We start from the raw sequence: 132,696 nt of genomic DNA, 5'->3' as shown, positions 1-132,696 counted from the left end.
AAAGATCGTTATGTTTGAAGAAAAAAATAAATAAATAAATTGGAAGCTAAAAAACACCATGCCAACTGTGAAGTACAGAGGTGGCCGTTTCATGTTGTGAGGGTTTTTCGCTGCAGAAGTGGCAGGGTCCATGTTTTTTTTTCTATTCAGAAATATTTCTAAACAAATTTCATCTATTTTTGTAATCTAGGTAAAAGATTAGTATTCTTCATTTAGCCAGCTTAAGCCAAGTGAAGTGCTGCTTTACTGTATCCTCCATGCAGCTGGAGAATCCTTAGGAGAGGACTTTGTAGGAATTGTAGAAAAGATATGAGACCATAATTTTTTTAAAACGTTGCTGACTTTGATGACAGTAAGGTGTGCATTACTAATTGTTTGGAAACTTTTTATTGCCAATCTCGGGAACATTAAAAATCAGTTTTGAAGTTCCAACCTAACATGGCATAGTTTACATAAAATCTTAATGGATTTGGATGATTTGGTCATAAGTGAACAAAGACACAACAGTGCAAATACTATGTTTTAGTTGTTTTTTGCAGGTTAATTGCATAAATTAGGCCTTATAGACACTATCTTTATGCTACTGTGCATTTTTTTACATTTTTTGTAAACTTGTTTAATTCTACAAAATTTGTCCTAAAACCATCTTAATGCTGCTCTCTTTTGGTTGAACAGTGGTTACTTCAGTTGAATTTTCCTATTGGTTCAGATGATACATCTTAGTACATGTATATGCCACAGCCCCGTGTCCGGGTGTAAAACCGTCTCACTCAGACACAAACCCTCGTAGCGAGTCAGGAGTTGGAATTGCAAGCATTGATCATAGCGCTTTATGTTTTATACCTTTGATCATATGCTTTGCTTGAGATAACATAGATCTATATGTAAATGTAAACTCTCTAAAAGTTTGTTACTGCTTTGAACGTTTGCCTACGTTAGCAATGATGCTGCTAACATCACTTTACCACTCTGAGACAGTGGAGGACCCATTCTGTCCTCCACTGTCTCGGCAACATCGGCCTCGTGCATCGCTGAGTCAGCACCTCAATCTAGCAGCTCGAACTGATAAGGCTCAGGCCCGCTGGGCTCCATAAAGCCTCCCTCAACCTCTGGTGATGAGGGTGTTGAAAAATCCTCCACCCCAAAACAGCAATCAGTAGCGAAACACCAGCATCGAACTGCTCTCTCTCCATTTTTCAACATGTCAAATTTAGCTAGCTGCACCTTTCCCTCATCCTCCTAACTATACCACCGCTTAACTCCCTCCACTCATCCCCACACTTGGCCACGTTCCTCAGTGTCTCTTGGCACTGCCCACTTTGGTGGCATTTTAAAAAATTTGTTCGGGGGCAGGGTTACACTTTCACACCGGGTTTAGTTCCATTTTAAAGCTTAACAGTGAGGGAGGGTATTTTATGTTTGTTTATAAAAACAATCCTGGTTTTAAAAATTTAAGTTGTCAACAGGTTTTAGGGTTTCAAACAATAGCCATGGAGGTGACTTCAAGATCCCACTCTTATTTAAGTCATGTGGATGTGCATTTTTGAAGTTTAGTGCACAGAGAGAGGGACTGAAACAGAAAGGACCAGTTTGAAAGGCAGACATTGAGAAGGACATGCTACTAAGGAAAAAAATAAAAAAATAGAGAATACTGTCGACTACCTGCGTATAAATCAAGCAAAGTTGTGCTAAAGATCTTGGGGGTTTTACCTGAAAAGAAATTTCTGGCATGTTTTACTTGCATTAAATCCTAATCTTTAATTGCATTTTATCATTTCAAGTGGTCTTGAGCAATGTTCTTCGGGTTTTTTAAAGTCTTTATTTAATTTCTTCAAAAATTGGCATTTGCTCAAAATAATTTCATAGCATACATTCAAACTGTAAAAGCTAACATTAGGAATCTTCTACCCTTTTGTTCCCCTGTCTTCTTCTCTCTTTTGCTGTCATTCTGTTTGATTGATGAAAAGTGAGGTTTTGTCATCTCTCATGTTTCATCACCAGGGCGTTTTTCTATTTCACTCAAATGGGATTTAGCATTCTCTTTCCCCCCGCCAATATGATGCTGCTGTTACAATGTAGAACTGAGTGTATTTGACTTCTATGATGTTATTTTAAAACATTAGCCTGAAGTTTTGGGGAATATTTTGCAGAACATCCTGACAGTTGCAAGTGCAGTTAAGTTTAGCATGTTCACATTGGTTTTCTGAAAACTGCTAGGTGCATGTGTTTGTGTTGGCACACATGCACCACTTCTTGTTCTCTGTGTGTGTGTGTGTCCTTCGGGCACAATCTGTCTACCTTGTAACTTTGGCTGTCTGGTAATAAATGTGTGAGTTGATCCATATCACATGCCTCTAGGCAGACTCTGCACTGAAGTTTGCACTTGCACACATAAACAGTAAACCCTAATATTTCAAAATGCATATTTTTTGTTACATAATATTTGTATAAGCCTTCACCTTCAGGGTTTTATTACATCTTAGATTATGGCGGATTGAACAACGTTATGAATATCACTCTTTTTAATGTTTTTGTCTTTTGCCTTTTGAAAGTATTCATACTCCTTAAACCTCCCTTTACACATTAAAAAAAACAAGCCAACACAAAGAAGCACATAGAAGCAAGAAAGAACTTAAAAGGTGAGGAATGCATTTGTATTTAACAAAGAAATTTCAACCCCCTGAGTTAAGACTTTGTAGAACCAGCTTTCACTCTAATTGCAGATTCAAGTATTTTGGGGTATGTCTCCACCAGGTGTGCACATGTAGAGACTGAAATCCTCTTTGCAAAATAACTCAAGATCAGTCAAATTTGATGGAGAGGGTCTGTGGACATTAATTTTCAAATCTTGCTAAGGATTCTCAGTGGGAGTTTGGCCTGGACTTGAACTGGGCAATTCTAACCCCAAAAGTTTCTATTTTCTTAACCATACAATGGTTGCTCCGGTTGTATGTTTAGGCTCGGTGTCGTTCTGGATTGAATCTCTACCTTAGTCCTAATTCTGCTGCAGATAATTTTTTTTCAGTATAGCTTTGTATTTGGCTCAATCTGTCTTCCCTCCAAATCAGCTTCCCTGTCTCTAATGAAGAAAACATCCTCACCATATTTCAGAGAGGACGGTGTGTTCAGGGTAATGTGTAGTGTTAGTTTTCTCACAACACATAATGCTTAACATGCACAGTTGGTCAATTAGCTTCATGTTGGGATCATGTGAAACAACCAGATTCCTCCACATATTTGCTGTGTCTGTTGGTTGTTGCAAACTGCAGACAGGACTTCTTCTGGCGTTCATTCAACAATGATTTTCTTTATGCCACTTCGGAATTGTGGAAACACAGTTAATACTTGCCTTATCGACAGATTCTCCCACTTAAGCTGTGGATCAGTGCAGCTCCTCCACAGGTACTATAGGCCTGCATCTCTGATTAATGCTCACATTAATTCTCAGTAAAATACATTGAAATTTAAGGTTGCAATGTGACAACAGTTTTGCAGTGCACTGCAGAGTTGCATATAGGAAACAATGCTCCATTTATTTTGAACATCAGTAGAGCATCTAATAGACTATTCTACTTAGCCAGTCAGATGAGATATTAGTGCCTTTAATGGCCATAACTTATTTGTATAATAGTTGCCGAGATCCTAAAGCACATGGAGAGAGCTGAGAACATTTTGTTGACATAAGTGTAGAAAAACCCGTTTTTTAAACTCACAATTAATTTAGTTTCAGTGATTTTCAATTATTATATTGCTGTGTTCCCTCTATCCTTCAGCTGTACTCAAGGCTACCTATCAGGTAGGTTGGCATTGGAGAATGTAAATTTGCATCATGCTTCTTGGAGAAATACAGATGGAGTTGTTACAATCACAACAGTAGCTGTAAACTTCCTGTTTATGGTTTGGCACTTTGATCCAGTGTAGCTGTGATGCATCACCATGCACATGATCCGAACCATCTGGCTGCTCATGTGAACAAATGTGTCCACAGCAAATGTACAAACATGACCAGCCATGTGACCGGTCATGGCTGCTCAAGCTGAAAACCCTCACAAATCCAATCATGGTCTGAGCATTTGCTGCATATGAATCTAAAATGTGATGATTGCAGTGTGAGGTTTTTTCCTTTTTAGAATTATTGCAGATGTTAGTGTTAGATATAATAAGTAAAACATTTCAGCAAGGCAAATGTTAAATCCTTGTATGTGCAAAGTTTTGATCAAGTATACCTCCTGGTATCAATCTGGCTGTCAGTTGCTGTCCACTGCGGTCAGCTCTCATGTGTGCAGATGTTTTACACAACATTTAGTTCATTTGATTCAACTGATTTAAACCATTTCTGCACCATGGCATCATTTTGGACATGCATTTGAAATGCTGCACTAACAGAAAATACTGGATGCTGTAAACTTGTAACTTTTAACTGGTAGTAATCACAGTAAAGACTATCTTTGCTCTTCAAGTCACTCATTTGCATCTAAACTAAACACATTCTTGTAAACGTTTCCTTTTTCCCACCCATATCTCCTTCCCTTCATGATTCTTCTCATTCTCGTTTCTCTTAGCTCTGTGCTCTTACTCTGCTGAATTATTCAGTTGCAGTCGAGTTCGGACCAGTGTGTGTGTGTGTGTGTCCGCGATTGTGTGTGTGTAAGAGGGGCGCAGTGACGCTCAAGAGAGCTATTTTTGGGATTTGGATACGTCGGGAGGGAGAAGATAGAGGGAGAGTGTCTGTGATGGATTGATTTTTTTTTTCTTTTACTTATGCTCATGTTTTTTGTTTGGTCACGTGTTGCAGCTGTTAGTAGACAAACCCCATTAGAGGCCTGCACTCTACCTGCAGGGTGTGCTGGCACGATCTCAAGCTCAAGTCACATACAAATACATGTTGGCAGTGAAAAGAAAAGGAGGAAGCGCCGTTTAAATAAGCCTATACTGTCAAGTATACAAACATACAGTACAGACCAAAAGTTTGGACACACCTTCTCAGTCAAAGAGTTGTCTTTATTTTCATGACTATGAATATTGTAGCTTCACACTGAAGGCATCAGAAATATGAATTAACACATGTGGAATTATATACTGAACAAAAAAGTGTGAAACAACTGAAAATATGTCTTATATTCTTGGTTCTTCAAAGTAGCCACCTTTTGCTTTGATTACTGCTCTTGGCATTCCGTTGATAGCTTCAAGAGGTAGTCACCTGAAATGGTTTTCCAACAGTCTTGAAGGAGTTCCCAGAGATGCTTAGCACTTGTTGGCCCTTTCGCCTTCACTCTGCGGTCCAGCTCACCCCAAACCATCTCGATTGGGTTCAGGTCCGGTGACTGTGGAGCCCAGGTCATCTGGCGCAGCACCCCATCACTCTCCTTCTTGGTCAAATAGCCCTTACACAGCCTGGAGGTGTGTTTGGGGTCATTGTCCTGTTGAAAAATAAATGATGGTCCAACTAAACGCAAACTGGATGGAATAGCATGCTGCTGCAAGATGCTGTGGTAGCCATGCTGGTTCAGTATGCCTTCGATTTTGAATAAATCCCCAACAGTGTCACCAGCAAAGCACCATCACACCATCACACCTCCTCCATGCTTCACGGTGGGAACCAGGCATGTAGAGTCCATCCGTTCACCTCTTCTGCGCCGCACAAAGACACGGTGGTTGGAACCAAAGATCTCAAACTTGGACTCATCAGACCAAAGCACAGCTTTCCACTGGTCTAATGTCCATTCCTTGTGTTCTTTAGCCCAAACAAGTCTCTTCTGCTTGTTGCCTGTCCTCAGCAGTGGTTTCCTAGCAGCTATTTTACCATGAAGGCCTGATTCACACAGTCTCCTCTTAACAGTTGTTCTAGAGATGTGTCTCCTGCTAGAACTCTGTGTGGCATTGACCTGTTCTCTAATATGAGCTGCTGTTAACCTGCGATTTCTGAGGCTGGTGACTCGGATGAACTTATCGTCCGCAGCAGAGGTGACTCTTGGTCTTCCTTTCCTGGGGCGGTCCTTATGTGAGCCAGTTTGATGGTTTTTGCGACTGCACTTGGGGACACTGAAAGTTTTCCCAATTGTTCGGACTGACTGACCTTCATCTCTTAAAGTAATGATGGCCACTCGTTTTTCTTTACTTAGCTGCTTTTTTCTTGCCATAATACAAATACTAACAGTCTATTCAGTAGGACTATCAGCTTTGTACTGTATCCACCTCCTGCACAACACAACTGATGGTCCCGACCCCATTTATAAGGCTTGAAATCCCACTTATTAAACCTGACAGGGCACACCTGTGAAGTGAAAATCATTTCAGGTGACTACCTCTTGAAGCTCATCAACAGAATGCCAAGAGTGTGCAGAGCAGTAATCAAAGCAATAGGTGGCTACTTTGAAGAACCTAGAATATAAGACATATTTTCAGTTGTTTCACACTTTTTTGTTCAGTATATAATTCCACATGTGTTAATTCATAGTTTTGATGCCTTCATTGTGAAGCTACAATATTCATAGTCATGAAAATAAAGAAAACTCTTTGAATGAGAAGGTGTGTCCAAACTTTTGGTCTGTACTGTAGTTCATGTTAACACAGGGCCTACGTTCCCTGAACATACAGGTCCTTCTCAAAATATTAGCATATTGTGATAAAGTTCATTATTTTCTATAATGTAATGATGAAAATTGAATATTCATATATTTTAGATTCATTGCACACTAACTGAAATATTTCAGGTCTTTTATTGTCTTAATACGGATGATTTTGGCATACAGCTCATGAAAACCCAAAATTCCTATCTCACAAAATTAGCATATTTCATCCGACCAATAAAAGAAAAGTGTTTTTAATACAAAAAACGTCAACCTTCAAATAATCATGTACAGTTATGCACTCAATACTTGGTCGGGAATCCTTTTGCAGAAATGACTGCTTCAATGCGGCGTGGCATGGAGGCAATCAGCCTGTGGCACTGCTGAGGTCTTATGGAGGCCCAGGATGCTTCGATAGTGGCCTTTAGCTCATCCAGAGTGTTGGGTCTTGAGTCTCTCAACGTTCTCTTCACAATATCCCACAGATTCTCTATGGGGTTCAGGTCAGGAGAGTTGGCAGGCCAATTGAGCACAGTGATACCATGGTCAGTAAACCATTTACCAGTGGTTTTGGCACTGTGAGCAGGTACCAGGTCGTGCTGAAAAATGAAATCTTCATCTCCATAAAGCTTTTCAGCAGATGGAAGCATGAAGTGCTCCAAAATCTCCTGATAGCTAGCTGCATTGACCCTGCCCTTGATAAAACACAGTGGACCAACACCAGCAGCTGACACGGCACCCCAGATCATCACTGACTGTGGGTACTTGACACTGGACTTCTGGCATTTTGGCATTTCCTTCTCCCCAGTCTTCCTCCAGACTCTGGCACCTTGATTTCCGAATGACATGCAGAATTTGCTTTCATCTAAAAAAAGTACTTTGGACCACTGAGCAACAGTCCAGTGCTGCTTCTCTGTAGCCCAGGTCTGGGGAATGCGGCACCTGTAGCCCATTTCCTGCACACGCCTGTGCATGGTTGCTCTGGATGTTTCTACTCCAGACTCAGTCCACTGCTTCTGCAGGTCCCCCAAGGTCTGGAATCGGCCCTTCTCCACAATCTTCCTCAGGGTCCGGTCACCTCTTCTCGTTGTGCAGCGTTTTCTGCCACACATTTTCCTTCCCACAGACTTCCCACTGAGGTGCCTTGATACAGCACTCTGGGAACAGCCTATTCGTTCAGAAATGTCTTTCTGTGTCTTACCCTCTTGCTTGAGGGTGTCAATAGTGGCTTTCTGGACAGCAGTCAGGTCGGCAGTCTTACCCATGATTGGGGTTTTGAGTGATGAACCAGGCTGGGAGTTTTAAAGGCCTCAGGAATCTTTTGCAGGTGTTTAGAGTTAACTCGTTGATTCAGATGATTAGGTTCATAGCTCGTTTAGAGACCCTTTTAATGATATGCTAATTTTGTGAGATAGGAATTTTGGGTTTTCATGAGCTGTATGCCACAATCATCCGTATTAAGACAATAAAAGACCTGAAATATTTCAGTTAGTGTGCAATGAATCTAAAATATATGAATGTTAAATTTTCATCATGACATTATGGAAAATAATGAACTTTATCACAATATGCTAATTGTTTGAGAAGGACCTGTACAGCTTATGTGAGAAAATGTCACGTGCTGTTCGGGTACACACACTCCCTGCTGCACACACCACTGTCAGCATCTTGTGGAAAGTGACAGCTCGGCTATATGTGGGTGATGAGCGAGAGCTGGTGGCAGGGTGAGGGAGAGACAATAGCCTTTGTGTAAGAAGTAGAGAGAGCCACCATGATGGTTTATGAGCTACCATTTTGAAATCATGACTTTGTCAGTATATGGGTTTTTTAAAGGCCAGAAGTGACTTCAGTCTATGAGTTTTAAAGTTTATTGGACCAAAGTACCTCTTTTTGTGGCCTTGCAGCAGCTTGCAAAAGTCTTTATACTACTTTTTCACATTTTGTCTCTTTACAACTATGAACTTAAATGCATTTAAGTGTTATTATATGTTAAGTGTGAAGGAAAACCATACGTGATTTTATTTATTTAAATACAAATTCAAAACTGTGGCATGCTTTTATATTTAACCCCCCTGAGATAACACTTTGTAAAACCATTTAATTACTGCAATCAATGTATTTCACACCTTTTGGGGTATGTCTCTACCAGGTTGTAGACTGAAGTTAATCTAAACCATTCCACTGTAGCTCTAACTCTATGTTTAGGGTCTTTGTCCTCCTGGAAAGTAAAGTCTTCTGCAGCCTTTTTAGCTCTATCCATCCTTCTATCGAGCAGCTTCCCTCTCCCTGATGAAGAAAACCAACCCCACAGCATGATGCTGCCACTACCAAATTTCTCGGTTATGATGGTGTGTTCAGGGTTATGTGTATTGTTAGTTTTTTGTTACACAAAGCGTTTTGTGTGAAGCCCAGATGAGTCAAATTTGGCCCTCTCTGACCAGGAGCATCTTCTTCCATATGTTTAGTGTGTCCCAACTATGGCTTTTGAAAAACTGCAAACCTTTTATGACTATTGTTCAACAATGTCTTTGTTCTTTACACTCTACAAGAAAGGTAATTTTGTAGAATGCATGACTAATATTTCTCCTGTTCACATATTCTCCCACCTGAACCATTGATAGTTGCAGCTTCTCCAGAGTTACCAAGGGCTTCTTTGCTACTTATTTGATTTGGCCTTTCCCAGCATGTTAGTTTAGGTGGATGACCACATCTTGGTGGATTTGCAGTTGTACCAAACTATTTCCATTTTTTGGAAGATGAATTGAACAGTCCTTTATGAAAATTACGCATACTTTTATTCTCTTTGTGTTGGTCTGTCACACAAAAGCCACCTAAAGGAGTCTCTTTTACTCTTACTTTCAGTCAAATGAAACAATAAAGTGAACTGGTGAACAAAAATGCTTCATGAGGGAAGTTCAATCTTTTTTTTACATCATTTGAAACTTTATGTTTATTTAAAACCAGCACCTAGTAACCATGAATAGTGCTGCACTATAGGGCAATCGGAAATCTGAAACTAAGCTTTGACTGCAGCCATGAAAATCTATTCAAATTTTGTCTTACAAGAGTAACACGAAGCACTTCCACCACTTTGCCTCTTATCTTTGCAGCTTCAGATTATCAAAATAATTAGCTGGGTTTCAGCCACATTGCTTAATCCCATTCATCTGATCAAATCTGAGCTTCTTAGTCAGAAGTGACAAGAACATAAAGTAATTATTTGAGCTGTTCTGCCACTGCTCCATAATGTAACAGGGCAGAGGAGGGAGTGGGAAGAAGGAAAGGAATTAGAGATTTAAATTAAGTCTCGTAAATGAAAGAAGGGGGGGGGGGGGGGGGGGGGGGGGTATACATTTATGAGATCAGTTTTTTTTGTGGGTACTTTTTGTGTTAAAGGTGATATTTTTCTTTGAAATCTTTCTTCAGGCATTCTTTACATTTCTAAAAATCTTTTTTGTTTTATTTCATTTTTGGTAAAATGTTTTTTCTTTCTTTAACATGTAAGCAAAAAAACCCAAAAACAAATGTAACCGTACATTTATGCATAATTCTACAGATACAAATCTAGCTGCACACGCTTAACTTTGCTCAAAGACACTGGCCTCATTTAATTGAAGACAGTAACGTATTGCTACATTTAAATAGAAGGTACCATTTTGATTCGATTTTCTTCACTTTGTATCTGTAAACAAACCATATCATCCTCCTGTGTGTAACCATTGCATATCAGTTTATTTTTTTTTTGTAATTAGGTATCTAAATGAATTATGCAGATAAATAAAATATCATTACAAAATGCCTAAATGCTATACATATTTAAGTTTATTTATATGTCACTCTTATATTTTCCACTCATTGTAATTACACTCCTGTCTGAGCCATGAAAATATGACAGATTGCAGTAGCCTATGAGTAGATTTTAAAATATTACTTTATAAGATACACTGCCTGGCCAAAAAAAAAGTCGCCACCCAAAACAAAAGGTGACACATTCTAATATTTTGTTGAACCACCTTTAGCTTTGATTACAGCATGCATTCGCTGTGGCATTGTTTTGATAAGCTTCTGTAATGTCACAAGATGTATTTCCACCCAGTGTTGCATTGATGTTTCACCAAGATCTTGCATTGATGATGATGAGTCTGACCGCTGCGCAAAGCCTTCTCCAGGACATCCCAAAGCTTCTCAATGGTGTTAAGGTCTGGACTATGTGGTGGCCAATCCATGTGTGAGAATGATGTCTCATGCTCCCTGAACCAGTCTTTCACAATTCGAGCCCGATGAATCCTGACATTGTCATTTTGGGATATGCCCGTGCCATCAGGGAAGAAAAAAATGATTGATGGAATAACCTGGTCATTCAGTATATTCAGGTAGTCAGCTGACCTCATTTTTTCAACACATGCTGTTGCTGAACCCAGACCTGACCAACTGCAGCAACCCCAGATCATAGCACTGCCCCCACAGGCTTGTACAGTAGGCACTAGGCATGATGGGTGCATCACTTTACCTGCTTCTCTTCTTACCCTGATGCGCCCATCACTCTGGAACAGGGTAAATCTGGACTCATCAGACCATATGACCTTCTTCCATTGCTCCATAGTCCAATCTTTATGCTCACTAGCAAAATGAAGTCTTTTTTTTTTTTTCTGGTTAGCCTCACTGATTAGTGGTTTTCTTAAGGCTGTTCAGTCCCAATCCCTTGAGTTCCCTTGGCATTGTGCGTGTGGAAATGCTCTTACTTCCACTATTAAACATAGCCCGGAGTTCTACTGTTGTTTTTCTTCGATTTCTTTTTACCAAACATTTAAGTGATCGCCGATCACGATCATTCGTGATTTTTTTCCGGCCACATTTCTTCCTCGAAGACGATGGGTCCCACTATCCTTCCAGTTTTTAATAATACGTTGGACAGTTCTTAACCCAGTTTTGGTAGTTTCTGCAATCTTCTTTGATGTTTTCTCTGCTTGATGCATGCCAATAATTTGATCCTTCTGAAACAGACTGACATCTTTTCCACGACCACTGGATGTGTCTTTTGACATGGTTGTTTAAGAAATGAGAAGCAACTCATTGCACCAGTTGGGGTTAAATAACTTGTTGCCAGGTGAAACATAACCGCCCATGCAGTTATTATCCAATGGTAGGCTCCTACCTATTTGCTTAGTTAAATCCAGGTGGCGACTTTTGTTTTGGCCAGGCAGTGTATTAAAGCAAGTACAAACATCTCTCAGATTAATGTACATTTGTGCTTTGTATAAAACATTCTGTTTCAGATGGGTACAAAGTGACCAAAATGGCAAAAGTAAAAAATGCTTAAGAATCATTCAAGCAAAGCAAATCCCCCTCACAAAATGGCTAAATGACAAAATTCTTTTTTCCAAAGACATAAAACTTGGCATACAATAAATGATTATCATTTGGAAGATGAATCTCTCAGGTCCTGTGTCTGGTCTTGGGATGGATTTTTGTCCTTTTTATCAAATAAAATGGGTGTCAGATACGTTTAATCTGCTGAGTAATCTTTGTATGCCTGACACTTCTTTATTTGTCACTTGCTCGTCAACTTTCCTAACTTTTTCAGGGCTAACCACACAAAATGCTGTCATGGTTAGCCATAAGAGCCAATGACTGTTTAAAATATTAATGTCTGGCTGGCTCCAGGGTTGGTCTAAACTGTTCCACTGTACTGTTCAAGAAAAACACTACACTGGGCACTTGTTTAAGGTTTAAAAATTATATTTTCATGAAGGTAATCTTAAGAGACCAGAGCAAGCAGATAGCAGAAACACAACTTTGTAACAACCTTTATTCAAGGTCAGGTAATAACATAAGTACTGTTGTCACACTATTATACATATTTTCCACCTTGACAAATTATGTTGCAAGAAGAAACTCAAGCAGACATTTGGTATTTCTTCCAATGCTGCAGTTTCTCCTGCAAATATCCAATTGAGGAGTGAGTTAATAGGTGCAAATTTAGATGCAATTTGCAAATCCACCACTGTATGTTGGTGCTTATTTTGTAGCACCATCCCCATCCCACCATCCCAAGATGGTGGGATGGGGGGCTGGAATGAACTTAGATGGGCAGATTTTTAGATGAGGTCAAGATGTGCCTTCAGTATTCAGCAGATGGTGTTTTGGTGACAATTTTAATATCCTTACGCTTTGAGTTCCTTAACAAAGCTTAAACATTATGCAAATATGACAAATCCAGCTAATGGATTTTTTATATCTTCCTTTTAAGTAGAACATATTTTAATAAATGGTCATATGAAATAAATACCTTTAAAACCACTTTATTTGTTCTTTTCCAACCCCCTTATTCAAATTTGACTCCACCATCAGTACATACATTTATTCAGTGTGTGTATGTGTGTGTGTATAACCTACTTATGGCAGAGTATACACACTGCTAGCAGAAGAAAATACTTTAATCTTATCACACCCCTGTGTAATTCTCTTGCTTTATTCCTCATTCAGCTCTACTGCACTCTTCATCTCTTCCCTTCTCTCCTCCCGTCTAGTTCCGCCCTCTTTCTCTCTCTTTTATTCTTCATCACTCTTTTCAACCATGTCTGCCCACAGGAAATTTTCTTAATCCTTTCTCCTTTTTTTCCTTTCTTTCCTTTCTTCCATCTTTACCACTTTCTCTCATTTGAACCATCCATATATTTTCCTCTCCCCAACCTATTTCTTTTCGTACTCCTCATATAGTCTTTGCTTTTGCGTTCTTGTGCATTTGCTGACGTGGCATCATACCGCTTTCGTTTGCTCAGTCTCATTCGATATTAAACAGAGATGGCGAAATGATTGATATGCGGGCTGGGTGAAAGAAAGGAGAGATACGATGGAGAAATGCACAAATGCAAGAGTGAGCAAGAAAAAAAGAAACAGAGGAATGAAGGAGGCTTTAGAAAAGAAGCAGAGGTGTGGCAGTAAGTGAGGGGGGTTTTACCAGGGTAAATAGAGAAAGAAATACATCAGACGAAACCATTGGCTGCACAGAAGTGAACATTAGAGACAGTACGTAGAGTACTGAGGGACAAGGTTAATAAAAGCCATTAGAAGTGTGTCTTGATGTACGTCAGATGCTTTTATCTGTGTGCTCTTTCCTTTGCAAACACACCGTTCTGTAACAGAATATTGTCCACAATTCAGAATACAAAACAATGATAATGCAAAGCAAATATTCTGTAAAACAACAGAAAGAAAGACATTGTAAAATGGGTTTTTGGAGAGCATAGTGGTGTCATCTGTTGTTTGTAAGTGGAATTTTTAGATGGAAGTAAATTTATTTATACTTCCATCTAAAAATTCCACTTACAAAACTGATGACTCATTCTTTTGAGTTTTGCTTGTGTCTGTCTACATATGCATTAGCACTTGTGTCTCAGTGAATATTTTAAACCTAAAAGTCTAAAATCTTAAGGGTTTGGGCACCCCTGCTGTGAGTAGAAGAAAAGAAAAAAGATTAAACAATAATTGAATTTTTTTAAGTTGGGTTAGGATTTTTTTTTTTTTAGTTTGGTTTGTATGTTAGAAATTAATCTGGCTAAACCCAGCTGCAACAACAAACTCTCCTTAAAGTAATGAAAGTTTTAGATTTTGTACTTTTTTTTTTTGCATTCTGCTTTCAACACTAACACTCATAAACAGAAACATTTATAAACTGTTAATAAGTTAAAATAGAGTACTTCCTTTTAGTAAAATCTCTCCACCCAGGTGCAGATTCTATCTGGTCAATGGGGTGGAAATTTTATGTCAAAACATCTGTTCAAAGACGTTGTCTTGTTTTACTTCTATGTCTACAATTTACAGAAATTACAATGAATCATACCTGGTCCAGCAGTTACAGCTTGATTTACCAATTTTCCTTGTCAGACCACACCTACAAATTGTTCTGGAGTCAAACTGCCAGAAAAAAACAGACCTTTAACATACAAGTGTAGACTTGCAAAATGTTCTACACCTGAAAAGAACAATCAATATGGCAAAGAGGAAGATGTTACTACCAAACAACATATAAAGCAGCTCTGTTCCTCAGTTATAATAAGAACATGATCCAATAATGTGATATGTCATCTGTCATAATTTTATTTTACCTTTCCAACTGTTCTCCTTGTCCATCAAACCAAAAAATGATCTGGTACACTCCTAAAAGGGTTTCCTAAAATCAGCTCTTTGCTCTTTCAAGTAGAAAACAGCACAATGGTGTTACAATCTAATTCAAAGCACCAAATTTTGCAGAAACAGTACCTTATCTAACTCCCGAATCAAAAGCTATGATTCCTATGTCAAATACAGCTTATAAGCAAATCTATAACTTAAGAAAAGTGTTCGCAAGATTGGCATTTGGCATTTAAGACAAACTCAGAAGGGGAAGCTTAAAAGTGATTTAATTTTAGGGGAGGCAAATTTTTCAGTAGATTTGATTGACAGATGTCAATTAAATCTGCATTCTTGCATTAAGAATTGGTATCATCCACTTTAGAAAGGTTTAAAATCCTAATCCAAGGTTATTTAGAAAATTTTTTCAAAACACATAATGCAAACTGCTGGTAGCATTAAATATTTTTGCTCCCCCCCCAATTTCAAACAGTTTTAAAGAATCTCTGTTAGATGTAGAGTGACCCCACTGTGACTTATCCAGTCCAAGTATTCAAAATTTTGAACTACATATGATCAAATCTCTTCAACAATTCCTTAAAAGTCATTAAAATAGTCATATAACTTAGAACCAAATACAAATCTAAAAATTAGAACATCACTAACATTAACCAGACACACTGTACTGCCATATTTAATTAGATTACTTAAGTACAAAATGCAAAAAGAAATAAAACCCTTCATGACAAAAGCGTACTGATTTAAAACAGCACTATGTTTGTTTCAGGGAAATAATCTATGATGAAGACATTAAAATATGAACAATCTGTTAGAAGCTCTAAGCCTGGACATGGAACTGAATGGAATAAACCTCTCTTAGTGAGTGTCCGGGCTCTCTACCACTTTAGTATAGCCTATGTCTGTGTTTGTTTTGTTTGTCTGCGTGGGAGACGTGTTACCAGAAAATACACTTAGCAGAGCATATTTAACTGACTCATAAGGATGGACTTGTGGGTGTATGTGTGTCCTTTTGTGTGTGTAAACAGGCAGCAGTGGCAAAAAGAGAATTGAGACAGCGGTCCATTTTGGCTTTGGACCTGCTGTCTCTTTGACTCACTTACAGGCAGAGAATTCAGATTGTTCTTCCTACTTTTAACTCTTTACATGAAAGGAGGGAATTTGTCCTAATTGTTACTTAATGTTCATGTATATTCTTGTGCAAGAATAGATTTGGTTTGGCTTTTGGCAGCTATTAATAATCATGATTAATAATTATTAACAAAATCATTAAAAAAGTTAAAATATAATATTTAATTTTAGCCTAACAACTTTCAGTCTGCCAGGTATTGTCTTGTGTATAACAGCCCAATGTTCAATAGATGAAAGAGGGGATTTGAGAACTGCCGTTCTTAAACAGCAAGCTCTCCACACATAGAATAAACACACAACAACGTCTTCCCACAATATAAGAATTTAATGACACAATTATTCAGCATCAAGCTGAAATACTTCAGTTAACAAACTCCTCTATTAGACTAGTAACACTGAACTACACTACTAAGTAAAATGAAAAGAATGAGTTTGTTTATTTGTTTACATGGAAGGAAGCCAAATTAGTTTTAAAACTAATTAAGAATGAGCAATGCTGCAACACAGCTACCGTGGCTTCCATTTAGCATTAGCCTCTTTTAGCTTTAGCCTAGGAGATAACAGAAGTGTGTTGACAGTCACTCTGTTAAAATAAGGATCGAAGAAGCAATACCATGTACTCATGATAGTGATTTACTATTAATCCTTCTTTCAGCTCAGGATTACATTTTGGAGGAAGACACTAAACACCTGCTAAATGTAACATTTTGCGTCTCTCAAGCAAAATATATGCCTTTGCGCTTTTGCTGTTTATAGATTAGTATAGCAAATAACAAGCAAATTTTGGTCAATTAATTAGTCAGGCTATCTGATCAGGTAGTCAACTGCTTCACAGACATGCTGTTGTCGATATAGGTTGCCTATATATTGCCTATTAAGTGTGGGTATGGGTCTTAGATGTGTTAGATGAGCTCAGCTTTTAGTAATTTTCTTACTAACAATTTGAGACCCAGCTAAGAACTATTTAAGGTACTCATCTGGTTGTTTGACACAGGCTGCAATTTGGTCCCATACAAGAAGCACACAATCCATAGTGGGCCCACATACACATGTTGATTGGGTCATAGCTTGCCAACTTTAGTTTCAGAGGAAGGTTACCTTAACAAGAGTGTTGGGTGGTGCTTTTTAATTTCCAACTAGTGGGTATCCATGTTTGTTGCAGTTGAAAATGTTCCCAAACAGTCCAATTTGTCTTTCATGTAGGTGATGGAAAAGTTTACCTGTTTTCGTCCAGCCAGCTGACCAGCAGTTTGCAAACAGATTAGGGAGTTTTGAAGCCAGAATAATTTAAAACATTAACACACATGTACCCAAGAAACCATGCGAACATGTCATTGTAACCCATTTGTGTACTGTCAGCAAAATGTTCTATTTTATTCAGTATGCGCATTGACCAATTTGTATTCTTTCATGTATTTTTCTGTTACATACAGGGATTGAGAGAATATGATGCTTGCATCTTTGTGCATGTTGCCTGGGGTTATTTGTAAATACTTAACATTTTGAGAAATCAAAATTGGTATCATTACAAATGTTTTATTAAAGATTATGTATTCAATAATATGCCAGCTTTATCTGTCACATTGTGTAGTATTAGATATGCTGTATTATAGATAAAGAGCTTTTTTGAAAAGTTAGTAATAGTATATTCTATCATGCTAATATTATGTATAAAACATTTGTCATATAAGAAAAAAAAGCAATTTACACTAGAAACTCATCAAAATTGCTCCTTAACTGACCCTCCTTACTCCATTTGAGTGGATGATTCTAGCTACCATCATTGCCAACTGCATTGTCCTAGCTCTGGAACAACATTTGCCTGATGGAGACAAGACACCGCTTTCTGAACGGCTGGTGAGTCAAACTGTTAATAAACATGCAATTAAAAAAGATTAAATACATGCCAGTCCTTACATATTTATCGATTAATACAGCATGCTTGTAAGGTCAGTCTATGTGATCAGATTTAGAACACAAAAAAACTGTCCAAAGTTAACAACACATTTTTTGTTCTATATTTGTTTGGTGCTACATAAAGGTTTGAAGCATATTTTTGAATTGCTTACTCCGAAAGCAAGCTCTAGTTTTTCATTAAAAGGCCCCTCATCTTCTTTTTTCTTCCTTTACTTTCATTCCATCTTCTTCCTTAGGACGACACAGAGCCGTACTTTATAGGAATCTTCTGCTTTGAGTCTGGAATAAAGATCCTGGCACTTGGTTTTGCCTTCCACAAGAACTCCTACCTGAGAAATGGATGGAACGTCATGGACTTTGTGGTGGTACTAACAGGGTAGGTGACTAATAGACAAATTGCACACACACAGAAGTGCATACTTTAAACATAGAGGTGCTGACCCAATGCAATATTTTCTTTCAGCTTCTTTTATCATTCACCCTTTGTTTAAGTTTGTTTGTCCCAGGTTTCGCTACAAACACGTGTTTGAGTGTCCTTTACCAGCTCGTCTGCTCTAATGAATGGGCTCCATTCTGTGCATGGCAGCAGTCAGATCACAGAGCTGAGCTGCAGGCAGCCAGTCGCCTGGGTGGTGAACAAATGTCACCTCAGTATATACTGACACAAGAAAGGGTTGGGGGGGACAGATGGAGCAGACACTGGTGAGGAGGCAAGATGAGAGGTTTTAAGAAAAATGGACACATGTTGGTAGCCAAGTAGAAACAGAGGGAACAGTTTGATGAAAGAAGAAATGGGAAAAGAAGTGTGTGAAGGACAAAATGTAAAAAGCTGCATGACACAGTCAGATGTGAAAGTTATCATGAAACTCTGAGTACATCCAGATACAGTGATAAAAAAAAATCAGTAATTTCATCGAAGGCTGAGTGGGAGGGGATTAGAATAGTGGTTCCCAACCTGGTGTCAATGTCATATTGACACGGGAGGATCAAGGTTCACAGGTGACATTTTTTAGGTGTGAATTAATAAAACAGCATAAAACTTCAATGATTAAAAAAAAAAAGAATTGGGTGAACAGATTTTATTGTGAATTTTCTTTGATCCACATTGGGTCAAAATTGTTCATTTCTGCTCATACACATCAGTATTTAAATAAATGTCCCTTAGCAAGCTGTAGAAAAAACACATGATTATACATGTAGCCTTCAACAAGCTCCTGGCAAAATTTGGGCTAATTGTTTGACCACTCTTCTTGCCAGAATCGACAGTTCATTTAAATCAATTGTTCTTCCATATTTACATTTTCAAAACAGTTGATGGCGCTATGAGGTGAGCATTGCAGAAACTCAATGTTAGTCTTATTTGTTCATTCAAAAACCAGCTGATGCTGCCACCACCACGCTTGACAGTTGTCACAACAGGGTAATTAGCCAATAGTGTTTGGGTCATATCATTGTCCTGCTGGAACATCCAGCTGTTTCAACAAACTCATTGATGACTGAAGGTGAAATTGGATGATTTATAAGTAGTCCAACATTTTTTTCCATAGACTTGGAATGCACCAGAACCACTGGCAGTAAAACAGACCCTCACTATGATGTTGCTAGCCCCATGCTAGAGAGTTGGTAAACTGAAGTTTAATTTAAAGGCTTGATCTTGTCTCTTCCAAACATGTTTCTTCTCACAGTGGGCACATAGCTTGATCTATATCTCAGCTGGGTTTTTACTCCAGGAGGCATTTGGCTTGTCCATGGGGATAGCTGAAGATTACATTCAAACTTGAAGATGCCAATTTTGCAGCAGACACTTCTTTCTTGGTCTCTATGTATTGATGTAAAACATGCTTCACTCTAGACAGTGTGAGTGATGATCTTCCTGTTCATGGCAAACTTGAACTGTGGTGGTGCTTTACAAGGTTTTTTCCCAACATCCTAACTGCTCAAAAAAATAAAGGGAACACTCAAATAACACATCCTAGATCTGAATGAATGAATTATTCTTATTCAATACTTTGTTCTGTGGAAAGTTGAATGTGCTGACAACAAAAATCATCAATGAAAATCAAATTTATTAACCAATGGAGGCCTGGATTTGGAGTTACACACAAAATTAAAGTGGAAAAACACACTACAGGCTGATCCAACTTTGATGTAATGTCCTTAAAACAAGTCAAAATGAGGCTCAGTATTGTGTGTGGCCTCCATGTGCCTTTATGACCTCCCTACAACGCCTGGACATGCTCCTGATGAGACGGCGGATGGTCTCCTGAGGGATCTCCTCCCAGACCTGGACTAAAGCATCCACTAACTCCTGGACAGTCTGTGGTCTGTGGAGCGAGACATGATGTCCCGGATGTGCTCAATCGGATTCAGGTCTGGGGAACGGGCGGGCCAGTCCATTGCTTCAATGTCTTCATCTTGCAGAAACTGCTGACACACTCCAGCCACATGAGGTCTAGCATTGTCCTGCATTAGGAGAAACCCAGGGCCAACCGCACCAGCATATGGTCTCACAAGGGGTCTGAGGATCTCATCTCGGTACCAACTGGCTTTCAGGCCAACTCTGTCGAGCACTTGGAGGGCCGTGCGACCCTCCAAAGAAATGCCACCCCACACCATTACTGACCCACTGCCAAACCGGTCATGCTGAAGGATGTTGCAGGCAGCAGATCACTCTCCACGGTGTCTCCAGACTCTGACACGTCTGTCACATGTCTCAGTGTGAACCTGCTTTCATCTGTGAAGAGCACAGGGCACCAGTGGCTAATTTGCCAATCCTGGTGTTCTCTGGCAAATGCCAAGCGTCCTGCACGGTGTTGGGCTGTGAACACAACCCCCATTTGTGGATGTCGGGCCCTCATACCATCCTCATGGAGTCGGTTTCTAACCGTTTGTGCAGACACGTGCACATTTGTGGCCTGCTGGAGGTCATTTTGCAGGCCTCTGGCAGTGCTCCTCCTGTTCCTCCTTGCACAAAGGCGGAGGTAGCGGTCCTGCTGCTGGGTTGTTGCCCTCCTACGGCCTCCTCTACGTCTCCTGGTGTACTGGCCTGTCTCCTGGTAGCGCCTCCAGGCTCTAGACACTACGCTGACAGACACAGCAAACCTTCTTGCCACAGCTCGCATTGATGTGCCATCCTGGATGAGCTGCACTACCTGAACCACTTGTGTGGGTTGTAGAGTCCGTCTCATGCTACCACGAGTGTGAAAGTACCACCAACACTCAAAAGTGACCAAAACATCAGCCAGAAAGCATAGGTACTGAGAAGTGGTCTGTGGTCCCCACCTGCAGAACCACTCCTTTATTGAGTGTGTCTTGCTAATCGCCAAAGATTTCCCCCTGTTGTCTATTTTATTTGCACATTCCATGTGAAACTGATTGTCAATCAGTGTTGCTTCCTAAGTGGACAGTTTGATTTCACAGAAGTTTGATTTACTTGGAGTTATAGTGTTGTTTAAGTGTTCCCTTTATTTTTTTTAGCAGTGTATTTCTCTTTCTAGGGGGGAGATGGTTGAGATGATTAAAACTTGGACATGACTGTTTGTTCCAACAGGCCAATGTTCCGAAACACACTTGAATAATTTGGGAATTGATCAAGCAGACCATCATTAAGCTAGATATGACTACAAATACTTGGAAATTTATTGACTTCATTTAAAAGTGGAGCCTGGCCACAAAACCATCCAACCTCAATAAAGTACATCAATTCGGTCAGCCAATATTTAGCTAGAATTATACCATAAACTTGGTGAAGACTATAAAAATGTATGGTTAAAGGTGAAACTTGCTAAGGGACATTATTAGGTGTGGTATGTGTATGTTTAACCTGTATGAATAATTAATACCCTATGTGAACTAGAGAAAACACACCATAAATTTAAACTTCTGCTCTTCAAAAACATTGAAGTTGCAAATTACATTTTTAATCCACCCAGGGAAAATAAACATTTTAAATGCATAGACAAAAGCCTCAAAATTTCTAAGACATTCATACGTATGATGTGTGATGCAAACGTCTGCCCAGAACAATACCTAAATACTGTGACAAAGCATCAGGAGAAGTAGTGATTGCCATATTTTGCTTACCTGTTTTCCCTTCCACACTTTGTCACAAACACTGAAATGCTGTACAGACACAAACATACTTCTCAGTCTGGCAGTCTGGTTATAAGCTTTAACAAGAGCAACCATGACACTAAACTCCTCTCAGTGTGGCACAACAGAATGACTGTAAGAGAGGTGAGAAGACAAGTATCAATGAGACAGCAGGATGCAGTGAGGAAGAGAAGAAGGAGGGAATGTAGCATGCAGGAATAGGACAATTTCCTTAAACGTATAGTAGACATGCAACATTATACCCCTAAGATTATTTAGAAGAAATAATTAGAAATCCATCATTTAATTTCTTTATCATGAAAAAATGTTCTCAAGTCTTAGAGATATTATTGTAGATTTTAATTTACAGTGATCTCATAGTGCTTCTTAAGCTCTGATTTCCTTAGTGTAAACACCTAAAAAAAAGTTGTATGTGTTATGATTACTTAATGGACAGAAAAAAACAAAAAAAACAAAAAGGTATTAAAACATAGCCCAAGTATTACAACAACTGAACAGTGGCAGAATTGATAATGTGTGAAAAACTGGCACATCAGGAAGTATTATATTATTGGTTCAAGTGTAAAAAAAAAAAAGAGACAAAAGATTAAAAATAAGGAGAACCAAAGATGGTATTTACTAAGGATATGTAGTTAGTCAAAGAGAAAATAGGTGGGCAGGTGGGCACATTCAAAAGGAAAATTCAGAAATACATTATGAGCATATAGAGCAATAATAAATCATTTATGTAAAAACAAAATAGTATAGGTCTTGTAGTGTGGTGGACACAATGTTGCTCCCTTTTCATGACAAAGGTGAATGGTTTACACACAATGAATATGCTGCAGCCATTACAGGGATGTTTCTGTGATACATTACATATTTTCCACTCACACACACAGTCTTTGTTGTGCTTTCTTTGAATGGTGGTTGTGTTGTTTGGCAATTCACAGCTCTTTGAAGATGAAAGACTATTTGGCCTTTCTTTCTACCTTTGGTTGGAAACCTTTGATAACATACTGATCTCTGTCCACACACACACACACACACACACACTTGGACAAACACATCTTTCCATTTCAAACATTACTTTCCATTTCCGACTCACCTTTTTATCCCCTTGAGGTGCTCTTTTTAACACATGCAGACTCACAAATGGCACCTATCATGTTGGATAAGTTACCCTCCAGAATCTTTTGGCATATCTTTTAATTTGTGTTTTGTGTCATTGATCGATTTGTTGTAAATTTGCAGAGGGGTTTCACTCTGGGAACAGGCTAGTTGTTTCTAATTTCTAATATTGATTATTAGTCCAGTTACCCGTGGTTTATAGCCATTCTTACCATAAATAACGCCCTTTGCTTACCTTCCAGTTCTTTGCCTCAAGAGGCTGCCATACAGTTTCTTATCTTGCTACATATGTTGGCATATCTAAAAACGTTTTTTACGTTGATCTAAATGCGGCGAAATAAAATGTATTTCATGAAGTGTATATTTTGTCATACCCCTTTGTTTTGTATAGAATGTGTGTGTATTGGGATAAAGGAGCTAAAATTTTATTTGCTACTGCATCTGGACAGACGAAATTACTTTTGCAGTGGCATGACCACCCATCTTTTTCTCATACTCATGATCATGTGGAGCTGAAAATGAGATATTCTGTGACAACTCTTTGAGTGCCTAAAGTGGTCAAATAAATATTAGCTGAATTACTCAAAAAATGGGTGGGACCTCCCTCCTGTGAGTAAATTGTCATGTGTGCAGACAGAAAATCTGCATAGCATTACATTAAGTGATGTTATTATCAGTGCTGCGATATTTGAGTGGCGCTTGCATTATTTTTGTAGCAGTGGCGCATATGTGTGGTATATATTGCAACAGTCAAACTACAGAATATTTTGCCTTAAGGTACTGACCTTTTTGACTTTTTGTCCAAAAAAAAAAAACTGTAGCACCGTTGCTTAGCTGACCATCAAATCTGTTGATGTACAGAATCAGATGTGTGAAAGAGAATGCTGTAGTGTTATTTACTTAAAGCTGTGTATCTTTGTATGTCTTTGAAACACAGGGCAGATATACCATAGCAGGAGAGAGGTATTACTTTCTTTTGATTAAATACATTACAAAAGACACAAAGAAGTGAAAAAATTTTAATAAGGGTTATTTTATTATTTTTCAAATCACCTTGCATCAAACTGAAACATTTAACTGAAATATGTGTAAGTTTACTATTGAAACCCTGCATCCTAAGTTATATTATCACTTGATTTATATTTAACTGCATTTGAGCTGAAGGCTAAAATGCTTTTTGCAAGGCTTCATTGTTTTGCTTGATTTACAACACATTTCCCTCTAAAATCTCTAAAATGGTTTACTCGTGCTGGGCAATTGGTTGTACAAAATATGAAAGGTAGAAATCAAACCTTTATACTTTATCCTGAACAATAACCCAAAATGAAGGGCTAAATGCATTTAATGGATTTATGCTGAAGACAAATTACGAGCTGGGCCCTTACTTAATTTTTGGCCATTATTATGATAAGGAAACTCACATTTTTGCTTATAGTGAGGCAACTAACATTTAAATAATTCCCTCTATAATTAGATGAAAACTTAAAGTCTCAGACAAACAATGCCAGTTAACTGCTACATTTTATAATTTTATGTGTGGAATTAAAGTAGACAGAAAAAAAGCCTAATTTTGTCTACACATTTCAAAACAGATTCTACAACAAACCTACTTGATAGGTCTTTGGCTGAGTTAAGCCTAGTTAGACTAGTCATGCACACACTTGATTCATACTTCGCACCTCTTGGTTGTAACCTTCCAAGTCTGTGACTGCAATGTTTGCCTCAAGGGACATGACATCTGAGACATTTGTCCATGATATTCATATTAGTTTAAATCTGTTTGAATAACTTTGATGGCAGACTATTCAGGTATTTCCTACCGAAAACCAACACCAAAACCATATTGACATTTACTTCTAAATGTTGAATGTATTTAGAAAAGTTCAGTACGTGTATCTGGTTGCTCCATTAACGTTTTACATAAATAACATGTATAGGCCACAGGCGCATCTGGTACATCCACATGCCACCCAGCTTGACGGCAAGAAAATTTAATCCAACATTACAAAGTTTGATTGAAAGCTGTATTTTCCATTTATTGTTTAGGACCTGACACAGTCTTGGGATGTAGGGAAAATATACACTATACTGTTGGCATCTCAAGTCAATCACAGAAATAATATGTAATGGTAAGGGTATTATAATCATCAATACAGGACATTCAGTCATAATTTGGCCTATATTACATGTGTTTTGACTGTGTGTGCAACAGAGAATCAGGAAATTCCTTTTTTTTTTTTGCTTTCTGGCAACTGTGTCACCCATTGCACCTTTGTGTTGCCCTCAAGGAGTATCTCTCCCAGTTTAAGATGTGTCTTCAGGTTAATGTGAAAAAGTATTGAAATTCCCCATAGTATTAGCATTCAGATAATTAAATACTGTGCAGGCTATTCTACAGGCATTTGCTGCTGTCAATGAACAGATTTTGGGACACTGTACTTTGGATATTCAGGCGTTTTCTTTTTCATCCATTTGCATATTATTAAAAGGGATTTCACACTAACTTCATACCATTTCCAACCAATCTAGTGTGTAAAATGTAACAAAATATAACATTAAAGGTTACATTTAATTAAAAATACTTTACTGTATTACATAAACTGCACAGGGAAAGTAATGTAAACAAAGATGATTTGCTGCTTTTAGTTGAGGTCAGCAGGAAGGCAGGTGAGAAGATCAGACAATAACATTGTCGGAATTATGTATATGACTCCCTTGAGTTATACTATATTCCAATAGCTTTGCCTAAAGTGCTTACTTATAGTTTGTGTTTACTTGTATTTGTTTTTAATCACCACATTAGACACCATCTCTGTTTCTGAGAAGTGAAAGATTGTTTTCCAATGATTTCTACAAACAATCCCATTTCCTGCATTTGTAATTTAATTGTTTTCACCATGATGTGTGTATGTGTTTGCTCATGTGTTTGCGCCTGTCTGTGCTATTTCAGAAATGTGTATATTTAACACAAAAGTGAATAGGTAAAAAAAAAAAAAAAAAAAAAAAAAACAACGGAAATCAATCTGACTCCTCCCTTGGCCCTGTTACCAAGGTGATACAGAGAATCTGTCAATGAGCCAAGGAACCTGTTGCCATGGAAACATTTATGAATGAAATAGGGTCCTGTAACCGTGGAGATGGTGTGAATGAGGAACTGCTTCATCAGTCTGTGACAATGATGCTGTTTTAAAGTTGAATTCATATTATTGTCATTGTCACCATTTTTGTAGTTTTAATCACTTTTATCATTGTTGTTCTAATGTGTCATGATTGAATGTACTAACTACACTGACGTCAGATATATTTGTAGTTGCATTTTTTATGATATTCATCATACTCACATGCACACTTTGGCTTTACATTACTTTCAGCAGATTTTAGTAGTTTCTCAGCATTTGGCCTCATTGACAAGAGGCCATCGATGGTTTACAATAACTAGTAGTGAGGCTTTTACATTGCTGCGAAGGACTTTTGGCCAGATCTCCTTTTCAGAGTTATTGTAATTTAGTCACACTTGAGGGTTTTAAAGAATTGGCTGCATGTTTAAAATTATGCCACAGCATCTCAATCATTTTCTATAGTTGAAAATAATTGAGATGCTATGGCATACGTTTTTTTCCCAGCCAATCAAATGTGGACTTGCTGATGTTTAAATACTCTGGCTACATTTGATATCAAAATATTTTGGTTTCTTTTCTGAAACATCTAAGTGTGAAAGACAGCCAAAAACAGAAGGAATCTATATGGGGTAATACTCATTTATGAACTATAAGGCATATATCTGTATCTACATTCCCCTTCAGTTACATGAAACAAACCGAGGGCTTCATGTAAAAAATGCTCCACCAACAGCTTTTTTACCCATCTTATACTTTGCCACGTTGGTGGTATATGACACCTTCTTGGTTTTGCTCTGTGTTCCAGCTACTGAAGAAACCACCCTTTGCTTAAGTCAGGTAATCTGTTCTGTCTTGACCCAATTTATCTCAACCCATTCAATGTTCGCTAATGGCAAGAAATGATGACTGCATTCCATCACTGAGATCCTGGTGTGTTTTTTACCTTAAATCAGTTGACCAGCTGGTCGCACAGACTGTCTGTCATTGCTACATTAGTTGGCCGTTCCAGAGCTGTGATTACCTCCTTTGTCGCCCTGGTGCATTCAGATTTGTTGTGAAAGTGGCTGTTGTTTAGTGAAAAGACAACTTGCCAATGCTGGCATTAATTCTTTCGTTACAAAAAGCTTTCAGAATAATCTATTTTTGAGAGAAATACTAGTTCCTTACCTGCTTTGTTATTAACATTGTGTCTACTATTTTTGTAGTATCAAGGATATCATGTTACTACTAAAAGCAGCACCCTGCATTTACTGAAAAACTGACAAAATAACATCTTGTATGATTAGTTCTGTTATGTTTCAACATGAATATTACACGAAGACTGAATAGTAAAAAAAAAAGGACATAAACAAGTTTTTAATTAGTTGCTGTTTTTTCATGAAATAATTTCAGGAAAAAGTTATTTATGGACACCCTTATGCTTGAACATGGTGTTCATTATGGACAATACGTGACTAGCACAGAAGTCCAATAACGAAATACCACTCGGATTCAGATCGGGGAGGCCATTCCTCCCGATCACGCCTCTCCAGGTGTCACTGTCATTTCCCACGTGGGCGTTGAAGTCCCCCAGCAGAATAATGGCCTCAGGAGGGGGAAGCAGTGCTTCACCAACACTGTTTACAGTGTGGGTGGGAGGTTGCTGACCTCGACTGGGGACTCGGGGGTTGGACTCTTACCCAGGCTGAGGTCACCGAGGTGGTTAAAAAGCTCCGCGGTGGCAGGGCTTCGGGGGTGGATGATACTGAGTACCTCAAGTCTCTGGATGTTGCAGGGCTGTCATGGTTGACAGGCCTCTTCAACATTGCGTGGCGGTCGGGACAGTGCCTCTGGACTGGCAGATTGGGGTGGTGGTCCCCCTTCATAAGAAGGGTGAACGGAGAGTGTGTTCCAACTACAGGGGGATCACACTTCTCAGCCTCCCTGGTAAGGCCTACGCCAGGGTATTGGAGAGGAGAGTCCGGCCGATAGTCAAACCTCGGCTTCAGGTGGAGCAGTGTGGTTTTCGTCCCGGCCGTGGAACACTGGACCAGCTCTATACCCTCTACAGGGTACTCGAGGGTTCATGGGAGTTTGCCCAACCGGTCCACATGTGTTTTGTGAACCTGGAGAAAGCATTCGACTGTGTCCCTCGTGGTGCCCTGTGGGGGGTGCTCCAGGAGTATGGAATCGGGGGCCATCTGGTCTCTGTACAAACGGAGCAGGAGTTTGGTCCGCATTGCTGGCACTAAGTCGGACCTGTTCCCGGTGTATGTTGGACTCCGGCAGGGCTGCCCTTTGTCACCTGTCCTGTTCATAACTTTTATGGACAGGATTTCTAGGCGCAGCCAAGGGCCAGAGGGGGTCTGGTTTGGGGACCATTGGATTTCGTCTCTTCTTTTTGCAGATGACGTGGTCCTGCTGGCCCCCAGTAGCCAAGACCTACAGCATGCGCTGGGGCGGTTCGCAGCCGAGTGTGAAGCGGCTGGGATGAAGATCAGCTCCTCCAAGTCCGAGGCCATGGTTCTCGACTGGAAAAGGGTGGCTTACCCTCTTCAGGTTGGAGGGGAGTTCCTGCCTCAAGTGGAGGAGTTCTCAGGGTCTTGCTCATGAGTGAGGGAAGAATGGAGCGGGAGATCGACAGATGGATTGGTGCGGCTGCCGCAGTAATGGGGTCACTGTTCCGGTCCATTGTGGTGAAGAGAGAGCTGAGCCGAAAGCGAAGCTCTCGATTTACAAGTTGGTCTACGTTCCTACCCTCACCTATGGCCATGAACTTTGGGTCATAACTGAAAGATCGAGATCTCGGATTCCAGCGGCTGAAATGAGCTTCCTCCGTAGGGTTGCCAGACTCTCCCTTAGAGATAGGGTGAGGAGCTTGGCCATCCGGGAGGGGCTCGGAGTAGAGCCGCTGCTCCTCCACATCGAGAGGAGCCAGTTGAGGTGGCTCGGGCATCTATATCAGATGCCTCCTGGACGGCTTTCTCGGGAGGTGTTCCAAGCACGTCTCACCGGGAGGAGGCCAAGGGGACGGCCCGGGACACGCTGGAGGGACTATGTCTCTCGGCTGCCCTGGGAACGCCTTGGGATCCCCCCGGAGGAGCTGGAGAAGGTGTCTGTGGAGAGGGACGTCTGGGCGTCTCTGCTGAGTCTGCTGCGACCCGGTCCCGGATAAAGCAGAAGACAACGAGTACGAGTTATTTATGCAAATGTACCTTGTGTTTAATGTTACAGTTAGTTAACGTACAGTTATACAGTCTCAGTTAGAAGTCAGCGCCTGATGAGGCATAGGACATCATACAAAGTTATTACAAGGATTACACACCAAACCTTCACCAATCTTAGAACTTTGCCATTGCAGACAATCAAAGCATTACTAGAGGTTCATCTCAAAAAAATTTAATATCATGAAAAAGTCAGTTTTAGAAAGTGAAACTCATATATTATCTCTTACACATAAGACCTGATTTTCAAAAGGTTTGCATGTACAAAACCACACACAAACCTGCAGCTGTGAAAAGCGACAACAAAAATGAACTAACTGTAACAGTCCAGAAAAGCAGGAGCAGAACGGAAGAGAAGGAAAACATTCAGCAATTGGATCATTTATACAGGTCCTTCTCAAAATATTAGCATATTGTGATAAAGTTAATTATTTTCCATAATGTAATGATGAAAATTTAACATTCATATATTTTAGATTCATTGCACACTAACTGAAATATTTCAGGTCTTTTATTGTTTTAATACGGATGATTGTGGCATACAGCTCATGAAAACCCAAAATTCCTATCTCACAAAATTAGCATATTTCATCCGACCAAAAAAAGAAAAGTGTTTTTAATACAAAAAACGTCAACCTTCAAATAATCATGTACAGTTATGCACTCAATACTTGGTCGGGAATCCTTTGGCAGAAATGACTGCTTCAATGCGGCGTGGCATGGAGGCAATCAGCCTGTGGCACTGCTGAGGTCTTATGGAGGCCCAGGATGCTTCGATAGCGGCCTTTAGCTCATCCAGAGTGTTGGGTCTTGAGTCTCTCAACGTTCTCTTCACAATATCCCACAGATTCTCTATGGGGTTCAGGTCAGGAGAGTTGGCAGGCCAATTGAGCACAGTGCAGTGATACCATGGTCAGTAAACCATTTACCAGTGGTTTTGGCACTGTGAGCAGGTGCCAGGTCGTGCTGAAAAATGAAATCTTCATCTCCATAAAGCTTTTCAGCAGATGGAAGCATGAAGTGCTCCAAAATCTCCTGATAGCTAGCTGCATTGACCCTGCCCTTGATAAAACACAGTGGACCAACACCAGCAGCTGACACCGCACCCCAGACCATCATTGACTGTGGGTACTTGACACTGGACTTCTGGCATTTTGGCATTTCCTTCTCCCCAGTCTTCCTCCAGACTCTGGCACCTTGATTTCCGAATGACATGCAGAATTTGCTTTCATCCGAAAAAAGTACTTTGGACCACTGAGCAACAGTCCAGTGCTGCTTCTCTGTAGCCCAGGTCAGGCGCTTCTGCTGCTGTTTCTGGTTCAAAAGTGGCTTGACCTGGGGAATGCGGCACCAGTAGCCCATTTCCTGCACACGCCTGTGCACGGTGGCTCTGGATGTTTCTACTCCAGACTCAGTCCACTGCTTCCGCAGGTCCCCCAAGGTCTGGAATCGGCCCTTCTCCACAATCTTCCTCAGGGTCCGGTCACCTCTTCTCGTTGTGCAGCGTTTTCTGCCACACTTTTTCCTTCCCACAGACTTCCCACTGAGGTGCCTTGATACAGCACTCTGGGAACAGCCTATTCGTTCAGAAATGTATTTCTGTGTCTTACCCTCTTGCTTGAGGGTGTCAATAGTGGCCTTCTGGACAGCAGTCAGGTCGGCAGTCTTACCCATGATTGGGGTTTTGAGTGATGAACCAGGCTGGGAGTTTTAAAGGCCTCAGGAATCTTTTGCAGGTGTTTAGAGTTAACTCGTTGATTCAGATGATTAGGTTCATAGCTCGTTTAGAGACCCTTTTAATGATATGCTAATTTTGTGACATAGGAATTTTGGGTTTTCATGAGCTGTATGCCAAAATCATCCGTATTAAGACAATAAAAGACCTGAAATATTTCAATTAGTGTGCAATGAATCTAAAATATATGAATGTTAAATTTTCATCATGACATTATGGAAAATAATTAACTTTAGCACAATATGCTAATATTTTGAGAAGGACCTGTAATGTTGCAGCACAGCAACCCCTGCATATTTCAAGCAATTGAAGTTCATTTCAATTCAGTTTATTTATATAGCGCCAATTCACAACACATGTGGTCTCAAGGCACTTCACAAAAGTCAGGTACATACATTCCAATTAATCCTAACCATTGAACAGTGAAGTCAGACTCAGAAATTTTTTTTATCCAATTTTAATAAATAACTGTCTAAGGAAACCCAGCAGACTGCATCGAGTCAGAGACTTGTAGCAGTCACTCCTCCTGGATGACCATGTAGAGACAGTGGACAGTCACTAGGGTTGACTTTGCAGCAAACCCTCATACTGAGCATGCATGTAGCAACAGTGGAGAGGAAAAACTCCCTTTTAACAGGAAGAAACCTCCAGCAGAACCAGGCTCAGTGTGAGCGGCCATCTGCCACGACCGATTGGGGGTTTGAGAGAACAGAGCAGAGACACAAAGAGAACAAAGAAGCACTGATCCAGGAGTCCTTTCTATGGGAAGGAAAAGTAAATGTTAATGGATGTAGCTCCTTTAGTCATTTCACCTAGAAAGAAAGAACAGATAAACTCTGAGCCAGTTTTCAAGGTTAGAGTATGAAAGAGAGCACAGTAAAAGCTCAATCAATTGCCATGTCTAAGAGAGAGAAAAGGTTAAAGCACCACAGCTTTTATTCGCTTTTCCTCTAGTTCTGCTGGGGCTAGCAGCAGCCAGCCTGTAGCACAATTTCCTCATTTAAGTAGGGCGGTGTGCATCTCTTTTGCACCTGTTATCCATTCCACATGCGATCTTTGAAAAATCGCACACAACACACCCACCTGCATTTTTTTTGTACAAGCAATTTAGCACCCCCTATTTGGGATCTTTAAAGATCAGGGCCAAAGAATACAATATTTCACGCATTTATATTTCACAGATAATAAAGACCCAAAATTCAGTGTCTCAAAAAAATACAATATTTTGAAAAGTTTGAATATTGGAAACTGATGTTGTTGCACCATAATCAGCTAATTAACTCGAAACACCTGTGCAGGTTCCCTGAGTTTCTAAATGGTCTCTTATTCTGGGCCAGTGGGCTACACAATCATGGGGAAGACTGCTGACTTGTAACATATCCAGAAGGCATGGACACCCTACATAAGATGGGTGACCCAAAAAAAGTCATTGATAAAGAAGCTGGTTGTTCAAAGAGTTCTATGTCCAAGCATATTCATAGAAAATTAAGTGGAAGGAAAAGGTGCACCAGCAACAGGCAACTGTAGACTTAGGAGGGTTGACAAGAAAATGTCATTTAAGATTTTGAGGGACCTTCACAAGGAGTGGACTGAGGTTGAACTCAAGAGCCACTACACACAGACGAATGAGATACAAGCCTCTCACCTGAGCTAAGGAGATTAAGAACTGAACTGTTGCTCAGTGGTCCAAAGTTATATATAATTTATGTTAAATTTGGAAATTATGATCCCAGACTCTGGAGGAAGAGGGTTAGGGTTAGGGGTTAGGGTTAGAGAGGCACATAATCCACATTGCTTTGAGTCTAGTATGACGTTTCCACAGTCAGTAATAATTTGGCGTGCCATGTTGTCTGCTGGTGTTGGTCCATTGTGTTTTCTGAAGTCCAAAGTCAATGCAGCCGCCTACCAGGAAGTTTCAGAGCACTTCTTTCTTCAGCTGATAAGTTTTATGAATATGTAATTTTTACTTTTTTTTCTAGCAGGAGTTGGCACTGACCCACACTGCCAAAGGTACTAAAAGTTGGTTTAATGGCCCTGGTGTTACTCTTTTTGAAATATCGCACTCTAGTATTTCACTCTATGTCTAATCTATATAGTACATTAGTTTAATTTTCTGAAATGAAGGAAAAAATATATTGAACTTTTTCAGCATATTGTAATTTTTTCAGATGTACTTGTATTCCATATTAATACTCCAACTAGGTGTTTTTTATTCATGTACTGACCCTTAGTTAAAGTTGCTTTTTCCTTCTTCCTAAATGTGAAGTATCCCAATGATAGTAGGCAGAGTTCAGAGTTATGATTAACTTTCTGCTGTGTCACTTAACATCTTTTTTCAGGCAGAGGAAAGCAGAAATGTGTTGGAGAGATAGAATGAATGAAAGAGAGAGAGACAAGCAGGAAGTAAGGATGATTCACAGAATGCGTCAGACAGGAGGACTGAGTGGAAGTCTGACAGCACCCAGGAACATCTTAACCTTCTCAAGCTGTTAACTTTGATGATTAGTGTTGTTAAAGATGCTATAGCACACACTACAGTGTGTTTACTGTGTAGCATGACTGAAAGAAACTACATGTATCTCAGATACACTAAATAAAATAAACGGCATCTGATTCACACCATCTGATAGACTATCTTTTATATCTGTTTCCAACCTTCTGTTTTTATCCTCCAGTCCTTCATCTTCTCTGCATCTCTTTATCTTTCTTTAGCTTTAGTAGTCTCTCTAAAATTCAAATACAGAGTAGCATCTCTTTGGCGTGCCCCTCCCTCATCCTGATACACTTCTCTGTCTTACTTCACTTGTCAGCTCTATTGATTGGTTTGGCTCTTACAGGATCTACATACAGTGCTTACCCGGTTGCTTGTAATGGCCTTGCAGGGGCTGTGTGTGGATGAAAGAGAATGTGAGAAACAGAGAGTTTGACTGACAGTGACAAGCCTGACTGGCCTGAATATTGATTTGCTATACACACATCTGAGCATTTATCTTTTTCCTTCTAGGATATTGTCCACTGTGGGCTCAGATTTCGACTTGCGGACCCTTCGGGCTGTGAGGGTATTGAGGCCTCTCAAACTAGTGTCCGGTATACCCAGTAAGTCAATCCTTATCATTTAAATAATAAAACCTTTTTCAAGCCTCTAACTTTAATCTCAAATAGCTTTGATATTTTTTCAGAACTTGGACCATTCTGTTTTTATGCCGAATGCTAGTTGTTTTTGAGCTAATAGGCCTTTAAGTCAATGTTGTAAGCGTATTGACAGTGTGCTCATTGTCTAAATGTTATGGTGGCATTGAAGTAGAAGCACTGTTAATAATTGCCTGACTTTAAAGAACAGTGGCCAAGTTGGATCCTATCTATTTCAAAATTTAATACACTTTGAAAAGTGAAACTTGAGAATTAGGAAGTGTTGGCCCAGGGTACTATTGACACTGACAGCAGTTAGACATAAAGCTCAATGCAAGAGCAATTACCTTTAAACTTAGTGGCACAGTGAAAGAAAGGAGTACATATTTTCAGATGTCTACATGATCAGATGTAGACTTTGATTTCCCTCAGTCACAGTTCCACAGCCTTTTGTCTTTTTTCTGTCCTCTGCATAGATTTCTATCTACTCAGATTCATAGATTTATCAAAGTGAAGCTTTCACCATTCAACTTGAATTCAGCTTGCCTAAATTTAATTTTTAAGAGACTGACAATGAGTAATTTGTGTACCTAGTGCTGTTTTATTGTGGGAAAGATTTTTATTTTGACATATTAACAGTTAATCCTTCAGTCATCCATGGTGAAAATAATCTGATTAGATCAGATTTCAAGTCTTGTGGAAAAGATATAAAAAGGTCCCTTTGACTGACCTTCTGTTCGGTTCAGTTATAAGGCAGCTTCTGTTAAATACAGATTGCAGGAGCATGTTTTTTGGAGTGAAGAGGTTCCCCCTAGACACATCTGAGACTTGGTTGCTGCACATCTAGAGGACTGACAAGTGCTGTCTTAAGTGAGCACATCAAAAGCCAACAGTGATGCATCTGGACCTGGTGGAATCCACAAGGCCTTATAGTTACAAAAAAAAAAAAAAATCACAATGGCCAAAAATAATTCTGTGTCTGCTGTGTTCCTCAGGCTTACAGGTGGTGCTCAAATCCATAATGAAGGCCATGATCCCCCTGCTGCAAATTGGCCTGTTGCTTTTCTTTGCCATTCTCATGTTTGCCATCATTGGTCTGGAGTTCTATATAGGCAAATTCCACAAAACCTGCTTCGACAATACTACAGGTAACAAGACTGCACGCACATGTGCAAACTGCTTGCCCAGAGTAGGCTGCATCTGTGTCTGCTGGGGTAGACAGACATTGCAGAGTCAGAGTAATAAAATCAGAAAATCCACACAAATGTGTTTATTCTTGTGCAAGTACATATACAGGGGTTGGACAATGAAACTGACACACCTGTCATTTTAGTGTGGGAGGTTTCATGGCTAAATTGGACCAGCCTGGTAGCCAGTCTTCATTGATTGCACATTGCACCAGTAAGAGCAGAGTGTGAAGGTTCAATTAGCAGGGTAAGAGCACAGTTTTGCTCAAAATATTGAAATGCACACAACATTATGGGTGACATACCAGAGTTCATAAGAGGACAAATTGTTGCTGCACGTCTTGCTGGCACATCTGTGACCAAGACAGCAAGTCTTTGTGATGTATCAAGAGCCATGGTATCAAGGGTAATGTCAGCATACCACCAAGAAGGACGAACCACATCCAACAGGATTAACTGTGGACGCAAGAGGAAGCTGTCTGAAAGGGATGTTCGGGTGCTAACCCGGATTGTATCTAAAAAACATAAAACCATGGCTGCCCAAATCACAGCAGAATTAAATGTGCACCTCAACTCTCCTGTTTCCACCAGAACTGTCCGTCGGGAGCTCCACAGGGTCAATATACACGGCCGGGCTGCTATAGCCAAACCTTTGGTCACTCATGCCAATGCCAACGTTGGTTTCAATGGTGCAAGGAGCGCAAATCTTGGGCTGTGGACAATGTGAAACATGTATTGTTCTCTGATGAGTCCACCTTTACTGTTTTCCCCACATCCAGGAGAGTTACGGTGTAGAGAAGCCCCAAAGAAGTGTACCACCCAGACTGTTGCATGCCCAGAGTGAAGCATGGGGGTGGATCAGTGATGGTTTGGGCTGCCATATCATGGCATTCCCTTTGCCCAATACTTGTGCTACATGGGCGTGTCACTGCCAAGGACTACCGAACCATTCTTGAGGACCATGTGCATTCAATGGTTCAAACATTGTATCCTTAAGGTGGTGCCATGTATCAGGATGACAATGCACCAATACACACAGCAAGACTGGTGAAAGATTGGTTTGATGAGCATGAAAGTGAAGTTGAACATCTCCCATGGCCTTCACAGTCACCAGATCTAAATATTATTGAGCCACTTTGGGGTGTTTTGGAGGAGCGAGTCAGGAAACGTTTTCCTCCACTAGCATCACGTAGTGACCTGGCCACTATCCTGCAAGAAGAATGGCTTAAAATCCCTCTGACCACTGTGCAGGACTTGTATATGTCATTCCCAAGATGAATTGACGCTGTAAAGGAGGCCCTACACCATACTAATAAATTATTGTGGTCTAAAACCAGGTGTTTCAGTTTCATTGTCCAACCCCTGTATATAAGTGAAGAAACTATACCATTTCCATAATGTGCTTCTCAGATTAAAGGAGTACTAAACCACTACATATAAACTTATCAGTTATTATATTTAAATGTTTAATATTTACAATGTCCTTGTGATTATACAGATTTTGGTTAATTCAGGCCTGTAATCTGTGTTTAAGAAATATAATGAATGACATTGCATCTGTGACAAAATAATATATTTGCATAGTTTTTTTCTACTATGAATTCTCGCTTCTACCCAGACACAGATGAGATCCGGGAAGAGTTTCCATGTGGAAATGAACCGCCGTCCCGACTGTGTCCAGAGGGCACCGTTTGTAGGGGGTACTGGTTGGGACCAAACTATGGCATTACCCAGTTTGACAACATCCTGTTTGCTATTCTTACCGTCTTCCAGTGCATCACCATGGAGGGCTGGACAGACCTGCTCTACTATGTGTGTATAACCGAGCAGCCTTTTATAGAATTTGTTTTTACCTTGTTGCCAAATTGCTTTATGTTGTACAGGTCAACCCACTTTATGGAATACACCAGTAACACTGGCAGTGACCCTAAGCATGGTGCTTCATTGCTGATTCAGTGTTGCAAAGTTTGAAAGGTCACCATGACTGCTTCAGACATGGTTATTTTTATCATGTCAAATTTGCTCAGTCTTTGTCTCATCTGACTATTCAACCTTTGTCCATGTGGCTAACTAAATTAATGTTGAACTTGAAGTTGCCATTTTTTTAAGCAGGGACTTTTTTCTTAGTGAAACTCATACAGTATATTACATAGATCCATTACACATAGAGGGAAATATTTCAAGCCTTCATTTCTTTAAACTTTGATTATTTTGGCTTACGGATAATGAAAACCCAAAATTCAGTGTCTCAGAAAATTAGAATATTGTAAAAATGTGAAAAGTTTTCCTTTGCCTCTCAACTGTCTCTCAGTATAGGTCAGTAAGCAACACAATCATGTGTAAGACAGCTGAGCGTGATAATCCTCTCAAAGCTGCAGTTATTCCAGTTGCTGGTGCTCCTTTTCCTACCACACATTTTCCTTCCACTCAACCTTCTATGAATATGCTTGCATACAGCACTCTGTAAACAACCAGCTTATTTAGCAATTACCTTCCTACCCTTCTTGACATCATAATTGTGCAGCCTACTGACCCAGACAAAGTGACCATTTAGAGGCTCAGGAAACTTTTGCAATATTTAACTTTCACAATATTCTAATTTTATGACACTAAAGTTGGGGTCTTCATTATCTGTAAGCCATAATCATAGAAGTTACAAGAAATAAAAGCTTGAAATATTTCACTCTGTGCAATGAATCTATATAATGTATGAGTTTCACTTTTTGAAATGAGTGACAAAAATATTAAACTTTTTCATGACATTCAAATTTTTTGAGATGTACCTGTAAATGACAAACTTGAACAGCAACTCTGTCTATCACTAATTGCTGTTTGATGTTTTTTATTTTCATTCGCTGTAATCTTTCTCTCCTCCATCCCTCTGCTGCTCTTCCATCTTTCGCACTCTCTCACCTTGTCTCTCCTTTCCGGTGCTGCTCCATATTTAAAAAGGTCTGTTCAGCCCACGTTATTCTTGCAGCTGCCGAGAAAGGGGAGCAATAAAACTTTAATGGTAGAAAAAAAATTATCTTCGGTACTCTGAGCACACAGCAGCAGTACCGGCTTACATGCAGGATGTAGGAATGAGGGAGGAGATGGGTAACTTTAGACAGGGAGACTACAATACAGAGTATTATGAGCAGAGGTCAGTTTGTGGAAAGGGTAAAATAAGTAACTTGTGTAAAGGCTAATCAGTGTGGAGTTGGGCATGGAGAAATAGAGAGAACTGTATATAAATAAAGATACTAAATAAACAACCACCTAAATTGGGACTGAAGGGAGAATATAGGGTTCTAAAAGATGATGGACCCAAGGAATAAAGGCTCTAAAGAATAAAAGAAAGCAGTGCCGCAAACAGGGAAATTTTAGAGGCATAGAGGGAATGAGGAAAACACTTCTTATGCATTATTTACTCTGACAGTGCAGCTAAATAGAGTGGCAGAGATGTATTTACTTATTAAGATGACTTTAAGCACATTCATGTCATTTCTGTTTTGCTTGTGTTTCTGACTGCTATATAGAGCATGAAAATTTGAAAATTGGAAGTCAACTCTTAACATGTATTGATTATGAGCTAGTAATTTAAATTTATAACATAAAAAGTATAAATGTATAATACAAATACTGCATTTAATTTCATATTTCTTTCTCAAAGCTACTTTCAACTTGAATTAGGATTCCAGTAAACACATCATCAGCGCTAATTCCTAAGGTCGCTGTCTTTGTCAACCTATACTTTTATAGGTGCTTCACCACCCAAAGCTTACTTTAAAAATTTCAAATGTATTTAATTTCTTTAATTATCTAACTGTTAATAATTGATTGATAAATTGGGAATTAGCTCAACAAGTGATATTTCTGTTGGCATAGATCAATAAAAAGGGCACAGAGCAAAGCACTGACTACTCTGCATAATGTATGGGTGTGTTTCCAGAGCAATGACGCCTCAGGGAGCGCATGGAACTGGATGTACTTCATCCCCCTTATCATCATCGGCTCCTTCTTCATGCTCAACCTCGTGCTTGGTGTGTTGTCAGGGTAAGCATGCGGGTTTATGTCCTACATGTGTGTTGTAAAAGACACATAAAAATGTAATGTAGTCCACAATAAATTAGCTAAATATTTCTTTATGTCTGTCTCTTTAGGGAGTTTGCCAAAGAGAGAGAGCGTGTGGAGAACAGGAGAGAGTTCCTCAAGCTCAGAAGACAGCAGCAGATTGAAAGGGAACTGAATGGATACCTGGAGTGGATCTGCAAGGCTGGTATGGACAGTTTACTGCATGTTGCATTTGTTTTGCAGATGAATGATGCCATCAAAAAACTTTCCTTTACTTTCATTTTAATTTGTTTCATTAAAGAGCATTTTGTTTCAGCTTTTGGCAAACAATGAACTGGATACTAGCTTTGAACAATATCAATATTTAACACAAACAAATTCAATCATAAATCCATATAGAAAGGTATATATTATCACTTTTTTTTATTTGTTGAAAATTAAGCCCTTCCAGAAAATTTTTTAATCTGTGTTTCTTTATTTTTTTTATTGCTTTTGTATCACAGATGAAAGTGATTGATAAATAAACAAATACATAGACAATAGTTCCAAAAAGGGTTTGTAAATCAACTGAATTATCATAATTTGTTTGATATTTGTGTTTTGCTTTTTATATTGTATTGAACATTTTGTGCTTATCAGGTCTGAGCTAGGACACTGCTGTCTTGTAAACCTTTCCACTATGCTGAACATATTATTCCAATACATCCTGTGGATCCCACACAGAAGGAAGTTGTGTATTTGAGAACCACAATAGGAGGGAATTATTGCGTCATAAATCATAAGCACTCTTTAACAAACATCGCCTAACATTATTTTTTTCTGGAGTTTTAGCCTGCATAGCTTTCACCTCCTCTTCAGCCACTGCACTACTGTGACATAATAGGATAGCAATAAAGGCATTTTAACATGTTCTTGTTTTGAAACATTTAGCTTACAAAACTCAAAGCAGGGGTATGTTTAGACTATTTAAGTCGAATATAAAATTAAAGGGGTAATGCCAGACTATATTTATACATCAGTAATGACACAAACCATATGAAACAAAATTAGTAATGAAGTCAACCTGTCAGAGTTTATTATTATTTATATCAAATAATTAGATATACTCCTCTCTTTACAATAATAGTCAGAGCTGTAACTTTTTGTTTTGTTCTTTTTTTACCTGAGTAATGGGATTACTGTATTATTTTCAAATATTGGGCACATCGAAATGGATGTTTCAGTTCATGTCCAATGAAAAGATTACATAAAATCTCCTATGTAATAAACTAAACATTACTAATAATTCAAAACTTGGGGCTGAGAGATTATGGAATTTATCTAAATTCATCAGAGATGTCAACTGGTTATGCTTAGTTCTAATCCAACCTATATTTCCCCTGAAATGTTAATAATTTGGCCTTCCCGTACCAGTTAGTGAAGCTCTTATTATGTTGGCTACAACTGATGACACTTTAACAGTACTTTTAGTTCTGCTCCTGATTGGCTGCTCATTTGCTCACATGGAGCTAAATGCTTTCCTTACTGACAATCTGCTGTCAGTCTGGAAACCATTTATTTTCAGTTTTAACATTCATTGCGTTCACAGTATAATTTTTGTTACTTCCAGTAGATCGGAATATGGCAGTACCAGCACGACCGCCGAGTTTTGTAGTGACCTACAATTTTCCATTATTTATTGCGGGTCAAAGCAGATTGGTCGAGCTCGGGCAACAATCGCGAACGACGGTGGCAAAAATTGTGAATAAAGAATCTAAATAATAAGCTTTCAGTGACCCCAAATAAACTTTTAAGATGTTTTTAGGCGAGAATGTAGATTTGTTGAACAAATATAGTCAAGTCAAGTTTATTTATATAGCGCCTTTCAGCAACAAGGCACCCAAAGCGCTGCACACAAGGAAAAACATTACAATGATACAGAAAATCAAACAACAGAGGTAATTAAAAAAATAAAATAAAATAAAGAGAATTAGCTACTCAGTTTATTAAGATTTATTGAGATTCCACTTAATAAAAAAAAGAGGTTTGGCGTTTCTTTGTGCCAGCTCGCTTTGGCAGCTTTCAGCCAATCGAGCAGTTTTCCCTCCATCTTCCAGAGAAGGTGCCTGATTCCCAGCTCATTGTGTTGAACTTACCACTGGGTTTAACTATTGGATGGAAGGATGGAACCCACATTTATCATTGTCTTTTTCCTTGTTTCTATGGAAATAAACCTTAGAAAGAAATACTTTTGTTTGTATATTGGACTCTCTTGAATAACAGGTTACCGCCTAAACCACAAACCCATGGTGCACATCAGTGATTATTTGAGTTAAGTCCTTAGTTTGGTTGATTTGTTTCCTTTGACAAATAGTCACCACACATAGCCTGAAAATGATCCTACAGCATCCCACTCATATTGGTGATTTTTGAGAGTGCTATATTCAGAGTTGTGGACCCTAGAGAACTTCCAGCAAATCGTTTATTGTCATATTCCCATACAAGGGGTATTGATATCACTGCCTACTACTGAAAATGCTTGGGAATGGCTATGGACTAGTACTTCGCTGTCACGCCAGGTCTGCTGCCGTATTCTGATCTAACAGAAGTTACACAAATTACACAGTGAACGTGATGAATGATAAAACTGAAGTGGTAAAATTGAGGCGCTAAAATCAAGGCAATGAATGAAAATGGGTAACGTTGAATCTAATACACTTAATGATAAATCTAAAGTGGTAAAAGTGGAAGAGCTAAAATAAAGGCAGTGAATGAAAACAGGCAATGTTAAATTTGATAACCTTAATATTTATAACATTAATATTTACCATGTTATCATTTTAATGAAATCCAAATTCACAGATTCTAATTTTCACAGAGGCGATATTAATTACAAGTTAGTTTTTATGGCACTCAATTTTACCATGTTCAGTATTTCACATCTTCAATTCATTTCTTTGACCCCTTATATAAATAGACCTTTAAGGTTTTCAACAAGACCACTTGCATGAAAACTTAAATGTGAGGGTAAGTAACTCAACTCACGGAGTTGTGGCCTTTGTAGTTGAATTAAAATGGCTCATATCTGATATGACTGATCCTTTGCGAGTTATTAAACATGTGTCTTTTATATAAAGTCAGAACACTTGGTAGGATGGGCCAACATATATAAACACAAAGAAAGGTGAATTGATTCTCATATTCAAGATTCAGAGTTTCAAGTGTTTAATGCCATATGTACAAAAGAAAAAAGTTTCTCTCTTATTCACTTTTGATCTTTTATATCTTGTCATGTTAAACTGTGGTGTTCATCTTGTCTATTGGTGTTGCAAAAAACATGACGTACAAATGTTTCAAAGCTACATAATAACTTTTTATCTCTTTGTTTTGTAGAAGAGGTCATCTTGGCAGATGATGAGAATGAAAATGAGTATGATGGTATGAAATAATACTCAAAATTAGTGAGCTTTTTCAATAACATGCAACAACTAAAAACCACACATTTGATCATGAGTATTATTGGCTTAAAGAAAAGTATTTTCCTGCAACAGGTTCTCGTAGAAGAGCCACAAAGAACCATAAGAGCAAAGCAGAGCTTCTCAATCCAGAGGAAGGAGAGGGAGATCTGGCTTTAGGTAAGATATGACCTGTCTCATTGAGTCTCTCTCAAACGCACACACAAACCTCAGAGACATAGAGATGGTATCGTATCCTGCATTTCAGCACTATCTGAACGCCCTCTCTTTCCTTCTTCTGCCCTTTACTTTTCTGTCTTCTTCTATACTGCTGTGTTTTTCTGATATTACATGTCTCCCTTCCTGATGCCCCTTGTCTTTCCCCCTGTCTTTAACCAGCCCTTGTTATCTCAGTCCAACTTTATCTCCTCCCGACCTTCTTTCACCACCTCTTTAATCCTAAACAGACTGAAGTTTGTTTAATTTTACATGCCACGGTTGCAATTTTACATTTATCAGAACATCACAATCTGTATAACTACACAATATAAGTGATTGTAAGATCAGTTTTAAGGTGCGTTCAGACAGACCGTGATTTCAGCGAATTTTTCGATTCATTCGCATGCTGTTGACATTTTGCCAGCAATTCGCGTGGCAAACGGGCGACAACGCTTCACTCGCTTCACAGCATCATCAAAAAGGAGGAGCTTCTATCTGCTGCTTGCCAGTTTAAACTCAACATGGAGCGTGTTACGGCGCTTTATTTATGGAAAGCCGAACTACGGCCCTCTGCTCAACAAATAAACAGCCAAATTGTACCGTCCAAATTTTCTAAATATAATAAACATTTTTGTGCCTAAACATATGGACGAGGACTGCCCAAAATACACCAGGGATGAGCTGATATGACAACAGAATGTAGTGAGATAGCGTATTGAATAATTATGTAATAACAGCTGATCGGTGACCTAGAAATCAGGCTTGCTGACACGTTCATCTGAAAATTAAATACTTATGAATACAATATGATTTTCTACATGAACATAGATGTACCCTGAGCAACTGCTGTGAGTTTCATGCTTGTATGCTAACTTTTATGGTGAAAAGAGGGCTATAGATTCTGTAGCCTGAAAGCAACCTCACAGGGCTTCTTCAGCTTCCTGTGACCATCTTCTCACAGTTATCTTTATTACAGGTTGCCTCTGAACAAGGGTCTTATAATTTGAGCAGAGAAAAACAAGATTGTGATCTGATTTGTCTATAAAGGAGGTCTTGCTTTAGAGATGTAAGAGTCCTTGATGTTTGTGTTGGGAGTATGATTATTGATTGAATAATCTTGATCAATAATTATAATTACAAATCATAATCTGACGAAAATCAATTTCTTAACCATAAATCCTCATTTACGAATCGAGACCAGAGATGTTTCTGGTGTTGTAATTGTGGCTCAACGCCTCTGACAATTACAACCGTTAAATACTCCGTAATAGTTAATAACTATTGCCGGAGATGTCACTGTTTAATCGACCGTTTCTGCCGAAACGTGTGGAACTTGAACCTTATTTTGACTGACACATCACTTTTTGCACACAATGAAACACCAAACGCTCTCTCTTTATCTATGTGAATATTTATTAATTTTCACCTACTCAACATGCAAAATTCTACAAACACAGGGGTAACACATCTAAATAAGCAAAATCAACAAACGGTAGTGGGTATGTATTGAGTCAACCAGCAGTTTATGGCACTACAGACGAAGGGAGAGGGGTATATGAGTGGTGGCGAGTGGTGGGGGTTGGAGCGCAGCTCCGACTGTCCTTTATGATCTTCTGATCATAAAACTTCCCCCTTAACTCCTGACCACAAAGGATTGATAACTTTTGGCAGCAAGCTAGCACAGTGAGATTGAAGACAAAGGTAAAATGGAGAATTTTACCATGAGGTCGTTTTAACAGTCCAGTCTTGCAACGCACCCGCGTTCAGATAGTAAACACAAACAGCTCTGGGGAACACGGCGGATCCCGATATTACATAACACATCAAAGTTTCAACAAGCAAGGTTACATGCACATATTATTCAGAACACATGAGATCCTAACCAGCGATTCTGATCGCTTCTACAACCTCTGACCCTGCCCAGGCCTTCTAATAAAGAAATTAAAAAAAGAGAAATGGGTTTTACTTGTGTCGTCTTCTTCCGAATGAGGGAATTCGAGCGAGGAAAAGTGGGGTTAAGTTAATTGTGCGTCCACAATTAACTTCAGGGGAACGGTCAGTCTTTGTTCTTTGGTCTTCTTGACAAAAAGGAAAAATATGATCTGACCATCAAAGTCGACTTGAAAATGAAACACGGTAGCGGTTCGTCTCTCCGAAGCTCCGTGTCTCCAGTTACGTGTTAACTCACGTCTTCGATCGGCAAAGTGAAATCTCTGGCCTTCTTAGTCCACAGACTTCAGTTATGAATGGTTCGTTTTCCAACGAGAGAGAATGAATGAAACTCTTCACAGAGTTCTTCTCTTAAAGTGACGCGCTTCAATCACCAGATCGGTTTCCAGCAGAAGGCGGCTTTTCAAACATGGGCGCCTCCTATATAGCACCCTGTGATGTCAGACTGGGGACGCCCAGTCATATCAGTCACAATGCTCGATGGGATATGTAGGAGCGGGCTGTCCTGGGTACAAAATGGCCGATGCCATTGGAGGGGCACAGTGACGTCCAACAACATGCAGATAATTCAATACTCAGCAAACAAGTGGTCCAACATTTGCATAAAGCAAATCCAACGTTTTGTTTTTTCTGCTAGAGCAGCTGACAAACTGTTGAAATGTTGGAAGTGTAGCAGAGAGTAAAGCAGGGTTAAAATTACCAGATATTGCCACAAACACATTGGGGTGTTGTGTCCGTAGCTTAGCAACAACTGAACTGATGGCATCACATGCAGTGTCGGCAACAGCTAAAGGTGGAACGTAAACTGTTGTAAATAATAACACTGGTGAACGCTCTGGGTAAAAAATATGGATAAAAACCTATTGCTAAGAGTTAAAGATCTGGAATGCAGAGACAACACTTCACAGTAACATGTCCTGGATGACACCATCTGTTGTTCACAAGTACTGATAGTCCACCTACTTTGCGTTTGCCGCTCCTCTTTACATCTCCGTCTGCTTTGTGGTCAGAAAGCCTGACAGAGAGATCCTAGAGTCAGGGATATGATCCGGCAGCCATGTCTCAGTGAAACACACAATACTGTATTCCCAATATGCTGGCTGGGTGTCACAGCTGGTATGGCGGAGGACCCCAGAATGCAGCCACGCAGGCAGCAACGTGGCGTGGTGAGTTAAAAAAAAAATTCATAACCAAAAAGAAACCTGCAGGCAGACAGGTAGTTGCAGATGCCGGCATGGACAAACTTAGGCAAAACAGGCTTGACAGAACAGGCTTGGCATAAACAGATGAACTGTGATGTTTCCATGAGGAATGAACAGAACAGATGTGTATATATGGAGCAAGAACCAGGTGAAACGAGGAGACTGAATACTAGGTGTAGGTGAACTGAATGAAGATGATTGAAAACAGACAAGAGAGAACAAAACGTGGCTAGAGCAGAAAAGAGACTCTTAAATACAAACTAATAGAAACATAACTAGAAAAACATGAAAATAAAGCATAACCAGATCCAAAAACCTAACTTGGCAAAACATGAACTAGAAGACAAAAACTAAAGCATCACCAGGAAAATAATAAACAGAAGCATGATTCAAACCCAATCAAGAATAATAATAAGAAGAACCCAAAAACACCTACAAATCATGACACTGGGTCCATTGTGGGGCTTGGAGTTCATCCAGCCCAATGGCTCACATTGCCCATCATAATCGATGGAAGAGATGGTTTGAACTTCCTCTTTCTCTCTCTTCTCTTTGCTCCTGCTCTGCATCCACATTGCCTCCTTTTCAGCTCATCAGGGATTTGGGGTTGTAGTTAAAATATTATTTGAGCTTTTGAGAAATTAATCAGCTGCTCCCAGTTGTAAAAAAACCTGTTACTACAGTGGTGCATCATAACAAATGTCCAAAAGTAAAAAAAAAGCATCTGCCAAAATACATCCAGCTGCACAATGTCCGATTGAGGTTTATTGTCCAGACAAATACATTTTTATCCACCACAAGAGGAATTAGAGTTCTTAAAATGAATTAATCTAAATGAAAAGTAAGAGAGCTACGCCAAACCACCTTAAGTGGCGCAATTCTAGAATACTAATACCTAGTGTTAGACAACACGTTAATGTCAGCATTTAAGCTAGCATTAGGTTTTCAGTTAATATATTCCCTCAGTTAATATATTCACTTATAAAGCTAAATTAACATGGAGTGAGTTAATGTTGGCCAGCATGCTATGTTAGCATTTTAGCTAGCATTAGCTATTTAGCTATTTTTTCCTTGTAAACTATTGGTGTCATACTAAACAGAGCAAGCTAATGTTAGTCAACATGCTACTGATAGTTCACATGCTAACATTAGCATTTTAACTAACATTGTTTTAGTTAATTTTAGCTTACACTGTTGTCAACACTCTACATGTAAACGGTAAATAGTAAATGGTAAATGGCCTGCACCTGTATAGCTTTATCAAGTCCCCAGAAACCCCAAAGTGCTTTACTCAACAATCAGTCATCCACACATTCATACCACACCGACAGTGGTAAGCTACATTGTTACAGAACACAAAGAGTTCAAAATTAAATAAATAAATGAAACACTATGAAGTATCTACATCAATAAATAATAGATAATGATTTGTGACAATGAAATTGTGAAATAATTGAATGCATCTTAATTTCTCAGCTCATTATTATGAAATATATTTCATTTTCCATTAAAATCAGCTTTATAATATAAAATTATTTTTATTTAAAATGTTTACCTAATAATTTAAATTATTGTTGAGGCTATTTTTATGGAATTCCAGCATTTTTTTTATTTCAAAATGTCATTTTTTAAAAGTCAGCTTTTATTTCAAAAAGCCAGCTTTTATTTTATAAGGGTAATTTTTCCCCATGGCCTATTTACTTCATAATGTCACTTAACGACTGAATGACTGTGGGGCCAATCAGAATGTTAGCATCGATGACGCCATTGTGGATACCCTAAGAGCCATTGAGCACCATGTCCGCATGGACAGCACTCAAGACTTTAGTGCTGTCTGGCATAACCATTGGGGTTATTGCTGTTATGTTTTCTGTGTCCCCCAGCACAGTTCACTGCGGCCAAGTGTGCTGACAGTCATGCCAGTCGACGTAAGCTTGCTTTTTAAGATTAGCTTCGTGCATACAAGGTGCATTACAGTAACAGAGCAGACCAGACGCCTATCCAGGCAACGGTTGAGAAATAGAGGAAAACAGAAAAGTAACCTTAGTAACATTTCTATTAATGACATAAATAATTAATAATTTTACTGTAGATTTACATTCATCAGGGCTGCAGATCCCTGATAATCACTTTCATTTAGGTCAGGTGTGAGGAGCACCTTATATGCATTCAATTATTTCACAATTTCATTGTCACATTAAATTATTATCTATTATTTATTAATGTAGATACTTATTTCATAATGTTTCATTTATTTATTCAATTTTGAACAGTTTGGCATTCCATACATTGTAGCCACATCTGCCCTGGGGCAGACTGTCAGAAGTGATGCTGCCATACAATCAGCGCCACAAAGACCACCATCAGCAGGCAAGGCAGGTAATGTGTCTTGCCCAAGGACACAAAGACTGAGACAGACAGAGCGGGGGATCGAGCCGGCAACCACCGGTTACAGGACGAACACCTACCACCTTAGAAAGTCAATGTTAGTTTACATGTTAGCGATAGCCCACATGCTAATGTTACTATTTTGGCTTCCGTCTTTCCTTTCTGCCTTTTTCTCTCCCCTGTTTCTTCCCTCTCTTTTTTCTCCTTTCTCCCAATTTTTTTGTCCTTTCTCGCTTGTCTCTATCCTTTTTGCATCTTTCTCTCCTCTTTTTCTTGTCTTTTTCTTTCCTTTCTGCTTCTTTTTCACCACTCTTTCTCTCCTCTCTTATCTTCCTCTTCTTTCTGCCTCTTTCTTTTTCATGTGTTCTTCAGTTGATTGTTGATAATTTTTACTTATTCCAATTTCTTGAGCATCTTCTGCTTCATTCATTCAGCATATGCATTCCCACGTGCTGTTTCTTTCTAGTTAGTAATTACAATACGTCGGTGTGTAAATTAATCTCAGTATAAATACAGCTGTACTGTAAGGGCCTCAGATGTTTCTTAGAGAACATTAATAAACAAAAGGCATCATGAAAACTAAAGACTTATATCAAGGTCAGGGGATGAATAGACTGTTGATTGATTTAATGCTTAATTGATTGCTGAATTGTTGAAAAGACTATCATTAGTTTTGCACTCCATAAAACTGGCATGTAAGAAAGACTGACAGGAATAAAACCATTGTTCAATTCAACTCAATTCAAAAATACTTTATTAATCCCAAAGGGAAATTAAATCTTGTAGCTCATTATGAAGGTTTCTTAAAAGAGCCGTTGTAGATGCTGATGGCTGTGGGCAGGAAGGATCTCCTGTAGCGCTCCGTCTTACAGCAGATCTGAAGAAGTCTCTGACTGAAGACACAATGTTGTTGTAGGACAGTCTCAGGGATGCTCAGGGTTCTCCATAATGTTCTTCATTTTATGAAGAATCCTTCTTTGCACAATGATCTCCAGAAGTTCCTGAGGAGTCCCCAGAACAGAGCCAGCCTTCTTTATCAGCTTGTTGAGCTTTTTTAAGTCCCTGGTTCTGATGCTGCTTCCCCAGCAGATGATGGTAGAAGAGATCACACTCTGCACAACAGACTTATAGAAGATATGCAGCATCTTGCTGCAAACACCAAAGGACCTAAGCTTCCTCAAGAAGTACAGTCTGCTCTGTCCCTTCTTGTAGATGGCTTCACAGATGCATCTCCACTCCAGTATGTTGTCCAGGTGAACACCGAGGTATTTATACTCCTGCACCACCTCCACCTCTTCTTCCATGATGGGAATAGTTTTTGACTTATTCCTGTTTCTCTTAAAATCTACAATCATCTCCTTTGTTTAAGTCACATTCAAGATGAGATGATTGTTTCCACACCATGCCACGAAGTGGTCCACCACCTTCCTGTACTCAGATTCTTGTCCATCTCTGATCCACCCCACGACTGCAGAATCATTCGAGTATTTCTGCAGATGACAGGAGTCTGTCTTGAAGTCTGAGATGTACAGAGTGAAGAGGAATGGTGAGAGTACAGTCCCCTGTGGTGCACCTGTGCTGCTGACTACCTGGTTAGACTCACAACCCTTCAGTCTTACAAACTGTGGTCTGTTTGTCAGGTAGTCTTTGATCCAGGAGATTGTTGAGGCCTCCACCTGAGTCTTCTGGAGTTTCTGACAAAGCAAATCCGGTTGGATTGTGTTAAATGCACTGGAGAAATCAAAGAACATGATCCTGACAGTGCTGCTGGCTTTGTCCAGATGACAGGGAGTTTGTTGAAGCAGGTGTATGATGGCATCTTCAACTCCAACTCCATAGTGATTCAGCAAACTGAAGGGGGTCCTGATAGTTTATTGTTTGCTTACTCAGGTGGGCCAACAGGAGTCTCTCTAGGACCTTCATGATGTGAGATGTCAGGGCAACAAGTCTATAGTCAAGCTAAGTCATAAGAAGTCTCTTTGTGCAGTTTGCCACAAGCCATGTAGGGGACACAGCTAAATTTTGGAAGAAGGTGCTTTGGTCAGATGGTACCAAAACTAAACGTTTTGGGAAACATGCAAAGCGCTATGTATATATTCATATCATCCCTAATACATCATTCCCACAGAGAAAAATGGTGGCAGTTGCATCATGGTTTTGGGAAACTGGTGCAAATTAATGGGAATATGAATGCAGCTAAATACAGGGCATTCCTGGTTGAAAACGTAAACGAAGGTACAGAAAAAACTAAACTAAAAACTGGGAACAACAACCCTTATTTTACAGTGAGCTTTACAGTGGAATAGTTTAGATCAAAACATGTTAATAAGGGACAATGCACCTTTTGGTCTAAATCCAGATTAAAATCTAATCCTGAGTGATAAATTACTTTAAACAGATGTTCAAAGATTCTCTCCATCAAGGCTAAGATTGATCAAGCAACGCTGGTAAAGACATACTATAAAAGGTGCCAGATTTGCAAAAGAAAATCACAAAAGCTAGTTTTACAAAGTGTTGACTCAAAGAGGTTGAATATAAAAGCATGCCACCCTTTTGTTATGATTTGGAGTGTTTGGTTTTTGGTTGTGGATTTTTCCTCTTATTTTTTCTCACAGTTGAGTTTTGGAACCTGCTTTTGTTTATTGTTTTAGAGGTGGTGTTATTGTTTGGTTTCTTCTGATTATGTATTCTGTTCATATTGCTTTCTGGATTATATTCTGCCATTGCTATGTCTTAGGTTTGATTATGTCTGGGTAATGTTTAGTTCCTGCCATCCTTTGTTTTCACTCTCTGTTTAGCAATCAGCTTCATTCGGCCCACCTGCACCATGTCACTCAAATGTTTGCATGCCTGTCTTGCCTGCCTGTCCATCCTGTTTATTGTTTTGTTCCTGCCTCCTCCTGTGAGTGAGTTTTGTTTTGCTAAAAATTAAACCTTTTACTTACAAATGAATATGTCTAGTTGGCTGAACCGGACTCCTTTTTAGATTTTTATTTGTGAAAAAAAAACAGGAACTCACATATCCTTTTACCCACACCTCACAGTAAAGCTCTAGTAAAATATATTAAAGTTTGTTGTTGAAATCTGGCAAAATGTTGCACATGATGTATGAGTAGTTTTGCAAAACACTGGAATCAACATTAAATAGAAATCTTAACAAAAAGTATTGTTATTATGTGAAGAAATTTCCAAAAAGCAAAACCACCATTCTGTTTGTTACACTCTGTTTTCAACTCACTATATTTAATTGAAGTCAGAGAAACATTAGGTTACTGTTTCATATTGTGGTCATATAGGATTTTACTCTGACCTTATATTGGTTTCAATGCTACCTTAGAGGTCATACATTTATTAATAATGTACTCAGAAATGAATACTACATAGGGAATATGTTGTTTCAGTCAGAGATCTTTAGGATCAAATTTCTCTCTTTAACTTCTCAGTGCTGAACATACAAGTTAAGCAATTTATCTACTTGTGATATTGTCTCTAAAAGGCTAAAACCTGTGTGTTTCACTGATTTTTTTTTTCCAGGTTCACCATTTGCTCGTGCCAGCCTCAAGAGCTCAAAACTCGAGGGTTCAACTTTCAAGCGGCGGGAGCGGCGATTTCGTTTCTTTGTCCGGCGTGTTGTTAAGTCCCAAGCATTTTACTGGACCGTGCTGTGTTTGGTGGGCCTCAACACATTGTGTGTGGCTGTAGTGCACTACGACCAGCCTGAACCACTTTCAGATTTTCTATGTGAGTAGGAGGGGAACGCAAGCTCACTTTATGTACAGATTATCTCCGCAAATACAGAAATGCTGTCATCACAGCTTACAGAAAAGGAGTGGTTTAGCAAATTCTTCAGTAATGTGGCTAAATCCATGAAAAAGCTGACTGGAACATTAACAAACAAGTGCATCCAAAAGCAACCAAGAGCTGCATACTTGAATGTCTGAAATAGAATAAGTCATATAACATTTTAGCATATATGCCTATTTAAACTGCTGACAATTTTTTGAACTAAACTCTATTTTAACAGTTTCCTTCCCACTTTATGCATCTGACATAACAGCACTGTGCAAAAATTTGTTGGCTGAGATCAAAACTTTCCTACTTTAAAATGCAAAAAGGGAGTTTAAAAAATGTTTCTCTTTCTTTTTGACTGTTTTTTTCCTTCTGTAGTTTATGCTGAATTCATCTTCCTGGGGATTTTCCTGACTGAGATGTGTGTTAAAATGTATGGCCTTGGAAGACAGGCCTACCTCAACTCGTCCTTCAACTGTTTTGACTGCATTGTAAGATTCTGTGTCATGAAAAAATGCTTGACCAATAAGGAGTTTATTTAATAAGTGAAAAAAGTTATCTTAACCAACCTGCCTCTACTGAAAACTGGGACTGCCCCCTGTGTTAAGATCATAAATTACATTTTATTAACAACATTAATTGGACAACTAAGTTTAGTTTTATTAGCTACTCAAATCGAACCTGTTTGACAACATGAAGTAAGGTTTAGGGTTATAGTTAGTGTTGGATCTCAAATGCAACAGAACATGATCCAGTCTAAAGCAATTCATAACCAGATGAGAAGTTTTTCACATTTATTAGTTAGGAAAAGGTTACACATTCATTTCTAAGTCTATGGGACGCCAGGGAAACAACACAATTAAAGCCATGGACACAGAGAACCACACAGAAAACATGGAACAGTAATGAACCTTTTCAGAAGTTGTGGTCCTATCAAAATAACGTCAAAAGGACACTCACAACTCATCCAGGAGGTCACAAAAAATAACCTAAAACAATATCTGAAGAACTCCAGGCCTCACTTGTCTCACTTAAGATAATTGTTCATGATTCAGTAATAAGAAAGTACCTGGATACAACCCATAACTGATGCACTAACACTTTTCTGTGTAGTTGAGTAAAAACCATTGTGCCAAGAAGAGTGGGGCACAGTCCTTTCACTGCCATGTTAAGACTCTTAGGCCAGTTATCACAAATGTTTCAGAGCCACGAAGGGTGGCACAAGCAGTTATTAGGTTCAGGGGGCACTTACTTTTTCATATAGGACCAGGTTGATTTGGATAGCTTTTTAAAGTTAATAAATGTAATCTTTATCACTGCTTTTATTAATTAGTCCTATCTTTCTCCGATACTAAAATTTGATGATATGAAACATTTCTCACAACATTTTGGATGCACTCTCTATATACACAGAGAAAAAAACCCACAAACTTACTAACACCCACAATAAGCTGCAAACACCTTCTTTACCTCTGCATTTCACAGGAAGTAACCCTTTTTGCATGCTTATGTGTGTAAAATTTCATTATGTATAAAAACATGTTTATATTTGTTTGTATTTGCATTAGGTGATATGTGGTAGCATATTTGAAGTGCTGTGGTCAATCATCCAACCGGGCACATCTTTTGGCATCAGCGTGCTACGGGCTCTCAGGTTATTAAGAATCTTCAAAGTCACCAAGTGAGTCACAGAAGAATTATCACTTCCCATCCAAAATGAACAACATCTTGTTACAATCATCATTAAACACAACTTATTACACACTTCCTTTGTCTTTTCATCAGGTACTGGGCATCGCTGCGTAACCTTGTCGTCTCTCTGCTCAATTCCATGAAGTCCATTATCAGCTTGCTCTTCCTGCTCTTCCTCTTTATAGTTGTCTTTGCCCTTCTGGGGATGCAGCTCTTCGGAGGACAGTCAGTGCTGTTTTCTTCTCTCTCTTTTTTCCTCGTTTTCTCTCATTATTGATCTCGTTTGCAGTAGTTTTCCACCAAGAGATAGATTTCTGTTAATTGTCAATTTCTGAGTCGTATTTTAAAGTTACTTTTGGAAACAAAATAAGCTGTAGTTGTGAGACAAATCTAGTTTTACTGCTGTTTGTTGTGTTTTTTTCATATTTTCTCTCTTTTTATTCACCTCCGACTAGGTTTAATTTTGAAAATGGCACCCCTCCGACCAATTTCGATACGTTCCCTGCAGCAATAATGACAGTGTTTCAGGTGAGCGGAGGTTCTAATGTTCTAAAAGAGGGAAGATGAGAGGCAGGGAAAATGATTGCAAAAAATTGTTTTTATCAGACTTCACAATTTGCACACAGGCATACAGTATGAAAGGAAAAATTCTCTTTTGAATTCTTAATATTTTTATAAGCATGATTGCGTAAAACGTGTGTTGACATATTCATGCTGGTTTCATGCATTATCTACATACAGCAGGGGCCATATTTATAGGCACCCCTGCTAAAGATATGCTGAAAACCCCAAAAATATTTCATCTTTGTTATCAGTAGTATAATCTCACATTGGAAACTTTTGAAAAATCCAAACTTTTTGAACACATTTATTTAAGGGGACAAAATCCCATGGAAGCATTTAGGTAAATAAAGTATTCCAATTGAACAGCACTTAGTCTTCTCCTACACTATTTCACAAGGTTGGAGTTTACAGAGTAAGGCATCTTTGACCATTCATATTTGCACAATCTCTCTTTATCATTCAGAGCTCTTGGTACTGTCTTAAGCCCTATTCTCTTCACCTCAGTCAACCTTTTTTATGTGATTTAAACAGGTCTGCTCAAAGGTTGTATTGGGCCTTAAGCTAAATTAAATTTGGGGCCCTTCTTCCTGTTAAGATCATCACCAACACTAATCACTGTCAAATCAAAATTATTAGTATCTTCATTCTTAACAAACCTTTTAGACCTGTTTCATGCCAAAACCAGCTAGAGTGTAAACTACACATCAATATGTTTATGATGGTACCACAGAAAAGGCATTTTTCTGGCACAACTCCCAAGCAATTATTTGGATATCTGTAGATATCATCTAATGGTTGCTATGGAAACTTAGTGACCACAATGTGGGTGTTTTTGCAAGACAAATATGGATCCTTATCCAGCCCGTTGGCCAGTGACTGAAATAAATTGACCTCTGTGTTATATTATAATTATACCTAAGGGAAACATAAAGTCACAGATTACTAATTAGAAGTTATTAGAAACTCTGATCAACATAAAAAAAGAACTAAAAACTTTAAAAATGCTTTGGTTACAACAATTTTATTGTACTTGTTATGTGTATAAATTACTTTGACAACAGGGACTTTGTTAAAAAATACAATTTGTTCCCTGAATTCCTGCATCTTGGTGTAACCTTGTTGAATTTTGTGTGTGTGTTTCAGATTCTTACTGGTGAGGACTGGAACATGGTGATGTATGATGGCATTCAGTCTCAGGGTGGTGTTAACAAAGGGATGGCCTTCTCTGTCTTCTTCATTGTGCTCACTCTTTTTGGAAACTGTATCCTTTGACAGTAATGTGGTCAAGAAACACATAAGCACATAAATCACTGAGCTAAATACTAACATGTGTACTTAATAATGGACATTTATTTTGGCAAAGTTCGAAAGCAATGGTGGTAACTTTACATATTTATTCACTTATTGATGATATGATATGATATGATATGATATGATATGATATGATATGATATGATATGTTATGATATGATATGATATGATATGATATGATATGTTATGATATGATATGTCATGATATGTTATGATATGATATGATGTGATACGATACGATACGATATGATATGTCATGATATGTTATGATATGATATGATATGATATGATATGATATGATGTGATACGATACGATATGACTGATATGTTTTTGTGCAGCCAGTATATGTTAACTGGTGACTCTTTATGAAATATATGGGATTTGCTATTTGTTTATGGGCTTTCTGTAATGTACTCTCTTGCAATGTCCAATGAATTGTATTTTTTAACTCTGTGCTTAGACACACTGCTAAATGTGTTCTTGGCCATCGCTGTGGACAATTTAGCCAATGCACAGGAATTGACCAAGGTAAAGTACTTTGAAGTTTTGCTTGACATTTCACTGGAGTTTATTATTATATGAGTTTATTATAAGGAGGGTTATTCTTGTTCCCCCATTTGCAATTGCAGTTTTCTTAGTTTCTCTTATGCTTTGCCTGATTTTCTTCTATAATCATTTTCTACAGGATGAGCAGGAAGAAGAGGAAGCTGCCAGTCAGAAGATCGCACTGCAGAAAGCCAAGGAGGTGGCTGAAGTCAGTCCGTTGTCAGCCGCCAACCTCTCTATTGCAGCGTGAGTTTTTATTATTGCCACTATTCTTGCTTTTTAATTCCTGCATCTAGATGTCAAGACGTTATACAGGAATCGGCTGTTAAAATAACCAAGTGCACTGCAATGTTTGGATTTTTTTAAACTTATTTTGTCTCCTTACTTTGCATTTCTCTTTTTATAGTTAGATTTTTGGATATTAGGATCATCCAGATGTTTTTTTGTAAACGTAAGACAAGTCTTTGTGTTCTTTTTGGTTATCACTGGTTTCGCTAAGTCTTTTTGTTTTTGTTGAACTATGAACACTGATCATAACTAAGACCAATGCTGTGCTTTAGATGTTGCTATAGGGTTATTGTGATCTCCTGGATGAGGTGTTTATGGGTTTTTGAAGTAGTTTTGGTGGACCAGCCATTCCTGAGAAGGTTTTACTCTTCTCCTTGTCTTTTCTATTTGTGGATAAATGCTTTTGCTTTGTTACACTGGAGTCTCAAAGCTATAGAAATGACTTTCTGAGCCTTTCAATATTGATAGATGCTAGTGAGATGCTGTTCTCGAATTTCTTTTGATATTTTGATCAAATTATGATCTGTTTCTTTATTTGATATTTTAGGCTAATTTATCTTGTCAGACAGTATTTTTACTAATGTGATTTCTTGATTCTGTGGGCCATAGTTAATTACATTTTGTTGTGCTAGTGAAATTATACTCAGCTTTCAAAAAAATGTGGTTAATCCCAGTTAATTTGGGCCAAGTTGGTCTGGATAGCGGTTTACCTTAGTAAATAAAATTATCAATTATGAATTATTGATGATATGAACCAAAATATGTAAAGGGTCAAATACTTTTTCATAGTGCTGTATGTCCCAAAAAATACATTGTTTTATTCAGTTATTTCAGTCCATCTTTAAACATGAGACTGTTGATGTTGACCCAAAAAATGCAAGAAGAGTTACTTTGTTGATCAATGTCTTGCACAAACTGGTTGATCTCATGCAGTTGGTATAGAAAATTAGCCAATGCATGATGAGCAAAAATAAAATGCACTTTTCACAAAGTAAGGCAGCTCAGCAGGAACATTACCAGTATGCCAGATTACAGTTTAGTCCCATGCACTGTGTTGTCCATAATAAAACACAAATGCACATATGCTGCTCTGTGCCAGCTCTCCTCCAGTCACACAAGTCTTTGATCTCTTCTTTCTGGATACACAGGGGTCTTTCCTTTTGCTACTGGTAAAGTTCACACTCTCCCACACACGCATAAACTCACACCTCAATATGGTCTACACAACAGAGAGACAGCGCATATGACAGGTACACGCTGTCCCGACCTTACCACTTTGATACCTAAGCCTTTGGACACAGTATTTGACACTGTTCTCTTGGAAAAAAATGTCTGTCCCTTAGTCATTTCATTAATTATTCTTGTTCCTTCACTTTCCTTTGTTCTGTACGTTTTCTGTAAGCTTATGTGTCTAAGTCTTAGTACATTTATTATACCTGGGAATAAATATTTAGTTTTTATTTTTGTTTGTATGGAGGAGCTGAATACTGTCATTTATTTTCTAGGATTGGTTTCAAACATAGATAGTTAGAAAGCCTAAAAAAACACCTGCTTTGTGAAAGAATAATGACACATGATTCATCCACATGTTGCAGACTAAGACAGAATTTGTAATTCAGACGATGATTAAATCCTAGATAACTTTTTACAACATAACGTTGTTGTGAGTCTTCTATTCCACTTGGAATCCCAAACTTGTGCAAAGATTAAGGAAATTTATTGAAATTTCTTGCAGAAAAGGTCCTTTCTTTTCCATGCAGGGATTTTCAACATGGGGTCACCACTGGTGCATAAAGAATCTTTTAAGACGATGTTCTATGGTTGTCTCAGAGAGAAAGCTGCTATGAGATCTACATAAAACCCTGCCTAACATGCAGCATGGCTATAGAGCCAGTTTATGTATTCAAAATCAAACCATTCTCCAAGTGCAATGAAGAGAAGGCAATTTCCATAATGTTTCACCACCAGGTGGGTAGTTGCTTATGCCTTACAATTCACAATAATCTTTACAAAATCCAAACGATTCTCAAAAACGTACTGTAGAGCAGTAAGCATCAACTGGGAGATTAATCTGCATAAATTAAAATAATAGCGTATAAGATTATAAACTGTGCAAACAAGTCACAGTGACAAATGTAGATTGCTGTGCATGACTTCCTCATGAGTATTGCAAATATATTTAAGATAAAACCAAGCTTCAATGGATACTTCCTATATGTGATTTTTTTTTTATTTGTAAAGAAGCTTCCCTGTATCATACACACATTAAATGTCGGTGGAAAGAATGCAACATAAGGACATAGTGAATTCCACAAAAAGCCCAGCATTGCATAAAACAGCACAGTTTTTGATTGAGCAGTGGAGCACACTGCTGAGTCGGTGGTTTGGGTTACTGTTTAATGTGCATTTTGTATTGTTTTTCTATGTAAAGGATTGCATTCCAAAAAACCAACATTTGTAGGCAAACAAAAAAAACAAATTAGTAGTTCAGAAAATTTTATATTTTTTTCTGAATTTATTTTTACAGTACAGTTAATCTAGTTGTCTCACTCTTTGTTAAATGGTGGACAGATTGCCCATTTTGGAATGAAATCCTTCTGTTATTTTGTGCCATTTCACTCACCAGCTGTTTCCCTCCTCAGCAACAAAGTACACAGTGAGTGTCACAACGCATCCGACCCCTTTCTGGACTGGTATTTATTTATTTCTTTGTTTATTCATTTTTGAATTCCTTCTGTTTGATTTTACAACCATTCCTTGCTTTCTTTTGTGTTTGAGAACAGCTTCCTTTCCTTGTTTTACCTTTGTTCTTTAACTTTCCTTTAAAACTGAGATTCCAGGCTTTCTTTAGCTGTTTTTATGTTGGCTTATTTGTGTTACAGGTTCTTTTTTGTTGTTGTTGCCTGCTCCACGCAGCACTGCTATTGCTTTACTGTGGTTGACTGCTGGCTCTAAGGGACAATGGAGTAGACGGTTGTAGTTTTGGAGGGTAAGAAAGGAGGTGGTCACTAATAGCTATTTTGGTCAACACAGTGGCAATTCTGAGGGTGTAGTTTTAAAGATCTTGTTTTGGATGATTGCTATTTTAAGCTCGGTTTGTGTTATGTGGAGTTGTTTCCAGTAGTCAGTCTATTGGGTGCAGCAGACAGCAGTCAAAGTATTGAAAAACAAATAGAATGTGGAACAGAGAATTGTGGTAATATCTAGTAAGATACAACCAAAACCCAAAGAGGATCTCTACTTTCTTAAATGACTTCAGAGTTGCAGGGGAGTTGGTGCCTATCTCCAGTGGTCTTTGGTTGATCCCGGAGAGGTCACCAGTCCATCACAGCGCAATACAGAGACATGCAGAACAAATAACCATGCAAACACACGATGATTCCTATGGACAACTTAGACAGACCAATTACCCCATGAGTCATGTTTTTGGACTGTGGGAGGAAACCAGAGTACCCCTGCATGCATTGGCAGATATGAAAACTCCATGCAGAAAAATTAAAACAACTTTATTTACAGACCAACGTGTTTTGACTTGTGGACTTCTTCAGGGTCCTTACATATCACCAAACAGTTTTTGGTTAAATAATAACATATACATTATTATTTAAACAAAAACTGATGGTGCTTGGGGATTGGTTAAACCAAAACCAAAATATGCTCTCACACGCTTTGGACTGGGCTTAATGCCTTTAATGCTTATTAAGAATGAAGGAAAGTTACAATGATTCTCATTAAAATGTCTTGCAACAGGACTGGTTAAAACATTCTTCTTAATAGAACATCTGTGTTTGTTAATTTGTTTGTTTATTAAACCAGAGCCCCAACAGACAGTTTCTTTCTTCAAATTTGTTTCTATTCAGACAATCTATAGCTAGATGAATACTGACTGCTGGCAACTACTCAAAAGTCAATTTTCAAAATAATCTGAAATTTCTTTCCAAACGGCACAAGTGCAGGTTGTGTCAGTTATGGACAACGATCCCAGACCTTGCCTCAGATTTATCCTCCACTTTATGTCCACACATGGTTCAGTATGTAAGGCCAAACTGGCAATCACTTTGGCAACCTGTGTGGACAGCAGTAGCTTTTTTAATGTTGAGATCTGCCCAGTTTTATAGACCTAACCAAATTACCCTAAATGTCTGTGGGCCCCACCGTGTCTTTATGCCCTTGCTACTTTATGTACTTACATTTTTGGTGTTGATTTTCATGTCATCCCTTCATATCTTTGAGTGTATTTTTCTCCAAAATACAACCTAAAACAGCTGTTAATGCTAGCAATGTTCTTTTCTTCTTTTTTTCTTTATCTCTAGTAAGGAACAGCAGAAGAACCACAATAAGGGTGTCAATAAATCAGTGTGGGAACAGCGAACCAAAGAGCTGAGGAAGCAGACGCTGGCATCCAGTCGCGAGGCCCTTTATAATGAGCTGGAGCCTGATGACCGCTGGAAGGCAAGGACAGGGAGGGAAGAACATAACAATGTAAAGGACCAGGCATAAACTAGCCTTTAGACTTGTGCTATCAGTATACACAAGCTGGCTGGCATTATTTTACAATTTGCACTTCCAATCTGGTTAGAACATGAAATGTGTAGACTCTGAACTCTTCTTTATTTCTTGCATTTATTCCTTTTCATTTTTTATTTTTTTTTGTGTGTCCTCTTATCTTCTTGCAGGTGAACTATTCACGTCACATCCGCCCTGACATGAAAACTCACTTGGATCGACCATTAGTCGTTGACCCCCGTGAGAACCGAAACAACAACACCAACAAGACCACTGCCAACAATTCTGATGTTTGTGTTACCCAGCACCATTCTTCTGATGAGCTCCACAAACAAACGCAGCTGCAAGACCAACATGGTCAAATAGGAGTGGGAGGTGGAGGTGGTTCAGGCCAAACCAGGGCTCTCCTGGATCGAGGGGAGTCCACTGAAAGTAGGCGGAGTCGCAAAGGTGAGCATCATCACAAGCCTCATGTCCGGTTGGATGCTACAGTCATTCCAGGTCCAGGCTCAGAAGAGAGACCACCAAGACGCCATCATCACAACCGGAGTGGCAGTCGAGGAGGAGGGCAGTCAGAGCACAGGAGGACCAGGTCACATCGAAGAAATGCTGAAGATGCAGAGGAGGGTGGAGGTGGAGCTGGAAAACCAGGGAGGCATAGGAGTAAGGTGATGATTGGAGGTAGGGAAGGAGGAGACCATGAGGGAGCCAGTGAAGGCAGTGAGAGGAGGCCGAGAAGAAGTCGACATGGCAATCAGTCAGAGGGAGAGGGGAGGAGGATGTGCCAGCACAAAAGGAGGTAAGTACCTCTTTAGTGTTTCTACTGTGTTGAAATACCCTCAGACCCAAACAAATGCTTTCTTTATTTATTTACTTTTGGTGACATTCTCTACAATCCACCCCCGCTTTAACTATTTATTGACTTTTTCTAGGGATTGTAGTGTCCCAAACCTCTCCACCACGCGTCCCATTCAAAAGAGCCTCTCCAGACAGAATAGCCAGTACAGTGAAGATATGGACAACCTAATGAATACCAAACTGGTCTCTGGTTCTTCTCCGCCTGGTCAAGGCCATGCTAATCCAGTTGCCAATTACACAGTAGCCCCTGGCTTTGGTTCTGCCCTCCATCTTGCTAACAGTGGCACTCATGGAAGTCTGGTCACATTGGATGGTTACGGGAACATCGGCCATCATCGGGCACACAGTGTGATCAGGTTGCCTCACCCTGACTACACCGCAGTGGATATGCCAATTTTTCCATCTATCAACGCCATTCTGCAAGGTAGGCCAGAAGAAAATAATTATTTACATAAATAAATAAACAACAAACAAATTCTCACTGACATCTCTTTTTTTTTTCTTGGCTTTTGATCCAGTCAATAAAAATGCAAACACTGAGCCTCTGCCAGCAAAGGAAGATAAGGACGATGATGATGATAAAGGAGGAGAAGGAGGACCCAGGCCCATGCCTCCGTATAGCTCCATGTTCATCTTGTCCACTACAAACCCGTAAGAGACACATTAAGCACATGTGAAACAAAACTTTACATAGACAGGATGATACAAATGATGCATTCATTAAATCCTTACAAAAGGCAACTGAATTTGAACATTTTTGAGTTAGTTATTGGATTCGGAAGATGCTTGATAAAGTGGCAGTTTTATATAAAAAAGTTACCATCCACAAAGCAATTTCTTTTTGAGTATGCAATTTTCCAGTGTTTTGGGTCATTTCTGGTGTTTTCTTCTGGCTAAAGACATGTTTTACAACTAAAATTTAAGAAAAAACAAACGTTTTGAACAAAACGTTAAACAATACTGTACACCAACATGACAATTTTATTGAAATGATGCCCAGTCTTAAATCTAAGCCATAATTAGACAAAACAGAGTTTCAGCAACCAAGAGGTACCCTATGGTATACCTCTGCTAGTTCACACACACCAAGCAGAATTGTGCTGTAGTAGAAACTGCTTCAGACTGCCCTTTGGCAGTGCAGAAATATACTGAAATGCCCTACTTCATATATGCTGCAATCTGACATACCAAAACATTTGATGCTAAATTTGATCTTTACGAAAAACATAATTTAGGACATAAGTCTTCCAATCTAAACATCAGTGGATCACTTTTCTATTATTTGTAGTGGCAGCATATACACAATGGCAGACTTGATAACAATTTATGTGAACAGACTGAAAGGGGGCTGTACGGTGGCGCAGTTGGTAGCACTGTTGCCTTGCAGCAAGAAGGTCCTGGGTTCGATTCCCAGCCAGGGGTCTTTCTGCATGGAGTTCTCCCCGTGCATGTGTGGGTTCTCACTGGGTACACCGGCTTCCTCCTACAGTCCAAAGACATGCCTGTTAGGTTAATTGGTCATGCTAAATTGCCCTTAGGTGTATGAATGAGTGTATGAATGATTGAGTGCATGGTTGTTTGTGTGTTGCCCTGCAACGGACTGGCGACCTGTCCAGGGTGTACCCTGCCTCTTGCCCATAGACTGCTGGAGATAGGCACCAGCTTCCCCATGACCCACTATGGAATAAGCAGTAGAAAATGACTGAAAGGCAAAATGGGCTTTAAAGCACAGCCTTAAATCAAACGCAGACTCAAGAGAAGTTTCAATAATGCACTTAAAACCTATATTCAGTATTCAGTATTGCTACTTGAGCAACCAAAATTTTTTGAAAACCAATGCTGTTACCATAAGGGATAGTGATGAGGTTCTTTTACTCCCATCTTGTAGAAAATGCTTATGTTGTTGTGTGCTTCTAGCTTTCGGCGGGCGTGCCACTACATTTGTACCCTGCGCTATTTTGAGATGTGCATCCTGCTGGTCATTGCTATGAGCAGCATTGCCTTGGCTGCTGAAGATCCTGTCTGGCCTGAATCACCTCGAAACAATGTAAGAAAGTCAACATACATTGTTCTACTAATTCTGTGTAATATATCATGTATTGCAATTTGTATCCATATTTTATATTGTCACTTTTCTTGTCTCAGTTGCACCCTTATGCCCTCCTTATGTCTTTACTGGCCCAATAATTTAAACATCTGAAACATATCAAACCAGGGATTAAATTATCAATTTTTTAGAGTGGACAATTCAGACGAAGTATGTTTTTCATGATAGAACCATACGAGCCAAAACAAGTTCCTGATTTTTGTGGATGTAGATCTTTTTTTTTTTGCCTTGGCACCACTATTCTCTTTCCTTAGATGTATATTTTTCTTTCCACAGGTACTTCGCTATTTTGACTATGTTTTTACTGGCGTTTTCACATTTGAGATGCTGATAAAGGTAAAACAAAGTATCAAATAAACTTTTTTTAAATGCCATTATTTGTTTCAAATGCAAACCAAAGCCAAACTTTGAGCATCACAGTCTGCTCTTGAATTCTGTCTCTGTTCTAGATGGTGGATCTGGGGTTGGTCTTGCACCAGGGCTCTTATTTTCGGGACTTGTGGAACATCCTTGACTTTATAGTGGTTAGTGGTGCTCTGGTGGCCTTCGCCTTCACGTAAGTCTCCTTCCTCTCCCTCTCCTCTCATTTCCTTGCTCCTGCACATAATCATGTCTCATGTGTTAAGTTCAGTTGTACCTTGGAGTACAGCCTCTCAAACTCCTCTTTAGCCATCCATGGCTTTTATTGCCTCTCCAGTCCTTCCTGGAATTCTTTTTTTTTTTCTTCTATTCCACACATCTTGTCTTTTACATTTTGTGGTACCCCTTCCTCATTTCACCTTTTTTTTTGCCAGTCCTTGATATTTGGCCATTTTCTATATGTTCTCTCCAGTCCATCTTATATTTCTGTAACCCTTTTATTTCCAAACTAATTTTTCTTCAAAGCCCTCCTCCACCTGCTTTACACCCAAACATTTAGTAGAAAGCAGTGCCCCCACATCCTTCCTAACAACCCGTTCTTAACCCTGTGAGAGGGAAGGACCACCCTGTGCACCTGTAACCCTTTAGTGCCCAGGGCGTTCTAGACTTAAAGGGTGCCCAATGCAAAGCCAGGCCAGGTCATGCTGAACATGGCCTCCATGCCCTTCTCTTCAACAAAGCAGGTATTTTAAACTCTACCTAATCTGCATGGCTGGGATGAACTGGAACAGTTTGTGAGCTAACTTAGAGTTTAAGTTGGAGTGTTACTCTGGGTATAAACAAAGAGCTACTAAAATTAGATGTAAGTTGTATAGCACCAAGCCTATCCTTATGATGGGTGGTGGGCTACTAAGGGGATTTCTCCATTTATTTCGTCTCTTGTCAGCGGTAAATGGTAGCAACACACTTGCATTTTTCTATTGATTGTACTTGTTGCCTGTTACCAAATGTGATTTCAAATACAACGCAAACTATTCAAATGTAAACTTTTTCTATTGTAAACAGTATGTGCATATAAAACAATATTTCTTAAATCCTTAGATCCTTAATTATAGTCAGTTTACTTTAGTAAAAGTAAATTGAAAAAAATTATATTAGTTGGAGCTATTGGTGAATTTTATTATCATACAACTGTTATAGTCAGTCTTCCAAGGCAATTTATTAGAGTTATTACAGTTAGGCGGGTCTTCCTTTTAATTTCTATTGATTTCTTGGGATACCTTTACCCCTTTTAGTACCCAGACTAATACCCTGAAATCAACTTGCTTCCTTCATTTGAGGAAAATCAAATACAGATATTTTCTACCACTAAAAACATTTTTTGTCAAAATGCCATTTCTGATCATGGATGGTCCATGATCAGAAATAATTTTTCAAAGCTTTTACTATTTAAGAATACAACTATGAAGAATACAGGGGCTTCAGTGGTGGTGCTCCATTTATAGGACTGGCTTTTATCCTGGGTCATCCTCTCTGAATCATCTTTATGTGTGTTATCTTTTTACCAACACCCTCTCCTGCCCTCTGTTTCAGTGTAATCAATTTGTGTTTCAGTATGTGTATGAAAAGATCAATGCACATCTTTAACTGGATCTTTTAAGCTTTTTGCATAAGATGTGAGTTAACTTTTGTGTTTGCCATTTTATTTCTGTTGAAGTTGATTTCCATTCAAATGTGTGAATTAATGAATGGGTAGTCATATGGGGTTTTTAATTAAAAAGTGAATTAGCTAATAAATCAATCTCAACCACAACTGTAGTTTACAACACTAATGAGTATTGGGTAGCTGGGAACCAGTCAGACCAGTCTCATACCCATCGAGATAATACCTTAATTCGATTGTTGGAAATCGAGCAGCACTCGAGAAAGGATCAGTAGTCTTGTTGGAGATGTTTATCACTCCTTTAATCCAATCAGTCAGGTCTGAGAGCTGCTTTGTCGTTTGTCGCAATTGTAACTGTCCTGGTCATTTGCACAGAATTAGGTTCTTGTCCAGTCTGAAGTCAAAGCTCAAACAAATACCAAATGAACCAAATTTAATACATTTCCTAATATGTAAACATGTAAAAAAATGAATGAATTAATTGAAAAATTCTTTATAAAGAAGGGGTTCGAATTTTGTTCAGTTATTAGCTGCAGTTTGTTTTGGAAAATATGTATGCTTGTAAAATGTTTATTTTATGTGCATGTTTGCTTTGGTACCAGGAGTACATTAATTTGAAGGTTTATCTAATGAAGAGCAATCCTTATGTCCTTATTTATTCTTACTCTGTCTCTCATATGGATGTATTACCCCCTTTCTCTGTGTCCCATCCCTTGTCTTTCTCCCACCCTTTGTCTTTTGTCGTCTCTTCTCCTTATTCTTACTGTCTTTCACTTCTCACTCATCTCTTCCTTCGGATCACCAACAGCGGCGGCGGGTAAAGTTCTCTGTCTTGCTCAGTCTTTCTCCTCTTCATTTCCTTCTGCACTCTCAGCATCTGTTCTTCTAATCACACCTAGTTTTTCTATTCATCCATCCCTCATCACTGCTGACATGTGTACCTTTCACCATGAAACAACTCCGCTTCAAACATATAAACCTTATATTAACCCGCATCATGTGTCAGCTGGATCACAGTGCTGCAAAGCAACATTATGTGCTCATGGAAGGTTTAACAAAAAATAATACAGACACCCAACACATTTCTTTTATGATCTTTACAGATTTTTGTTTTAATTCAAAAGGTGAGAATATTTTTAAAATCTAAACTCTTTGAGAAGAAATTCAGTGCTTTACACAGACGCTCATAGCACCCTTGCACAGTCTTGCACACCAAGTTAGACATTTGTAGATAACCACCAGCAGACTGCCATCTGATTTGACAGCTGGAAGAAGCTGGCAGCTGTATAAACAGCTGCTATCGCTTTGGTAACCTTTAAACTTAATCTTTTACCCTAATTGCTACAATTCAAGTGTTATGAAATAAAAAAAAAATCTTTAGAGGCAAAAGAGCTTGAGAAGTACTGTAAAGTTTCATAGATTATAACCAGCTCACATTAGGATTCCTTGGGTTATTGCAACTATGTGATCTAACTTATCTAACATGTCACTTCCTGGTTTATGTGTACTTCCTAAGTGTGATACTGTGTAACTAAGAATATGTCTTGAATTTAGTTTAGTTTTAGTATATTGAGGTTTGACTTGGCACCTCATGAAGAAATGCTCTCTATGCATCATTGTCTTGACTGAGAGCCCTACAAAACATGAGTCCATATTGTTTGAACAATGTCACAAAGCAGCTAATCTTAATCTTCAGCTTTTTAAAAATGTTGAGTTATGTATACAAAGAGATGTTTTTTTGAAGATGTTTGGAGACCTTTAAAAAAACTGAAATAACAAAGGGTTAAAAATGTGTTAACCCGCTACACACTTATTTGGATATAATGACAAGATTAGTTAAAATCTTTAAAATAAACTCACCTTTTATTGCAGCAGCATAACCTCTCACAGTCAAAAATAGAAAACCCCAACCTTTGCTTAAATAGATGTTTTTCAATAGGGAAGAAAACTGCAATAAAAGTATTGTATTTTAAAAATCACAAGTGCCACAATTAGAAGCGCCCCTAATAATTCATATGAAATAAATGTAGGTGCAATTGTTTTTTAGTTTAACTTGACTAAAAAGTTTAAAACAGTTGGGGCTGTGACAAACAAGGCTGGACCCAAGTTTATCTTGCAATATTGCACTTTTAAGAGGATGCTAATAGAGGTAAACAAATAGCTCACTGTTAAAGAACTACAGCAAAGAGAGGTATTTTGTGGTCAAACAGTTGCAAGAACAACTTTAAGACAATTTTAAAATGATAACCTAAACGCCTATTCTGTCCCACCATGACAAACATAAAAACGTGGAGCTTGCTGAATGCTGCTGGAACATTAACTTATAAAAAAGTGCTTTGGACAGATAAGACCAACATTGAGATTTTCAGCAACACTCCAGGCAGATTTGGCAGAAAAGTAAAGACAAATATGCAGAAAGGCACCTCATGCCCACTCTTATGTACATAGCATCCTGGACTTTGTGAAATGCCATTGAACTTTAAAGAAAATCTTGGTGACTATATCAGAAAGCTGAAAATAGGTCATGATTGTGTCTTTTAGCAGGAAAATGATCCAAAACCTGTGTCAAACGCACCACATAAATGATTCAGCATAAGCAAAAAAATAAATGAAAATGTCTACCTAGACCTAAATCTTATGGAATGTTTGACATTAAGCATTAAAAAGGAGTCCGGGCTCTGAACAAATCTATTGAAATTGTGTGAAATGAATGGTCAAAGATTCCATTCCTGAGTTTTATACAAAAAGACTGAGGGCTCCCTTGTGGACCCAAGGGGCTTGTACAAAGCACAATGGGAAGGATAACAATAAGTTTGCCTCTTGTGATTTTATAATTTTGTTTTTCATGCAACATTTCTATCCCTATTGAATAATTATACTTAAAATTTGAATTTTACTACTTTTTCCCATTTGAGAATACGCTACTTCTATAGAAGACCTTTTCAACAAAATCCTTACTAGGAATGCCAAGAAGTGTTAAGAGAGCTATATATCTGATGTTTTTCTAACCTTTTTTCATAGTTAATATGGAAGTGTTGTATTTGATATCTTTTTATTTATTTATGTCTGGCTAAGGCTACACCGAAACCCTCTCCAGAAATATTCCTACAAAATATACTCCTTTCCATTGCTCTAGCCGCTGCTGAAAAGAAGAAATCGTTCAGTGTGAAAAGCAAGGTTTCAATGCAGCATGAATAGATTTCATCATTGGCTGGGCATGTGCAGGCCAAGGCTTTAGCCACATGTGTAAAGCATTGAAATACATTGCAAATTGTTTCACAAATAGAGTAAAATGACTGTATTGAGACAAGAATCATATCAGCATGTACTATAGTTTTAAACACACACCTAACTCTAGCATGTAGCTATGAGGCCAAAGTCACACTTAGAAGTAATATTATAGCAATGCTGCATGTGTTGCTATGTATTTAACCCTGACGCAGTTACTCACATTGAGTTAACTCGGATGTGTCCCAAACTAATAAATGGCTGCACACTGCCATTTTGGTAACCAGAAGGTTGAGGCCTTATATTCTCATTAAATGGCTTACTATGTGTGTTTGTCTTCATGTTCAAATGCAGGGGGAGCAGTAAAGGAAAAGACATCAGCACTATCAAATCTTTGAGGGTTCTGCGAGTGTTGCGTCCTTTGAAGACCATTAAGCGACTTCCCAAGCTGAAAGTATGTTTACATTACTCTTCCCGCCTACAAATATGGTTCATCATACCCAAAGTTAACACTTTGCTGTTCTACCTGGCAACTGCCTAAGAGAAAAATGCATGTGTCATCGATTCATTTTATTTTTAAAGACTTTAACCAATATCTCTACTTCTGTTATCTTTTTCTTTAATCAGGCTGTGTTTGACTGTGTGGTGAACTCTCTAAAGAACGTCCTGAACATCCTGATTGTCTACCTACTCTTCATGTTCATTTTTGCTGTGGTTGCCGTGCAGCTCTTTAAGGGGCGTTTCTTTTACTGCACTGATGAATCCAAAGAGTTTGAGCGTGACTGCAGGTCAGGAAGTGTCAGTGCTTTATGACAGCCTTATACAGTTTGTTGGCCAAGTGAATTTGCCTCTTTCTCTTTCGGGTGTTTCCCCTATCGCACGGAAATCCAAAGTTGTATACATATGAGAACAAATCCAACTCACTTTTGTCATACTGATGATGTGATATATGTCTTTCAGAGGCGAATATCTGGTGTATGTACGTGATAACGAAGTGAGGGCGCAGAAGCGGGAGTGGAAGAAATACGATTTCCACTATGACAATGTGGCTTGGGCCCTTCTCACCCTCTTCACTGTTTCCACCGGAGAGGGGTGGCCGCAGTAAGCTTTTAAACATATCTGAAGTTAAGTATAGCATTTTAATTTCTTCTTTAATTTAATAATGATTTTCTTTCCCCCACAGGGTGCTGAAACATTCAGTGGATGCGACCTATGAGAATCAGGGCCCGAGCCCAGGGTATCGGATGGAGATGTCCATCTTTTACGTGGTGTACTTCGTGGTCTTCCCCTTCTTCTTCGTCAACATTTTCGTTGCTCTCATTATCATCACCTTCCAGGAACAAGGAGATAAAATGATGGAGGAATATAGTCTAGAAAAGAACGAGGTAAAAAAGTTATACGAAAGTGAGAATTATAATTATGATAATTTTATCCTTATGAAGAAAGAAAAAAATAAATTAGTTGAAGCCAGAATCTAATTTTTGTCTTGTTTTGGACAGAGAGCGTGTATAGATTTTGCCATCAACGCCAGGCCTCTGACACGCCACATGCCTCAGAATAAATTGAGTTTTCAGTACAAAATGTGGGAGTTTGTCGTGTCGCCACCATTTGAATATACTATCATGGCTATGATTGCGCTCAATACCGTGGTGTTAATGATGAAGGTAAGTCATAATGAGCTACTTATATACAAACATTAATATAGCGTCATGGTTTTCAAACAGTGTTACAACTACCACTGACAGAACTTGGACTGCGTTTAATAAACCCCTTTCCACTGTAAGCCGTAGAATTAGTTTTACCTGGGCAAAAGGAATCTGGGGTTTGGATCTGGAGTGCCTTATGTTTCCATTACTCAGAAAGGTCATGGACCAGTTATTTAAATCAGCCTAATGATGTATGGTGAAGTTGTTAAGAAAACCTTAGCGTATGGCGTTACTCCGTCCTTCCTGGTGGTGCCATGCCTCGCTGCACACAACCTAACCCCTTTCACAATCCCGGGGAAATCTGGGAAGTCCTACCTGAAAGTAGGACCTTTTATCTGTGAAAGTTAGGCCTGGGTCAAGTGAAATTACCTGGGTAAATGTGTAATGAAACGCGTCCTGGGTTTTCAAAAGCCCGGGGCTTTCCACAAGCAATGAAAAAGGGACTATTGTTATTTAGAAGAGACATTGATATTTGTTGGGTAAATACAAATCAATAAGTTTCTAATGCTGTGTTCATTTTTCATCCAATTTGGCCATGTTTCAGTTCCAGTTTTAGAAACATCTGGGATTTGCCAATTGAAATGCTCACAGAGCATGCTAACTACCTTAAGCAATACAAAGTAATCACAGTGTATGTCTCTACATCTTACATTTTCAAGCACTATTGCAACATCTATAGTGAAAGAGTTTTAAAGAACATGAAAGATTTATTGATGAAGTGTAAAAAAAACAAATTATTTCTGTGATAATCCTTAAGGCTACATTCATCCTGCAGGTAAAATTGTCCCAAATCTGACATTTTCTTTGCAGTCTAAGGCTACGTTCACACTGGAAGTCTTAATGCTCAAATCTGATTTTTTCAGGAATCTGATTTTTTTATGTGGTCGTTCGCATTACTTTGAAAATGTTGCGGCTCCAAACTGACCCGCATGCGCATAAGAACAATACGAGGGACATCAAGCGCAACACAACATGGAACACGGAGAAATAGGTGTTATGGTTTAAGTGCACAACAGAAGCCATTTATTGTCAGCGGGTGTTGTTTGGGAAACACGTGAATAAAAGGAGAGTTAAACTCTTTATTGTTCTGTTTTAGGGAGATCTGATTGCCAAGTCAGCACAACAAACCGTTTGGATGCAGAGACACAGCCAGCAATGGTGGGGCAGGGATGTTAAAAAATTTACGGAGACTGAGTCAGAACTTTATCATGTTGAGAGCAACTTTTAATCATATATGTCAGCGCCTTTCCTCTCAACTCCACAGGCAGATACAATCCAGTGTATCAGACTGCAGCAGGGGCATCACATGCTCGGTAACCTCGATAGCATTTTAAAGTCCTCTGTTTGAACAGTTGAATACGAATTTTACAATACAGTCTACGGCTGACAAACTACGTCCAACATCCAGACTATGAGCCTTTCAATTAGGCTTTAATAAAGTTTTAGCACTGTTTATTAACGAGCTCTAATGTCTCGCTGTCTCTCCACTGTGCAGTACTATTCTAGCCCCCTGTCTGTTTTTCTACCACATATGAATGAGGCTCAAATGTCAGTTGAAAGAGTCAGATATGGGCCAGATATGAGTGTTCACACTTGTTGTAAAAAGTCTGACTTGGCCACTTCACCCCCCAAAAAATCAGATTTGGGCCACATTTGCCGGCAGTGTAAACGGGGCCTAAACAGACCAATTCTGATCTTTTCACCTCCAACAAAATCCAAATTGGGCCACATTCATATGTGGTACTAAATCAGATAAGTATCCAGTAGTTCTCTAGAGAAGAAACCATCACTTCTCGTCAAAAGGCCACTGTTAATATTTGTGCTCTCTTTCTTCGGCTTGTTTTGATGTAGTCATAATATTGTTGGCTCCCATTGCTCAACAACTTAATAATAACATAGAGATGCCAACATCCATTATTACAATATGCTGTTGTGTGACATCTACATTCTGCTGCTGCTCATGCGAGTCACTTTGGAGTCCTGAACTGTTCAAACTGAAGTCTATTGGCGTCCGTATTTAATTAGTAGTTTGAACGACCACGGAAAAAGTTGGGTTTCAGAAAAAAACAGAATTGACCATCAAGACTTGCAGTGTGCCTGAGTTTCACATGCAAAACAGCCAAAAAAGGAATTTGATGAGAAATGGGAGAATTTTGACTTCTTCCTACCTTTCTGTAAAATTTTCAAACTAAAGACTTAAAAGTTTAAACTTCTGAGTAAAACTAAAACCTGTCATTATATCACATCCTTCTGTCAAGCAAGCCCAATGGATAAGAATGTTTTGTTTTTCTTTTTTTATGACATAACATAACAAACTCCAAGTCCTACTGCAATACGTTTTTATGACATATGTCAAAATGATTGTACTTGGACAACTTGGTATTTATTGAAGTGATACTTGTTATTCAGAGTCTGAAAATCAATGACATTGACTTAAAGATTACTTAGATAACCAGCAACCTTTTTGGCAAAGTATAAAATTAAAATATTTGTGAATGTTTGACACTTTTTGCTCTCAGTTGGACTGATTCTCATGTTCCTATTACATTTGATGTATTCCTGTTTAAGTGTGTTGTCTATATTTGTATTTAGTATGATGGAGCTTCAAACACCTATGAAGCAGTTTTAGCCAACCTCAACATAGTGTTTACCTCCCTCTTCTCCTTGGAGTGTGTCCTCAAGATCATTGCCTTTGGAGTTCTGGTGAGTGTGTGGGCTTGTGTTTTGTAAAAATACACTGCTGTCCTGTAATTTTTTGGAGTTGCTGGAAGAAACTTATGTTACAGGTCCTTCTCAAAATATTAGCATATTGTGATAAAGTTCATTATTTTCCATAATGTCATGATGAAAATTTAACATTCATATATTTTAGATTCATTGCACACTAACTGAAATATTTCAGGTCTTTTATTGTCTTAATACGGATGATTGTGGCATACAGCTCATGAAAACCCAAAATTCCTATCTCACAAAATTAGCATATTTCATCCGACCAAAAAAAGAAAAGTGTTTTTAATACAAAAAATGTCAACCTTCAAATAATCATGTACAGTTATGCACTCAATACTTGGTTGGGAATCCTTTTGAAGAAATGACTGCTTCAATGCGGCGTGGCATGGAGGCAATCAGCCTGTGGCACTGCTGAGGTCTTATGGAGGCCCAGGATGCTTCGATAGCGGCCTTTAGCTCATCCAGAGTGTTGGGTCTTGAGTCTCTCAACGTTCTCTTCACAATATCCCACAGATTCTCTATGGGGTTCAGGTCAGGAGAGTTGGCAGGCCAATTGAGCACAGTGATACCATGGTCAGTAAACCATTTACCAGTGGGTTTGGCACTGTGAGCAGGTGCCAGGTCGTGCTGAAAAATGAAATCTTCATCTCCATAAAGCTTTTCAGCAGGTGGAAGCATGAAGTGCTCCAAAATCTCCTGATAGCTAGCTGCATTGACCCTGCCCTTGATAAAACACAGTGGACCAACACCAGCAGCTGACACGGCACCCCAGACCATCACTGACTGTGGGTACTTGACACTGGACTTCTGGCATTTTGGCATTTCCTTCTCCCCAGTCTTCCTCCAGACTCTGGCACCTTGATTTCCGAATGACATGAAGAATTTGCTTTCATCCGAAAAAAGTACTTTGGACCACTGAGCAACAGTCCAGTGCTGCTTCTCTGTAGCCCAGGTCAGGCACTTTTGCCGCTGTTTCTGGTTCAAAAGTGGCTTGACCTGGGGAATGTGGCACCTGTAGCCCATTTCCTGCACACGCCTGTGCATGGTGGCTCTGGATGTTTCTAGTCCAGACTCAGTCCACTGCTTCCGCAGGTCCCCCAAGGTCTGGAATCGGCCCTTCTCCACAATCTTCCTCAGGGTCCGGTCACCTCTTCTCGTTGTGCAGCGTTTTCTGCCACACTTTTTCCTTCCCACAGATTTCCCACTGAGGTGCCTTGATACAGCACTCTGGGAACAGCCTATCCATTCAGAAATTTCTTTCTGTGTCTTACCCTCTTGCTTGAGGGTGTCAATAGTGGCCTTCTGGACAGCAGTCAGGTCGGCAGTCTTACCCATGATTGGGGTTTTGAGTGATGAACCAGGCTGGGAGTTTTAAAGGCCTCAGGAATCTTTTGCAGGTGTTTAGAGTTAACTCGTTGATTCAGATGATTAGGTTCATAGCTCGTTTAGAGACCCTTTTAATGATATGCTAATTTTGTGAGACAGGAATTTTGGGTTTTCATGAGCTGTATGCCAAAATCATCCGTATTAAGACAATACAAGACCTGAAATATTTCAGTTAGTGTGCAATGAATCTAAAATATATGAATGTTAAATTTTCATCATGACAGTATGGAAAATAATGAACTTTATCACAATATGCTAATATTTTGAGAAGGACCTGTATTATTGATAACACTGTCTTCATAAAAGTGACATGTTTGGAAAGTCTTTTGATAAATCAGATCACAAAAGATGTGTTCAAGCCCAAACAAGCATTACAAGCAAACAATTTGGAAACAATTTGATCTTGATAAAACAAAATATGCTCAATTTGTCAGATTAACACCAATCCTGACCATTTTTCCACAGGTCAGGATTGTCATCAATTGCTTCATATTGTCGTAGTCTTAGCTAACTCATGAAAGCTAAGTTAATCCGTGTTGGATGGAAACAAGACTTAACTTGCATGCCTAAATGTCTCATAACTAAAATAATTAGTTAAACAGATTTATGATGCAAAAAACAACTATCTAATAATACATTTAATCTGCTGGGCTGTGCCGCTTTGTTACCTTCTTAAAAATTAGGTGTATTTATATTATTCTTCCCTGAATCTCTATTAACCTAATTACTCTGAATGTTCAATGTCATGTGTGCTAAGAGTATCCCCCAACTTGCTTCTCCTTTATAGCCTACTGAGAAAGAAAGTAAGAAAAAATATCCCCTCATAAAAAGCTATATTTTGTACCAACAAAACTATAAAATCAATCTCTCACAGTAAGATTACACCATAGAAAACTAATACTCTAATGAGCTTAAATGCATTTCATTTAGACAGACTTTACCTGCTCTGCATTTATGGGAGAGAAGATATAAATGGAAGCTCAGTTTAGGATTACAACCTGGTCTTCCACATCTAAGGTTAAACTCTGAAATTAATTAAATGTACCTTCAAACTCTTCATACAAGTGCAACATCTGCAGATACTTTTTAAGTTAAGTGAATGTCCGTAAAGAATATTAACACAGGAACAACAGTGGCATGCCTGATCTAAATAGGCTTTCCTGCAGGTTTGCAGTTTTTATTTGTGTCTTGAAACCTGTGCGACCATGGAACAACATGCATTTTTAATCACAACTTGGTAATGCATTGACATTCTACCATAAATTGTGAAAAAAAACTAAAATATACCTTTAACTGGACAAATCACTCTATCTGTCACTACAGAAATAGAAGGCTGTAATCTAAAATCTTGTGAAAATTACAAGAATACACCACCGGTCAAAAGTTTTAGACATGCTTTATTTGTGTTTATGACTATTTACATTGTAGAGCGTAGATTTTCACTGCAGGCATCAAAACTGTGAATGAACAAATGGAATTTTGTAGCAAACAAAATATTGCAAAAAGAAATTTAAATATGTTTTATGTTTTAGATTTCTTAAAGTAGCCGCCCTTTGCTGTGATGACTGAACCTCTGGGAAGTATCTTTGGAAAACCATTTCAGGTGACCACCCTATAAAGCTCAGAGAGAGAATGCTAAGAGAGCAAAGCAGTAATAAAAGCAAACGGTGGCTATTTTGAAGAATCTAAAACATACAAATGTTCAGAATTATTTCACTTTTTTTCATCACTACATAATTCTATGTGTGTTCATTCACAGTTTTGATGTCTTTGAGGAGAATCTACAATGTAAATAGTCATGAAAATAAAGAGACCCATTAATTGAGAAAGTGTATCTAAACCTTTTGACCGGTAGTGTATATCAACAGTAAAAAAAAAGTGAAAAGGTTTAAACCAGTATAACTGAAACATAATGCTGACGAATTCAATCAATCAGCTTAAGCTTTTGAACCCAGCATCCACAAAGTTGTTATCCTAATAGAACCATTTCCTGAGGTTAATTTCTAAGTGGGTAATCTGTATAAACAGTGGAATTGAATAGGGACAAAATAGTCCTAAACTGATTCCTGTAATCCTCTGAAGTGGAAACACACCTACTGTTTGCTTTGTATTATAGTTAGGATTTAGCTCAGAAAACTGAGCTAAAATTGTAATTTACTTCACAGTGAGCAGCAAGGATTCAAAGACAGATAAAACTAATAAAAATCAAAAGGTAAATTGTGCAGTTGCTAAAAGTGTGGAAAAAAAGGCAAGGAAGGAGCAAGACATGTTTTGAGGCTGAATGGTTGGAGGAGATAAAGGATAGTGTGGGAACAGCACTGCAGTAATTAGTAGAAAGCGAGTGAATGACATATTGGTGGCAAAAATAGAAGCAAGAATTACACTGAGGGCGGTGATTAGACAGAAGAGGATTTGAATCTTAGTCAGAGGGCTTGAACATAGTCAGCACGGGCATCTTAAGCTCTCGTGTGTGTTTGTAGCTGGTATCAAGGTGGTTTGTTTTGATAGCTGCCACTATGTCTAATGCACAATTTGGCTACAGGCAACAACTAAAGAAGAAAAAAGGGCACTCAAATCTTTCTCTTGACCATCGTCTTGTGATTCCCTTAAGAATAACCTAAACAGCAATCACACTCATTAAAACCAGACTCTGGTTTCATAAGTATATTTTATATATGCACTGTAAATCACATGTTAAGTTTTGAAATCAAGAATAAAAATGCTGTTTTATGAATGTTTCTTGAAACTCCATAAATTCATGTGAGCCTTCAATATATGCAATGTGTGACGTTTGTTGGCTGCTTTTGTTGCCTGATGCAGCAGAATTTGTCCTTAACCTGTCTACTGGCATCTATCCAGTAGATCGTCAGTAATGGTCCATTTGTCTTATCTAATTTCCTTCTGTTCCTGTCGGAGTCTGACATGTCTTTTTTCCCCTTTCTCATTCTGCTTCTTTCTTTGCTGCTTTTTTGTGCTACTTTTCATATCTAATTATTTAACCTTGTATTTATAACCCTTTAATCATGCACTGCCCATTTTCTTATTTCTTATTTTGTTCTATGCCATTTTTTGTTGCTCTATTCTTCGTAACCACCCTGCTTGTCTGCTTCCTTTATAAATTCCCGTTCTACTGTGTTTTATTCCAACATGCTACATTTCTCCTTATCATTTTTCCCAATATTCCCCCGTCATTTCATGCCCATGTCTACCTCTTCTCATGTGCTTCCTCTCTTCTTTGATTGCTTCAGAACTATTTCAAAGATGCCTGGAATATTTTTGACTGTGTGACAGTGCTGGGCAGCATTACTGACATCCTGGTTACAGAGCTTGGGGTAAGTAGCAGCTTTCAACCATTTATGCACTAAAGTGTTTTTTTTTCCTTAAGACCATAGTATTAAATTTAACAAAGCTTCTGAAAGTGCAGTTTAAGTTAGGTGAGGTGCAGCATGTGTCACTGAAGTTTTAAATCTGTCACTATCTCTCAAAAACATACAAGCCAAGAGAATAAGGGAAGAGCATGAGTTAGATATCACCGTAGACTCTGGGATTGCTCAGTCATGCGTGACGCCTCTTGAAAGTCTTATATAATTGTCCCAGTTGGTGAGATGGGGATCAGCCAGCCAACTTGGAGCCACTGTCAGCAAGGCAGGGAGCATGCTGATGCTCTACATAGACCCAGTTAACAGCTTGTCCAAGCAGCCAGTCATGTTATTTGCTTGTTTCAGTTCTCTAATAGTCACTATAGCCATTAAGGTTCCAGCAAAAATCTCACGCTCAGTGATTTCAAAGACATGTCTGGAAATATTATTTTAAAAATTAGCATTTTGTTTTTACTTCTTTTTACATACACTATATTGCTAAAAGTATTCACTCATATGGTTTCACACACATAGGAACTTTAGTAAGATCCTATTCTTATTAATTAATAGGACAACAGCTTCAACACATCTGAAAAGGCTTATTGGATTTATCCACTCTAATTCATCCCAAAGGTGTTTAATCAGGTTGAAGTCAGGACTCTCAGCAGGCCAGTCAAGATCTTTCAAACCAAACTTGCCCAGCTATGTCTTCATGGAAATTTCTTTGTGGAACAGGAAGGGGGTATCCTGAAACTGTTCCTACAAAACTGGGAGCATTAAATTGCCCAAAAATGTTTTTGTTTCCTGAAGTGCTACAAGTTATTTTCTGTGAAACTAAGGGAACGAGCCCAACACTTGAAAAACAGCACCAAACTTTACATTCCACACAATGCTGGCAAACAAGGGCTGTTCTCCTGGCACTTGTCAAAGCCAGACTTCTTGTCCATTGGATAAGAATTGTGCTTTACACATCTGATCCTATGTAATGCACTTACAAACCAATTTCCCGAAGGTCTCCACCCACTGTTCTTGAGCTAATGTGAAGGCCAGATGAAGTTTGGAGGTCTGTAGCTATTGACTCTGATGAACGTTTGTGACCTCTGCGCACTGTGCACCTTGGTCACATGACCTACCACTTTACAACTGGAACTATTGCACAGGTAGCATCCTATCTCGGGACCCGTCTAGAATTCCCTGAGACTGATACATTCTTTCACAAATGTTTGTAGGAGTATTCAATCTATGTGCTTGATTTTAGGCAACTATAGCCATGAATGTCACTGAAAGCCCTGATAATCTAAAGATGTGAAGAAATACTTTTGTCAATATAGTGTAATTATTATACTTTTTTTTGTTTTGATTGCAATTTGCAAACAAAGTGAGGGTAAATATGTAAGAGGGAGGGTAGAATAAAATTAGTCGTGAAAGCATGATGATGATTGAAAAGTTCTGTCTGTGAGAGTAAGAAATACCAGTGGTGCAAAGGTCTTTGGAAAAGCTGAAATTACAGTTGTTGAGCAGTAAAGGTTTAGTCTTGCTAAACCTTTTGCTGCTCTTGAAATTGCCATAAAGCAGGCATGGTCCAGCATGACAATCTGAATGTAAAAAAAAAAACAAATACAACTACTGCATTTATTAAAAAAAGCAAATTATCATGCTACTCCTACGTAAATATCACATATTGTGATGACGGTATTGTATTAGTTGCTAAAGTATTGCTTCTAATTATTGTTGTTTTAATTCTAATGTACAAACTGAGAACAAACCTAAGAGGAAATGTGTGAATGCTTTGGAAGTTTTACTGTTTTACATACTCATGAAGCAACGTTTTATTTATTTTTAATTGTAGATGTTTAATCCATGTTTAATAGAAAGCATTTGGTTAAAATCTAAATTTAGTTTCTTCTAAAAGGCCAAGGAGCCAGCGGGCCATTTTAAAGGTTTCAGAAGTAGCAGTGTTTTAAATATTATAAAACTGTCTTTTAGACAAGTCTTTTAGATAAGTTCTGTGCATTGATTGCTGGTCTTAGGTTCTGAGAAAATGCTTGCACACTCTTTAGAAAGTCACCCAGATGAATTTAAACCACAGAAACTATATAGGCAAAATGTAGATGGTTTTAAAACCATGAATATTTCCAAATGGAGGTTGCTGTACCTTGAAACTTTGCACCTGCCCAATGCTTGTAATGAAATCAAGACCAGTTGGAGGAAATCCATACCATATAATTCTGTTTTTTGTTATTATTGTTATTATTTTTCTTATGAGTTTCATAAAGTTGTACAAAATCTATACACTGAGACCTGCTATTGTACTGCTTTTTTTGATGTTATGACCATTGATTTTTGTCTTGTTTTTTTATCTTTTCACATGCTTTCTTTAAATCGTCTACACACTTTACGACGACCTTCTGTAATCTACTTTGCCCTGTCCCCCTTCTCTCCCCCTCGACTTGTTCCTGTGATTTCGCCCAATCAAAATGCACTATGAATCTTCTGTGTTCCACCCATGACAACCGGCTTGGTCAATCTCTCTGGTTGTTCTGCGAATCAACCAAAAACCCCAAACATTTGCTGCTATAAACCATATGTCTGCAACATCCACATGTAGATGGTTTGTAATTTTCTTTGGAGATCTTATTTTGCTGCATGTGTTTTATCGGCACCCCAGCTAGTGTTATGTTTGTAAATTGTGCATGCTGTGATTGACTCACTCACAACACTCACTGTACATCCTTTACTGAGAACTCGAGCACAGTTTGTAAAGGATTAAGACACTATAAACTGCTACAGACTGGTACCTTCAACTATGTGAGCTCACAATATTCACATATTCACCCACACATCCAAAAGTGACTGGTAGATTTTTCTTTCCGCCAAGACAGTGACTCCAAAGCTATGCTCTTGGCAGGGAGAATAAGTGGTGCATGATGACCCTTGCATGCCTTTGGCAGCAGCTCTTTATTTTCACAACACACACAAACAACCACACATGAAGACACTCGCAGAGCGATGCACTAAATGCCATACAGTAACCTGCATGTGCTGCTGCCAGCATCTTTTCAGCGTTCAGTTCCAAACAGCAGTCTTTTGTTATTTTCTGTGATAAGCAGTGGAAGAACACAAACTGTAAGATGTTATACAAGCAAGAAAATCAAATAAAAGTAACAAAAATCAAATATAACAATTTATTGCAAATGTTAAAACTTAAGAAATCCTTTTTTGGATTTGGACTTTTGTTGCTCTTCTTTGATGGTGACATCTTTACTGTGTCTTATGTGACCTCTTCAGTCTGTTCAAATGACGCATGAGATGCTGTTAAATTTGCTTTTTTCTTCTGCATATGCATGGTGTGTGCTCGTCATGCTTTAAAAATCTGCATCTTTGCCTTGAGAGAATTAGTGCATTTGGTTGTCTTTGAAAGGAAATGTCCTGACATTCCTGCACTCGAACAGTTCACCTTCTCTGCCACATTTACTAATAACTTATTCCTAATTGGATGAAGCTAGTTAGAATTGAATGGTTTCTTTCCCCCTCTTGTGTTGCATTGTTTTGTTTGCCCGATCTACTGGATATGAATAGCTTGTTGGAGCCTTGCTGACATGTGTTTGGTTTGCTTTGACTTGTATGACTCCTTATTATTTTCTTTCTCTTTGCTTTCAATTCTTTAATAAGTTGAGTTTTGTTTTTTTCCCTCTAATTTATGTTTTTATTCTTTTAAGTATATATGGTAGAATTTGCTGCAAAACTAACTACTGTTTTATTTTGTTCCAACCCCAATTCCTCTTTTCTGCCCCTCTTTTGCCTACTTCATTTTCCTCTCTCTCCTTGTTCTTTTCTTTTTTCCAACCTCCCCATCTATCTTTATCTCTGGTCATGATGTGGCTGTGCTGTAGGATAATTTCATCAACTTAAGTTTCCTAAGGCTGTTCAGGGCAGCTCGTCTCATCAAGCTACTGAGGCAGGGAGAAACCATTCGTATCCTGCTCTGGACCTTTGTTCAGTCTTTCAAGGTTTGCTTTTAATTACACAGCATAATGTATGCTGAAACTATATGCATTCATTTGTGATAACATATACCATTGCCATAAATATTGCATATAGCTTTTAAAAAATGCTTAACACTGAAACATCTGTATACTATTCTGCAAGACTATTTATTAAATAATACACTCAGTGACAAAAACAAGTACTTTATATTTATTTGTTTCTCATGAATCACAATCAATTTCTTTTATAAATGTGATTAAATGCCATAAAATACAGTTAATACACTGTTAAATACAGTTAGCCACCTTAAGACAAATGTCCCCAAATCCATTCTTCCATGAACATGTCAGATATCCAGAAAGCAATGTGCACAGTCAACATTGTAGTTATCTTAACTGCCGTTCTACTAAAGTGCCAGTTTCAGATATCCCCAAGCATACGTGTCCTATCTGAACTGAATTTTGCAGATTTCTGATGCAGAATATCTCTTAGGACAACCTTGCATTACAGAAATTCACAACCCTTGTATTATAAGTTTTATTTTGCATATCTGAGAAGCAAGAAAAAAAATCAGTGTCAGGTAAATACTTCATCTCAATAACTCAAGAAATAAATAAACTGATAGTAAATGTTTAACATTATTGTATATGCAATATTATAACATATTAGCCTAACAGGTAAAAATATATATATATAATTACAGACTGTTAGACTTCCTCACAGATATCTGAAAACAAGTCTCTTGTGTTGAGACTTCTTTATCTGATACTCACAATGTTGCTTGGTAGTAAGAAATGGAAGTGGATGTCCAAAGCTTTAAGCCCAATACAGATAAAAAGGTAAGAAACAAAATGCATCCTAAAGTTACAGATATTTAAAAAAATGTGAATCATTAATTGTGTATAAGAAGAAATTTCTTCTGGATATCTGAAGAAATATGCATATCTTCTGTGCATTTATTCTAGGCATTAAATGTTAAAATCTTCGCATTAAAGGAAACCTTAAACATAGTTTTCACTAGAAAAGGCTAATAAAACTAATATTAAGACAGACTAAATTTTTAGGTTTAAAAGGTGATTGTGGTCTGCTTGTTGTGGTTTAATTACTGTACATGTCACATAAATTTCTGTTATATGTGTTCCTCCTTAGGCGCTACCTTATGTCTGCCTTCTCATTGCCATGCTGTTTTTCATCTATGCCATAATCGGGATGCAGGTGGGTGATAGCCTTTACCTAACTTTTCCTACAAGGTTTTAAAGATGCATTTAAGATCATTTACTTTGTGAATTTACAGTGTGGAACAATGTACTGACAAATGATGAGAATGGAAGTAATATTATAGCAGTTGTGTCAACATTATGTGTTTTTAGATTTATTTGAAGGATTCCTCTTAAAATGTTTTTAATGGTAATGATATGAATTTGAATTTGTTTGGCAGCTATTTGGGAATATTGCTATTGAGGAAGATGGAGAGAGTGCCATCAACGAACACAACAACTTCAGGACCTTTGTGCAGGCTTTGATGCTTCTCTTTAGGTGCTTATTTGCATGTGTTTGAACTCCACAGTAAGAGTGGATATCTTTATATGCAGTAAAGTATGCATAAATTCATAGAAACTTTGAACAGATCATGTGAATTTTTGTGCATTTGAAGGAGTGCAACAGGGGAGGCGTGGCATGACATTATGCTGGCTTGTCTCGGGGGTAAGGAGTGTGACCCCCTGTCAGGAAACACAGCGCCAGAGTGTGGCAGCCAGGTGGCCTACCTCTACTTTGTCTCCTTCATCTTCTTCTGTTCGTTCTTGGTGAGCACGCAATTTAAAGCTTAACATTCTTCTTTAACATTTGTGTCTTACTGAAGTATTTGCACCTCTTTTCACATTTTATCAGACTACAACCAAAAACATATTATTTAACTGGATCATGTATGTACATGACACAGCAGATGTTCTAGTCAGAAGAGAGCACAATTTCTTTCATTTTAGGCCTCCAAGTAAAATGCTCTGCATGGTAGAAATCTAACACTGCACATCAGCTTAAAAACAACATGTCTACTGTAACACATAGTGGTGGCAGCATCATGATGTGGTGATTTCTTTCTTCAGCTGGTTTCATACCTATTTCAAATGGGGCAAGACTTGACAATTAAATTTCTCAAAAGCTTCAATTCAATCTGGCTACGCTTGAGCTATTTTGCCAAGAACAGGCAAAAAATCCAGTCTCTACGTCTGCAAAGCTGGTAGAGATAACAAAATGGTGATAAAATCTAAAAACGTTTAGGCAGTATAACTTTAACTGCATTTGAAAGAAATCCAAGGTTTCAACTCAGGATGCAGGAATCATTTGACTGATTGTAAGATATTGTTTGTCAAACTGAATGGTTAACTTCTCTTTCTTCTATGTGTATGCATGTATGTGCAGATGCTGAATCTGTTTGTAGCCGTCATTATGGACAACTTTGAGTACCTGACAAGAGATTCTTCCATTCTGGGGCCTCACCACCTCGATGAGTATGTAAGGATATGGGCCGAGTATGATCCTGCCGCCTGGTGAGTGCTGACATGCATACACCCAGCTGCAAACAGACACATACGCAAACAACAATAATTCATATTTGCATTACTATAAGTACGAAGCATACCCTGAAAGATGCCTTTTATAGCTTATATATATATCACACACACAGGTTGCGATTTTGCATTCAGATCTGGTAAATGATTGTTCTAACAAGTTTGCTCACACAGGGATTCTCGCCAGGGTCTGTGGTCACCTCAGAGTAACTCTGTGACCATTTTTCTTTCTGATAAAAAGAAAATCTAATTTGCAAATGTCTTTAGAAGAAATAAAGCTGTTAAGATCACAGGGCCCAGCTTGTCACAACAAAGTGAACTGCTTGTCAAATAGCTGCAAGGGGGCTGTAACAGATTTGAGTATAACCACATGGGACCTCTGGTTATCTCCATCACACTGTACAGCCCTTAATTTTTCCTCTCTTGCCCTCCTCCTTCCACTGTGAAGTATTCCTATATATATCTTTCACCTGTTTCTAATCTCCATGCCTCTACTGGAATCGGCATACTGGCAAAAACTTAATGTGGCTGTGCCTACACTCCACACCAACCTTCCCTTTAATGTGAATATCTGCTGCAGACATGCTAAGTTTCATGGTATCAGTATTCCAGATCCTGTGTGTTCCCCATTCCTCTCCTGCAGACTCTTTTAAACTATTAAGAAGTAAAAAGACTTGAAGGGCTAAAACCAAATTGGTAGAAAAGGTTTGAGAATACTTTTTTTATTGTCAGTTTTATTGAAATTTAATGATAAAGGAGCTAAGTCTGGGTAGATTTGCTTCTTGAATAGCTATGGCTATGTTAATCATTGTTCTTATATTGCACAATGTTTGAGAAGACTTCCTTTTCTACAAAACATGCACAGAGAAAAAAACAAGAAGCAACAACAAACAGCTAACAATAAACATGTATTTAAGAGGGAGGGGCTCCTCACATCACATGCAGCTATTAGGTAATTATAAAGCACATGCTGTCCTAGCCTGTGTACTATTTCTTCAATTGCATTGTTTATAAACAGCAACTCTCTGGCCTAATACCAAGGGGCTTGCATTAAAGGTCTAAACAGCCATTTATTAAAAGCATGCACTGAAGTGATCTTTTTGTAATTTGTTATCTCAAGGATCATTTTTACAATACTGTAAAGTATTTTCTTGTTCTTGTTCGATCTTGTGTTCTTGCTCCCAATCTCCTCTCTTCTCTGTTTTTTCACTTTTCCTGTTTGTGTGCGTGTTTAACTCCCCTGTATTCTTCTTGCAGCGGGCGCATACATTATAAGGACATGTACAGTTTATTACGAGTTATCGACCCGCCTCTTGGCTTAGGCAAGAAATGCCCCCATAGGGTGGCCTGCAAGGTTTGACTCTCATTCAAATGAAACCTTCTCAACCACACTTGCTAGCCACGGCATCCAGGAATGGATTGAATGCTGCTTTTGTTTTTGATTTGTTTTTTTTTGTTTTTTCTGTTCATTTAGTAGGTTTTCTTTTCTTTTCATTGCAACTTCTTTTCCACCATTATCAACTTGCATTCTGAACTGCTGAGAGAATGTGCAGGACAATGCAGACACCTAGAGAAGCATGTGAAATGCACAAACTGAAAACTTTAAGACGTTTTGCCATTCTAAACTGGATTTATTTTTATTTTCTTTGTATTTCTTTTGACTTCCTTTGGAGTTTTTCTTTTTGCTTGCTGTGGAGCCATGGCTTTAATATAGCAAGCTACGGGTGTCCACTGTAGTGTTGCATTGTTCTTGGTTTTGGGGGTTGGGGGAACAACAGAAACTGCATTGACACCCCTTCCACTTCCTCCCCTCTCTGATCAGACCAGACATAGCTTGTTGTCTTCTGTCAAGCTTTGCCCTGACTTTCTTTGGGAACACACACAAACATACACTGACAAACATACTGAACACCGGCATACACAAGCTTCAGTTCACCTGGTCAAAAATGCTGGTACAGTGAACCTTGATGTTTGTGGAGGGTGATTTCGATATTCAAAATGCATAAAGCATGTTAAATATCAATTAAAGATAAACAAAAATCATTTATTATTATTATTTCACGTAATACGAGTGCTTTAGCGATCAAAAACATTAGAAAGCAACATTTAAAAGAGATAAATGAAGTATTGCTGATAAATCATTGTAAATTCTCTCATTACTTAAATTCATATTCCACCCTGGGATTTCTGTAAAACACTGGTAAGAACAGTAGAACATTAAAGTAAGTGTTTAACACCAAGAAATTGAAAAACCTTCCTGAACAAGGAACAAGTACTTTATTCTTTTTGGAGATTAGAAGACCTGCACTACTATTTAGTTCAATGTAAGGATGAAAAACACATTTTTTTTTGGACAAGAAAATAAGAAGTGATTTTGAACACAACTGGTGCGAAAATTGCGGGCTATGGCACGCAACAAATATAAAATCACAGAGATTACAGCAACAAAGTTGAGTTTAGTAAGGGGGTCCATAAGCGTAAATTTACAAATGATTTGATTCAAAGGAGCATATTTCAAGGTATAGCTTGGGGAATGTTTTGCATCTAGACAAAAGAATGTGTTCATCAGAGTAACAACGAATTTTATTTAGCAAAATATAAATGGAAGGTATAGACTATAAAAGATATCAGTTATCCAAACATATATTTTTTTTCTTTTTGGAGATTAGTTAATCCTTGACTCACTTTTGGTTCACTTTAAACATTCAGAGAATATTTGGCTGTAGGAACAAACTTTAGTAGTTTTGGTTATCTGTTGCATAAAACACTCGTTTGTATGCCCAACTCAGTAGAAACATGACTAAATTTCAGCCTTCCGCTTTCATTTGCTATCTCCTTCTTTTTCTGACTCTCACATTTGAATTGAACAATGTACAAGAGAATATTTTAAGTCAAAAAAGCCACACTCCCACAGCCTCTCTAAGTCAAAAGCTTGTCCTCCTGCTGTCTATTTTTGTTTGTTTTGGTGAATTACCTCTCACTTTCTCTTGTATCTTTCTAATATCCTATTTTCAAATCTATACTTTAACTTAATCTACTTTCTGCCTCTCTCTCTCCCTCTCTTGATTTTGGTAACGGGGTGGTGGCACTGGCTGATGATGCAGTGGCAGGATCAGTTGCAGGGAAATGTATGACATGCTGAGACAAATGAGTCCTCCGCTGGGCCTAGGGAAGAGGTGTCCAGCACGGGTGGCCTACAAGGTCAGAAAGGCCCACCCCCACATCTCTATCAAAGCCTTCCTATGGGTGTCGTGGGGATTTGGGGGTGGTCTGTAAGGGAGGGACCAGGGATATAAGCGCTCAACGTGGTGTAAACTTTAGTGTCATTGTTTCTTTGGTTCTCTTTCTGTTTATTTTCGTGGAAAACTTGGGGTCGGCTGGTCGATGTTGTGGCCTTTGTGTGGTTGTGTAAAACTGGTGGGTGCAGGTAGCAGGATAGTTATTTCGAAGGGTTCCAGGCGGGGGCAGTGTATCCGCAGGAGGAGACGAGAAAGAGGGACCCTCTCAGCTCGTTTGCACTGGACAGGCAAGCTCACAAACACATACATGCAGGAACAGTACAGGTCACAATCGAAGTTATCATATTTAACTTTTTTTTAAATAATGAGATGATATTATATGTTGAGGTTATTGCAACTCTTTAAATAACCCAAACTTGTTATAGAAGGTGACATTGACAAAAAAAAAAAAAAAAACACTCCCTGATAGCATGCATGTGCAACGGGGCTTGGAAGGTCCATCAGACTTAATGTCCTCTGATTCGCTCACTCCTGTGGATGAGGCCGATAATCAAACATACACACTCACATACACAGAAACACAGGGAATTAGGTAACATCAACCTACACATAGATATTTTCTGCTATGTCTCATGGTAGAGAGAGCAGCAGGGCTTGTGTCAGTGATGTGTTTTCTTCAGGGAGCCTTTGGTTGCCATTCAGAAGCCGTTCTTTTTTCTGTCACCCTTCATGTAGCAGCTCCAAGCCCCTGAGCAGCCTTTTCTATCTGCAAGTCCGATCTCCTCTTTGTCCTTTGGTTTTGTCGTCAATGCAGTTCTATTCTGTTTCCAGCCCCCTTTCATCTCTGAATATTGCTGCTCCCCTCCCCACGCATACGCTCACCTGCCTTCTGCACGGCCGATAACCACCTACCTTACTTTTTTCCTCTGCACACACCCGTTTGTCAAATACCTCAGACACAAAGAGTCACTCATGAATTATTTCCAAAATAGAAGCATACAAAATGCTAACCACACTCATGTGAGCATATGTTTCCTTAACTCCTCCCGTGATCAGCTCCCATGAGAAATCACTGGCAGATCACTGTAAGCCTCCGGGGGGGGCAGCCAGCCAAACACCCTGTGGGCACAGGAGACCATTTCTATTCCCAACCATTGCTCCTTCATCAACAGACTTTGGGCAAATAGTGTTGACATTTTACTGTACTTACCCTTGCATATTAAATGGGACATAGACACAACTGGAATTAATAATAATGTGTCGTTCCTATGCTCACTTTATTTCCATAGGTTAATAAACTTTTACATCAAGATTATTGTCTTATCGGGTCATTCTCCTGAGTAAATACCTAATCTCACAAATAAAAGTTGAGATCACTACTATTTAAACCATGCTTTCTAAGTTTTATTGATCTCTTTCTAATTTATTTGTGGCTTTTAATTTTGACGCCAACCCCTGTCAATTTCTATTGCTACATCAGACGCACTCTCACTACCTCCTTTTTTGTCTGTTAGCTATTCGTTTTAAGACTACATGTATCGATGCAACTTAAGCTTTTTCACTTTGATTGGTATTACAATCACAAACTTTATCGTATTTCATTGTGTTTTTGTTTCTTAGACCAAAACAAAGTAGCGTATAATAGTAATTGAAGATATGAGGTATTCCATATACTTCGCAAATGAAAGTCTGAAAAGTGTGGCTTGTATGTTTATTCAATCCAAGTGAGTCAATATTTTTTAGAACAACCTGGCAATTCAGTTACAGCTGCAAGTCTTTTGAGGTATGGCTCTCTGAGCTTTGCACATCTGGAGATTAAAATGTTTGCCAATTCTTCATCGCAAAATTGGTTGACGTCAGTCAGAATGGATGGAGAACATCTATGAAGGCAAATAGTTGTTCTGGAATTTCTCTATAATGTCAGAGTAAAAGGAGTTAAATGAAAATGCATGCCACAACATTCAGATTTTTACTTATACTAGTATTTATACTACTATTCAAGTGTGCACTACTTTGTGTTGCTCTAACACGTACAAACCAAACAAAATGCCTTGTAGTTTGTGGTTGTAATGTGACAAAATGTGAAAGAGTTTGCAAGGCATTATAAGCGTCCTTCCTGATTGAAAGGAAATTTCTAACCCCTCTGTTCCCCTGCCTAACAGCAAAACATGCTTTACATGCATGATTTAATTCAATAATTTGTTCCTTGAACATTATTACTGGAACATTTCCAGACATGTGTTTCCAATCAGTTGGAATGATCTATTTAGCTCTATTGCTTTTCACTGTTGACTGTCTCTGTTTGGAGGAGAGACACCAGAGCCCTCAGGCAGGACTGCTTTTTACACACACAGCCAACCAAGAATGGTGATGTTTCTGTTTTTTCTGCTTCTTTTTAAATACATTGTTTTCTCTCTCTTATTTCTTTTTTTTTTTACTTTTGTTTATATTCACCACTTTAGGACCAACTGATTTTTGTTACTCTATCATCTCTGTCTCCTAAACTGTTCATTTCAGTTCTGATGTGTATTTTCTGGCACTTAATTTTTCACTTCATATTTTCTACATATGTTCAGTATATTTACCCCAAAAGCTACATATTTCCGTATCAAAGTAACACTTCCATGGAGATCTTTCCGTGCTTTTTCCTCCTACCGATTTCCAAAAGAACACTGCTCTCTCTCACCTGTTAACCCTCTTAACCTTAACCCTTTTTTCACACACTAGACCTAAAAAAAAAGAAACTATCAATGCAGCAAATTGCTTATGTGTCAGCACAACTACATTAAATGTTCTTGTTTTTATACCAACAACCACATTAAAACAACTCAAGCTCATTTCAGTGTCACCAACAATGAATTTTTGTGCACAACTACACAGCTGCTTGTCCTGTGAGACATTTTGTGTGTGCACGGCATGCTTGCTTGAGGACGGTATGTGCAAGAAGGACATGGGGAAATATGGAATGATGTAGATGCATTTAAATGAAATGTGCACGGGGAAAGCATGATGCAATGCATGAAAGGGCTTTTTGCCCTTTTGTTGTCTTTGTCCACCAAACACACAAGAGCATCATGCAGTTTGTGTGTTTTTCTGTCCTCTTCTAAAACTAGTCAACGAGACCTATAACAGATCAAACCAATAAATAAAAAAAACGAAGTCTTTTATTCCTTGAACTTTCCCTGAATTTGTTTTTGGTTTATTGGTTTATCAGCTGGTCTCAGTTGTTTTTACTTTGAACCTCCAAACCTTGAGGGGGAGCTCTAGGCAACACTAGGCACTGCTCAGCCTGTAATGCTATTGGTTTAAGACTCAATTGTTAAACCACCCTGTGAGGGCTTTTGAATGTCAGTATTTACATGATAAAAATGGCAGTTATGAAACAAATGAGTGTTAGCTGATAGACTCTTTGGTACTGACATGTTCTTTAATGCAATAAAAGGAACTAAGATATATTTGGTGGTATGTCTCACTAAAAATTAATTATATCTAATCTGAGCCATTACAGGTAGAGTTAGTTCCTACTATATATGCTGTGCAAAGCTCCTTCAATCTGAGGACCCTTGCCCTTCCCCCCTTTCCCAGCTCCCCTTCCAGCCACAAACCTTGTGGTTCTGTCACCTGGAGGTTCCACAAACACTTGCCTTACTTCCCAGTTACCTCACTGCTCACCTTCATTGGCTTTCTCACAGAGACTACTACGTATGGATCTGCCTGTGGGCGACGACAACACGGTCCACTTCAACTCCACTCTCATGGCTTTGATCCGCACAGCTCTGGATATCAAGATCGCCAAGGGTGTGTAATGTTTGAAATCACTTTCTCACTAGATGATACATCTAGCCCATGAGACAGGATAAGACGCATGATTTCAAAGAATGTGAAGAGATTTTAGCAGTATTTTGGGGAAAGCTAAAATGTCCCTTTTTTTTCTTACTAATAAAATCTCCACAAATTACAAACTGTTTTAAAAATTTTAATTGTCATAGAATAGTTCAGTTCAGATTTGACTTAACCTTGTATTATTTTTTTCCTGTCTAAATCTAAGTTGGGCCTGATTACAAATATTGTTGAAAACGCTTATGTTTTGTGTTTTTAAACATAGAATAAAGGTTTTAAAAATCTTAAAATTCAAAATTCGTCCTCTCATCAACGCACTCTCTTTTAACCTCAACATCAATAAAATGTTATCCACACAGAATGGGGGGTTGAAGTCAACTCACTAATGTCATGGCCCTGATTCATTTCAAAAGGTAGTCAGAAATCAGAAATCACTAGCTGGAAGGTGTTATACAGGTCCTTCTCAAAATATTAACATATTGTGATAAAGTTCATTATTTTCCATAATGTCATGATGAAAATTTAACATTCATATATTTTAGATTCATTGCACACTAACTGAAATATTTCAGGTCTTTTATTGTCTTAATACGGATGATTTTGGCATACAGCTCATGAAAACCCAAAATTCTTATCTCACAAAATTAGCATATCATTAAAAGGGTCTCTAAAAGATCTATGAACCTAATCATCTGAATCAACGAGTTAACTCTAAACACCTGCAAAAGATTCCTGAGGCCTTTAAAACTCCCAGCCTGGTTCATCACTCAAAACCCCAATCATGGGTATGACTGCCGACCTGACTGCTGTCCAGAAGGCCACTATTGACACCCTCAAGCAAGAGGGTAAGACACAGAAAGAAATTTCTGAACGAATAGGCTGTTCCCAGAGTGCTGTATCAAGACACCTCAGTGGGAAGTCTGTGGGAAGGAAAAAGTGTGGCAGAAAATGCTGCACAACGAGAAGAGGTGACCGGACCCTGAGGAAGGTTGTGGAGAAGGGCCGATTCCAGACCTTGGGGGACCTGCGGAAGCAGTGGACTGAGTCTGGAGTAGAAACATCCAGAGCCACCGTGCACAGGCGTGTGCAGGAAATGGGCTACAGGTGCCGCATTCCCCAGGTCAAGCCACTTTTGAACCAGAAACAGCGGCAGAAGCGCCTGACCTGGGCTACAGAGAAGCAGCACTGGACTGTTGCTCAGTGGTCCAAAGTACTTTTTTCGGATGAAAGCAAATTCTGCATGTCATTCGGAAATCAAGGTGCCAGAGTCTGGAGGAAGACTGGGAAGAAGGAAATGCCAAAATGCCAGAAGTCCAGTGTCAAGTACCCACAGTCAGTGATGGTCTGGGGTGCCGTGTCAGCTGCTGGTGTTGGTCCACTGTGTTTTATCAAGGGCAGGGTCAATGCAGCTAGCTATCAGGTGATTTTGGAGCACTTCATGCTTCCATCTGCTGAAAAGCTTTATGGAGATGAGGATTTCATTTTTCAGCATGACCTGGCACCTGCTCACAGTGCCAAAACCACTGGTAAATGGTTTACTGACCATGGTATCACTGTGCTCAATTGGCCTGCCAACCCTCCTGACCTGAACCCCATAGAGAATCTGTGGGATATTGTGAAGAGAACGTTGAGAGACTCAAGACCCAACACCCAAGGTGCCACAGGCTGATTGCCTCCATGCCACGCCGCATTGAAGCAGTCATTTCTGCAAAAGGATTCCCGTCCAACTATTGAGTGCATAACTGTACATGATTATTTGAAGGTTGATGTTTTTTGTATTAAAAACACTTTTATTTTATTGGTCGGATGAAATATGCTAATTTTGTGAGATAGGAATTTTGGGTTTTCATGAGCTGTATGCCAAAATCATCTGTATTAAGACAATAAAAGACCTGAAATATTTCAGTTAGTGTGCAATGAATCTAAAATATGTGAATGTTAAATTTTCATCATGACATTATGGAAAATAATGAACTTTATCACAATATGCTAATATTTTGAGAAGGACCTGTATAAGATTGTGGAACGATTATTTTTAAACCAGATAAGATCAAATGCTGTCCAGACTCATAAAGTAAACTGTAAAATAATAGCTCCCACTTTGATGTTGGTAGCGGTGAACACCTAGCCAATTGCAGTTTCTTACAGTATAAACAATTTCTGTTCTTTCTGCCACACTGTCACTGTTTCTTTTTATGGCACAGTTCCCAAAATGGACCCTGATAAATTATTTAAAATGGGGTGAGAGCTTCTTCTGTGTTCTTATAACCTGTTGTCAATGTTTTGTAAACAAACTCATTTAATACAACAGAGCAACTCAAGAAATGCAGCATGTCTTACTTCAAAATAAGAGTTTTAAAGACATAGGGTGTCAATCTTAAAGCACAAACTTTCAGATCCAAACTTCATAAGTAAAGCTTTACTTTAGCAGACAAAGCCACAAGCTGAAAGCAAGTGCATAGATAATTTGCATAGGTAATTTGTTTTTTTTTAATATTTTTTACATATTTCTTAAAATTGTCACTATGTCCTGACAGTATAATATGAAACAGATAATGTATGAAAAATGAAGCTCCTCTGGCTCCTCCCAGTGGTCTTACTGCCAATTGCAAAAATACATTGCTCCCGTTCAGAAACAACCAATCAGAGCCAGAAGGATTGTTTAAGGCAGTGTTAATCACATTTGTGTACACGCTGCTCACACCCCTCCCATGCACAACGCATACTGTCATTCAAGCTCAAGATTTCCAGTGTGCTGCAGCTGTGTTAATGGCGCTGTGCTAATGATTTGAGGACCAACTTTGTAGTCACAGTATGGGCAGGCCATCCTCAATGTAAAGCATATTGTTGATTTTCCGTCCCTACCAGTGAATGTGCCATAGCTGTTTATCTGCCGTCATCGGTGGCCCTACTTAGTAACCTGCGCGTTTACGGCAGGCTCCGCCGTGGGTGAGGGGCTGTGGAGGGAGGGCTGTAGTACAGCAGAGAGCAAGGGGAGGGACCTGTAAGGTCTGCTTGTTCAAATTTTCAGGCTAGGTCCATGGTTTTCACAGAACTCCCTACTGCATTTTTAACATTGTTAGATTTTATGCCATCTTGTTACATTTTTATGCCTTAACTTGTATGGCATGGCCTTTAGAATAAATTACCTATTCGGTATGTTATTGTAAGGATTTATGATTATTGATTATAAAGTCAGTCAGTCAGTCATTTTCTACTGCTTATTTCATAGTGGGTCGCGGGGGAGCTGGTGCCTATATCCAGCAGTCTATGGGCAGGAGGCGGGGTACACCATGGACAAGTCGCCAGTCCATTGCAGGGCAACACACAAACAACCATACACACACTCATTCATACACTTAAAAGCAATTTAGAGTGACCAATTAATCTAACAGGCATGTCTTTGGACTGTGGGAGGAAGCCGGAGTACCCGGTTAGGACCCATGCATGCACGGGGAGAACATGCAAACTCCATGCAGAACGACCCCTGGCCGGGAATCAAACCCAGGACCTTCTTGCTGCAAGGAGACAGTACTACCAACTGCGCCACCATGCAGCCCTTGATCATAAATATTTATCAAAAACTATAATTAAAAAACATAATTCAGAAGTAATCAATTCTAACCAAAAATCATTTCTTACAAATAGAAACCAGAGATACACTCTGGTGTTGTACTTATTGGGTTCACAACACTTAATAATTACAATTAGTTAATGGTCATTAATAATTCATATTTATTAACCAAAACCATGCTAAATGTCACTGTGTTATCAACCTTTTTATCGAATAGTGTTGAACACTAACCTTAGTTGACAGATAATCACTCTTACACAAATAAACACAAACACTGTCTCTTTATGTGAAAATGTATTAAACCAATAGTATTTTACAAGAGGGGTAAATTAACCAAAAATACGGATGTGCCCTGAGTGTAGATGAAGATCAAACCAGCAGTTTATGGACATAATTGGGAATAAAACAACACTTTGGATTGACTTGGAAAATAGAACAAAAATGATTAAACTGTGATAAACTGTGAAGGCTCCGTTGTTCCAGTGATGCGTCTTAATAGCACCCGTCAGCTGACAAAACAGTAGAACCAGTTCACATCGACATCATAAAGCGTGTAGGGCGGGTGTTATTGTAGTGGTCAGGTGTCCGTGAACAACTGAAAACAACCAACTTCACCTTCAAACTTCTTGTCCAACAAACAAGGAGGAAACAAAAAAAAAAACCTCTCTGGATTTATTTTAACCTGACGTGGACAATCCAGGTTCAGAGAGTAAAAACACTGCCTAGTTTTCCTTCATTCTGTTCACTTAACCAGGTGATTAGTCCCTGTGTATGTAAGTTTTTTACTTTCTGGACCTAGATTAGCCACCTCTGATTTTAACTTCACCTTGGGTAGCAGTGCAGTCTTTGATCAGGATATATATTTTCTGATCTCCTTATATCAGTAAAATTTTCAGCTTTGTCAAGCTCTTCCAGGAATGGCCAGTGTGGAATAAAAAAGTAAACCCGCCCGCGACCTTCTGTTTCTCCAGAGATTGCATCCTTGCATTGTATACACTCCGGCTGGAAGCGTTAGCTTCAGCCTGTATTTAGCACCTCTGCCGGTGATGTCAGACCTGCAATGCATACTGGGAGTTGTAGTAACAGTTAATTTCCTGTCAAAATGGACAATGGCCCAACATTATGGTTTAAAATTGAAGCGATTCCAGTTGGAGTCACAAACTGAATTGATCTTAACTACTGTAATACTAATAAACACCTTGTTTCTTTTTGTCTCCTTGTTTGTATGTCCTGTGTTTTCCTTTTTTATATAATTTTTTCTTTGTATTAATTATGTGTTTTGTGTGTTTAACATAAATAAACCCCGCTATTGGTTTGTACTTGCATGTTGGATGCATGCATTGGTCTTGTTATGAATATGTCTAGGTGGCATTGACAAGCATCAGATGGATGCGGAACTGAGGAAAGAGATGATGGCGATATGGGCCAACCTCTCCCAGAAAACTTTGGATTTGCTGGTCACACCACACAAGGGTAAGACACAGACTCGCGGCTTTGTCCAGCCACCCAGTCCTCCAACGATGATTTACTTCACACCACCTGAGGTCTGCTTTTCTCAGTCAGTTTCTGTCTCTTTTTCTGTCTCTGTTGCGACTGCACCCTCTGAATAAACTGGCAGATCCCCAGACATGTATTAACATACCTCCACCAGATAAAGAAACATAACAAACACATAAAAACACAACGCTTCACACAAAACAAACACAAACAAAAGACAACATAACTCCTATCCTACTATTTGTTGCTTTATCTGTGCCTGAAATCAGAGGGTGTCATACTATAGATAAACTCTCTATAGATGTCTTTTCACTCCAGGCAGTCAGAACCAATGTAAATAATTACCAATGAAATTAAATATAGCTTTCTATGTCTTAGAAATTATATTTATGGAGAAGACATTTGCATACATCCCAAACTATCAATAGTAAACCTTTTTGGCTCTCGTACTTTTTCCACCAAATCTGCTATCGTGCCAATATAGGAGCTAATGCTTACTTAGCATCAGTTTGTTTTCTGTTTGGACAACTACAGCACTGGCTCCACCTCCTTAAAATCAGTGCAGACTCATAACAAACACATAAACTCTTTGCTGGGACACACCAAAGAACTGCTTTGGTTAAATAGGACAACTCCAGAATAAAAACATTTGGGTCACCATGTTTGAATTTACTGATTAGCTCTGGCATGCAGTCTTCAAAATTCAAAACACTGCAAAAATTTAAAACTTTAACATTGATCTAAGTATGAAGCAGTTGTGCAATAAATTCTGGTCAGTGCATTTTTTAGAACCACATTCAAAATCTGTTTCCCTCAATTTATTAAAATATTAGAAATCAGATTTTTGCTTCACCAGCTGACATTTTTAGATTCTGCTCAATCCAAGGTATTTAATTCCAATATGCAATGCCAGTGGCAATTAGACAAGCAAATTTCTAAGGGTTTCTACTTGCTTTTTTTAAACTTGCTTCTTCGTGCTCCGTCCAGTGTGTTCAAGCTGCCTCCCTGCTTCCTGCTCCCTAATATAAAAGACTCAGCTACCTTAACAGCCCTTCATCAAGTGATATTTAGGTTTTCATGATCCGTCTGTTAATTCTGGGTAAACATCTATAAGATATAGGAAGATGAGGACTGGGAAACACTGCTCAACAGAAACTTAGAATACAGAGAGGGAATTAAACGCATAAACTACAAGCATTCAAAGTCATATAATGCAGTTCCTCTCTTGCTGCAATTAATAGTTTTTCAGCACTTTTTTAAAGAAGTACTTCAGCATCAACTCTAGAACTGGAGATAGCACTGGTACCACTTTATTGGAAAACCCTAAATCAGTGGTACATATACAAGTGTTGGATTGTGAGGCCCCTGTACTGATACCCAGAATGATGTTTGATATACTCCAGTTTCCAAATTACATGGTTTTGTTTATAGGTTCATCCCGGTGCAAACATACACTCAACTATAAAATGGGAAAAAATAGTTGGATGACTATAATGCTCAAGATAAACTGGTAAATACTTGTACTGCATGCTTGGGCGGATACTTTGATTTGGAAATGTTTCTTTATGTTAGTTATAATGGAAGCATCCCCTGAGTTAAGTCAATTTCTAGTGCTGTTTGTGGTTTAAAAGATTGACAATTGCTAGTGCATGAATTTTGCTATAAAAAAAAAACTTGATAGAATGATAGAATAATGCATTTGTACTGGCAATGTCATAGGGACTGCATGGCATTTTGTTTAAAATAACAAGCACAACTTACAGTGGATATAAAAAGTCTGCACACACCTGTTAAAATGCCAGGTTTTGTGAAAAAAAGAGACCAATATGAATTATTTCAGAATGTTTTCAACACATAATGTTCCACATATCCTGTAAATTTAACTGAAAAACAAACAAATCTGTTGGAGAGATAAATATGAAAAAAGAAAAAAAAGCTGTAAAATCCTTGTTGCATAAGTGTACAGACCTCTAACCTAAACTTAACATTTTGGAATGGCTTAGCCAGAGTTTAGATATATATCTAAAAGAGAATCAGTGGAATCACTGTAAGAAGGCAACATTTATGCAACCCGGTCAATGCAGCTTTTTTTGTTCGGCTTTTTTTCAAATCTTTACAAATTTGTTTGATTTCCAGTTGAATTGTACGAGATAAATGTCACATTATTTAAAAAATGTTCTGAACTTATTGATCGTGTTTTTTTTTGTTTTTTAGAGCCATTCTATTTGAGGAAACATTTTACAATTTTCTATCCATCTGTCAGTGAAAAGACTGCTCCATCTGTGTATGTTGCTGTGTGGTAAAGCGCAGGTTGCACTTTGTGTGCATGCCTCGCTCTTCTTTACCATCCCCCATGCTCAGGGTCCATACCAAAGTGTCTAATCGTGCAGGGTAACTTGTCATTCTCTCAGCAGCAACAGACCTGACTGTGGGGAAAATCTACGCGGCCATGATGATCATGGAGTATTATCGGCAGAGCAAGATCAAACGATCCCAGGCTCTTCGTGATGAACAGGTACTGCAGTCTCTAGTAAAGTAATGCCCTGCCTGCATTTGAGCCCCTGAATTAAAAGGCAGACTGACGCGCTGAAATAAAGACCACAGGTGTGTAGATTTCTACAAATGGGGGCTGTGACGGGCTCTGTTCCAATCAGGACTTCCTATTCAATAACCGAAAAGCCACAAGAAAGACTTTGTGATCAAATGCTTCCATTTGGGGAAAAGCATTCTGCAAACACGTTGCTGCCATCTTGTGGCTAAAGTCCATTAAAATAAATTTATTGTTGAAATTTTGGTGGTGTGAAAGTTTAAAACTGAACCTTTCACAGAATTTAAAGCTCTGAATGAGACATCCAGGTAAAATTTTGTTTAGCCATAAGTGTTGTCACAGCCCTAATGTGTCCATACCTGAGTAATACTGACTGCCTGCAATAATACTGCATCTGCTGACCTTTCAGTACCTGAGCTTGTAACCGTGGACTGTTTGCCCTGCATAAAAGCACTCTCCCTTACCCTTAAACTCAGCATTCAAGCATTTGTCAAAGAAGTGGAGTGACCACTCTCTACACAGTGGATATTGTATTTAATAATTTTTCACATGAAGGTGTTTGGAAACATTAGAGGACCTCTTTTCTGAGTGGAAAGGTTTTGCTTCTTGACAGGATTATGCTACTGTATTTGCAGTATTTGCCTGCTTCACATAACTGCATGTGGTAATATAACCATTAGGCGTCTTTTTTTTTCTCATTTGTTCCCTTTGACTCTAACCACACACAATGTCCCACATTCCCGCATTCATTTGTCTTTATTATTTGTTCTTCTCACCATCTCATCTCACTGTCTCATTTGGTTGTTACACAGTAACGTATTGGTCTGTGCTTTTAGACCCATTGCAGCATGACGTCAGGAGCACCAGCTCCACCTCTTGATCTCCCACTGGTTGTCAAAAAAGCCACATTGCTGTATTAAAACAGAGAGTGAAACTTAAAGAAATATTAAAAAGTTGAAATACCAAAAAAGCTGTTATTGCATGAATACACACTGACGTTTATTAACCGAACTGTGGGAGCCTTCAGATCATAGTTGTGTGTGCCATCTAATTTTTAATTACAGCAGTATCACTTGTTACATAAAATCCTTAAGCACCAAGCTGAAGCTTATAGCCACCTTCTGGTCTCCCTCTTTCTCTGCACAGTGAAGCAGTAGCCAGGTCAGGGAATTTGAATTTGGTTGGGGGCATGAACAGCCTGTTGGTAATTGGTCAAATTTAATATACGATATCCACTCGGCTCATCTTTAAACTGGACAGTTTTCAATGGCAGTAATTGCCAGCCTTGGTAGCTATAGCTATAAATATCCCCAATAGTTTTCGTTGGCGAAAATATAACTTCACATACTGTATGTTTTGTGGCATTTATTACAGTCAAAACTATGATCTAAATAGCTCTAGGGGCTAATTTACCTCAGCATTTCAACTGCAGCGGAATCTAACGGCGAATGTATCTGCACTAGCAAGGCACATCTTCGGTTCAGAGGGTTGGTTAGGGACCATCTAACTGTTCATTAAAATATGCATTCTCTGACACCTCAAACTATAAAAGCTCATGTACATGCCCCAGGGAAAGCCAATTATAATATCCAACAATGTGTCTGCTTTCAGAGCATCCTGTATAAAGTCACAGGTAATGGATAACATTTGTATGTCTTATACAAAACTTTTGTCTGCTTGCTGAGCACATGTTCCCAGCACTTACTCAGGGTTAAACATTGATCTGGAAAACATTTTATAATCCATTTCTCATAATAATTTTTAAAGTAAAGCTTTCTACATTCAATATTTATTTATTTTTGGCGCATCAATCATGTGCAGAAATTCGGAAAGTAAATATCAAACCATTTATATATAAAAAGTAAATGTGGTTCTAGTTACTCAAAGGAAAAGGATGTCTGTGATGTCTAGTTGTTCAAAATAGTTTTTACTAAAAAAAAGTACAGTTTATATTTTTGTGTGTGTGTGTGTGTGTGTGTGTGTGTGTGTGTGTGTGTGTGTGTGTATTCTATGTAATACTTGCACACATGACTTTGGGTAAAGAAACCAGACTGCTCTGTTTAAAACAAAAAATTTTAGGTTTATTTGAATTATAGAAAAGTTTAATGGAAACTTTGCACAGAAAAGCGATAATAAAGTGATATAAAGTTTTTGTCAGTCTTAGAGCTTCTTTAGTGGATGACTAAGAGGTACAGTAATACAGTAAATAGCAAGGACGTCAGTAGTTCATTTTTGATTTTTTCCTTCATTATCTTCCGTATTGTGTCGCTCACTTCCCTATATATTTATCTCCACTATTCCAGAAGCATGTTGCATCTTGTTTTGCCTCCTCTGTCCATGTTCATCGTTAGCTGATTATCAGAAGAAACCCAAGTCCTATTCCAGTCTTCGAGGGCAGGCTTTCTGCAATTTTTAGGTGTGTCTCTGCTTTAAAACCCACCTGATGTAAACTTAGTGGGCTGTTATTAGGCCCTTTAGAACTTGATGGCATGCAGAGGAAGTGATAAGACATTAACATCTCGGGTTTTAGACCTGAGACAAATTTAAAACATGCAGTACACTTGCCTTCAAGAACTGGAATTTTACATGACTGCCCTAGAGGGTTCCTAATCATTTTTTTTAGTCCAGCTCTGGTTTCAGTGGTGAATTCCTCTTACTTATAGACCTTTAAAGAGAACTCTGGTGCTTAGCTTCCTGGATATTCTCTCTCCTCTTTCTTGATCTAGCTGTGGGATATCACTTGCTCCAGAGTTAGTCTTTTTAGTTGGATCCCATGATTTTGTTTGCCTGGCCTTGCTTTAGACAACTTCCTCTTTTTTTTCCCTGCTCTGCTCCTTTTCCCCGCATTTCCCTGTCAGTCTGCCTGATAGTTGGCGACGGCCATGTTGTATATCTCAAACAGAACCGAACGCCATTACTGTTTCAGCGCGTGGAGCCACCAACCCCCACCCAGGACGGGGGTCCAGGACTCAACAACCCCTTGCCTCTGCCTGAGACAACAGATACAGGCAATAGTTTGTAAGTTCATTATTGGCAGCAATTTTGACATTGCACAGTGTTACTTGTATAAAGAAAATAAAAGCATGAAGACTTGTTTCTGTGTGTGTGTCACAGGCCAGTGGAGGGCGGGATCCCGGAGAGCCAGTCGTGGGTTACGGCTCGCGCTAAGGAGATGTCCCAGAAAGTTGGCAGCTGGAGCCCTGAGGGGCACTCTGAGGATGGCCTTGGAAGCATGAATAACTCACAGGTAAAAGGTTCAAAAAGACACACCCATGAAAACTTTCAGTACAATACCCAACACTACACAGTGAAAATGGATCCTTGTCATGTGTAAGTTTGAGTTAGTGAGTATTTCACTTTTTTTTTTTAGGCTCTCAGTCAGAAATCATCATGGACATGAATGTCATACTAATGGGTTTTAAGGCATTTGACCCTTTTTCTCGGACTGGAATGATTAGACAACATACAACTGCAAAACGTTTTAAAAACAAAAGTCAGTTGAGTTGAATTTGCCTGTTCAATTGCCTGTTTGTGAGATTCGCTGACCTCCCAATCATATTCCAACTTTGTACATTTAAGCACCTAGAGGTGGTCATAACCAAGCATCAGAAAGCGGAAAAGGGGGATATTGACTGGAATTCATGGTTGCTGATACTAGATGGGCCGGTCTGAAGAAACTGCTGATCTGAAGGGATTTTAAGGCACAACGTCATAGTTCTGAAAATAAATTATATTCAGCGAGTGGCAGCTGTGTGGTCAAAAACTGCCTTGTTGATGTCACACGAAAATGGGGAGCAGATGGGCACCAGAAAACAGTAGCGGATGGTACTACTGTCAACTCAGAAAAGGAACCTGAGGCTACAATATGCACTGACTCAACAAACTTGGACAATAACGGATTGTAAAAATTGATTATAGCTCTTTCAATAAGCCTTGATTTTAGTTGCGACTTTTAGTTGGTAGGGTTAGAATTCAGAGTAAATAACATGAAAGCATGGATGCATCCTGCCTTGTATCAGCAGTTATTGAGAGGCACCTGTATATATTGAAGCCTGTATGTAGAATTTTGACTATGTGGATTAGAAAACAATCACAAACAATTAAAACTTGTACAATCAGTTCTTGTATTCTTAAACTTCTGTGAAGTTATACTGTATGTTGTATTATCAGTCCATCCAGAATAAAAGAATAGTTCAAAAGCTCAATAAAAGCCCCAAATGTTATGAAATTCACAACAATGATAAGTGTATTTACAATTCTGACTACAATAATGTATTGTAAAAAAATGTCAAAACATCTTTGTTCTCATTGTCAACAACTACTGATTTAATGACTTATTTAAATTTAAACATAAATCCTAAATCAAAGCTGTTCACTATAATTGAGATTTTTTCCATGTTTGAATGCTATTTCCACTCAGTTTTCTATCTCTGTTGTTATACAACAAAGATTGTATTGATACAAAGTCAAAGGGCTCCTGTTGTATCATTCTTACATGCTTCTTGTTTTTTGTAAACTGTCTTCTCTTCTAAATCTTACTCTTCAGATGCATTTTTTTATGCTTCTGTATCTTCCTCGAAACACACAACCACATGCATCTATCTTGTGTTTGTAGTGAAAGTTAGTCACGTCCAAGTTTTTTCTTCACTATAGATCTAATCAGTGGCCTTAGTGGTGTCTGCATCAGACACAACAACCCATTTACACTGACTGACAGATGTCTAAAAAGGTTTTAAATTGACACATGTATAGGTTAAAAGGTTAAGACCAGTACAACAGTTCCTGCAGGTCAAATTTTGGTATATTGCAAATAAAAATATAAATTGCCTATGAGAATTTTTTAACTTCTATTGTATCAGCAAAAATATGATTGATTTGTATTACTGCACTGGGTGCATACTAACCCTCACCAGCAGATGTACTTTTTTTGTTTGTTAGCTGCCTGCAGTGTGTCACTATTGAATCTGGATAACTTTTTTATTGTTGTCTGTTTCATAAGTCCTTTGGGTTGCACATAACTTTCTCCTCAAATCCATTCCTGCTATTTTTCCAAAGGTTCCTTATGTATCATTAATGTCTTTTAACAAACAAATCCTTCAATTTCCTAGAGTGTACTTCCCGTCATTTCTTGTTTAAATTTAAACCGTTACAACCGTCAATGCCAATACGTACACTTTCCAAATTCTCCCAACCTTGGTTCTCTATTGCACCAGACATTTTCCAACTGTCCCACTACTCCCTGTTAGTTATCATGGCAGCCAGTCACACCATCTCCTGCTCTGTTTACAGACGGTAGAGCTGAGAGAGATGGGGCAGGATGGTATCTCGGATACTGAGCAATTTCCACCAATGGAAGGCCACGGCAGGGCCGCTTCCATGCCCCGCCTCCCAGGCGACAACCAAGTGAGCAGCATCCCCACCTCTCCACTGTCTACATATTTTCTACCCCATCATGTGTGTGCCACACTTGCTTTTATTTGTCACCGTTACATCTTATAAGGTCTGAGTCAAAATTGCTCCTGAGGTCACAGACTGTTGAAAGTTTGAGGACATATTAAAACAGCATTGGACAATTTGCTGCAATTGCTGGTTTTTGTTTTACATAAGATTCATGTTTAATCAGAAATAATCAGTGTCACTAACTATCATGAAAATCATGTCCTTCATTAAAATATTTCTGGCTAAAACATGGAAATGCTAAAACATGTTTTACCAGCTGCTGCTCCCTTGCTAGAATTCTGCTAAGCAAGTCTAAATCAGACCTCAATATCAGTTTAACCTTTCACCTGCATGAAGGTGTTTAATCATGATTGTTTTCTTTTTCATCTCACGCCATCGTCCATTTTATCATGATTCATGTATCAGTGAGTGCTCTGGTTGTCATCCACACACAGAACTTTTATAAATACATACACAGTTCTCTAGCCCCACTTATTTTATTTTCTATCTTCGACGTTTGTCAGGACCCCTACCTATTTATTTAGTTTCTGTGTTGTACTAAACTGTTTCTTCCTTTCCAGCCAAAGGTTTAAACTCACTGTTTGGAGTAGAACAAGTATAATGCTGTGTGGCTGAACATGTGTGGCTATGTGTGCAGGTGTGAGTGTTGTGCATGTGTGTGCTTTGCAGGTTTCCTGTGATCTCACTGTTCTCTGTGCCCTCAGAGTCACATTGGTCCTGTTGCTTTGCTGTGTGCTGCTGTTTGAAATCAAAGTGTGCGTATTTGTGTATGCAAATTCATACGTGTGGGTATTTTGCCAACTGTCATCACTGTTGTTGTCACTGATGTGCTGTTGATTCTGCTCCTTTGGACACTCAAGAACAAAACTTAAGCGCATCTTTGATTGCGTAAACAGAAATATGGTGCCATGTAAAGTATTCATAATCCTTAACCTTTTTCACACTGTCGTGTTACAAACTATTATATTTTATTGGCAGGACAAAGATCAACACAGAGTAAGGCATAATTGTGATGTGGAAAGAAAATGATACATGGTTTAGATAATCTTTATAAAAATCTGAAAAGTGTGGAATGCAGTTGTTGTTAGCCCAGATTATTTTTGATATTCCTAAATAAAATCCAGTGGACCTGGTACTAATTGCAAATGTGTCATCTGTAGAGATCCACAGCTCAGGTTGAAGAATTTGTTAATCACACCACTATTAGCTCGGCTCTTCACAAATCTGATCTTTAAGGAAGAGTGGCAAGGGAAAAGCCATTGTTGAATGAAAACTAAACTCTCATTTAGGGTGTACCACAGGGTATGTATTGGCCATAGCAAATGTGGAAAATAGTGCTCTGATCATATATAGACTACATGCAAAATACTATGTGTGGAAGAAAACTAATACTACACATCACCCTAAAAATACCATCCCAATGGTGATGCATGCTGGTTTCAGCATCATTGTGTGTGTGCAGTTCTTCAGCAGGCGCAGGGAAGCTGGTTATAATTAATGGAAATATGGATGGCAGTCATTGAGGAAAACCTGTCAGAGGCTCTGAAGGACTTTAGACCCACACATATCAGTTGTGCTTCCAGCAGGGCAGAAAGCCTGAAGCTACAGCTAGAGGTGCAATTAAATAGTTTAGATATTAGGACATTCATGTATTAGAATGACTGAGTCAATATTCAGGCCTAAATCAAATTAGGAATATGAGTCAAATCTTAGTGTTTGCTGTTCACAGACCCCTTGCAGTCTGACTGAGTTTAAGATTCTTGCAAAGAAGAATTTTCAAGCACTTCAGTTTAAAGCTTGTAAAGATTTGCAATAAAAGGTGGTTCTACAAGATATTGACTCATGAGGATAAATATATGCAGTTAAGGCCAAAATTACTCATACCCATGGCAGATTCAGATATGAAATAATTTTCATTCAACCAAAACTTTGTTTCTGATAGGGAATGAGTAAGGCTTTCCTAAAAGATTATAAAACAATGTAAAAGGAATTTGTTAATTTGAAAAAAAAAAAGTATTTGTTTTTATTTGCATGTTATTAAAAGTGGCATGTCAGCTCCAAGTCTTTCACGTTGGTAGGCCTCTTTGCCATCACCCTAATTTTTAGTTCAACTTCTACTCAGAACGTTGGCTGGGCCACTCCAAACCAAACTAAAGCTAATTGGACACATCAAACTCTTACAAGGGCAACACTTTGAAGGAACAAACACACCAGTAGGTGGCAGTAAAATAAAACAGATTACATGAAGTTTAAATCATAAGTGAATATGATTGGGTAGTGTTGAATTTATTTTTGATTATACTTCTGTTGAGAATTTAAACATGTATATGGGGTTTTGAGTTTGGGGGTTTTGGAATTAAATGTTGGATTTATTCTCCAAATAATAGTTCTATCAAAACAGGGAACAATATCATGTTTGGACTGGATCACACAAATGAACATTAACAATGTATGATAAATACATTTATTCTATTTGGAAAAAAAAATTAATCAAGAGTGTCAACACGTTAATTGTTTAGTTTGTTTTAATAAGATACTTCATTGCTTAATGTGTTTTAGTCTTGGATGTTGGTATCTGTCTTTTGTTGTTAAGGTTTGTTTTTTACTACTTGATTGTAATTACATTTATAGTTTGTGTTATGCTCAGTGCTGCTTTGCGTTTATGTTCATAATCTTGTATTGTAACAAATCAAGGTAAAAAGTCAGTTCACAGCTGTTTCAGTGCCTCAGGCTCTTTTTGTCGATGGCTGTTGGCAACACGTATGATCAGCTCACACTACCTCCAGATACACTTTAGAAAAATTCAAACAGGTTTTTTTTGCAGCGACTGAGATCATTTTGAACCTCCTCACACACTTGCAGACTTTATTCTTCACAACATCTCACACAGATTTTTGTGCCAACCCGCCCTGCCAGCTGACCACAACTAGTACAGACTGGCACAGATTCTCTCCGACAGGGAATCAAGGGGTAAAATTGGGCCATAAATCATGTAGGGTGTCTCCAGCTTAAATTAAAAGATTACTTCAAACCTAAATCTGCCAGGGGTATATATAGTTTTGAGCTTGACTGTATGGATACGATACTTCAAACTTGGAATTTTTGAAAATATTGGAAAACCATGTAATCTTTTCCTTCCACGTCACAATTTTACACCACTTTGCGTTTGTCTATAACATAATATCTAAACAAACAAAAAAAACATATACAAATGGGTGGTTGTAAAATGAATAAATTGTGTCAGTATTTTTGCATGGTACTGTATATTTGCTTGACATAATAAACTGAGATTAGGCTTTCTAACAATGCTAAAATGAATTAGGCATACAAATTCCATTTAGCCAATCAAACCTGCGCCTTAGTGATAATTTGAGTGCCACTATGGCACTGTTGTGGTGCATACCACTCCCAGTGTTTAGCAGTAAGTGTTTTTTCTTTCACCATCACTGCTGCTTTGGTGTCTAATCTTTCCCTCCTTTTCTTTCTGTCCCACTCTCTTTTCTTCATTGTGGCACTCCATCTTTGTCTGGGTTGAACCTTCCCACTAACATCCCTTGCTTTTACTTGTTTTGGTGTATCTTATCCTATCTCATTGTATCCAAACCATCCTTCTATTTTTTAATTGCCTCCTTGCCCCTCTCTTGGTTTCATGGATTTGCTCCATGTGTGACCATACTTCTGGTGTTTTTGTGGCTGTGTATGTATGCGTGTTTTCTTTGTGCACATACAGCAGCGGAGGAAAGGGAAGCACCGTGGCAGTAATCTAAGTGTATGTACCCTGTCTTTTGTCGTTCGTTCCTCTCATCATTCTGAACCTCTTCTTTCTATGTTTTATTTTCCTCCAATGTGATGTCTTCATGTTGTGTCCATCATGTACTATTATAGGGGAAAGTTATCTGAGAAGGAGTTAAAAAATCCTGAAATTTTATGCCAGCCCCAGCTTCCAAACTGATGGAAGTAGGTTCAGACCTTAATTCAATTGAATTCAGTTTATTTATATAGCAGCAATTAACAATATATGTTGTCTCAAGGCACTTTACAAAGTCAATTCAGTCGAATCATACATATTTCAAGTCAAGTACATACATTCCAATTGATCCCTATTATCAAACAGTGCAGTCAAGTTTATTATTCAAATTGTTAAAAACGTTTTCTAAGGAAACCCAGCAGATTGCATCAATGACTTGCAGCATTCACTCCTGCTGGGTGAGCATGTCGCGACAGTGAGCATTGACTTTGCAGCAATCCCTAATACTGAGCATGCATGTAGCGACAGTGGGGAGGAAAACTCCCTATTAACAGGAAGAAACCTCCAGCAGAACCAGGCTAGGTGTTTGAGAGAAGAAAGCAGAGACACAAAATGAACATAGAAGCAGTGTTCCAGGAGGACTTTCTATGGGAAAGAAAAGTAAAACATTAATGGTAGTAGCTCCTTTAGTGGCTTCATCTAGGAGATAAAGACACCTAAGCAGATGAACTCAAGTCTAGAGTATGAAAGAGAGCACATACAGTTAGTCACAGTAGAAGTTCAGTCAGTAGATATGTCTAGGAGAGACAGGGTTAAACACTGAGAGAAAAAGACAAGTGAATCATCTGTAGAAAGAGAACATTACGTTTTTGGCATCAGCAGCTCAGCCAATCCCCCCTTCCAGGAAGGTGCCACAGCTAAACACAGAGCCAGACCAGATGTAGCTTCAAGGAAGAAAAAAAAAACAAAGAGAGAACACAAAGTTGAAAGCTGAAATAACAGCGAAAAATGCAACACTGGAGAGTAGTAGGAGAATGTAGCAGAGTCAGGGAAAGTGGTCATTATTTCCTCCAGCAGCCTAAGCTTATAGTAGCATAACTAAAGAGATCATCAGGATAACTTAAGCCACTTTAACTATAAACTTTATCCTAAAGGAGAGTTTTAAGCCTAGCCTTAAAAGTAGACAGGATGTCTGCCTTACAGACTAAAACTAAAAGTTGGTTCCACAGGAGAGGAGCCTGATAACTAAACTATCGGCCTCCCGTTCTATGGAAGCAAATCGTTACCATATTTCAAGAGAAAAAGCATTTTCAGAAATGCTTTTTCATTTTAAGAATGTGGCTGCATTGTTTGACTCATAAATGAAATTAGTAATCAATAATCCTATTTGCGTTTTAATTTTCTTCTTCAAGACTGCTCATTCTTTCACTTAATTAAAATGAAAAAGAAAAAGACATTTGAGATTTATTTTTCAAAATGTACCCCAGCAAATAGATATCAAAATTCAATTTGAAATGTAAAATTTGAAAATGAAAAAGCAATTTCTGCTTTGTTTTCTTTTTGATAATGGCATAAAATGTTCAGTCGTGAAGAAGAAAATGCAAATGCAAATAGGATGATCGATTACTAATTTTATTTATGGGTCAAATAATGCAGCCACATTCTTAAAATGAAAAAGCATTTCTGGAAATGCTTTTTCATTTTCAAATTTTACATTTCAAATTGAATTTTGGTATCTATTTGCTGGGGCATATTTTGAAAAGTAAATCTCAAATGTCTTTTTCTTTTTCATTTTAATTAAGTGAAAGAATGAGCAGTCTTGAAGAAGAAAATTAAAATGCAAATAGGATTATTGATTACTAATTTCATTTATGAGTCAAACAATGCAGCCACATTCTTAAAATGAAAAAGCATTTCTGAAAATGCTTTTTCATTTGAAATATGGTAACGATTTGCTTCCATACCATTCTACTTCTAGGAACCACCATTAAACCTGCAGTCTGAGAACGTAGTGCTATATGGTAGGAATATATGGTAGGAATATACGTAGGAATATATGGAACAATCAGATCTCTGATGTATGATGGAGCTAGATCATTAAGGGCTTTATATGTGAGAAGGATAATTTTTAATTCTATTTTGGATTTATCAGGGACCCAATGAAGCGACGCTAAAATAGGAGAATTTTGGTCTCCCTTTTTAATTTTTATCAGAACTCTTGCTGCAGCATTTTGGATCAGCTGAAGGCTTTAATTGCATTTTGTGGACATCCTGATAGTAAAGAATTACAATAGTCCAGCCTTGAAGTAACAAATGCATGGACTAGTTTTTCAGCATCAATCCTGGATAGGATATTTCTAATTTTGCAATATTCTGGAGGTAAAAGAAGGAAATCATATAAACATGTTTAATCAAGGATTTAAATGATGTGTCCTGGTCAAAAATACACCAAGGTTTTTTGCTTTATTACCAAAGGTCAATTTAATGCCATCTATATTAATTTATTGACTAAGGCATTTCTTTTTCAAAGACTCCAGTCCAAAGACAACAACTCCTGTCTTGTCTGAATTAAGAAGCAGAAAATTTAAAGTTTTTATGTCTTCAAGCGATGTCTTTAGTCTATCTAAGTGGTTGGATTCATAAGGATTTATGGATAAATAAAGCTGAGTATCATCAGCATAACAGTGGAAATGTATCCCATGCTGCCTGATTATTTTACCTATTGGAAGCATATAAAGAGAATTGGCCCAAGCACTGAACCCTGTAGTACTCCACACAAACCCTGGAGTTTGATCATGATTTATTATTTACATGAACCGGAATCTGTCAGACAAATAAGATTTAAACCAGCCTAGTGCCGTTACCATGATCCTACAGCATGTTCCAGCCTTCAAACCATACAGTTTGAAGTTTGGAATTGGGCAGAAATTTGCCTGACTTCATTCATAACTTTTCTTACTACTTTCTCTGGATCATATGACTCTTTCCTCTTTGCTTAGCTGCTGCCACTGCTTTGTTGCTGTGTGTCCTCAAGCCTGTCTGCTTAATTTTATTGATGTCAATAATCCTCTGTTTGTGTCCAAGTCTGCACTTAGCATTGCTCAACTTGCATGCGAGAAACTTAAGGAGATAAATGTATCAATAGAAAATGTGCATGCATGTGTGCTGAGAGATGGAGTATGAAAAGAAAAAATAGAGCAAATAGACAGGGAATGTAGAAGTTGTTGAAATTCTCAAATTTCTATGCATTTTCCAGCCTATATCCTGCTGGGCTATTTTGATCTCTAATACTTAAATCTTGGTCAGCTTAGCTGTCAAAAACATTTAGTTCTGAGAAAAGATTATCTAGTTTTGCACCAAATGACCTGTCCATGCAGTCCTTTCTTGGAGACTAAGGCCAGGAAACAAAAACTGCATGGCACGCGTGGTGTGGAAATAGAAAACTGTTTTGCAACCTGGAATGTGCCATGTTTAGGGCAATTCTGAGTGAAGTATTGCAAGTTGCAATGACTCCTATAAAACATTTCTAAACCAAGTCAAAGAAGCATGAAAGGCATGGCAGTTTGCCAATATCTCCTTTTATTGTATTTCTTGTATTATTTATTTATTGCTTGTTTTCTTAATTAGGGGACTGCCATTTACAGTAAATGGCAGTAACCATTTAACCAGCCCCCCAACTCCATTGCTCTCTTAGAGGTGCCAATATTTTATGGCAGGAATCATCTAATGGGTCCACAGAAAATTAAAACATCCTAATCAAACACAGTTCTTGAAATAACATTTAAAAGGAGGTATCTTTCATACACTGTAACTATTAATTATGTGTTGTGAGAAAATAGCTATACTGCCTGACAATGGTTTTGTCTTATTTCAGGTTAATTAACTGTTTTAATCTGTGATATTTGCCTTTAAAATGAAACAGAAACCTGGTATTTTCTGTGAAATTGTTTTCATACTCTTAGTGTCCTCACTAATTGAGTGAAGACACTACAAATATTAAAGTGTTAATTTAGGCAGTTCTTCTAAATCTTGGCTTACTTATTGCAATTATTTTTCTTCAGGAGCCCAAGTGCTGCTAGCAAAAACATTTTATCTGGAACCCTGATTGTTTATGAATGTTCACAATTTTACCAGGTTTAAGTTTTTAAAATGATCTCTGGTATTTTTCTAGGTAGCAGTAATTGTAACAATTTTAAATATATAGATATGACATAAATCAAGCTTTCTATAGCGATGATAGGCCAACTATGCCCTTTAGGCTGCTTTGCCAACCTCTGTCCTATACAATTTATTTGCCTTTAAAGTGATTTTGAAGGAGCATGCTTGTTACATTAGTGAATGCACAGATCTTGTACTTCAGATGAGTTTTTAGAAAAATGCCAATAGGAAGCTTACATAAAAATGTATGATATTTAGGACATACGCATACTCTTTTAACCATTTCTGCGCAAAAAAACGGCATCTTGAAGTCACAACAAAAAGTCCTTTCTCTTCATCTCTTGGTGGGTTCTCTTTTGCCCTTAGACCATCAGTGACAACAGTCCCATGAAACGGTCCGCTTCGTCTCTGGGCCACAGCAGGTCTGGGCGAGGTCACAGAGACAAAGCAGACGATTACCACATGGAGTGTTCAATACCTGAGGAGGGGAGAGCTTCCAGACATGGTCACCGCCGAAAGGATCGTGGTCATCGAGCGTCTGAGAGGTCCCTCTGTCGCTACAATGAAGTTGACACAGGTCAGAGAAAATAGAAGTGTGCATTAACATATGTTGCTTTTAGGTTATCAAGAGAATGATCTGTAAATTCAATCATGTGTTTTTAACATACTTAGCCCCACTTATAAATCTAATATCATGCCTGCATACAGACATGAGCACGACTACACAGTCAGGTGACCTCACATCAAAAGAGATGGACCGAGATCGGGGTCGATCTAAAGACCGTAAGCACCACCATCATCATCACCACCATCATGGTTCTGTGGATAAGGAGCGCTACGTGCCAGAACGAGGTGGCGAGTATGGACACAGGCATTCCCGAGACAGGGAACATGAAAGGGATAGGGAAAGAGATCGGGAACGGCGCTGGTCACGATCACCCAGCGAGGGCCGTGAGAGTGTCCCGCACAGACAGGTGGGCTTCAGGGTTATTTAGTATTTGCATGTGCTGTAAACACTTATTTAGTATTCCAGTTTTACAATTTCTAGTGTTTTTAATTTGATAGTAGCTACCTTCTATATTATCAAATGATAAAGAGACTTGAGACACATAGATGATAGATGTGCCATAAATCATGTCCTTTGCAGAAAGATTCTACCTGATTTATAAAAGATGAACTGAGACCAAATTATGTATTTTTGTATATTTTTCCTTCTTGCTGCTATTGAATCAAAGGCTCTTTTGACAATGTCAAAAAATAACCTGAAAACCGTTTTATTTATTACTACATTCACATAAAGATCTGCATTATTTTGAGTATAATAATACAGAATGTATTGTTGAGCCCTGTCTGTTTGTTGAAGTCAGTGTGTCTCCAACAGTCTAACAAATATGCATAAAAATTAGAGATGCGTGGAACTGAATTTTATGGCTGATTTCTGAAAACCTTTCTCCTGCTGATATTGATTTTAGTCAGTTTCAAATTCTTTTTAAGTATTGTTATATAATACAATTTAAGAATAGCATTAAAAATATTTTTTTCTAGCCTTCCTGCTTTGAGGTCTTCTAGCAATACTGGAATAGCAATCACTGTGTGTATTCCTTAGAGAATGCAGATCCTCATCTTAATGCTGAGATTTCCCAAAAGCTGCCAACACTTTCTAATCCAACATTTCAAATGACAGACAGAGATTGGGCTACAATGATCAGCTGGCGTCATCGGCGTCAGTTATAAAACAAATTGTGGATGCAGAATTGCATTGTCAACACAGTGTGGAACAACAGAAATCTGCAATGATCTACAGAAAGTTGTGAGAACATTATGGTCTTCACCACCTCCCTTGGATTTGCACACTATATTTCAAATTTATCATTATTGTAATATCACTGCATGCGATAAATGTTAGATAATTACATGATAATAATCACAATAAACCTTATCCAGATAAAACCTCATTGAGATTTAAATCTCTTTTTCAAGAGGGAGCTGGCAAGAAAGCAGCACCATTTACAACTATCAACAATTAGATTCTTACAGTGGAATACATGCATATAGTTTTAAAAGCATAGAATAAAAAAAATAATGAAAAACAAAACGTGTCTTAAAGGCAATTGCAGTTAATTAAGCTTTCTTCTTCGCAGTCTTTCAGAAGTGTCATTAGCTCTGTTAGTTTGGACTCTTGCTGAAAATTATTCCAGGTTGAGGGGGCAGCATATTTACATGCTATCTTGCCCAGTTCTGTTGTAACTCTGGGAACAAACATATGATGAAAAGCCTGGGAGTACAGTCCACACAGGATGTGGTGCCTAGTCATAAAAGCAGTCAGCTATGGGGAAGTACTCCCAATATACATTTATACACAAAAAGGAGCATGTGTGTCTGTCTGTGAACAGAAAGGGAAAGAATGACCAGCAGCTGCATACAGATGACAAGGGTGAACACTATATCCACAACTAGTGATAAGATGTAGAGCAATCTTGCAATTGTGCACAGGTGTACTACTCACAAATAAGTTACCATAGTCCAGAAGAGGAAGGAATGTTGCTGATATTAAGTACTGACTATCTCAATTTCTCTCTCATTTGCTGTTTTAATTGTTGGTATAATTGATAATAGTCATTGACCTCCTGAAAACAAATGAGATTAAGGTTTTTTTGTTTGTTTGTTTGTTTGTATTTTCATTTAATATTAATTTGAGCAGTGTCAGATGTAAATGAACCTGATTAAAAACAGATTGAAGGCATTTAAAAGATTGCACAAGAGAATTGGAAGAGAAATAAATGGTAGCATCATCTGCATAAAAATGAAGCATGGTTTGTGATAGATTCTGACAGACATAATTAAAATTAATAATGAATAAAAGAAGTCCAAGAATTGAGCCCTGGGGAACATCATTAGTTATAGGGAGACATGAGGAGCATGATCCTCCCATTTGTACACTCTTGTACATTCTTTCAGACAGATAATTTCTGAACCAGCCAACAGCCTGACTGGATAAACTTATTCGCAAAAGCCTTGTTAATGAAAGTTTGTGATCTACTGTGTGAAAGGCTTTTGACAGATCGGTGAAGAGTGCAGCATGTTATTTCCTATTGTATAAAGACTCAATGATATCATTCTTCTTATCACACTTTGGCAGCAGATGTAGTCAAACTGTGCTGCTTCCTAAAAACAGACTGATGCTGTTAAAAATCATCATTAAGATCTAAAAAAAATATATAACTGGTTCCCACACAAGTTTTTCCAACATTTTGGACACAATCATTTAAGTTAATTATTTAGGGAACCATGCATTTAGACTAACTATGCCTGTAATATATGGGATGACACTTTTTTAATGCAGCATAAAAAGGTTTTAGAAGGTAAATAGGTGAGAAGATGATAACGTCAGTCTGTGTAAGCCATGACACCAAAGCAGAAAGAGATTAACACTTTTCAACTGTTTATGTATTGCAAGTCATTAAAATTATAGCATATTGCATATTTTCCTAATATTGTGCATCCCTAGTCTGATAGCCCTATTGTCTACTTGCAAGCTGAATGCAAGCTCTGCAAAGCAGAACTATCCTTAAATCACCATCTTACTGCAATGCATGAGCATCTAAATTCTAGCACTGCTGACCTGTGTGCCAACTATGGATTAGTACGTTTCATTTTAGACTAGTGGGGACCACGATCTTGACATGTGTGACTCTGAGAGGGAAAAAACATTAATGAATCACTTGGCACTGAGTTGTGATTCACAGCCACTTTGTGTAGGCTGTTGAGATTTCATAGAGACATATTTCTCAATGTGTGTCACACAACCGCTGTTTAAATTTCCTTTAAATTTAAGTGGGTTAAGTTATCATGGTCACATTTTTTCATGTTATCGTGATATTTGTATGGTTTTTTAAAAACGTACAAATATTAATGCAGAAAAAAATGTATGCACCTTTTAAAAATACCTAATAAATTATGGTTCCTAAGCGAATACCATTTCAATTCTGCTTGCCAGTGTATTAGCAGCAATAGTACACAAGTAAATAAGAACACACTAAAGTTGCCCTCTGATTCACCACTTGAATAAAGTGATATTGTGCTATGTTTTCTAAAAATATTTGTGTTGTTCTAAAAGTCAGAATCTATCAAGGCGTTATAAACCTGGACTGGATTATTCTATATTAAACAGAGATTATTTGGGTGTGGCGCTGGTGGTGTAGGGGTCAAGCGCGCGACCCATGTATAGAGGCTACAGTCCTCAAAGCAGCTGTCCCAGGTTCAAGTCCTGGACCTGGAGACCTTTGCCAAATGTCTCCCCCTCTCTCCCCCTATTTCCTGCCTACTGTCAGATAAATTATAAAAAAAACAAAAACAAAACAGAGATTATTTGAACACAGTTTGTGATTTGTGAAATGCTTTAGGCTTTATGTTGAAACGTAGCGTTTCAGTTAGTGCATTATAATACAGTTTAGCAACCAGTTAAGTTTGCTCATACTGATGTCAGATTTTGGTTTAAAATAATCTTTTAGTTCTAACAACATATTTCTTCTGACTGGAATTAATATTGATGCTTTGGAGTGGCCTAGGCACATAGATCTAATCAAGAATATGTGGAAGGAGCTAAAAATAAGGCTGATGGCAAGAATGCCTTCCAAAAACTTAGGGTTCATTACCAAATATACAATGCCAATACACCACTATAATCATGCAAAAAACTGGTTATTTATAAGAAGGTTTTGATTTCTTTAATCCCAAAAAGATTTTTCCATAGATTATTAAAAAATCTTACTTACTCAGTAGTAGCATCTACACTGAAGAGTAATGTTAATGCAACCTGGTAAGTGCTTTCAGTGATCAAAACAAGCTATTTATGTTTCAAACCAACAGATCACTTGTCAGGGCCAATCAAGCTGAAAATCATTTGATTCAGGTTCTCAGCCAATTTCTCAATGCATCTCTAATAAAAATGTATATTTGACTACCTTTCTGCTGTGACCAGCTGTGATATTTTTAGCTTGCTAGTGTTTTATCACATACCACCACTAAATGTTCATTCCTTAAACATGACCTTTTAAGTCTTGATAAACAAAATAAATACCACACAGTTAACTCTAGTTAACTAAAGACGTTTTCTGTTTTTGTTTTCAATACTTACCCTCTGCTTTGTTTGCTGTTCTGCAAATCAACCATTTAACTTTTTTTTTCTTCTGTCGTCTTTTGTTTTCTTTCCTCTACATGACATATTGCTTCTTTTTGTATGGTGCTGTTTGGAATCTCATCCCTTATATCCCCTTCCTTTACTCTTGTTTATCCACTGCTCTGTTGATGTTCGATGTCTTTATTTATTTTCTTCCACAAACATCATGATTGGTGCTCTCTTCTTATCGTTGTGCTAAATCTTGTTCTTGCCTTGTTTTTCTTTTCTATTTGGCTTCTTCTGTCTTTCTGGCATTATTTCTCTCCTCTTTTTGTTTTATGCTCTGTCTTCATCATCTTCTGCTTTATTCTACATGTAGTGTCTTTGAATTTGTGGTTCGTTCTTTTTATTTGCTTTATTTCACTTTTTGTGTAGGGCAGTAGTTCAGTCAGCGGAAGTCCAGTTCCATCAACCTCGGGAACCAGTACACCACGAAGAGGTCGCCGACAGTTGCCTCAGACACCTGCCACACCCCGACCCCATGTCACATACTCCCCTGTAGTCCGTAAGTCCATGCCCACACCTCCTGGGGGACCGCAGTGCAGACCCCCAGCCCCAGGCCCCCGGCACTTTTCTCCAGAGCCTCTCCAAGGGCAGGGTGCACCCCCAGCTGGAATCCCAATAGCCCACCATGGCAATCCCCGCCAGAGTCATCATCCCCCACTTCGCTGGGGTGACTCAGGTGGAGGGGGTGGTTCCATGGAAGGGGATGCCTGCTTCTACAATCAGGAGTACCAGGACTATGATCCACACCATGAACCACCTGCCTACGAGCCAAGTCCCATGCAAGGTGGAAACCCTCACCCCCATGCCCTGGCCAACCACCCACTGCCTCCTCCCACACAACCACAGCCTCACAACCCCCATCCCCTTCCTCCTCCACAGCCTCACTCTGTGAACAACCCCCACCCACAGCCCACTCGCACCTCACCTAGGACTGTCTGCCATGCAATTCCTCCCACCACAGCCCTGACTGGGCCTGTGCAGAACCAGGTTCAGCCTGCTGCCCAACGCCGTCTACCAAATGGTTACCGATCATCATCCCCTTCCACACACCTCCATGGACCTCCACACACTGGGCCTCACAAGGTTCCTCCTCCAGCTGGACATCCAAGGGGTCCCCGCAAGGGACTGCATGAACCCTATGGTGAGACGGAGGAAGACGATTGGTGCTAGCCCCTGGGGACTGGGGAGGGATGTATTATTAATTGACTGAAAAATATGGAAAGCTCTTAGCCAGAGCAGTGACTGCCAAGGGAAACCACAACCTTTCTTTTTCATCTGGTCATTATTTTTAATCACCCGAACTTCTTGGGGTGCCAAATGGATGCTTCACTGGATGAAAAAATTGGTATCAGCATAAAGCAGACATTGCGAAAATGCAAAGGCAGAATCTGGAAAAACAAGAAGAAACAATTTTTGTGCTCTGCTTGCATTGTTGATCATCTCTTGATGCCAAAAGAGAACAAGCTCAGATTTCAGTTTTCAAAGAAGGGAGGACAGATGATGGACGATACTCTTTGTGTCTTAATTTATGCCTCTGGCAATGAGCTATAGCCACTTACAAGATGTCAAGAGTTGCGACTCGATTAAAGACACTTTAAAGTCAGAGACAAAGAAACAACCTTTTATTTTCCTTTTTTTAAGCTTCTCAAGGCTAACTGTCAAGTTAGCTGTAAAAAAAATCAAATCCAACTCTCCCAGCCACCAAATGAATATTGATGAGTTTTATCATCTGTGTTTTTAAATCTGACAAAGAGCCCTCTGCCTGTAAACGGTGAGAAGGCTAAGTGGGTGGGAGAGTTAGAAAGTGTTGCAGGGGTATTAAAACGTCTCTCTGACCAAAAAAAAGCCAGAGGACGGGATGGGTGTGTTGGCAATATTCAACCCACTTCTCCCAGAGACAAAAAAAACTTTAGCCAACCTTATCCCATGACCAAGAAAAAAACATTGAAGACGGATTACAGCAACAACAAACAAACAAATAACTGTTTTCTGCAGTATTTCTTCTTCTACTCCTTCAGCTGCTTCTTCTTCCTCCTCCTCTTCTTCTTCAGAACATCGAAGCTTGAATCTTCTGTTGCACCCCACACAGCTTCGTTTTTTAAGACTTGCAGAGTTGTAACACTTTATGGAATCCTGCATGAATGCTACAAAAGAATACTAAGGATACAAACAATGAGAATCTACTGTCTGTTTGGGAAGAGTGGGGTTTCTCCTCCCTTCCTGTTGTCTGTAGGGTTTCTCTCTTTTTTATTGAAAAATACTTTCTGTTTCTCTCTTTGTGCTCTGAATGACATTCCTCTTGCCGTACCTTCATTTTCACAAAAAAATCAAATGACAGAGGGCTACAGGCGAAATGGGATAGTTAGTTTATGTTTATCTGGGGGGAATGAAACTTTTTGCTTGCTCGTCAACTGTCCCATTCTGTGCCAAATGCCTGCCACTGAAACAGCTGGAAATGCACATATTTTTAGTGAAAGTAACTTTTTTGTAACAAAGGTCATGTGATTATGATATAATGAGTAGCAGGGTAAATTTAACATGGATTGAGTTTTTTTAAATTACTTGTAATGTGGTTTATGATGTGGTTAAAAGTCAGACAAATCAGTAACTCAAATCTTAAAGTCTTCCAGGGTTTGGGGCTCAAACAGAGTTATCAGAGAGGAAGAGACTAATAGAAAGGCACATAAAGGAGAGAAACTCTTCATCTTTGTTTTTCTTTGTCTCTGAAGGAAATAATGGATAAACTGCTAATGTAATTGCTTGTATTTGATTAGTGATTGTGAGAATGAGATGGATGTTCTGTTTAGTTTTTTGTTCTTTTTATTATTTGGAGCTCAGGTAATCCTTTTTCCAACCCTGTGGTGGACCTCTTACACTCAGACATACTGTGGGAGAACATTTTCTGGTTGTCCTCTCTCGAGATAAGTCTGGTGACAGACACAGATTCTAGCAGAGCTCTGGAGGTAGGCGGATTCAGTTCCAGTGGTAGGTGGACACGTAATCTCTGGACTGGGAATGCCTGGAGAAGCTAGCCTCCACCTTTGGGAGAGTTTGTTTGTGGGCTTAATTTAAAACAAAGGTTGAGGGGGGCTGGGCTATGTAAATTGTTCAATACCGTTAAGCCTTCTTAAAAAAAAACATGTTTGGGGAATATGGTATTAGTGTCTGCTGAGACAGGCTTGTAATGAAAAAGGCATGTAATTTAGGGTATTTGTAGGGTTTGTCGTAGATTTTTAACATTACTTTCTTTGATTAAAGACACAAGCTATTGTTTTTTTCACTAAAATAATACCACCAGATAAAAATAATAGATAAATTACAAAGCTCCCAAATGGCTATTAACGCCATAATATGAATGAACAAAATAAATCTAAAGATTGTTTTTATTAGAAACCATGCTCATCTGGTCTGAGCAGGAGACACAGCAACCAAAGGTGTGCTTCTAGCACCCTTAAGGTGATGTTACATCGTTATTTGTTGATCTCCACAAGCTGCTCTTTCCCTTTCCCTCTTCAGAAAGCTTAAAATTTCCAATTAAAGAACCACTCTTTGATGTTAAAAAAGAGCAAATCAAATGTTAATATGTAGACAGACTTGTTTTTGCTTCTTCCTATTTGTCATTATGCCTCAGTCATACTTTTGTTTATATTGTTCAAAGCAGGGCTAACATTGACAGTTGATTTATTTTTGAGTGCCCAGGGAGGGTTAGCTTGCACTGTCTTCAGTCTTCGACAGCAACACTGCAACACATTTTTGACTTTGCCATTATAAACTGCCACCTTATGCTAAATCTATTATGTTTGCTTTCATGTGTGAAAAGTGTACATTGTTCTTCTCTTGTCATTACTGTTGTGTAGCAATATTATTTTTCTTCAACAGAGACACCTTGTGTTCATAGAGGTACTGCACTTAGTGCCATTCAAGTGTAAACAGTAACCCCTGACATGATGATGCAACAACTCATTTGGATAATTGCTTGAATGCACCATTAGAATTTATTGGGAGTAAGAGAAAGACTTAGAGGTGTTTTTATTTACAGAACTTCTTTAAAGCGTTACAGCCCCTATATTTGGATACCTTAATACTGTATTACTGTCCAACCATATATAATGGTGATACTAACATGGGACAAGAATAAATTTTGGTTTGGTCAAATTCCAAAAATACTTCAAACCATTGGCATCCTCTCTCAGGTTTCAAGATTAACAAGTGACAAGACCCTACACGCTTCCATAAGTGGTTCAAAAATGACCTGTGTTAGAATCAATGTGTTTTTGTGATGGAAAATAATGTTGTGATGTATTTTGTATTATAATTGTGTTAACACAAGATTGAATCCTTCATCATTTTTTTTCCAATTAATTATTTTTAACATTTTCAAAACTCTTAAAATATTTTGAATATTTGAAGAAAATTGCACAACAGCAATAGAAAGATATCAATATCCATGTTGTGCCTGTGTTTGTATAAGAGTATGTGTGCGCATGAGGGTGTATGTGGAACACTATTTGTCTGTCTTGTTCTGTCTTGTAGCCTCACTGTATGCAGTTGTGGCAGACTACTTGTTTCTGGCTCTGATCATTGCAGACATGTACATAGCATTTCCCACACCGACTGCTGACCTTACAGTCTTTGTTAGTTGGGCAGATCTGATTCCTCCTCTCTTTGTTTAGCCCTGTTTGTGTCTTTCACCTGGATGAACCCCCCCACACCATTGCTTAAATGATTTGGGTTTGCAGTTGGGGGCAGCTTCCCACTTATATTCTCATGTGTGGTTTGACAAGGTTCCTAGAGAGCTCAGTGAGGAAGAGCTGTCGTGCATTGGTGATACCACTCTTGAACTCCGGGTGCTGAGTTGTGAAAAAGGTGTAGGTATGCAGGGTGGTGATGTCAAGGAGATTGTAACACAGCACCGTGAGTCACCACTACATTTGACACTTAACAGGTGTAGGTGCCAACCATCTGGTTCATGGTGTCCACACTTTCTTTGGTCTTATTGTAGTATGTAATGAATTTTGTTTTTTCTGCTGTTTTCATCCACCACTTGCAGCAATGTATTGTGCTTAGAAGCACAACAGTCCTTCTTTTTTTTCCTGACGTAGCTGACCATGGTGAGGCTGCCATTAAATCTGAATTCTGTGTACTGTGAACTTCCCTGGATTTGGATGCCTTCCTCATAGACCCTTCTCCAGGAGGTGCTGTGTAAGAGGCACACTTGTGAAGAGTGCGTAGCTGCTGGACAAAGTTTTCTACCTGATTCTTAAGAATTTCTTCCACTGGTTATTTCCGGTCTAACCTATTCCATTTATTGCATTGGGAATGTGCATCATAAACACAGAATATTTTCACACCACGCTTGGCAAGGATGTTTGGCAGGTATTGTAAAAACTTGCACCTCCCCCCGATAATGTATATAATATTTAAATGTTTAACAAAATCTAAAGGTGACACTTGTGATATAGCCGAATTATCACAAGTAAATATTTTGTATATTGCCTTCAGTCACAGATGATCAGAATCAAATATTCACATAAAATTCCACTGGAAATGAATGCGGGTTATTTTTGAACCACTTATGGAAGCTTGGAGTAATAATACTAAAAACTGAATTTTGTAAAATGTACGAGAGGTAAGTTGAAATGTTAAATGGCATGATGTCAATAAAACAGTTTTAGAGGAATCGCTGGAATATGAAATGATAACAATTTTATATCAGAAAAATATTGCAGGAAAACAATCTTACTGGTTCATTTCTGAACAACGTTGGAATATAAGAGTTAAAATGAAAACTAACCAAATGCGACACTGTACAATCGCACTTTCTTTCTTGTTTTAGGGTGTGCTGTCACACTAAAATGCAGTGCAGCTTTAGAATATCCACATTTGTGATTCTTATGAAGCAATCAAACAATAAAGCTTCTTTGGTAAGATCAAGTAGATAAAGCTTATGAATCAAACAAAGAGAATAGACAGTTTCCGTCGTATATGCAGTCTCTGTAAAACTTGTAAATAGCTCACATGTTTTCGACTTGGAGCTGATTCTACCTATCAGCAGAGCTCGGCCAGTTGTCCAGTGTCTACAGCCAGATACTCTTGGCTATCTCAGGCAGGTGATAAACCCAAATTTATGACACCACTGGTGACCTCCAGGGGGTGCCATGTGATAGTAAAACTCAATTACTTTTGAGCGTTGTGCTTGTAGCATTTTCTTTCACTTACAGGCCACCTCATCAGTGTTCACCTTGTCAGCAGGTGAACGAACTGCATCGTAGCAAAGTTCAGAAGGGTTGGAGAAATGACATCTGAGCTTTTGCTGTTTTCCTGGAAATCACCTGGATTCTGAGTTTTTTGCTCCCGTGTGGCTTCTGATTCATTGTCAGTGTGTTTCTCTGTGTGCCTCAAACCAAACCCGGTCATCAACACACACCACTGTCAGCCCCAGCACTGTTGTTTTCGCGTTTATTGTTTTTAAGTTGACCGACATCTTTAACCTGGAGGCCTATCATACATTGACCAGAGAATGCATCAAAAACAAACAAATGAAAAATAAAAACTGCCTATTAGTGTCTTTCCAGCCTTAGTGGGATGTCACGAACAAGTACTACACTGAAAAAAAACTAAATCAGAAAGCAACTAGGTATGTAGCTCCTGGTTGTGATGTGTGGAAGTGGGCTTTTTGCTCGTATGTAAGTACAGGGTTGAATGTGTTTCTGATAACTGACCTTTTTTCTTGTGCTTGCTTTTGTTTTCTATATTTTGTCTGCAGAAATCCTTTTCAAGTTTTGAACATGTCTGTCATATCATTGTGACAGTTTGCAATTATCTGCGTTTGTGAGCGTGTGTGCTGTCAGTCAAACCTCTGAATGAGATGTGCAAAGCCTGAGCATTCACTTTCCCATCTTTGTGTATATGCTGCAGCAAAATCCACTAACACGCTGATTTACCACACGAGTTCTTCAAAAAGCAATGTAAAGTCGTAACGGGGAGAAAAAAGTATTTTTGTTTGTTTGTTTTTAAGTATAAAATATTTAAAAAAAGAAAAAAATCTAGTTCCAGAAATGCATGTGCTATGTGCATGCCACACCGTGGGTTAAAAGTCATCTTCAGGACAGAAAAGAAAAAGCACATTAATTAATTCAGAGAAATAAGAAAAAAAGATGTATAAATAGATAGATGTTTTTTTTTTTTTAAAAAACAAAAAACAAAACAATGTTTCTTTTTTTCTTCTATTTTTGAAAACAAAAAAAGGAAAAAATATTTAAAAAAATTAAAACGTTGAAGAGACTTTGGGTAAGAGTCAAAGTCTTGTTTCTTTTCTTCATTTACATGGGGTTGAGACACAACGCATCCAAGTTCAGGACACCGCATAAAAGAACTGTTTTTAATGAAAAACAGAGAGAAAATAAAAGTTCAGAAAATGGTGTATTTCTACTTGTGTGTGGATCAGGTGGTGCAGGAGCTAGCCAAATCTGTTAATGTTCTCGTTCTAACTGGCTGTTGGACCTTTGATCCTTCACTCACATCCTCTTTTTTTCCTTCCTCTCTAGCTCTAGTCTCTCTCACACTCTAACCTCTCTCACTCTCGGCCAGTCTCACCGCTATTTCTACCAGTGCATTTTGTAATTCCAAACAGATCTCTTCCTAAAGAATAAAATCCAGAGAGAATGCACACGCCTTTGTCTTATTTTCCACAGTCGTTTTTTACTCAGTATTGTTTTGTGTTAATGTGAGTTTATGCATACTTAGTTCTTCACTGAAATTACTGAAATCTGATTGACAGTGACAGCTGTTGTCAGTGTATGTTACATTCAAGATGAACACAGTGAGGTCTATATTCATGTAAGTTTGAAGGTCAGAATTATAATGATCACTTCAAATATTCCCAATAATCCAGATTATGACGTGCCAGAAATGAACTGTGCCAGAGACACACAGGACAAACAACCATGCACACACACATTCATACACATTGGCAGTTTAGAGAGTCCAATTAACCTTCATTCATGTTTTTGGGATTATTGGAGAAAGCCGGAGTATCCAGAGAGAACCTGTACATGCATAGGGAAAACATGCAAAACTCCATGCAGAGAGTTTACATTCAAATTTAATTCATTCTATCAACATGTTTTTATTATAATTGAGGCATTGAGACCTGCTAGCTTTATCACACATTTTAACTCTTAGGTATCTGAGGAGAGCCAAGTGAAATTTTTGTTTTTTCTTATAATTTCGTTGCTCAAATTAGTCAGATTATTTCTTTAACTAAATAAACCTTTTTCGAAATTATGGAATTTATTTGAACTGTGATTTAATGTTTCCGTTCTAGAAGTACTAATGTTTTAAAGAAGGAGCTGACAGGTATGAACAAGAAGCTGGGGTAGAAACAAGATTATAAAATTTACTTCAGTAATATAGCAAGGTACTGCACATATTCATCACTGTCATTTAGTCGCTCTTCTTCTTCTTCTTTCCACGTTTGAAAAGAGACGGATGCTGGAAGTGGCTGTGCATCATTTGTGTCACCCGACAAAGAATTGGGGGATCCTGTTTAGATATATGTGTGTGTTTGTGTATATATATATATATCTGAGCGGGTGCCAACTTTTACCATGTGACTTGTTGCTTGCTTGCTGAGATGCAAAATGCCGTCTTTAATAATTAATACATTCAATGAATCAGTAGAATGTGATGTAGTCCAGACTGTGTATCGACCAGATGGTTAACGCTAGTAGTTATAACATTATTATTGTACATTTACATTGTGTTTAATGATGAATTCCGATCGCTCTGACCTTGTCCTGCTGTTCCCACATTGCCTTTTTATAATTTCTAGCTGGGCGATATACCAACTAAGTGTTCTGGACTGTGCTCAGTTTTAATGATTTGAACAAATCCTAATAGAAAGTACCTGGTTATCCTAAAGGAGACATGTTCAAAACAAATAAGTATACTCCTTGTAATTCATTAGTGGAAGATAAAATAATTAGGTCACATTTCCTATAGGTGTCTGAGATTTATAATGTAAATATATTGAGCAGTGCCTCCTTTACACATCATGAGTTGATGAGAGAAACCAGTCTGTGTATTTGTGTGTAATGTGTATGACGCTCGCACTTTCACAGGCATGACCAGACTCATCCAGATCTGTGTATAGACGGTGCTCTGGTTTCAGCTGGAAGAATAAGCGCTCTGTTGGGGCCTCACACAGCCATACACCCCCCTCCTGCATTCCTCGTTTTTCCCCTTTTGCGGTATTACCCCTTCCCCCAAAACAAACACAGCTACTGGTGAATCCCTGCACACCAGCTACAGGAAACTTATTTACGTCGCGGTTTACTTATTTAAACAATTTGTTTTTCACTTTAATGATGCAAGAGTATTTTCATGCTTGTAACGGGAAAAACAATAACTAACTCAACCCACAACCATGTAGTAATACTTGAGTAGCAACAATCACTCCATTGTTGTCAGTATTTGGCCAGTCAATGGCTTTATTGCATCCTCCCCCCCTTCATTCTTCAGGATCACAGTCTTTTGAGTTGTCCCTGCTTTTATTGTGCTAATCAGCATGGGGGATGTGAAACTGTGGGGGAAGGAAAACAACTTCTCAGCACCCAATCAAGGTTCCAAAGGCACCACTTTCACACTGAGTTTTACTAAATGTAAACCTCTTTCATTGATCTCTATGGATGAAGTGTGTTTTCAAGGAAAAAAAAAAAAACACTCTAGACAGTTTTATCAAGTAAAAAAGTTTTAATAAATACTGAGGTAGATGCTGTAAATGATAATTTTACACTTGTTCACATCTTCTATATTAAGTCAACATGTAGACAATAACAAGCTTACATTAAGTCTGCTGTGTGAAGCAGCAACAGAGTTCACATATTGGTGTAAATAAGTCAACGAGCGCAGAAACAGTCCCAATCACTGTGGCTTTCCGGAGTTCCTCCTGCATTCAAATAAAGACATTATGAGGCACGGAGTCGCAGGAACTGCCGTGCTCCAACTGAAACAGGCCCAAGGTGCCCAGAGTCCCCTCAGAGCCACGCTTTCCCTGGCGTGGCTCTTCCCAGACACTGGAACAGGCGCACCGTAGTGGGCGATCATGGCTCCCACGGGGCCCAGTTGAAAACTTTCAGGGTGTTGAACACCTCTCTCAGGGCGCTCAACACGCTGCTATGACTGTCTGTAGGGGGATGGGGCTTGGAGAAGGTCCCAGCTCACTACTACAGTTCGCATAGTCCACCAGAACTGAAGTGACAATGAGCTGTTGAGCAGTCCCGTACTCCAGTTTTGCCTTCTTACAGGGCAGGAAGTCCGGCTCAGCCGTTGCTTTGCCCCGTCTCTTCCGCGTGTGGTGCGGCGGCCCGCTCAGACACGTATTCTCCTGGTTTTGCGTTCGGCCCTGAACGTCCGCGTCGGTGGCCATGAGAGGAAGAGAAGCTGTGCCCTGGAGCTCCGGAGTGCCGCTCGTCTCTGTGGTCATCTCAACCTCAGAGGGCTGTTGGTCTTCGCGGTCTTCTTCCAAACCTTCAGCCGTTGTCGTCTGTGCGGCGTGGTAAATGTCCCGAGCGGATTTCATCACCAGAGTCAAGAGGAGGCTCCGGTGCAGCCGGAGACCCCCACGCTGCGTGCGGGAGCTGTACAGTTTCCCCAAAGCCACCACCATGATCCTCTTGGCCTCAGCGCTGACCTCCATCTCGCAGCTTGTTTCGAGACTAATCCCAGGAAGACAAAAACAATCACTTTAACAACCTCGTCACTCCGCTGTAACTTCTCTCGCAGACACAATACAGATTCCACGCGGGACAGATACTTATAACCTCGCTGACGTCACACTCGCTTAGCGTCATCAATCCCGCCTATCAGCCGTGGAGCAGCTGTGTAAGTCAAGTGTGAACTATTTTCAATAAGCTTCTAACTTTAGTTTAATGCCAGTCCTAAGATTATAAATAAAAGCTGTTGTAAAACAGCGAGGTCACAAAGATTTCAAAAAGGCCACATATTTCAAAAAGGCACAAATGTATGGATATATATGCACATAATAACGTGTGTGTATATATATATGGTAGCCTGTTTCATGTTTATGAAAATTAATGTCATAAATATGAGTTTGAAAATTGTACATTTTCACTTTGAAATCCATGAGATGTCATAAAGTCATAATTTTCACATTCAAAGAGAAATTTTCTTTCCAAAATTTCAATTATCAGTCAAAGCCACGGTTATGTGACTTTACGAGTTATAACCAAGAGATATAAAGTAATACTTAAAAGATTTTGTCAACATTTTAATTTCCAAAGTCATAAATATGGGATAAAAAATTACAATTTTGTATTTGAACTAACAGATATAAATAATAACTAAATAATTATTATGATATTTAGTCCAAATTAGTTTGTCTTTTAAGGTCTTAGTTATAAGAGTTGATGCCAACTTTTTGAGTTTTAAAGTTATGACAAAAAGTAACAAATATGACTTTTAAGGTCCTAGCTAAAAGACAAAAATAAATAAATATAGGATTTAGCCATAATTGTGACCCTGATGTTCAAAGTCAACAATATGAGACTGAAAGTGAGAATTATTTCTATGAAAGTCAGAAATTGCTGGAACACAAAATGTCTTTCCAATACATATTAGAAGAAATCTGCAAACCTTTGGTGGAACCAAAAATGTCAGATTCCTAATATTCGACATATTAGCGCATGTCCGCCCTAGTCTTCAACAATGTAATTCATCCATTCTATTTAGAAGTTTTCTACACAAATTAAATATGTAACAAGACTTTTTACCATCGGTTTTTGTACAGTTTCTGAAGTTATCAGCTCCCTATTTGCATATAAACAATATTTGGGACCGTAATACCATCAGTTTGGCTGCTGGTGAAATTATTTAGCACTGGAACTGAAGACTTAACAATTTGAGATTTGTTAATTTGTATATCATAAGAAATAAGGTTTAATCTTATATTGAAAAGGTTCTTCAGAAAAGATATATGTATTATGTTAAACTGTTTTTTGTACAACATCTTAATTGAGCAAAACTGCTGTAATTTTACTCTGTTATTCAAAATAACTGTAGTTTTTCTGAAAACCTTTTCTGGTAAACCTAACGAGAAGCTGACTTGTCTACAGACATGTTTATGTTTGTACATACACGTTTAACAATGTACAAGTGGCTATTTTGATGTGCATAAGCAGGAGCAGCAGTAGTTGACTCCGTGGAAGGAATTTCTGTCTATAATTAGTCACCCTCATATCAAAAATGAATGACATTCCACCCCTGCAGCTATCTGGAACACTCAAGAAGAGAAGCTGTATTATTAGTTCAAGCTTCCTTCTGGTCTCACCCATCCCCCAGTGTGCTGCTTCCTTTTGCAGGAAACAACAGAAAGGAAAGGGAGGGAGGAGGGTTGGGGTTAACAGACAGATGCCCATATTAGGCACATCCTGCTCTTGTGGGGCCTTGCTGAGGAAAACCCATGACGTGCGTGGGAGCCCTTGTTTCCTGAAGCCATTTAAAGCAACAGTAGCAACGATTGCGTCAGCGTGCCGCTTCCCTGAGACCATATTTGGGCAAAACATTTTATTCCCCTAACTTTGCATGAAGATCAGAAACTGGCCAGTGCTTCACATTTCATTTGAAGTAATGCATTAAATGTGTTAGAACTGCATGCATATAGATATGAAATCTTGAAGTTTCAAAATATTCTGTTGCAGCATATTCTTGTAGGAAGCTGTATTTCAAGGAATTATTTGGTATGTGATTGACAACCATTTAATGGAGAAAACATGCTTCTTGCTTGCATAGTTTAAACATCATACTGTCAGAGTAGTGGTCTTCCAAATTAATTCAGAAGCTAATATGTAGTTTGTTTAGATTATGTTAATAGGTTTTAAGCTGCTACAATAAGGATTTTTTTCCAGTTTTCATGTGCATTTAATGTACTGCATTTAATGTGCAGTCAGAACATTTTCTTTCAGGAAAGATGAGATGCCTGACGCAAGGCAATTCCTACTCCAAATGCGCCATCTGCTGGTCACTCTGGGTTGAAACCAGCTCTTATTTTACTGTGTTTTACTGTCTTTTCCAGCCATTGCTGTGTTCAGCACCTGTCAGACTATCCAAGTGATCTGGCTTCCATCCTGTCGTTTACAGTAACTTTCTACAGTGAAAAGTACCAATTAAAGGGCATACAGTGAATGATCAAATGAAGGATGTTGCATCTCTTTTCATTGTTGCTGGATTTTTCTCCCAAGTTTTAAATGCATTAATCTTGGATACCTTTTATTTACCATCGATATTTTTTTTTTCCTACGTTTAGGTCTGACTCTTCTTCATTTTCTTCACCTCTGCATGGTATACTATCATGGCCATGTGCACAGAAAATGAACACAAAAGCATCCAAACACTAAAGAAAGGCATTGGAATACCTTTTAAAAGGCTTGCTTAACAAATGATTAAGACCACTTTAAAATAATACAAGATGGTGTGGCTAGGTTTGCTGCGTTTGGGTATGCATCTGCAAGCTCATTAAAGAAAAAGTATGCACAGCTGGGCCAGCTCTGGACATCCCTCTGTCTAGTTTTGATCAAGATTTGTGCCAACATTGACAAAAGCATAAGCATGTTACATAGATGTGAAGCTGAATTACACAAATAGTCCACAAGGTGGAGACTTGGCTTCACCTCATGAAGTAGGGCAGAGTGAGGTTGGTTGTCAGACCTTTTGCGTTCATTTAAATTCTAAAACAATGCTATGCTCAATCTATACAATTTAAATGTGTAATGGAAGCCTAAAGTGTCTGGTCGGAATAGAGTGACTTTAACCTTCTCAAGAGAAATTAATTCAAAAAGTACACACCACCAAATACAAATTGTGCAATTGTGACAACCAACCCCATTGTGGGGTTGTTTGTCCTAATTATATTTCAATGAGAAAGCATTTTAGAAAGGAGGCTTCTGAAAAAATAGTTTTTAATACGATGTTTAATTTCATACCTTAGTTAAAACAACAAATTATAGAGACAACAGCATCTCAATTGTCATGAAATGACAGTACACATAGACTAGGCTATTGTGGTGTTACAAAAAATTTAATCAAGATGTGTATAACAGTACAGGATTACGCCTGTCCAAATCTCTATTATTTTATTTACTTACTTTTTGAGCCACAGTTTTGACAGAAAAACAGTGGCTATCCTG

At 38.5% G+C, this 132,696-nt stretch overlaps 2 protein-coding genes across 2 annotated transcripts; one reads left to right on the top strand and one right to left on the bottom strand.

Annotated features, from left to right (window-relative positions):
- The first annotated feature begins 17,594 nt into the window (after window positions 1-17,594).
- On the top strand, window positions 17,595-126,161 carry LOC124862209 (voltage-dependent P/Q-type calcium channel subunit alpha-1A-like). Its single transcript, XM_047356033.1, has 49 exons — window positions 17,595-17,687; window positions 17,984-18,123; window positions 34,032-34,123; window positions 35,152-35,304; window positions 36,962-37,155; window positions 39,278-39,381; window positions 39,489-39,604; window positions 42,772-42,816; window positions 42,930-43,013; window positions 52,127-52,333; window positions 52,760-52,872; window positions 53,950-54,062; window positions 54,167-54,298; window positions 54,529-54,601; window positions 55,781-55,898; window positions 56,410-56,477; window positions 56,635-56,741; window positions 59,426-59,476; window positions 61,097-61,265; window positions 61,460-62,088; window positions 62,222-62,571; window positions 62,666-62,798; window positions 64,065-64,194; window positions 64,531-64,590; window positions 64,704-64,810; window positions 67,086-67,094; window positions 69,860-69,959; window positions 70,133-70,293; window positions 70,466-70,606; window positions 70,689-70,890; window positions 71,005-71,169; window positions 73,804-73,914; window positions 78,576-78,659; window positions 82,580-82,696; window positions 83,823-83,888; window positions 84,112-84,209; window positions 84,328-84,478; window positions 85,095-85,222; window positions 86,501-86,597; window positions 92,175-92,280; window positions 97,262-97,369; window positions 99,805-99,908; window positions 102,844-102,959; window positions 103,056-103,188; window positions 105,231-105,344; window positions 109,132-109,170; window positions 113,674-113,884; window positions 114,016-114,281; window positions 118,862-126,161. Exons 1-49 carry the CDS (start codon window positions 17,595-17,597, stop codon window positions 119,660-119,662), a joined length of 7,209 nt encoding a protein of 2,402 aa, XP_047211989.1. The 3' UTR covers window positions 119,663-126,161.
- Window positions 126,162-128,230: 2,069 nt separating this feature from the next.
- LOC124863158 (immediate early response gene 2 protein-like) lies at window positions 128,231-129,295 on the bottom strand. The gene has a single exon (XM_047357421.1). It carries the CDS (start codon window positions 129,189-129,191, stop codon window positions 128,658-128,660), a length of 534 nt encoding a protein of 177 aa, XP_047213377.1. The 5' UTR covers window positions 129,192-129,295; the 3' UTR covers window positions 128,231-128,657.
- Between the last annotated feature and the right edge of the window lie 3,401 nt (window positions 129,296-132,696).

This window comes from Girardinichthys multiradiatus, chromosome X, assembly GCF_021462225.1.
Source record: "Girardinichthys multiradiatus isolate DD_20200921_A chromosome X, DD_fGirMul_XY1, whole genome shotgun sequence".
Taxonomy (NCBI): domain Eukaryota; kingdom Metazoa; phylum Chordata; class Actinopteri; order Cyprinodontiformes; family Goodeidae; genus Girardinichthys; species Girardinichthys multiradiatus.
This window is presented reverse-complemented; position numbering and strand designations above follow the sequence as displayed.

Coding starts and splice junctions, on each gene's coding strand:
- LOC124863158 (XM_047357421.1), bottom strand. CDS start 129,191: ATGGAGGTCAGCGCTGAGGCCAAGAGGATCATGGTGGTGGCTTTGGGG.
- LOC124862209 (XM_047356033.1), top strand. CDS start 17,595: ATGATTCTAGCTACCATCATTGCCAACTGCATTGTCCTAGCTCTGGAA. Junction 42,817..42,929: donor GAATGAAAATGAGTATGATG/GTATGAAATAAT, acceptor TTCCTGCAACAG/GTTCTCGTAGAAGAGCCACA. Junction 70,607..70,688: donor ACCGGAGAGGGGTGGCCGCA/GTAAGCTTTTAA, acceptor TTTCCCCCACAG/GGTGCTGAAACATTCAGTGG.